General features: G+C 39.7%; 10 protein-coding genes and 1 non-coding gene across 15 annotated transcripts in view; 9 read left to right on the forward strand and 2 right to left on the reverse strand.

Moving 5' to 3' along the window:
* Positions 1-1326, forward strand: part of LOC115918040 (tubulin alpha-1 chain-like) — a 5530-nt gene extending 4204 nt beyond the window's left edge. Inside the window, exon 3 of the mRNA XM_030995580.1 lies at positions 1-1326. This exon is cut by the window's left edge and continues 169 nt beyond it. Coding sequence (XP_030851440.1) covers positions 1-967 — 967 coding nt within the window. The 3' untranslated portion in view covers positions 968-1326.
* An 8410-nt stretch (positions 1327-9736) lies between these two features.
* Positions 9737-13582, forward strand: LOC115918180 (tubulin alpha-1 chain-like). Its single transcript, XM_030995586.1, has 3 exons — positions 9737-9871; positions 10330-10552; positions 12237-13582. The coding sequence occupies exons 1-3, from the start codon at positions 9869-9871 to the stop codon at positions 13367-13369; spliced, it is 1359 nt and encodes a 452-aa protein (XP_030851446.1). The 5' UTR covers positions 9737-9868; the 3' UTR covers positions 13370-13582.
* A 4775-nt stretch (positions 13583-18357) lies between these two features.
* Positions 18358-25439, forward strand: LOC584364 (tubulin alpha-1 chain). 2 transcript variants are annotated; one of them, XM_011669141.2, is made up of 4 exons: positions 18358-18413; positions 19007-19185; positions 23217-23439; positions 23674-25439. In XM_011669141.2, exons 2-4 carry the CDS (start codon positions 19183-19185, stop codon positions 24804-24806), a joined length of 1359 nt encoding a protein of 452 aa, XP_011667443.1. In that variant the 5' UTR covers positions 18358-18413; positions 19007-19182; the 3' UTR covers positions 24807-25439. The 2 variants fall into 2 exon arrangements, with proteins under 2 accessions (XP_011667443.1, XP_030851421.1); XM_030995561.1 differs by lacking the exons at positions 18358-18413; positions 19007-19185 and having other exon boundaries at positions 23205-23439.
* Positions 25440-36164: 10725 nt separating this feature from the next.
* Positions 36165-38365, forward strand: LOC115928447 (tubulin alpha-1 chain-like). Its single transcript, XM_030995610.1, has 2 exons — positions 36165-36381; positions 36750-38365. Exons 1-2 carry the CDS (start codon positions 36165-36167, stop codon positions 37877-37879), a joined length of 1347 nt encoding a protein of 448 aa, XP_030851470.1. The 3' UTR covers positions 37880-38365.
* A 3136-nt stretch (positions 38366-41501) lies between these two features.
* On the forward strand, positions 41502-45060 carry LOC115928461 (tubulin alpha-1 chain-like). Its single transcript, XM_030995667.1, has 3 exons — positions 41502-41629; positions 42853-43075; positions 43444-45060. The coding sequence occupies exons 1-3, from the start codon at positions 41627-41629 to the stop codon at positions 44571-44573; spliced, it is 1356 nt and encodes a 451-aa protein (XP_030851527.1). The 5' UTR covers positions 41502-41626; the 3' UTR covers positions 44574-45060.
* A 4927-nt stretch (positions 45061-49987) lies between these two features.
* On the forward strand, positions 49988-52864 carry LOC105439767 (tubulin alpha-1 chain). The gene is made up of 3 exons (XM_030995657.1): positions 49988-50114; positions 50926-51148; positions 51591-52864. The coding sequence occupies exons 1-3, from the start codon at positions 50112-50114 to the stop codon at positions 52721-52723; spliced, it is 1359 nt and encodes a 452-aa protein (XP_030851517.1). The 5' UTR covers positions 49988-50111; the 3' UTR covers positions 52724-52864.
* A 5785-nt stretch (positions 52865-58649) lies between these two features.
* Positions 58650-75779, forward strand: LOC579115 (tubulin alpha-1 chain). 3 transcript variants are annotated; one of them, XM_030995647.1, is made up of 3 exons: positions 58650-58775; positions 60661-60883; positions 61245-62505. In XM_030995647.1, the coding sequence occupies exons 1-3, from the start codon at positions 58773-58775 to the stop codon at positions 62375-62377; spliced, it is 1359 nt and encodes a 452-aa protein (XP_030851507.1). In that variant the 5' UTR covers positions 58650-58772; the 3' UTR covers positions 62378-62505. The 3 variants fall into 3 exon arrangements, with proteins under 3 accessions (XP_030851507.1, XP_030851502.1, XP_011667450.2); XM_030995642.1 differs by lacking the exons at positions 60661-60883; positions 61245-62505 and adding exons at positions 73998-74220; positions 74626-75779 and having other exon boundaries at positions 58678-58775; XM_011669148.2 differs by lacking the exons at positions 58650-58775; positions 60661-60883; positions 61245-62505 and adding exons at positions 70643-70726; positions 73998-74220; positions 74626-75779.
* A 1618-nt stretch (positions 75780-77397) lies between these two features.
* Positions 77398-77470, reverse strand: TRNAK-CUU. Its single transcript has one exon. It is a non-coding gene; the product is annotated as a tRNA-Lys (tRNA).
* A 4977-nt stretch (positions 77471-82447) lies between these two features.
* Positions 82448-90828, forward strand: LOC579194 (tubulin alpha-3 chain). 2 transcript variants are annotated; one of them, XM_775024.5, is made up of 4 exons: positions 82448-82636; positions 87497-87719; positions 88661-88809; positions 89292-90828. In XM_775024.5, exons 1-4 carry the CDS (start codon positions 82634-82636, stop codon positions 90267-90269), a joined length of 1353 nt encoding a protein of 450 aa, XP_780117.1. In that variant the 5' UTR covers positions 82448-82633; the 3' UTR covers positions 90270-90828. The 2 variants fall into 2 exon arrangements, with proteins under 2 accessions (XP_780117.1, XP_802011.1); XM_796918.4 differs by lacking the exon at positions 82448-82636 and adding an exon at positions 86518-86781.
* Positions 90829-100690: 9862 nt separating this feature from the next.
* Positions 100691-109436, forward strand: LOC115918959 (zinc finger protein 345-like). Its single transcript, XM_030995676.1, has 4 exons — positions 100691-100940; positions 105902-105988; positions 106493-106591; positions 107349-109436. Exons 1-4 carry the CDS (start codon positions 100925-100927, stop codon positions 109325-109327), a joined length of 2181 nt encoding a protein of 726 aa, XP_030851536.1. The 5' UTR covers positions 100691-100924; the 3' UTR covers positions 109328-109436.
* Positions 109437-115571: 6135 nt separating this feature from the next.
* On the reverse strand, positions 115572-121611 carry LOC115928311 (sodium/myo-inositol cotransporter 2-like). Its single transcript, XM_030995430.1, has 7 exons — positions 121476-121611; positions 120554-120661; positions 119200-119365; positions 118490-118661; positions 117939-118151; positions 117219-117369; positions 115572-115968 (listed from the first exon to the last, which is right to left on the reverse strand). Exons 1-7 carry the CDS (start codon positions 121606-121608, stop codon positions 115724-115726), a joined length of 1188 nt encoding a protein of 395 aa, XP_030851290.1. The 5' UTR covers positions 121609-121611; the 3' UTR covers positions 115572-115723.
* Positions 121612-121896: the final 285 nt, after the last annotated feature.

A 121896-nucleotide genomic window follows, 5' to 3' on the forward strand; every position in this document is an offset into this window, starting at 1 on the left:
CCAGGGATTCCTCATCTTCCACAGCTTCGGTGGCGGCACCGGCTCTGGCTTCACCTCCCTGCTCATGGAGCGTCTTTCTGTCGATTACGGAAAGAAGTCCAAACTGGAGTTCGCCGTCTACCCCGCTCCCCAGATCTCCACTGCTGTTGTCGAGCCATACAACTCAGTTCTTACTACTCATACCACCCTGGAGCACTCCGACTGTGCCTTCATGGTTGACAACGAGGCCATCTACGATATCTGCAGACGTAACCTCGACATTGAGCGTCCCACCTACACCAACCTCAACCGTCTCATCGGCCAGATCGTCTCCTCCATCACCGCTTCTCTTCGATTTGACGGCGCCCTCAACGTCGATCTGACAGAGTTCCAGACCAACTTGGTGCCCTACCCACGTATTCATTTCCCTCTGGCCACCTACGCCCCAGTTATCTCTGCTGAGAAGGCCTACCATGAGCAGTTGACCGTTGCCGAGATCACCAACGCCTGCTTCGAGCCCGCCAACCAGATGGTGAAGTGTGATCCCCGACACGGCAAGTACATGGCCTGCTGTCTCCTGTACCGTGGTGATGTCGTCCCCAAGGATGTCAACGCCGCCATCGCTACCATCAAGACCAAGCGTACTATCCAGTTCGTCGACTGGTGTCCAACTGGCTTCAAGGTCGGTATCAACTACCAGCCACCCACCGTCGTCCCTGGTGGTGATCTTGCCAAGGTTCAGCGTGCCGTCTGCATGTTGAGCAACACCACCGCAGTTGCCGAGGCCTGGGCCCGTCTTGACCACAAATTCGATCTGATGTACGCCAAGCGTGCTTTCGTCCATTGGTACGTTGGAGAGGGTATGGAGGAAGGTGAGTTCTCCGAGGCTCGTGAGGATCTGGCTGCTCTCGAGAAGGACTACGAAGAAGTTGGTGTTGATTCCGCAGACGCAGAAGGAGAGGACGAGGAAGGTGATGAGGAATACTAAACTAAGATGTCTAACAGTCCCGGCAGAGCCATCGATGTAGTAAACTATTAAAAAAAAAACTCATTTTAAAAATGCAGCTGTAATTTTCTGCCAATGTATCAACTTTTCCTTGATGATACTAGCGTTTGGTCTCCGACTAAACCAACTCAATTATACCAAGCTTGCCCATTAGTTTAAAAGCAGCTAAGCAAAATACATTCATAACTGTTTAAGAATATCTGAACTGAGTACTATCAACGTTAAACCTAAAAACCTAAAATTATCCAACTCAAAATGCACTTCCTGTTTTATTTAAGATATTCAATTATTCAAATCACTATGACGAAAATGTGAGAATATAGATTAATAATATCTCCTAAGATCATTGCCTCTGCATAATTTTGTCTGTGAAATAGATAACATACACAATTACACATTTATTAGAACGAGATAAGATATGAGTGGGTGTCAAAGTGAGTGGCATTTTGTGGAAGATAATACCGAATCAGTGTTTGAGTGGACATAGAGAGAGAAAGAGAGAATTGGATAAACGGAGACATCAAGAGAGAGAGAGAGAGGGAACAGCTGAAGAGAGAAGGAGAAAACAGCTGAGAAGAGGGAGAGGGAGAGAGAACAGAGCTTAAGAGAGAGAGAAGGAAAAAAGATTGGAGATGAAGCGAGAGAGAGAAAAAGACTGAGATAAAGAGAGAGAGAGAGAGGGAACAGCTGAAGAGAGAAGGAGAAAACAGCTGAGAAGAGGGAGAGGGAGAGAGAACAGAGCTTAAGAGAGAGAGAAGGAAAAAAGATTGGAGATGAAGCGAGAGAGAGAAAAAGACTGAGATAAAGGGAAACAGAGATCAAGCGAGTGAGATTGAACAGAGCTGAAGAGAGAGGGAGAGAAGAAAAAAGATGAAGAAAGATTGGAGATAAAGAGAGAGTAACTGAGATAAAGGGAAACGGAAAGATCAAGAGAGCTAAAGAGAACAGAGCTGAAAACAGAGAGAGAGAGAGAAGAAAAAAGGGAAAACAGATTGGAGATCAAGAGAGAGAGAGAGAAAAGGAGAAGAAAAAAGATTGGAGAATAAGAGAGAGAGAGAGAGAAAGAGACTGAGATAAAAGGAAACAGAGAGTGAGAGAGAGTGATAGAGAACAAAGCTGAATAGAGAGAGAGAGAGAGAAATAGAGAGAGAAAGAGACTGAGATAAAGGGAAACAGAGAGTGAGAGAGAGTGATAGAGAACAAAGCTGAATAGAGAGAGAAATAGAGAGAGAAAGAGACTGAGATAAAGGGAAACAGAGAGTGAGAGAGAGTGATAGAGAACAAAGCTGAATAGAGAGAGAGAGAGAAAGAGAAAGAGACTGAGATAAAGGGAAACAGAGAGTGAGAGAGAGTGATAGAGAACGAAGCTGAATAGAGAGAGAGAGAGAGAGAGAGAAAGAGAGAGAGAAAGAGAGAGAGACTGAGATAAAGGGAAACAGAGAGAGAGAGAGAGAGAGTGAATCATGACTGTACGCAGAGGGCGCTAGGGTACGTCGACGCCCCCACAAAAAAAAAAAAAAAAAAAAAAAAAAGGAAAATACAATAAATTATCAATGATTCATTGCATTTTCCCACAATCCCCAACAGGAAAAAATCCTCTGTAGGGCCATGCATTATGGTTCAAGGCATGCCAACATAGAGAATTTTTCAATGTTGGGGGTCGGGGCAAAATGCAATGAATTATTGAACATTTATTGCATTTCCTTGATTTTTTGTTTTTGTGGGGCGTCGACGTACCCTAGCGCCCGCTGCGTACAGTCATGATTCATTGGCTAAGCAATGCCCTCGTTACTGTGAGCCCCCAGGATCAAAACCGTGTCGATGTGCTATATTAGTGCCCTTTTATGAGGCATTAATCCCCATTACTGTCACTTCTGTCAGTTATGACTTAAGGACGTAGGTTTCCTGGTTGATTAACATAGTAGCGCACACATGCTTTAGCAGTCACGCAAAACAAACACTCCCCAATTGTCATGCGATAACATTTAATAATGTATACTTTTATCTAGATCTATTAGGAATAAATCATTGCCAAAATCATTCAATAAATTATTCCATCATTATGACCAAGAGTGTACATATAATCAAAATCATGCAATTTACATCATACTGACTTGACATCATATTCAGAATAATCAAAATACAATTCAAATGTAAAATTCTTAATCAACATCAATTGCTAAACAATACAACTCTTTCATACATTTCCTTATTCGTTTAAAACACTAATAGAAATGATAATAATGATAAAATACTTAGCTATTTTATGTTCATTTTTTTTCTTTCAAAAACGCTTGATCTGTTGAAGTAAACAAAATAAATAAATGCTTGTACATGAAATATTATAGTCTGTAAACAATACAAAAAATTGTTGTATTCTTTTCTCCTCATTCCCACCGTGAGGATCTTGACGTACTTACAAAATACCACGGAGTTACTAGGCTAGTAACTCCATGAGTAAACTTAGTTGTTGTTTCTTAGTTTACACATTTTCAAAAATAAAACCTTTTTTAAGTCTTCAATCTCTTTTTCCAATTTTCCTATTTTTCTTTCCGTTCCTCCGTCCTTTTTCTTGATAGTTTAATTGTAAACTTTTGCATTTCCATTTTCATGAAATCCCATAGTACTCTCTTATCTTTAATTTCAACAGACAGTTTCACTTTTAAAGTCTGTATTTCTTCTCTCATCTTCTTAACGAATTCCTTGTCACTTAATAGACTATTATTAAACTTCCAATAAGATTTTTTATTTGTATTATTTTGTCGATGACCTATTATGGAAAACCAGATTAACTGCTGAATGGTTAAAGGCTATAGAAGGAACAATGTCACATTCGGATGCTATCTGTTTCAAATTATCTGATATAATCCAATAATCTAAGCGGCTTTGCATAAATGAATTTCGTTGTGTATACATGTATTGCTTTTTATCTTTATTTTTACTTCTCCATACATCACTTAATATAAAACTATCCATGAACTCTTCCCACTTTTTTACTAAATTTTGTTTGCTTTTTTGATACTTGTCCAAAATAATCAAAATTTGTGTCTCTAATAACATTGAAGTCACCCCCAAGTGCTACTGGATTTCCTTCTATATTATTCCTATATAACAATTGACTTAAATCACTTAACCATTGTTTTTGGTCTCCTTCGTTATTTTCAGTGGGGGAATAAACTTTTCCAAGTAGCATCTTCTGTCCTTGTATACTCCATTTAATCAAGACGTATCTACCATTTCTGTCTACACAAGTATAACAAAATTCGATGTCTAACTTATTATCTATTAACACAAGAACTCCTCTTCCGTGGTTAGTACCGTGACTAAAAATACATTTCCCACCCCCACTCTAATTGCCATTTGCCCTCTATACATCTAGCGTACTACATGTTTCTTGTAAGCATACTATATCAGCTGATTTGGTCTTGCACCGATTAAAGATTTGTTTTCCCGTTTGTTTTGATCTCTTAGGCCAAATTTAAAAAAAACATGTTTAGCGTCCTGCCTTTTTGAAAAATAGGAAGGAGGAGGCCCATTATTTTTTATTTTTTTCTTCAAAATGGCCGCTCAAAATGGCCACTCAATTTTCTAAATAAATTATAACTCATTCTATACAAAATAGGTAAATGAGGTACATGGAATGCCTAAAATGAATAACGAAGTAGTACTTATACATGCGACCTACTGTAAACTTAAACCAAAAACATTGTATTTGTACAATTTTAATTTGTTATTACATACATGTAGTATCTAAAAGTTACCCCTTACGGCCATGCTGAAGAACAGCCATTGGCTTAAGTATGCCACCGTGCTAAAATAAAATAAACAAACAAACAAACTGCAATTATGTATTTGGTGAACGAACTTCAACGAAGAGAATATATCTATTACATCTTTCTTGTCTAATTTCATTATCTTTAGATTTTAAGATAACTCCAAACGAAGTTCTAGGATGTATTCAAAACTAAAAAGAAATAAAGCTCCATGAAATACTTTGCCAAGACTGCTGGACGCATAGTTCCCGGAACGCCGAAGGCGGCGCTATTTATCGAACATTCTATCGGAACACTGTAAATGCTTTCATTAGGAAAGGACCTGTTGTAAGTAAAGAGCTCCAGTTTTTGTATGATCACGTTCACCCTTTTTCGCTTTAAATACATGGATACAACACTGAACAGTTTTAATTACATATGACTTTCTTAAAATTAAATGACTCGCAGGTAATTAGGAGAATTTATCTGTTTTTTGTCAAGTTGTCTGATTTGATGACGTCATTGGCGATTTATAAGCCATTTATAAGCCATACACCAGTTTACAGTTGTATCAGTGCGCATGCGCAGACAGTTGACCTCGAGTCATTGGCCCCAAAATTGGGGCCAATAACCTCTGACCTCTGGTATTTATGCGTAAATTAAAATTGCGCCCATGCAAATGATGATGTGCGCGCACAACGCAGCGCGCAGGCAGTGATGTCATCATTATTTGCATGGGCGCAATCTTAATTTACGCATAAATACATGACTCCTAGGTCATTAGCTTTGTTTAAAATGGCGCACACAACTGTAAACTGGTGTATTGGCTAGAAAAGTCATTGGCGATTTTTTGGCGATTTATAAGCCAAATAATCTCTTTCATGAATTATGTGTCATTATTATCTTGGCTGTTTGGTTATCTTTTATTCACAAGAGCGCTCAAATCTTCAATCCTGAGCACATTCTTGCAAGGCCCTGGTCTAAGTAACAAGTTAAACACTCCTACTCCTACTCCTAGACCTAGTGCCAATGAGGTGAAACACGACAGTCTTTGACCTCATACTCATAGGTGACAATAGCGCATATACGGGGTGGTGCATTTGAGGAAAGTCGGCACCCGCGGTAACACACAAATGCACACAATGATAACGACAAGGCTTGCCGGCGGTGTGAGTTGTCTTGTGATTTTACGATTTGTTTTCTTTTAATTAAAAACTTTTTTGAGTAAAATTAGTTATTGATTATGGCAGTTTATATATCACAAATTTATATCTCTGAGGTATAAATTTTGATTAAATTCTTGTCAATTTTGTACAATGATGCTTGAAAGTCTGACTACTCTGGCGGTTTTTCTCCACGTTATTGAGGTCCTAATTCCCCCTAGAGTGCCTCTAAATATGGAATTGTAAAAACCATGCCTTAACCTAGAGGGCCTCACTAAAATATGCTAAAAATTAAAGATTTGAGTGCTCTGGTGAACAAAAAACAACATAACAGCCAAGATTATAATGAAAGACAGAACATTCCATTGTCATTCATTCATGATTTTTTTTTTTGTTACAATAATCATATTTTTAAGAATTTTTTTAAAATATGGGTGTACATGTTGGTCAGCCAATCCCATCGCAATTTCGTATATGTTGGCGAAACAGCTTCTATAATACGCAGACTCCAACAACACAACAGTGACCATGGTTCAAACTTTACAAATAACCCCCAACTGCGACCCTGGATGTGCTTGGTGCTAGTATACCGATTCCCTGGCAGTGGTCATGACGAGGCCAACATAGATGCCAGGAAACATTTTGAGCACCTCTGGCATGCCCTGAATGCAGACGACCACCTACCAGATACTCAAAAAATCTACACCAATGGAAAAATTGTCTTCGACCGGATGCGTACGAGATACCCAAATGGGAAAACCTAGGTGACGCGTAGCTACGTTTACCTCGTGTAAGTACTTACAATGCTCATGTACACATTTCCAAATATCCAATAATTTCAAATTTGAAGTCACTAGGTGAGAGGATGCATTTCCTTTAGGCAATGCGTCCTCTAACCTCCAAACAACCAGGAACATGGTCATCCCCATCCTTCCAATTTTCATATTGTCCAAAAGAAACATTCCCTCATTCTGGGTACTTTTTAACTACGTCATAGCAAGTTTCACTCTACCTCAAAGTCCACTACAGCATTCTTCAAAGATAGCTGACAAACTCAAGTGCAATCGGCCACAAGCCCTTGTACAAACATACCACTCATCCCTCGTCTAGTACCAAGTCCCTACTTATATCTACAACTGTGCACGACTAATATGAAGTGCTCATTCACAGCATACATTGGCATTTAACACATATCTCTGGTTTTCTTTTAAAAAAAAATTAAAAAAAATTAAAAAAAACACCTATGACCACCAAAGAAAGGGGATTTCTCATTGGCATAGGCCTATATTAAACACATCTACATGATTTAGTATTTGTATAGATACACGTTTTAAGAGTTGTAACAAAGGGACATGATCTGAGAAAATATTCAGGTCTCTTATTTGACGAAACAAACCGCATAGCCCTCCAACCCAAAGAAAACAGAATAAAGAAAGTAAAACGACATAAAAGAGTACATGCAAGAAATAATAAGAAAGACAAAACAAAAAACAACAACAACAAAGCCCCAATAGTACCAAACCCTACAATTAAAAGAAACCCGTCTATTCAAGAAAGTACTTATTTCCTGAGCAGTAGTTTTGCAAGACCTTCCCAAGCAAAGACTGCCCAAAATTTACCCCCTCTTCCTTGAAATTAAAAAAATCAAAGCACAAATCCACCGATTTCCACGTGTATGTAAAAATTAACAAAAGCTTTCGAATCCTAATTAGCCTTACTCTTCTATTTTGTGCATATTCAAAAGTGATAAGCTGCACGATAAACTTATCAATTAAACCCTTCGGTAAGAAATAACTTACCCAATACCTGGTTATGTTTGGGATTACATTAACAAACAACCTGCAATCATTATATTGCATACGTATTAACACCTTGAGTATTGTCCAGCACATTAAATATACAAGTCCAATACAATCAGGAGTTTATCAATACTTAAGTTAGTGCGTGACAATACTTCAAATCATCAATGTGTGTCTGATATAAAAGTCTGGCATGATAGAAGTAGTTGTCACGTTTAGCGTTTTAAGAATAAATGAAAAGCTTCCACTTGCAGAACCAAATACCTGTGTTAGTTAAAAACCTTGGCATAATGATAATGAGCAAGACATGCAATCAAGAATGTATAAAGATTCAGAACATACCAATTCCTCTTTTCTTTGACCTGACAGTATCCGAATTAACGGCATATTAAAGCAACTTATTGTCAATAAGTTGTTGTTGTTTTGATGAACATTTTGAGAACGACCAGAAGAACTTCAATTCCACCTCTTGGAACAAAATGTATCATAAACAAAATAATTATAAAACAAAACAAAAAACAAGCCAACAGCTCCATTGTCTGATTTTAAAGTATGACTTTTGTTAAAGAACAACCTCCTTTTGACAATAGGCATATTACGATATGTTTACAAATAGAAATGTCGCTATACTTTCCAACAATACAACAGAAATGTGCTCCTATTCGAAGGTTCAGTATTATGTTTAATTCGTTTAACTTTCAATGTCTAAATCAAAAAAGACATACTCGTAGATTGTCAAGGGAATACCACCTTGAATACGTAATTAGCATTTGTTAAGCTTGAGTAATAATTTTGTTAAAGGTAATACAAAGTTTTGGGATGGGGTCATAAATTTGGTTCAAATGAACATATTGGAAGCATATGCGATCCTACAATATTCAGTGATCGTTGTCGCGGTTGAAATCGAGTCTAAAGTTATGAAATTGTAAATAATAAACTCTTTATTTTATATAGCTCCCTCTCAAGGTCAATATATTAATTAAGTTATAAAACAATGTTTCTTGACTAAAATCGACCAATTAGCTATCCCCGTTCGGAAATTACATATCACAACTACATATTCTGAGATTTCCACGGTCACAACTACCATTGTACGGCCGTAGGCGCTATTTGAAATGTATCAAAATTTACCGTAAGCACCGTTAAGTGTTTATATCCAATTTTTCTCGAAAGGAGAAGTGTTACAGGGGCTAATTTTTCTTGTGCTTATAATACACCTACAGGGGCATCCAAATATATCAAACTTGTAAAGAATAACTTTCCACCCAATTTTCAAATTTCCCAAAACGTTGTATTACCTTTAACATGCAAACACGTACCTGCAGGAAGACACAGCATGTTTTAAAGCGTAAAACTCGTGCCATACGATCATTGTGTGACTGAGAAAAAAAGTTACTTTGGTTCGACAATTTATTCAAAGGCGTCCAAACAACAAGCTTGGCACGATGGTAATAAGCAAGATATGAAATCAAGAACGTAACCTATTGCACCATTCGAGAACTCAGAAAATACAAAATTCCTCATATCTCTGATACACCTGTATGTCAGTATCTGACTTTGATAGGCATACACTACAGATTTTTGTTGTTCAAATAAACATTTTAAGGACAAACAACTTGCCATTGTAGTCATAAGACATTCACCTATTGATCACGCACAATAATCGAAGTACCTGTCTTCAATCAACAATACCTACAATGACGAATGCGCTATTATTCAATTGTCCTTGAATTCCTAATGAGCACATTGCGAATGTAACCATGGACGTAACCAAACAATATGACGGTCAAGTCACACGCCCAACGGCTGACCCGTTAGCCGTTACGACCTACTGCGATATCAAGGCACGCAAGACCAGCGTCCCCGCTGATATCCAGTAGCAACCAATACACAGTTTATATGAACAATCAGTGCCACGCACACAAAGAACCCCACTCTGGGATCTGTTTGTACAAAATCGCTGAACTGGTACTGCGGGGGCTAAAGCGCTACGTTTTGTTTGCATAGCAACGGGATTGAGTCGTTCACTCACCATTTGAATCATATAAGGCTGCACAAGAGAAACGAACCGCCATATTTCGTGCTACATGACAACGCATCGTACGTACGTCGCGGAGCACCTTTCAACGATTTTCATAAACGCCTTTAAGTTTCGACCCTATCTTCAACATGGTAAGCTGGGCTTTTCTATATTTTTCCGATTGTAAAACATTCATTCAGCAAAATGATAATAATTAAGACAGCGTGAGGAAGGGATTTCATCAACGATAATGTGTAATAAAAGCATGTAATGTTCTGTTGCGAATAGAAACTAACTGTCGATACATAATTTTGGAGCCGCTCGCGCTTTTTGCACTACTAGTATATTTATGTCTATGTAAATGAGATCATGATTTCTACAGACGTAGATTTTGAGAGTTATTATATCAGATGTTTATGCTACATTTCTCTTTGTACCACGGGTTGTAGAGCTGTGATTCAATTCATTTCTTTACGAGTAGTCTCACAAAATATAACTCGTATACTACTCACGCGGCCGTTCAGATCCGTGAAAAATATCCGAAACATATTGCCTCTAATTCAACGCCTACTCTATTTGACTATTTTATCGAATTTCCGTTTCGTTTCAGCGTGAATGTATCTCTATCCATGTCGGCCAAGCCGGAGTCCAGATGGGCAATGCCTGCTGGGAGTTGTACTGCCTGGAGCACGGCATCCAGCCTGATGGCCAGATGCCCTCAGACAAGACAATCGGAGGTGGTGACGACTCCTTCAACACCTTCTTCAGTGAGACTGGAGCTGGCAAGCACGTTCCCCGTTGCGTCTTCGTCGATCTCGAGCCAACCGTAGTCGGTAAGATTTGGTTTATTATTGATGTAACCATGGTAACATGAACAGTCCCTATGGACATACATGTAAGAGCCTGGAATTCTGGACTTAGTACATGTCAGCGAGATATCTCAAACTTATTTGAGTGGATTTGATATGATTTGAACTGGTTTATTAATTTTAAAAAATGTACATTTGTTCATTCAAATGGCAGCCAAAGGCTGAAATAGTCTGAATTTACAAAAGATAGTGAAAGATACATTAAAATACAATACATTGACAATTGGTTCCATACCAAACAGTACTATATAGAATAACAAACATGTAGGAATAACATTGCACACACAAACATCAACAAGGAGAGTAATAGGACAGACGAGATAAAACTTGAAATAGAAGAACAGACAGAAATTTAGGTGAATTAATCGAAATAATTTAACACAGGACTATTCAAATTCAGATTGATTGACAGCAGCTTTACATTCCTTCTCCTTTCAAGACCGTTTTACAAACATATTCAAATTCATGGATGTTGCTCTTCTGGGGCCTAGTGACAATATATTCCATTAAAGGTAAAGACCAGTATTGGAAACGCCCCAATTTCAAAAAATGAAATGGAAGCTCTCATTACCAATCATGTGAAAGAATATGTTTTGACTAATACATGATGATAAAAAAATTGCAGGGAAACCGCCTACTAATTCATATATTTGGTAAATTTGTTTCTCTCATGGTCTGTGAGAGATATAGGGTAGTCCCATATACATCTTTCTGTGTATAGTGCTTGTAACTTTACGAAGAATGGGCCAAATTTCTTATCATTTTGATGATTCCAGAACCTTGCAGATGCTAGATGCTAGATGATCAACCTTTTCTGATCGATTCCACAACGTTTCTTTCACAATGCAATCGCATGACCATAACTGGTCTTTAACTTTAACCTGTTTTGAATGAATGAACTGAATCCACTCTGCATACATTATTTGTTGCTATGTCGGGCAAGCCTCAGGCAAGCTTAAAGGTTGTCAAGAACAACCTTTGTTTGAAAAGTATGCTTCCAATTTGGAAATGTTGGTAACCGGTCTTTACCCACCAGTATTCTTTTCGTTCAAAAAAAATAAGTACACAATACATTTACCGTTGTATGTGATCAACAGTATTTTCACAATATCTTAGTTCCATATAACTCTCTACGTTGACCATCAAATTATTATGTAATTTTGATCCTCGTGATGAGAATGATTGTTGTAAATATGAATTGGAAGGTGAATCATATGTGATGAAAATTATCTGGGGAAAAAATGTTAACTTGAAATAGAATTGAATCTAAAAGTAGTCGTGCTATTAAGGATGGATCTGTCTTTACTTTCGTTCACGATGAGATGTAGTCGACTTACTTCAGTATGTACGATGGGGGTAATGTCAACATGAAGAATTTTTGTGATTATAGGCGAGTTGACGATGTCTATCGTAGGTAAAGACGTTTCTAAATTGAAATTGTCATTTGACATAGTTCCTGTTATCGTTATATATTATGTGATCAAACACCAAAAGCCATTTATACGAATAATTCATTTTTAATGCAGATCAATATCTATAAATTTAAAACATAGTATTAATAGCTGAACAAGTAGCATGTGTGTTATTTATCCTTATCATTCTTTTTTTTCTGAACTGAGAATTTATTCTTTAATTGTCCCCTTTTCAGATGAGGTCCGTACCGGTACCTACCGTCAGCTCTTTCACCCTGAGCAGCTGATCACCGGCAAAGAGGATGCTGCCAACAACTACGCCCGTGGTCACTACACCGTCGGAAAGGAGCTGATCGATATTGTCCTCGACAGGATCAGGAAGCTGGCTGACCAGTGCACAGGTCTTCAGGGATTCCTCATCTTCCACAGCTTCGGTGGCGGCACCGGATCTGGCTTCACCTCCCTTCTCATGGAACGTCTCTCCGTCGATTACGGAAAGAAGTCCAAGCTTGAATTTGCCGTCTACCCCGCTCCACAGATCTCCACCGCCGTTGTCGAGCCTTACAACTCTATCCTGACAACTCACACCACCCTCGAGCATTCCGACTGTGCCTTCATGGTCGACAACGAGGCCATCTACGATATCTGCAGACGTAATCTCGACATCGAGCGTCCCACCTACACCAACCTGAACCGTCTCGTCGGCCAGATCGTCTCCTCCATCACAGCTTCTCTTCGATTCGACGGCGCTCTCAACGTCGATCTTACCGAGTTTCAGACCAACTTGGTGCCTTACCCACGTATCCATTTCCCTCTGGCCACATACGCCCCAGTCATCTCTGCTGAGAAGGCCTACCACGAGCAGTTGACCGTTGCCGAGATCACCAACGCCTGCTTCGAGCCCGCCAACCAGATGGTGAAGTGCGATCCCCGTCACGGCAAGTACATGGCCTGCTGTCTCCTGTACCGTGGTGATGTCGTCCCCAAGGATGTCAACGCCGCCATCGCTACCATCAAGACCAAGCGTACTATCCAGTTCGTCGACTGGTGTCCAACTGGCTTCAAGGTCGGTATCAACTACCAGCCACCCACTGTCGTCCCTGGTGGTGATCTTGCCAAGGTTCAGCGTGCCGTCTGCATGTTGAGCAACACCACCGCAATTGCCGAGGCCTGGGCCCGTCTCGACCACAAGTTCGATCTGATGTACGCCAAGCGTGCTTTCGTCCATTGGTACGTCGGAGAGGGTATGGAGGAAGGAGAGTTCTCCGAAGCTCGTGAGGATTTGGCTGCTCTCGAGAAGGACTACGAAGAAGTCGGTACCGACTCCGTCGACGCAGAGGGAGAAGAGGAGGAAGGCGAAGAATATTAGACAGATTCTGACACTCTTTAAGGTCATCTTAAAGCTACTCTACTAAATGAATTCCCATTTAGGTTCTAGCAGTTAAATACTTTTCACCAATTTTATTCTTCTCCCCCCCCCCCCCCCCGGCCTTGCCGGTATAAGATGAAAGAAATTATTCACTTCACAATATTTTTCATAAACATGCCTTTTGACATATATGCAATTATATCAACAAAATACGTAAACATTTCTTGCCTTGTTTTTTGTTTTTTGCTGCTTCAGTTACCATAACAATTGAGAGTAAAATGTGTGTGCAGGAGAACATTTTTAAATGAATCTTGTCGGCATAATGTCCATTCAGATGGAATTAATTAGTACATGTTGGTACAACTGATGATGATTATGATGACGGTACGATGAAGATGATAAGATGTACGATAGTGTGATGATTATGATGATGATGGCGATTATATGTTGATGAAATGCTAAGGTATGATATGAAGATTATAATATGAAGGTGATGATGATAATAATGGTGATTATGATGAGGAGGAGGATGATGATAATGGTACGATGAAGATGACGAGATTAACGATAGTATGGTGGGATGGTGATTATGATGATGGTGATATGCTAAGGTATGATATGGAGATGATAATAATGATGATGACGATGATAATATACGCCAAGCGTAGAGGGTACAGGGAGAGGGTATGAAGGAAAGAAAGTTTTCGGGGGCTCGTGATGATGATCACGATGATGAAAATGATTATAATGATGGTGATATGCTAAGGTATGACATGGAGATGATAATATGGTGATGACGATGATGATGATGAGGATGATGATGATGACGATGATAATGTACGCCAAGCGTAGAGGGTACAGGGAGAGGGTATGGAGGAAGGAAAGTTCTCCGAGGCTCGTGAGGATTTTGCTGCTCTCGAGAATGACAACGAAGAGAGGCGGCGGACCAGGGGGGGAGGGGGGGGGGTCATAGTCCCCCCACTTTTTCAAGTACCCCAATAATGTCTCTTTTTACATAGGATAAGTGCCCACTTTTACTTTAGATAAGTGCCCATTTTCATTTCTAATAGGTGCCCGTTCCACATTCTTATAAGTGCCCTTACCACATCTAGTAATTGCCCCCCCCCCTTTACCAAAGATAATTGCGCCCATATTCGAATCTGAGAGGTTACCTTTTGCTTTAAGAAGTGCCATTTCCTTTGAAACAAGCCCCCCTTCTCCTTCTGATAAGTACCCCCTTTTCATTTCTGACGATGCCCCTCTTCACCTTGAATAAATGCCACCTTTAATTTTGAAAATTGCCCCCTTTTCCTTTCTAATAAGTGCCCCTTTTCCTTCTGATAAATGCCCATTTTTTTTCATAAGAGCCACTTCCCCTTCTCATAAATATCCCTTCTCGCATCTCTGATGAATGCCTTTATATCAATCTGAAAAAAAAATGCCCCTTTTCATATACCAGAAGAGCCTCTTACCACATCTGATGAGTGCCCCTTCACCTTATAAAATTGCCTCTATTTTTTAAATATAGTGCCCCTTTTCCGTTGGGTGCCCTTTTATTCAAATTTGAGAGGTACCCTCTCCATCTCTGAAATAATGGCCCCTTTTCATTTCTGACTAAGTACCAGTTAATTTCGACACGTTCCCCTTTATCCTTTCTAATAAGTGCCATTTTCTCCTGATAATTGCTCCTTTCTTTTGTAATAAGTGCCTTTTCTGTTCCCATAAGTGCCCTTTTTTCCATCTTTGGTGAGTGACCCTTTTCAAGTCCGAGAAGTGCCCCATTTTCACCTCAGATAATTACCCTTTTTACTTTGAAACTTGCTCCTTTTCTTTTCTAATGAGTGTCCTTTTGCCTTTTTACCATGACTGTATTCCTAATTTAAAGCGACTATAAACAACTTTTTTCTTCAATTTCACCCGAAGCTCGCTCGTATTTAAATTTGATATAATTTTGTTTCTTATCAAAGGCATTTTTGTCCTTTCATGACTAGATTGTGCTTAAAACCCTATCAGGATTTTTTTTCCCTCTTTATATTATTAAGATGCAATTTCCTGCACTGCAATCTCACATATCTTAATTTGTTTACTCATTTGCTTCTTTTACTCGCAAATGAATATTCAACCCATCACACCCAACTACAAATTATAATGCTAATGAGCAGTATCTTGGACCATGATGATGATGAAATCACAATCACAATTTCTAACAATTTTATATTTTTGCTTGAGCTTATTTGTAAGTGCCCCTTTTTGCAGAAAGTGCCCTTTTTATTGGTGCCCCCACCACTTTGAATGGCGCTTCATCGCGCCTGACTACGGAGAAAGTCGGTACCAACTCTGTCGAAGGCGAGATACCAGAGGAGGTAGGTGAAGATGAGGAGGGCCGGCGAAGAAGCTAAACAGAGGAAGTAATCGTTAGACATTATTAGACGGGTCTACATTCGAAACTATCTAAAATGATCACAAAGTACAACCTCAGATTGAGAAGTGTTGTGTTCCAATGAATAAGTCACCGGACTATAATGAGCTTTTTGGACATATATTGCTATGCATCTACCGGTGAACACCTGCAAGGCACGTAGCTCCGGGGGGGGGGGGGCACGTGCCCCCCCCCCCCCCATTTTTTTCCAAGATCAGTTGAACTTTTTTAGACCCCCCCCCTTTTTTTTTTTTTTACCTCGATCGATTATATGTATGTGGTTAGATTAGCAAGTGTGCGCATGTAAAAATGACGCCTGGCTGGAATGCTCCCCAGGGAGTGGAGAATGTGCGGGTAAGCCTGAATCCAATGACCGGGGTAATTATTACTTATCTGTAAAGCGCTTTGTGAGGGCCTCCGGTCCTGAAAAGCGCTATATAAGAATGAGCTATTATTATTATTATTATTATGTGCCCCCCCCCCCAAAAAAAAAAAAAAACATCAAACTCTGGCTACGTGCCTGCTCCCTGCAAAAGCGAACTGCCTTTACACTGTAACCAAAAATCGTCGATATTGACCACATTCCCGTGTTTCACCGGTAGATGCATAGCAATAGTTGTCTAACAAGCACATATCTTAAATGAAACGATAATGATGATAATAATAGTAATAAATCTGTTTGTAATACGCAGGGCAGGCTCAAGAATACAAATAATGTTGTTCCCAAGGGAACATATTAAAACCGCATTATGCTTGAGCCAAGTCACCATTACTGTCTGCTCACATATTTAAACAATTTCTTCCCACCGATTACCCATTTACTTTATTTGGGTGGAACCAAGAAGTTACCAGTAACTTCTTGGTGAAACTGTAATGAGATCATGCCACTTCGGACTCGCAAGGGACCGCAATGGCGTTAGACATTGCCAGCACTTTCAGTTGCGTTGTACTTTTTGGTGCACATGGCGAAGAAATTGCGACGTCTTTAACCATGGTACCAGGGCTGGTATTCAATTCCATACTTTGTTTAGGTCAACATTTTACTTAGTTTTTAGCTAAGCTATAAGTAAAACGTCTTCAGTCGTATAAGCAATTTACTTTCGCAAGCCGACTTCACGGCAAAATACTTACTGATGAGCATTGTGACATCACACGGTCAATCAAAACTAAGGCGCAATAAATGCGCGCTGATATAATATTATTGTGCGCAGGTTTTTACATGCAGACGATACAATTTTCTGGCACAAACTGAAAGTGATGTTCAACTTGCTCTTGATGCGATGCGGTTTCTGATTATTGTTAAAAATGGTTTCTTCAATTCTCGCTACCCCAAATAGCGATTCTGCCGAGATCCGGGGAAAATCCTGAAAACGCGCATTGCATTATGGGATAGCTTTTCGACATTACAGCTTCCTGTGCAGGCGTTCGTGATCACAACCCTCTCTTTCACGGTAGAGTTTAACGGCCTTTTGTGCTAAAGTCACTAATTCTGCCCGAAGCTTTCCATTGCATATTATAATCTGTACAAATTACACTGATTGGCATCGATTTTAGCGTGCGTGAAAACTCTGCACAGCGAACACAGGCGCTAGCGCCAGCGGGATGGGACTCTATACCGGAAGTTGTAGTGACGACCCGAGAGAGTGAAAATTACCTCGTCTCGCGAATTTCGAGATTTTCGTACCTATTTAGGGTAGCGAGAATTCAACACAGCTAAAACCAAAGTTGTTGTATTTTCTCGTGTTAAAGTTTGAAAATTCATGATGATATTGTAGAAGTTGTTGATGAATACGTCTATCTTAGAACTACTATTAACTACATCAGCAAATTTCATAACATACAAATTAAGCAACGCACTCAAGCTATACGAGCAATGTATAGTCTATTATCTCAAACTTATCAATTGCACTTACCTATTGACATCCTTTTGGAATTATTTGATCAACTTGTGTTGCCCATTCTGTTCTTTGGAAGTGAGATATGGGGATTTGAAGTGCTATATGATCTTGAAATTGTTCACATGAAGTTTTGTAAGCAAGCCCTTTCTGTCTTGATACTGCTTAGAAAACCCTATGCCTGACAACCAAGGCCCCCAAATAATTGGCTTAAATCTGGTAGAAAGCTGTCTTAAATTTTGAACTGGGCCAAAATTGGCCGCTAGTATTTTGTCTAAGCCGAAAGCGCATTCAAATACTCATATACCGGCCGAGGCTTTGACATACAGATGAACGTTTTCACGATCTCTTTGGGATGTATTATTGCCGATGTTGTCAGTTTGATTATTATTTTCTCTGTAGATTTCCTTCTGTAGTCTTTTTACAAAAGTTTCCTTTGCACCATTTCTGTTAAGACCTTGCTTCTGTATATTACGGCTTTTAACGCCACGATTTGTAACATTAATGAGTATCATTGTGACGTCATTGATCAGCTTATTCTCTTGCGCTCCCTCTCTCCCTTTCGCGTACTTGGCTACCACGCGTTAGGCCTTATGTTTACATGTTGCGCGAAAACGTTCAAAACTTCCTCAAAATTATAGGCTAGGTGAAATTTAAAAAAGTGAGAGAGAGTAAACAAAAGTTTCATAACCCGTTGGACAACCTCTTTTAAGATTGATGACCAAATGAGGTGAGTGTGATTTAAGATCTAGGTCTAGTCTATACTCTGTTTTTGGTCCCTCCAGCTTAGATCTACTAACATAGCAGTAACATAACGGTCTAACATATTAATTTTATTCAAATTTGTGAATGTTTCTTTCATGTGGACACAATTTTCCCGATCCGTCTAGAATTACCTAGACTAGACAATACTAATATTGATTTAGATCAAAGGGATAGAAATATGAAGCCAGACTGTTTTATGCACCTTCAGTTAAAACTCAGACGGGTTTATGCACCTTCAGTTAAAACTCAGACGGGTTTATGCACCTTCAGTTAAAACTCAGACGGGTATTTTGGAGGACCAACCAACCAAGAACCAAGAACCAAGAAATATGTTTGCCCAAATTCGTATGTGTGTTCGTTAACATCCCCGCCCATATAGTAGTAGTAGTATTAAAGCAAGATAATTCTGGATCTGATATGCAGATATGCCAATATGAATATTTTAACAGATCCAAGGCGGTATGGCAGCTTCTCCTTTTGTATTGGTTGTTAAGCAGACTAACAACCAATAGGAGGAGCTTGACTTTAACCTAGACACGTTTTATCTCCTCTTATCAGTATGCACGGCAACGGTATACACAAACAGATGAATACTAAATAATAACGCTCGCTCCCAACAAGACTCAGCCATTTTCGTTGATTGCTCGCTTCACATCAGACGTCGAAAGCAGTTCGAGAAACCCCTCTAGCCTCTGTTAACTCGGTCTAAACAGTACCAACACTCAATCTTCAATATGGTAAGATGGTAATCTCTAGCTTTTACAAATTAAATGATATTGGTTTTCATCTTAAGCGGAGTTTTTAATAGAAACTCGTTGAATTTGTTACTGTTTATTTTGTGTGGATATGGAATTACAACTAGCTTTTAATTTGCCGGAGTTTGTGAAGCATTTCTTTGTAATGAGGGCATACATTAAGAAACTGATTTCTTTTTAAAATTAAAAAAAAAAGAAAAGATTACGGTTTTGATTAGCTCTCTGTGTGTGATTGGAACAACCCAGATAAACTTTTTTTAATCAACAAAATAATGATATTGATAAAATTATTAATTTACTAGGGGCCTAAGTAAAATTCCAACTTTCGGCGCTCCTTTTATTTTTAATTGTGATGGTTCCGAATCATGTTCTACCACAAAGTGCTGTCGCTTTCAAACATTACAAGATCTTGACTTTCGCATTTAATGACTAATGTTTGCCAAACTTGTTCTCATTGTTCGCTTGACATTGATATATTCTATTCTTCTTTATACTCGTGTTTCTCATATTGATAATCGTGGAGATAAAAAGAAAAAGTTTCATGAAGTACTCATTTAATCAATTCAGACGCATCGATTCCTTTGCAAGCGGACTTTACTTCTAAGCAGGATGTCATTGATGAAAAGCGGAATAGAATAGAATGAAATCAAATAAGAATAAATGGTCTTGACGGTGGCCTTCGGTGCGAAATCCTGTCGGATCTAGAATGTTGTGATGAAACGTTGATTTTAAATATGAACTAGCAAATTAACTCGACCAATTTAGGGCGTTTAGCGGTCAGGGACAAAAGTGAGGATGATTTCAATATTCTTAATAACATTATTTTTTTTCCAGATGTTAACGTTCACAAACATGTTTACCAGTACTATTATTATATTAATAGAAGTTCAAGTAATGATAATGAAAGAAATATAGCATTCCCTGAAGCTAACACATATTCCATTGATATTTCAAAAGTCTATGGTTTGAAGCAATTTGATCCATGATATCATGATCTCAATTGAAAATTTGTCCGACTTATGGATTGTTATTTGAAATTCTTAACCTATACTGGAATGATATTAAGGTTGCTGGATTAGCCCGACAAAGCAACAACTATTATTTTTAATCTGTGTGTATTTTAATTATTAAAGTACACTGACTAGTAAATGCAATAGTTCGTCAATATTCACATGCAAAATACATTAAATATAGATTGAAATGCGTGTGATTAATTTGATCACACACTATCGTTGCTCAGTTACCGTCTACGACACTTGCCCCTATCTGGAGTGGAGTGAGTGTAGACGCATTTCATCAGCTTCACAAACATGACAAGTGTTCAAATCAGAGCCGGGTAAATCCGAATTCAATGATTTTATCTTCTTCGTGTATATTTCCGTGGCTTGTGTACCTATGCGTGTTTGCCAACTTGTCTATTGTACAGGTCAAAGTACAACATATATCAAGGGTCGAAGCAAAAATCACCCCATAGGGGTTATCTGTTGTGAATCACAAATATTGATTATGGTTTTTAAGGACTTTGCACGCAACATTGAAATACAGCGTGTATCAGTTGATCACGTGGTTGAGAAAGGCGCAAATGGTCCGGTCACATGATTAATCAAGTATAAAGTACGAATCAATTATCTTCTTATAAAGGGATCCGGTAACTTTGTCTCAGATTCTGAAACAAAATCCTGGTTTTAGCTCATGCTACAATGATAATTATAAACCTTTAGGTCAGTGAGGAACCCCATCATTTTTACAAGCCGATCGCCTGTCTGATTATCAAAATATTAATGGTTGGAAAATCGAAACCAAATTTTGCGTTTTCCTAACGGTTTTCACAACACTACAGTCTATTGGGGGAAACGAGTATGGTAAAACCGGTCACTCAAAGATTTTTACTTTTTTGAGGCACTTCTTGACTGTTTTGAAGCGCGATTTTGTTAGGGCTTCAATATTACACCATATCACAGACACTGATAACACGTAGGGCCGTGTATCTCAGATTTAACATTGTCAAACGATCCCTTTAAGAATCGAAACCATACCAATGCAAATCACATTATAATAACTTAAACAAGTAGGAACATAGCAATACATTAACTATAATACACATTACTTAAAGTAAAGGAAAATTCAAATTTATTTGAAGAAAAAAACACACAAGAGGCATTGATGTGAATGCTATTAATGCAATGATCAACAGAACGGAATTAACGAATATTGCAAGAAAGAAAAATATTAATTGTCGAGGCTATAATAGTGAAAAGTAAATTTGATTTTACATTCAGTTGATCATAAGAAGGATGGTCCCTATAATCTGAAAAGGAGTTCAGAACTGTGGAGGTTATCTCGTTTGGATTTGACTGTACAATTCACAGTGCTTGGGAGAGATTGTATTCCCCAGCAAACCCCGCATATAGCGATGTATTTCTATGAAAATCGGAATATATGGGCGATTGCGGCGTTCTTTTTTCCAAGAGCTATTTAATATTAGACTCTTAAAAACAAGAAATACAAATTAAGAGCAATTTTCTAAATTTCAACAGAAATCTCTGGCTGCATCATCCCAACATAATTTGATTTCGCCCGAGCAGTTTGAAATATATAAAAGTTGATCAACCATTTTTAAATTTCCCTAAAACGTGTTAGATGAAAGGGCCTTCTATGAATTGTAACTTACTGGTTTCGTTACGGGCAATTGAAGTTGGATCGAGGCATGAATAGTATGGATTGTGAACCTCATTGTATTCCGTCGCTCACATGCCATGGTGTTGTTACTATGCCAAGTGCGGCAATAAATCGAACTGGTATACAATAGACACGCTGCTCTTTTCACCTTACACTTTTCAAAAGGAATATTGTTCGATTCTACACGGAACCTTCAAGCCATTCGGTTTCAGTCATAATGAGATCAATATAATATATACACGGCGGGCGTACAGAGTAAACTATTATCATCTTCCTTCATTGTAAACAAATAGCAAAAAGAAAAAAAAATCATAATATCTGGGCCCTGTCTTACAAAGAGGTGAAATAAATCGCACCTTATTCGCAACTGTACAGAAGAGATTGGAGACTGCAAACTTGCGATTGATTAGAGGATTTGCGATTGATTTTGATCAATCGCAATTCTTTGTAAGACAGGGCCCAGAGGATAATATAAATATGTATTAGACTAGCAGAAATAGGTTGAATTGATCATATCTCTATAGCACGATTTTCTTTTTAGGGGGGGGGGGGGCGCGGGGGAAAACTACATAATTAAATTTCCAAATTAATATCGCCCTGTCGATATAAAAGTTTTAATATACAAGCCATAAAACTTTACAAGCGTTACCTTTTAGAAAATAGGAATACAAATGTCCTCATCTACACCATACATGTACGTGACATCACTAACTTTCAATAACATGCGCCCTCGTAGCAACGTGTTTTTATAGTAACAAATAATTTCAAACAAAACACATGCCTACGCAATCGACAGATCATTAAAGGGCAACCCAGCCCTTGTAATAATTTCATTTATATGAACACCTACAAATACGATGAACAGAATGGCAAAAGTTTGAAATAGATCGGACCAATAATAAGAAAGTCATGAATAATGGAATAATGAGATTGCTAAGTCTATGTGCACCTCAAATTGGCAGTTTGGTCAGTCAGAGGATGGTGATGTAGTCACGGATAACTGAGATATTTATACTTTTGGTCATCTGTTCGTCCTGTTATCACTTACGTGTTCTAAAATTGCTTTTAGTTTTATATATTTGTTTCAAATTTGTATAACACAATAGCAAATACTTTCAAAAAATATACGCAAGTCCAACTGCAATACAATATTGTATATCCCATGTTCTCATTAAATAATACATCATTGTCGTGTTCGCAGATTTCAAGTAGTGGTGAACAAGGACATTGCAATTGTTTTGGTCTTATCTCCAGCAATTCTTATCATTGATGCAGGCATCGTCAATACCACTTCTGATTGAATCTCCATATGGCTCTTTCTTATGTTTTTACAGCGTGAATGTATCTCTATCCATGTCGGCCAAGCCGGAGTCCAGATGGGCAATGCCTGCTGGGAGTTGTACTGCCTGGAGCACGGCATCCAGCCCGATGGCCAGATGCCGTCAGACAAGACCATCGGAGGTGGTGACGACTCCTTCAACACCTTCTTCAGTGAGACTGGAGCTGGCAAACACGTTCCCCGAGGCGTCTTCGTCGATCTTGAGCCGACTGTTATTGGTAAGATTATTTCAAAGAGATTCGAATAAACAAATCACGTTTATTGTATGTGATAACATCATGCAGAATCTTGACCGATAGTATTGATAAATAACAGAAAGCTATTCAATGTTTACGATTTGATTGACATTCTTCAAAAGTCTGGTGTTCATAAATGTCTTATTCATACAAAAAGATAAATAGCATCAAAAACACCAATGGAAATAAAAACCTGTATATGTCAATTCATTTCAGACGAGGTCCGTACCGGTACCTACCGTCAGCTTTTCCATCCTGAGCAGCTGATCACCGGCAAGGAGGATGCTGCCAACAACTACGCCCGTGGTCACTACACCGTCGGAAAGGAGCTGATCGACATTGTCCTCGACAGGATCAGGAAGCTGGCTGACCAGTGCACAGGTCTCCAGGGATTCCTCATCTTCCACAGCTTCGGTGGTGGCACCGGATCTGGCTTTACCTCCCTGCTCATGGAGCGTCTCTCCGTTGATTACGGAAAGAAGTCCAAGCTCGAATTTGCCATCTACCCCGCTCCCCAGATCTCCACCGCCGTTGTCGAGCCTTACAACTCCATCCTTACGACTCACACCACCCTGGAGCACTCCGACTGTGCCTTCATGGTCGACAATGAGGCCATCTATGATATCTGCCGTCGTAACCTCGATATCGAGCGTCCCACCTACACCAACCTGAACCGTCTCATCGGCCAGATCGTCTCCTCCATCACCGCTTCTCTTCGATTCGATGGCGCCCTCAATGTCGATCTGACTGAGTTCCAGACCAACTTGGTGCCCTACCCACGTATCCATTTCCCTCTTGCCACATACTCCCCAGTCATCTCTGCCGAGAAGGCCTACCACGAGCAGCTGACCGTTAGTGAGATAACGAACTCCTGTTTTGAGCCCGCCAACCAGATGGTGAAGTGCGACCCCCGTCACGGCAAGTACATGGCCTGCTGTCTCCTGTACCGTGGTGATGTCGTCCCCAAGGATGTCAACGCCGCCATCGCTACCATCAAGACCAAGCGTACCATCCAGTTCGTCGACTGGTGTCCAACTGGCTTCAAGGTCGGTATCAACTACCAGCCACCCACTGTCGTCCCTGGTGGTGATCTTGCCAAGGTTCAGCGTGCCGTCTGCATGTTGAGCAACACCACTGCCATCGCCGAGGCCTGGGCTCGTCTCGACCACAAGTTCGATCTGATGTACGCCAAGCGCGCTTTCGTCCATTGGTACGTCGGAGAAGGTATGGAGGAAGGTGAGTTCTCCGAGGCTCGTGAGGATTTGGCTGCTCTCGAGAAGGACTACGAAGAAGTCGGTGTCGATTCCGTCGACGCAGAGGGCGAGGAGGAGGAAGGCGAAGAATATTAGACAGATTATGACACCCTTGACGCTCATCCTAAATCCACACTACAAAATGAATTTCCATTTAGGTTCTAGCAAACAAATACTTTTTCGCAATTTTTATACTTCTCTCATTGCCCCCTGGGAGGAAGGTGAAGAATATCAAACTCTCACTCTCAAATCAGTGGGTGAATAACATACGAGCTAGTCAAGTTATTAGTATTTAGCACAATATTGAAGCTACCTATTGATATTTACTACCAGTTAACACAACAAATTACATGCAAAATATGGTACTTCTTATTTGCAACTATGATCCTCCGACAAAAAGCACTATGAAATTTTGCATTACTTTTCGCTCCGAAAAAAAGCACATTGAAATTTTGCATTACTTTTCACTCCGAAAAAAAGCACATTGAAATTTTGCATTACTTTTCGCTCCGAAAAAAAGCACATTGAAATGTGCATATTCAGCACACAAACATGATAACATAGTTTGTTGTTGTCTTTCGAATTCTTCTTAACGGGATCTTATTTTCTTCTGTGATTGACATTCAAGTTATCATGAATCTCGTTAAGTTCCCACCCCCACTCCCCTAAAAAGGAAATCGTTGCCGTCATTGATTCATGTTCTTTTCATGTTATTTTTACCAAGCTAAAGAAACTAATAATGTCATTCAATTATCATATTAAACGAAACATAAATTTCTTATTTTAACTTACAAGTGTGTGATTATATTTATTGCACGTCTGATGGGATGATGAAAGGTGTGATTAATCGTAACATTGACGTAAAGATAATGCTGGCAGATTATAGAATAAAGAACAAAGTATTTTTATGATATAAATCTTCATGCCAAGAATAAATATAACTTTCGTCATCACTTGATCGACGCTGCCCAACTGCTATCGAAAATAAAAGGCCGCCCTCTGGTGATATCAATTATATTTCAAAGTTTGTAGCGGTGGATGAGATGGATGAGAAAAAAAGGGAATGAGAGAGAGAGAGAGAGATATAGAGAGAGAAAGAGAGAGAGAGGGGGGGGGCGGATGAAGGAAGTTTTGGTATGCTTTAATATTAAATATAAAGATTTCAACAACATTATTATTTATATATATATATTTTTTTTTTAATTTACTTTGTATTAAAATAACAATATAAACATGGAGGGATACCCTTAATAAGCAGGTTGTGTGTAGACAGGGCCCCGGTATACCATTAGGGTTACTTGGTTAAAATATATGTCAGTTTGTGGTATAAGGCTGCGTTGTGTCTACATGTATGTGCATTATATGAGTAATTAATCGAAAGGTATTTGGTATCATAATTATATGAGAAGAAGCGTAGTATTGGCAAGTTATGTGTCCCCTTTCATCGAATGCCGAAAAAATCAAAATGAAAATAAATCAAACAGGAGAGAGAAAGAAAGAGAGAGGAGGGGGGGGGGAGGGTGGGTGAAGTTTTTGTTTGCTGATTAATCAACGATTGTAACAGCATTAATACCCTAGGGGTACTTTGTAGGGGAGGAGTGGTTGTTGGATTAATTCAGAATCTGTTCTCTCTTGTGTATGCTGCAGATGTAACCCTTCTTCTTCTTCTCCCTTTCTCCCTCTATTTTCATACTCATTTTCCGTGTCCCCCTTAGCCCCTACTTTTTTCTCTTTCAACACATCTCCCTTCTCTTTCCATCTCTCTCTCTCTCTCTTTATACGTCTGTCGTTGTATATAAGGCATTTGTATTTAAAAAAAAACACCCATTTCATCATCATATCATCATCATCATTTTCATCACCATCATTACCACCACCATCCCCATCATCATCCTAACATCAATTTTATCATAATCATTATCACTATCGTCATAATCACCATCAATTTGCCATCACATCCGAAGTCGAGGACAATATCGATCAGCTCCTTTCCGACGGTGAAGTGACCACGGGCGTAGTTGTTGGCAGCATCCTCCTTGCCGGTGATCAGCTGCTCAGGATGGAAGAGCCGACGGTAGGTACCGGTATGGACCTCATCTGAAGAAGGGGAAAATATATTATGACGTACGATACTCGGTGGACCTATTAAAAAAGTCAACTGTGAAATGGGATGGCATATCAAAGCCCACTCTGTATGTTTTTTTTCTCTCTCTCCCTCTCTCTCTCTCTCTCTCTCTCTCTCTCTTTTTTTCTTTTTCTCTCTTTCACCACATCCTGTGTCGTGGTCGAGTGGATAAGTCACCGGACTGTGGATCACAAGGTCCGCGGTTCAAGTCCCGCCGCGGCACTAATGTCCTTTGGCAAGACATTGATCTACATTTGCCACTCTCCACCCAGGTGTTAAAATGGGTACCCGGTAGGATGCGAAAGCTAATGTGGTTTGATTAGCAAGTGGCGCTTGTAAAATGGCGACTGGCTGGAATGCTCCCCAGGGAGTGGAGAATGTGCATACCTTGTGTGCGGGTAAGCCTGAATCCGATGACCGGGGTAATAATAATATGTTGTAAAGCGCTGTGATACACATGTATGTCTGTAAGAGCGCTATATAAATGCCAATATTATTATTATTATTATTATTATCCTCTCTGTCTCAACGAACAAGAAGACTACATCATCTATGGCGATGTTGGGGGATGGGGGGGGGGGATATGAATCACACGATCAATACCAGCATGACTATATCGGTGCCGTGCGTTGTTGCTTGCTCCACAATCGTATAGATCATCATGACTAATATCATTCCTATAGATCATCGATCTTACTTCCCAACGCGGTGTTATGTCGCGATACCACCACCTGTTAGCATCTCGTTACCATGGTAACGGTTTTTCAGAACGATTGAGATTAAGATAGGTCATAGTGGAGTGTTCATTCCATTTTTATGTTATACTTGATCAAAATAACAAGTATTTACACGTCAATTGTTAAACAAAAACCTAAATATAAATAATTAAAGAACCTCTTGATTACAGAAACAAACGCCTGAGTCAAATAGATTTCAGGTTATAGTTGTTCATACACTTTAAGATTTTGTTTGTTCTCAAATCGAAATTGTAAATTGTATATTTTGTTTCTTCGAGTGGTTCACACTTTACAAGCTTTGCATTTTAGTGGATCACTCGTTTCCATTATATACTTAAAATTATGTTTCTTGTCATTAATTCAACAAAGCATGCATTTTCATGTCAACTCATATTTCCCACGGACTGTAAAGATATGGAAAAACCTACAGCAAGCAACCATCGACCAAACCTCCCCGCTCTCATTTAGAAATGCAGTTACTAAAGAACTTTTTTCCGAAATGTAATCGTCCACCCTCCACCACCTCCAGTCAAAACTCTTCTTCGGAGTATTTAGGAGGAAAAGAATCCAAGATCCAAGATTTAATCTATGTTTTACACTACACTATACTATGATAAATACAGCCCTCCTGTTGCTACGGCCCTAACCCATCAATACATGCCTATGATTGGTCAGCCGATGGCGGGGGGGGGGGGGTGGGGGGGGGGGCGATCCGGTCTGTCGTATCTTTTCAGAAAGATGATTATATTGCCCATAAAGTACGCGGTGTGTCCCGTTAGTGGGGTTATTCTAAAATTGCATTTTTGTTTTACTTGGTGATCTGAACTCCTTTGTTCGTTCAGCACATCACCGAAAGAAAGCAGATGCCCATGAATACAGCTGCCGGGAGCGACGCATAAACCTAGTTTATTAAATATGATGTACTATGAAGGCTGCGGTCGTCAAAATTATGATTACAAATTCATAAAACTGCTTTTTCAAAGTCATGAATTTGAAGGCTTCATTCATCAAATTGGGATAAAAGCCGATTCATAAACCTGCCTTTTAAAGATGGTAAATTGTTGAGGCTTCGATCATTAAAATGATAATAAAGAATGATAAACCCGCTAATGCAGGCTTGTAAATTGTGAATGATTCGTTCATTAAAATATTGGTTAAATAATATTCATGAACCTCTTTATGGATAATGATATTATACATTGGACAGGTGACACGAAGCAAAGATGGGCGCCAGACTTTGTAATCGTTTGTGCATTCATTAATCATCATCAATATATTGGCATTTCAAGTGTAAGGTATAGTTCGATGCATTTTTTGTCTCATGTTTTTATATTGTAACCAAATATAATGAAATATTGGAACACAATCAAAATCGAAAGTATTGCAATCCTTGATAAGAAATAGCCTTTCAAACATGAATACACCTCTACTTATTAATATTCCAGCCTCTGATTTTTCCAGTCAGAAAATTTCTAAATTGACTAAAAATGATAATAACCATCTATTTGTCACAGATCTCACGCTTGCTGGGCTCACTATGAATATGGCTGACAAAGAAAGCGGACAAAATATACAGTTCCTCAGGTAGACAAAGGAACATCCCTTCACTGCTATTATGTAAAAATGTGTAGAACTGGGCCCCGTCTTACAAAGAGTTACGATCGATCCAAATCAATCGTAAGTTCTCCAATCAATCGTAAGTTTGCAGTCTCCTATCTCTTATGTACATAGTTACGATTGATATCAATCGCAAATAAGTTACGATTGATATCAACTCTTTGTAAGAGGGGGCCCAGGTGTCACATGCATATTCACATTTTTACATAATAGCAGTGAAGGGATGTTCCTTTATCTACCTGAGGAACTGTATATTTTGTCCGCTTTCTTTGTCTGTCATGTTCATAGTGGCTACGCCCCTCGAAAAAAAGGTAATACCGTCACGTGGCTTGATGTTGCATTTGACGTCATTGCGGGCATGTCCGATTTGTCCTTCAACTAAGGATCTTACACTCTCATTGTAATTCATAAATGAAACGTACTGGGATTATCAAGTGCATATCATTTCTGGGATAAACGTTTTTTCTTCTTCAATAAATATCATAGTTTGCCCTTTTAAAGACATTCTAATGCCTAAATCACCCTCCTTTTCACCGGAGAGGCTCCTGCAGTGACGTCATAAACAGTTGCGCAATACAGCTCTGAAACTGGGCCTTTTTTGAGCGTTCTGAGCCGTCATTTTTAAAGCTAGATTCCGATGTGTTGGCTCAGTCAGTAGAGCGTCCGCCTCACAACCGGGAGGTCGTGGGTTCGAACCCCGGCCGCGTCATACTAAAAGACGTTAAAAGACGGGAGTTGCTGCTACCTTGTTTGGCGTTAAACAATAAGGGATAGAGCAACGTCGATCTGGCGCTGCTCAGTGGCTGCCGGGCTCACAATCAATGGGGCAAAAAGAATTTCCATTTTCGGTTTAATAAGATTTGGAGTGGACTTTAAAAGATTATTATTATTATTTTTTTATTATTATTATTATTATTATTATTATTAGAATTATTGACGTTCGGAATCTCCGTCAAAAATTATTCTACATGACCGTTTTGGTTAGAGTGGCCCTTTATTAAAAGAGAATAGCCGATTTGATGGACTTTTACCTTAGAAAGGACAGGGGCTTTACCCACGTGACCTAGCTGCAAACATATCCCCGTTTATGGCCCTACAATAACATGCTATCCATAATAAAGTGTTTGTATGATCTAGCAACAATTAATATTTGCAATGTGTATTTGATGTCTTGCTGACTTATAAAAACAGACAAATTGTAACGAAATTCATTTACAACTGTTACAGACACTGCTCTTGATCTCGTTGCTCTTGTCTCTTCTCACTCAGTCTCTCTCTCTCTCTCTCTCTCTCTCTCTATCTCTCTCTCTCTCTCTCTCTCGCCCTTTAACCGCCCATGCGTGCACACAAAGCATAGGTGATAGAAGAGAAGGAGTAGATGAATTCCAGTTTGACAAATCTCTTAAATTAACACATGATATCATATATGTTTGTCAGCATTTCCTTGATATAGCAGGAAAATCCCCCTCCCATGCACCCTCTATCCCATTTTTTTTTTTTTTTTTTTTTTTTTTTTTTTTTTTTGTTGCAAGTCACTGTTTATTTTTTGTTATTTTCCCCCAATTGTGTTCTGTAATTTACTTTACTTTACAATCGTTATGATTTTAAATGTTTCTGGGCTGCAAGCGTATCAAGCTGTCACGCTTAGGCTGTAGCCCTTCTGTATCATCACCTCTTCGAGCGTATGTATCTATGATTTACTGAATGTGGAAATGTAATTTAACTTATGTTTTATACTCATGTAAAGACATTGTCACATTATTGTTATAACCTATGATGATTCAGTAACCAATAAATATTTCAACTATTTCAACTATTTCAGTTCAATTCGTCTTCTATTCTACCAAATAATGACAGCTCAGTATTACAGTCGAGCAATCGTGCTTTGTATACTGGGCACTAAATATATGTACTATCAGGACGCTAGCAAATTTGGAAAGCGGCAGCAAAGATTCGAGAAGAAGTCTATCGATTTGAGATCTCCCTGGCTTATATCATATAGGGAGCTATAATTAGTCTGTCTTCCAAGCAAGGATACAACCATAGTATTACGTCTATGATACAACGCGACCTCGAGCTAAAGAGCAGAGTCTGTCCTCAAACTGAGGACTAAGGGTGCGTTTAATCGACACTTTTTCACCCTAGAATCACGGTTTCTAAAGACGTTTAGTTTAAAACGCAATGGCCCGAATTCACAAAGCAAGGTTTGAGCTCAGACCAAGGTTTGACCTCAAACCTCCTTTTGTTTCGCCAAACCTCCTTTTGTTATTTACAAACCTGGTTTGTAAATAACAAAGGGAGGTTTGGCGAAACAAAAGGAGGTTTGAGCTCAAACCTTGGTCTGAGCTCAAACCTTGCTTTGTGAATTCGGACCAATGCGTTCAAGCGATATTTTCGTCGGTCGTAAAAATAAACGTGTTTGAAAACACAAACATGAAACGCTGAAAAAGATGCGTTTTGTATCATGATTCTGCAGAATCACGGTCGCTAAAATTCGATTGAACGGACGGAGTTTTCAATCATGATTGTATGACGGAGCCTGTTCCGGTTTGGGCAAAAACCGCGCGCCTGCTTTTCATGCAATTTGCGTTTACTATACCATGCTCTCTATCGTGGCCTGTTCCGTTATGTTATACCTTGTTTTCCTTCTATCTTTTTCTCTTTCTGTCTTTCCTTATGTTATTCTTTGTTTCTTCCTTCTATTCTTATGTTATTCTTTGTTTTTTCCTTCTATCACCTTCTCTTATGTTTTTCTTTGTTTTATAATTCTATCACTTTCTCTTTTGTTATTCTTTGTTTCTTCCTTCTATTCTTATGTTAATCTTTGTTTTTTTTTCCTTCCTTCATTTTTTCTTATTTTATTCTTTATTTTTATAATTCTAACACTTTCTCTTTTGTTATTCTTTGTTTCTTCCTTCTATTCTTATGTTAATCTTTTTTCTTTTCCTTCTATCATTTTTTCTTATGTAATTCTTTGTTTTTATAATTCTATCACTTTCTCTTTTGTTATTCTTTGTTTCTTCTTTCTATTCTTATGTTAATCTTTGTTTTTTCCCTTCACTCACAGTCTCTTATGTTATTCTTTGTTTTAATTATTCTATCACTTTCTCTTTCTGTCTTTCCTTATGTTATTCTTTGTTTCTTCCTTGTATCACATTCTATTTTTGTCTTTCATTATGTTATTCTTTGTTTCTTCCTTGTATCACATTCTCTTTTTGTCTTTCATTATGTTATTCTTTGTTTCTTCCTTTTATTCTGATGTTATTCTTTGTTTTTTCCTTCTATCACCTTCTCTTATGTTATTCTTTGTTTTTATAATTCTATCACTTTCTCTTTTGTTATTCTTTGTTTCTTCCTTCTATTCTTATGTTAATCTTTGTTTTTTTCCTTCTATCAGCTTTTTTAATGTAATTCTTTGTTTTAAGCATTCTATCACTTTCTCTTTCTGTCTTTCCTTATGTTATTCTTTGTTCCTTCCTTCTATTCTTATGTTAATCTTTGTTCTTTTCCTTCCTTCACCTTCTCTTATGTTATTCTTTATTTTTCTAATTCTATCACTTTCTCTCTTGTTATTCTTTGTTTCAATCATTCTATCACTTTCTCTTTCTGTCTTTCCTTATGTTATTTTTTGTTTCTTCCTTCCATCACCTTCTCATTCTTTGTTTTATTATTGCGATCTATGCTCAAAACAGCAGTCGAGAGTCGGCCGTAAACAATTCCAAAAAGCGCGCGCCGAAGTTGACCTATACTTCCTGGGTCAAACTGCGAGTGTGATCCGCAGTGGCTGGGCTCGATAATGAGCTAGAGTCAGCGTTGATGAAAAATCGCTTGAACGCTAACCGCAGTGACCTTGTTTTTTGTAACGGCGTTTTGATTTGTGATTCATGTTTGTGATTTTAGCTTCGAAAATTCGATTGAACGCACCCTAAGTCTGGCCTCCGCTCGGGGTTAGTCTGGGGCCGCACGCGACTGTCCTTGCCGTTACGTAAGACATAATCTTGTGACGAGCGTGGCCATGGGCTTACGCAATAGTACTTCCAGAATTGCTCGAGGACGAAAAACAACATCTTACAAAGAGGACGCGCAGGCACTGCCAAAACACATGTCGTAAATCTATAGGCCACAATTCACAAAGGAGGTTTGTCGACAAACCTAGGTTTATGCAAGTCATATGTCGCGTTTTGACGCGTTTTGACAAACCTGGGTTTGTATATACAGGCCTAGGTTTGTAAAAACGCGTAAAAACGCGTAAAAACGCGTCATGACGCACATAAACCTACTAAAACAACTTTCCTTAGCATTGCCTTCCGTTGGCCGGAAATTAAATAGATCACTTGGTCTTTTATGACAGAAATACCATGTGCATTCGATGACTAAATCGGGGGTGTTTCATCATGCCTTAAAATCGATCTTTAAATCGATCAGATCAATTTTAAGGGCCTAACATCCAAATCAATTTTAGTTGATGAAACATCCCCGGGCTAAAGTATTATAGTCCATAATTCTCGAAACGTGTCTACATTTCAATGATCCCATACATTATGAAAATCATCCGTATCATCGCCTTCCGTTGGGTTGAAATGAAATGGATCACTGGGTCTTTTCTGAGAGAAAGATTAAACGTGCTAAAATCCTTAAAGTGACTCGGTAACATTGTTGAAGGTTGATGAAAAAAATTGCATAATTTTTGTATAAAATGTTACTTACTATATTCCTTCTACTATACTAACCCTCTGACATGCAAAAAATCCTGAACAAATTCTCAAACTACAAAGATATTTATGGTTTTCTTTGAAGGCATCGATGTGAGGCACCCTCTAACAGTGATTAACAGTAAATTCTCCCAACCATTTTTGAATTTTCCCAACCGTTTTTCCATGAGAAAAATACATAAAACAGGCTATAAAAATCTGTCAACACTGAACTGTCTGGAATGGAATGTAGAGCCATTTTATTGCTTTGTGACGATTTACATTCACCTAAAATGTAATCAAATTGTCCTTGTCTTGATGCTGAACAGGCTTTGACAAGTAGCAGAATAGAAGTAGAATAATATAGTTGGGAGAATTAAGGAATCGATCAGATTAGTTTTTCCCAATTTGTACCATGAATAATGATCCGTTTTCACTCAAATTTTCAGATTATCTTTAATTGTACATCTAGCATTGAAGTCACTACCTTAGCACCACTATCTCTCATCTGAACAATGTTACAAAGTCCCTTTAAAGGGCACTCCAACCTTTGTAATCAGTTCATTTGTATGAAAGCAGAATAATTAGATAAACAGATTGGCGAAAGTTTTAAATAAAATAGATCAAATATGAGAGATAATCATGTTTAAAATATAGAATCACTATAAAAGCTTTGCGAATCTCAATTTCCTCCAAATTCTACCTTTGGGTATTACTCAAACTATATTGTGGAAAGCATAACCCTCTAGAAAGGAAAATACTCTCCCTAGTCATTTAATTTGAAATAAACGGTTTTTGTGTTGGAATGAATGGAAAGTTCCCATACGTATAGCGATGATTTAACAAATCATAATATTTTATTTTTATTGGTCTGATTTCCGTTCTGACTTTTAGTTTTAAAGTGTACTTTTTTCCAAATTGTCTGCATTTTATTACATTAGTTTGCTTAGATTTTTCTTAAATTTTTTTTTTTATAGTGATTTACGTATCAGTGCTCGGTATAAATGTCTCACCTCCCTGGTGTAAAGGTCTATTCAGTTTACGCACAAGTCCATGAACATCCTTGCTAACAATGAATTAAAATAATATCCCACTCTTTTTATCATGGTTATTTTGGGATAAACAGATTAAATTCCTAACGTTACTGAAGTATGCAACTAGTCTCTATGTTTATTGAGGTATGAAACCAGCCTTAAGATGCCATCAAGTATTAATAATGTTTCCTATAAATCGTCAGTCCCATGATTTAATCCTCATTTCTGTTTGCCTCATACGCACATCACACGCCTTTCGTTCAAAAATCCTTACCCCTAAAACTTCATCATGGTAAGTCGATAAATCTTGTCTCGTACATTTGTTGCATTTTTTAGAAATTGTAGTTAACAAACGTATCGAATATCTACTTCTTAAATTAGTCTAGAAAGTGATTGCTAAAATAATGAAGTCGAAATGATTTGTTTAATGATGAACACCATCAGTGGCGGATCCACTCATCGGCCAGATCGTTTCCTCCATCACCGCTTCTCTTCGATTCGATGGTGCCCTCAACGTCGATCTCACTGAGTTCCAAACCAACTTGGTGCCCTAACCACGTATCCATTTCTCATTGCTGCCTGACTACGGTGTAATGGTTGTCCTTATTTTGCTACCTGACTACGGTGTGATGGTTGTCCTTACATTGCTGCCCGACTACGGTGTACTTGTCCTTATATAGCTGCCCGACTACGGTGTAATGGTTGTCCTTATATTGCTGCCTGACTACGGTATGATGGTTGTCCTTATATTGCTGCCTGACTACGGTGTAATGGTTGTCCTTATTTTGCTACCTGACTACGGTGTGATGGTTGTCCTTACATTGCTGCCCGACTACGGTGTAATGGTTGTCCTTATATTGCTGCCTGGCTACGGTGTAATGGTTGTCCTTATATTGCTGCCTGACTACGGTGTAATGGTTATCCTTATATTGCTGCCTGACTACGGTGTAATGGTTGTCCTTATATTGCTACCTGACTTCGATGTGACGGTTGTCCTTATATTGCTGCCCGACTACGGTGTGATGGTTGTCCTTATATTGCTGCCTGACTACAGTGTACTGGTTGTCCTTATAAATGATTTCAAGGGGAGGCCCCTAGTTCTAATCTTTGTCTCTCTTCGTGCGATGTATTTTTCACACCTTTCAGAATTTATACAGTACTTTGCAATGTAACTTAAAATGCGATAGTTGCCAAAATTGTAGATCTGAATATCTGACTACCTAAAATCCCCCCCTTCATTTACAGCGTGAATGTATCTCTATCCATGTCGGCCAAGCGGAGTCCAGATGGGCAATGCCTGCTGGGAGTTGTACTGCCTGGAGCACGGCATCCAGCCTGATGGCCAGATGCCCTCAGACAAGACCATCGGAGGTGGTGACGACTCCTTCAACACCTTCTTCAGTGAGACTGGAGCTGGCAAGCATGTTCCCCGGTGCATCTTTATGGATCTCGAGCCAAGTGTAGTTGGTGAGCAATAATTTGAATTCACAATAGTTATTTGTTTAAAGCGTACCAATCACCTTAAGAACATAAATTCTATGTACCGTTAGAATAAATAAATCAACCGTTAAAAAATGTATATAGCTTTATATGGGAAAGAGGATAAGGAGTATGAAGAAAATAAAGAACAACATGAATCCGCGCACACAAAACCCAAATCGGACATTGGCTCAGTGCAGGCCTATTTATGCGTAGACGAATTCAATGAAAAAAGTTACAAACTAATTTCAAAATACACATTGAATACACACAATGGAAGAAGTACACATAAACAGTATCGTTTCCTTTTAATAGTAGACGATAAAAATTGTTATGTTATGTTTTTCCTAATTCAGATGAAGTCCGTACTGGTACCTACCGTCAACTCTTCCATCCTGAGCAGCTGATCACCGGCAAGGAGGATGCTGCCAACAACTACGCCCGTGGTCACTACACCGTCGGCAAAGGAGTCATTGATCAAGTCTTGGATCGCATCAGGAAGCTGGCTGACCAGTGCACAGGTCTCCAGGGATTCCTTCTCTTTCACAGCTTCGGTGGCGGCACCGGCTCTGGCTTTACCTCCCTGCTCATGGAGCGTCTCTCCGTAGATTACGGAAAGAAGTCCAAACTTGAGTTCGCCATCTACCCCGCTCCCCAGATCTCCACCGCTGTTGTCGAGCCCTACAACTCCATCCTTACCACTCACACCACCCTCGAGCACTCCGACTGTGCCTTCATGGTCGACAACGAGGCAATCTACGATATTTGCAGACGTAACCTCGACATCGAGCGTCCCACCTACACCAACCTCAACCGTCTCATTGGCCAGATCGTCTCCTCCATCACCGCTTCTCTGCGATACGATGGTGCCCTCAATGTCGATCTGACTGAGTTCCAAACCAACTTGGTGCCCTACCCACGTATCCATTTCCCTATGGTTACCTATGCTCCAGTCATCTCTGCTGAGAAGGCCTACCATGAGCAGTTGACCGTTGCAGAGATCACCAACGCCTGCTTCGAGCCCGCCAACCAGATGGTGAAGTGCGATCCCCGTCACGGCAAGTACATGGCATGCTGTCTCCTCTACCGAGGTGATGTCGTCCCCAAGGATGTCAACGCCGCCATCGCTACCATCAAGACCAAGCGTACCATCCAGTTCGTCGACTGGTGTCCAACTGGCTTCAAGGTTGGTATCAACTACCAGCCACCCACCATCGTCCCTGGTGGTGATCTTGCTAAGGTTCAGCGTGCCGTCTGCATGTTGAGCAACACCACAGCCATCGCCGAGGCCTGGGCTCGTCTCGACCACAAGTTCGATCTCATGTACGCCAAGCGTGCTTTCGTCCATTGGTACGTCGGAGAGGGTATGGAGGAAGGAGAATTCGCCGAAGCTCGTGAGGATTTGGCTGCTCTCGAGAAGGACTACGAAGAAGTTGGTACCGATTCTGCCGAAGCAGAGGAGGCAGAGGAAGAAGATGAATATTAGATTAAAACATGATTATTTTTGTTGTTGATTTCTTTATTTTTATTAATCACAAAATTTAAGTAGAAAAAAATCCCCGCTAATGAAACATCGAAACAAACTAATACGACAGACATCGTTTGGTGAATAGATTGAACGAAAATATGAATTGGATATTCGCTTTACCTATTCTTTTACGCATGATTCACTGAAGTTAATTATAATAATCATGGGTAGGCCATATTATGTCAATATAATAGTAGCATTTCGAAAAACCAAAGTAATTATCGAATATTAGAGAGATATCTCATAAAGTTTGCGATGATTGGGTGTTTTGTTGCAGAGATCCGATTTTATAAGCTACGAGCACGGTACAATTACAGGTGTAGCTAGGATTGTCTTGATTAAATATTCTTAAATAAAACCGTAACATACATCTTCTGCGTTACTTCATATCTTTAGTATCAACATTGTCAAATAAACATGGAAGTTTATCATCATGCCTCTCAATATCTGTATACGTTTATTGCGATCTTCTACCTATGGTGATATATTTATATAAAAACATTTCTTCAATTAAATATGTTTGATGACTTTAAATTCGTATATATCAGATAACTCATAAATGGAACAGAGTCAGGTATAGATTGACTACATTGGTTTCAGTGGAACACAGTTTTATACACACTCTCCGTTGCGCCCTTGCCTGACAAAGCAACACGTGTCCACCTTAGTCCTACACCAGTCCATACTATCCATGAAAAACTCTCACTCAATTCATGATGAAAAGTAAAATACAATTATTTTATAAGTACCGGTGTAGCACTAGGTGGACAATTATTCCATGAGCTTGAGAGAGAGAGAGAGAGAGAGAGATACATTTGTAAAATGTGTGTGTTCATGTGTGACTTTGTGCGGGTGTGTGTGTGTGTGTGTTAGAGAGAGAGAGAGAGAGAGAGAGAGAGAGAGAAAGAAAGAGAGAGAGAGAATGGGAGACAGAAGGGAAAGAGAAAGATAGAGAGAAGGGGGAGAGAGGGCTAGTGAAAAACAGAGATACACATGGAGGGAACGAGAGAAAACATCATGACAGTGGATAAAAAACGAGTTAATTGAAAATATTTTCGTTAGTACGAGTCTTCATGATGACCAAGCGGAAATCTTTTTTTCTCCTTAAATTATCTTTGATATCGAGTAGGCCCTAGATTTTTTCAGATCGAAAATTTGCCGTCTTTTCCATAGCCTATTTGGAGCCAGCATGGCATTACAAGGGCTTTTTCTGCACAATCAATACAATATTAGCCAATTTACGCCCTTAAGGCTCTGACCAGACGATGCGATCCCCGATTTACGAATAGATCTAATACGTGTTATAAATTACGTAATTTGTAGCAGGTCCACTAATGACGTATGTGTAACAGAGGCAAATATATCATATACATTTTTTTCTTCATTGTTTCACATTCCACAAAATAACAGTTTACATATTATTAAGGACAGCAAGATAAAGCATACTGACAAATAAAAAAACAATTATGGCAGTAAATAATCATTAACGTGAAATACGAGGAACCTATTACAAAGCAATGCTTGTACAATATGAAAGCACGTAGAATTTCTTTTAACCATGAATTATGGTCATAATTATCTTAGTTAACTACTGGCAGAAGGAGGGTAAAACCAAAAAGATACCAGCACTACATTATCTCTTTGGTAAAACAATCCAGTTGTCTAGTCACTAGCAGTGGTTTCTCTCTCTCTCTCTCTCTCTCTGTCTCTCTGTCTTTCTCTGTCTCTCTGTCTCTCTCTCTCCCTGTCTCTGTTTGTCTCTCTGTCTCTCTCTCTTTCTCTGTCTCTCTGTCTCTCTCTCTCTCTGTCTGTCTGCCTGTCTCTCTCTTTCTCTCTCTCTCTCTCTCTCCTTTCTCCTTTTTTTCCCTGTGGAAACAACATCCCGTGGCAAAGAAAAACAAAAATATTTTTAAAATATCAGGGTTTATAGGAATAAAAAACTGGAACCTGGCCTTGTATTGTCTGACAAGCAGACGACGCCATTGTAGGTCCTTTCTTCACGTTCCCTGTTCCATCTTCTTTCTTTCTTTCCTTCTTTCTTTCTCTCTCTGTCTCTCTCTGTCTCTGTCTCTCTCTTTCTCTGTCTCTCTGTCTCTCTCTCTCTCTTTGTCTGTCTGTCTGTCTCTCTGTGTCTTTCTTTCTCTCTCTCCTTTCTCCTTTTGTTCCTGTGGAAATAACATCCCGTGGCAAAGAAAAACAAAAATGTTGACAAAATATCAGGGTTTATACTTTATAGGAATAAAAAACTTGAACCCGGCCTTGTATTGTCTGACAAGCAGACGACGCCATTGTAGGTCCTTTCTTCACGTTCCCTGTTCCATCTCATTTCTTTCTTTCTTTCCTTCCTTCTCTCTCTCTCTCTCTCTCTCTCTCTCTCTCTAAATAAATAAATAAATAAATGAATACATTTTGTTCTCACTATTTCATGTCTCTGTTTGATTATTCGGCATATAATTTATTGTTTTATCATGTTCGTGTATTTTATCTTACTTCCGTTTGTTTGTGTATACTGCATATGCTCTTATGTGATCTCTTTCTTTTTTCTTTTTTCTTTTTGTCTCCATTTTAAGTAGATTCGATGCCATACAAATCTCATATATTCTTCTTCTTCTTCTTTTTTCTTCTTTTTCTTCTTTATCTTCTTCCTAGTATTGATATTATTATTAATTATCTAAGCGTGTCTACATTTCAATAAGCCTATTCATCATTAAAGCCATCCGTATCATCGCCTTCCGTTGGGTTGAAATGAAATGGATCACTGGGTCTTTTATGAGAGAAAGATTAAAAGTTTTATAACTAAAGTCCTTAAAGGGCAATCCAACCTTTGTAATCAGTTCATTTGTATGAAAGCAGAAGAATTAGTTACATAGATTGGCGAAAGTTTTAAATAAAATAGATCAAATATGAGAGATAATAATGTTTGAAATATAGAATCACTAAAGCTATGCGAATTTCAAATTTGCAATTTCATCCGTGGATTGTAACGTATTCACAGACAGTTCTCCCGTTTGTTGTGTACTCAAATATAATTCGATTTTGTTTTTTTCAAAAGTGCCTTCTACCTTGGGGCATTTCTCAATGGTGGATAGCATAACCCTCTAGAAAGGAAAATACTCTCCCTAGTCATGTATTTTGAAACAAACATTTGTTGTATTGGAATGCATGGAGAGTTGTCCTGCACTATAGTTCCCATATACGTATAGTGATAAAAAAAATAGTATAGTGATTAAAAATCAAAACTTTAAACAAAAATTGTCCGATTTCGTTCTAACTTTTAAAAGTGTACTTTATTCAATTTGTCTACATTATATTACTTTAGTTTGCTTAGATTTCCCTTTAATTATTTTATAGCGATTTACGTTTAGGTGCTCGGTATAAAGGTCCATTCAGTTTACGCACACTTCCATGAACATCCTAACGTAACAACGAACCAAATAGCCCACTCATCATGCGAAATGACCACTTAAAAAGATTGTCTTTTAATGTTATTTAGGTAAACAGATGAAATACCTTTAGTTACTGGAGTATGCAACTAGTCTCTATGTTTATTGAGGTATGAAACCAGCCTTAAGATGCAATGAAGTATTAGTTCTGTTTCCTATAAATCGTCAGTCCCATGATTTAATCCTCATTTCTGTTTGCCTGATACGCACATCACACGTCGAGGGCCTTTCGTTCAAAAATCCTTTCCCCTAAATCTTCATCATGGTAAGTCGATAAATCTTGTCTGACTCGTACATTTGCTGTATTTTGTAGTTAACACACGTATCGCTTGAATGTCTACTTCTTGAATTAGTCTAGAAAGTAATTGCTAATATACTGAAGTCGAATTGATTTGTTTAATGATGAACACCATTACTTCTTGACCCAAACTACATGCATGCTCGGGTTTTATAGAGACAGGAAGCATTTTTCATTTTGCCGCGGAACATTCGGAACTCTTGATCATAGGTCAGAGATCCTCATTTCACCCATACATGTATAATCTTTTAGACCGCCTGACCGCCTGGCAATCAGACCAAATAAGTGATGGACCAGACTTTTTGGAGATTCGACCAAATGGAAATTCGACCAAGTGACTATTACCCTAAATGGTCGTTAGACCAAATGATAAGACAAATGATTAAAATGATGAATGTTATAATTTGTTCTTGCTTTTACTGACATATCCATATTGGCACAATATCATCGTGGGACTCGCGTCTCTTGCTTGAATATCAAATTTCTTGTGTCTGATCTGTGCGAAAGACCGAAGGAATTAAACAAAATAATTACCAAACTCAAACCTCCTTTGTAAATTCGGGCCATCATGTACACACAGCATTTTTTTTCTCGAAAGTTATAGAAGATCCATGTGTATGATTAAGAAATATTGCTGCCCGACTGCGGTGTTATGGTTATATTGCTGCCCGACTGCGGTGTAATGGTTGTCCTTATATTGCTGCCTGACTACGGTGTACTTGTCCTTATATAGCTGCCCGACTACGGTGTAATGGTTGTCCTTATATTGCTGCCTGACTACGGTATGATGGTTGTCCTTATATTGCTGCCTGACTACGGTGTAATGGTTGTCCTTATTTTGCTACCTGACTACGGTGTGATGGTTGTCCTTACATTGCTGCCCGACTACGGTGTAATGGTTGTCCTTATATTGCTGCCTGGCTACGGTGTAATGGTTGTCCTTATATTGCTGCCTGACTACGGTGTAATGGTTATCCTTATATTGCTGCCTGACTATAGTGTACTGGTTGTCCTTATAAATGATTTCAAGGGGAGGCCCCTAGTTCTAATCTTTGTCTCTCTTCGTGCGATGTATTTTTCACACCTTTCAGAATTCATACAGTACTTTGCAATGTAACTTAAAATGCGATAGTTGCCAAAATTGTAGATCTGAATATCTGACTACCTAAAATCCCCCCTTTCATTTACAGCGTGAATGTATCTCTATCCATGTCGGCCAAGCCGGAGTCCAGATGGGCAATGCCTGCTGGGAGTTGTACTGCCTGGAGCACGGCATCCAGCCTGATGGCCAGATGCCCTCAGACAAGACCATCGGAGGTGGTGACGACTCCTTCAACACCTTCTTCAGTGAGACTGGAGCTGGCAAGCATGTTCCCCGGTGCATCTTTATGGATCTCGAGCCAAGTGTAGTTGGTGAGCAATAATTTGAATTCACAATAGTTATTTGTTTAAAGCGTACCAATCACCTTAAGAACATAAATTCTGTGTACCGTTAGAATAAATAAATCAACCGTTAAAAAATGTATATAGCTTTATATGGGAAAGAGGATAAGGAGTATGAAGAAAATAAAGAACAACATGAATCCGCGCACACAAAACCCAAATCGGACATTGGCTCAGTGCAGGCCTATTTATGCGTAGACGAATTCAATGAAAAAAGTTACAAACTAATTTCAAAATACACATTGAATACACACAATGGAAGAAGTACACATAAACAGTATCGTTTCCTTTTAATAGTAGACGATAAAAATTGTTATGTTATGTTTTTCCTAATTCAGATGAAGTCCGTACCGGTACCTACCGTCAACTCTTCCATCCTGAGCAGCTGATCACCGGCAAGGAGGATGCTGCCAACAACTACGCCCGTGGTCACTACACCGTCGGCAAAGGAGTCATTGATCAAGTCTTGGATCGCATCAGGAAGCTGGCTGACCAGTGCACAGGTCTCCAGGGATTCCTTCTCTTTCACAGCTTCGGTGGCGGCACCGGCTCTGGCTTTACCTCCCTGCTCATGGAGCGTCTCTCCGTAGATTACGGAAAGAAGTCCAAACTTGAGTTCGCCATCTACCCCGCTCCCCAGATCTCCACCGCTGTTGTCGAGCCCTACAACTCCATCCTTACCACTCACACCACCCTCGAGCACTCCGACTGTGCCTTCATGGTCGACAACGAGGCAAGCTACGATATTTGCAGACGTAACCTCGACATCGAGCGTCCCACCTATACCAACCTCAACCGTCTCATTGGCCAGATCGTCTCCTCCATCACCGCTTCTCTGCGATACGATGGTGCCCTCAATGTCGATCTGACTGAGTTCCAAACCAACTTGGTGCCCTACCCACGTATCCATTTCCCTATGGTTACCTATGCTCCAGTCATCTCTGCTGAGAAGGCCTACCATGAGCAGTTGACCGTTGCCGAGATCACCAACGCCTGCTTCGAGCCCGCCAACCAGATGGTGAAGTGCGATCCCCGTCACGGCAAGTACATGGCATGCTGTCTCCTCTACCGAGGTGATGTCGTCCCCAAGGATGTCAACGCCGCCATCGCTACCATCAAGACCAAGCGTACCATCCAGTTCGTTGATTGGTGTCCAACTGGCTTCAAGGTTGGTATCAACTACCAGCCACCCACCATCGTCCCTGGTGGTGATCTTGCTAAGGTTCAGCGTGCCGTCTGCATGTTGAGCAACACCACAGCCATCGCCGAGGCCTGGGCTCGTCTCGACCACAAGTTCGATCTGATGTACGCCAAGCGTGCTTTCGTCCATTGGTACGTCGGAGAGGGTATGGAGGAAGGAGAATTCGCCGAAGCTCGTGAGGATTTGGCTGCTCTCGAGAAGGACTACGAAGAAGTTGGTACCGATTCTGCCGAAGCAGAGGAGGGAGAGGAAGAAGATGAATATTAGATTAAAACATGATTATTTTTGTTGTTGATTTCTTTATTTTTATTAATCACAAAATTTAAGTAGAAAAAAAATCCCCGCTATTGAAACATCGAAACAAACTAATACGACAGACATCGTTTGGTGAATAGATTGAACGAAAATATGAATTGGATATTCGCTTTACCTATTCTTTTACGCATGATTCACTGAAGTTAATTTTAATAATCATGGGTAGGCCATATTATGTCAATATAATAGTAGCATTTCGAAAAACCAAAGTAATTATCGAATATTAGAGAGATATCTCATAAAGTTTGCGATGATTGGGTGTTTTGTTGCAGAGATCCGATTTTATAAGCTACGAGCACGGTACAAGTACAGGTGTAGCTAGGATTGTCTTGATTAAATATTCTTAAATAAAACCGTAACATACATCTTCTGCGTTACTTCATATCTTTAGTATCAACATTGTCAAATAAACATGGAAGTTTATCATCATGCCTCTCAATATCTGTATACGTTTATTGCGATCTTCTACCTATGGTGATATATTTATATAAAAACATTTCTTCAATTAAATATGCTTGATGACTTTAAAGTCGTATATATCAGAGAACTCATAAATGGAACAGAGTCAGGTATAGATTGACTACATTGGTTTCAGTGGAATACAGTCTGGTACACATTCTTCGTTGCGCCCTTGCCTGACAAAGCAACACGTGTCCACCTTAGTCCTACACCAGTCCATACTATCCATGAAAAACGCTCACTCAATTCATGATGAAAAGTAAAATACAATTATTTTATAAGTACCGATGTAGCACTAGGTGGACAATTATTCCATGAGCTTGAGAGAGAGAGAGATACATTTGTAAAATGTGTGTGTTCATGTGTGACTGCGTGCGTGTGCGTGTGTGTGTGTGTGTGTGTTAGAGAGAGAGAGAGAGAGAGAGAGAGAGAGAAAGAGAGAGAGAGAGAGAGAGAGAGAGAGAGAGAAGGGGAGACAGAGGGGAAAGAGAAAGATAGAGAGAAGGGGGAGAGAGGGCTAGTGGAAGACAGAGATACAAATTGAGGGAACGAGAGAAAACAGCATGAAAGTGGAGAAAAATGAGAGAAAAAAGGATCCGGTAATTTTATCTCAGATTCTGAAACAAAATTCCGGTTTTAGTTCATGCTGCAAGGATAATTATTAACCTTAAGGTCAGTCAGGAACCCCATGCGTTTTACAAGCCGATCGCCTGTCTGATTATCAAGATATTTATGATTGGATTTACAAATTTCGAAAATCGTTTGCCAAACGGTTTTCTTAATACTACAGTCTATTGGGGAAAACGAGTATGGTAAAACCGGTCACTCAAAGATTTTTACTTTTTTGAGTCACTTCTTGATCATTTTGAAGCGCAATTTTGTTTAGGGCTTCAATATTACACCATATCACAGGCAATGATAACACGTAGGACCGTGTATCTCAGATTTAACATTGTTAAACGATCCCTTTAAAGGTAAAGACCAGTTATGGTCATGCGATTGCATTGTGAAAGAAACGTTGTGGAATCGATCAGAAAAGGTTGATCATCTAGCATCTAGCGTCTGCAAGGTTCTGGAATCATCAAAATGATAAGAAATTTGGCCCATTCTTTGTAAAGTTACAAGCACTATACACAAAAAGATGTATATGGGACTACCCTATATCTCTCACAGACCATGAGAGAAATAAATTTACCAAATATATGAATTAGTAGGCGGTTTCCCGGCAAATTTTGTATCATTATGTATTAGTCAAAACATATTCTTTCACATGATTGGTAATGAGAGCTTCCATTTCATTTTTGAAATTTGGGCGTTTCCAATACTGGTCTTTACCTTTAATAGAAAATATGATCTTTAGTACGAGTCTTCATGATGACCAAGCGTAAAACAAAAATTCTTCTTAAATTATTTTGATATTGAGTAGGCCCTACATTTTTTCAGATCGAAAATTTGCCGTCTTTTCCATAGTCTATTTGGAGCCAGCATGGCATTAAAGGGCTTTATCTGCACAGTCAATACAATCATAATAACCAATTTAACACGCCTTTCTTGCTCTGAACATACGATGCGATACTCGATTTACGAATAGATCCAATACGTGTTATACACAAGTCGTAGCAGGTCCATGAATTACGTATGTGTAATAGGGGCAAAGATATGAAAGCCAGGAGAATTTCTTTTAACCTATAAGGAGCGCCAGCAAAAACTTCGATTATTTTCGTAATTTTCTTGTGGGTCTCAAAATTGATTTCTGGTTATCTGGCCAGTCTCCCCATTGGCATTGCTTCCTTCCCAATCACAATAGACCAGACGATAGACAAGACAATCGACCAGACAATACTGGGGGCGGAGCTGGCCTGTCCATTTCATGTCAGCTTGAATAGGCACCTATATAGGGATGAGTTAAAAAGGAAAGAGGAAATAAGGGAGAGGGGGTGAAGAATTACGAAGGAAGAACAAGAAGGGAATGGCAACAATAAATTTCGTCATCCGTCATCGGAGGGCGTCCTTGTATCTCATCGATAGGCCAAGTATAATCATTAACAAAATAATTTGTACACAATAGACCAGCTCGTAGTTACTACACGGTACACATGATACAATAGACCAGCTCGTAGTTACTACACGGTACACATGATACAATAGACCAGCTCGTAGTTACTCAGAGTACAAATGACCCCAACTATCAACTGACCTTTTAAACATGTATACCCCATTTAAGCAGCCATGAAAGTGATTGAGGTGCTCCATGAATACCTTTTGTTTGCCCTCTTGACAATAATATTTCCACCCTTTGTTCCATAGAAAATACCGTCGGTGTATGAATGAATATTGATTACATATTAAACTTTCATGAACTCGTATCCAGCAGTCGTTTTGATGGGTTTTACAATTTTGTACGAGAGACCTTTATTTGCCCATGCGCAGATTGTATCTACGAACTGGCTTATAAAGCTCATGTAATCCAACTAAAACCGATTTGGCCAATTTATTATAAATAATTGAATCTGTCGATGCTTTTTGGAAAATGTAAAATAATCATCACTGACTTCGAGTATTTGAAATTTGATTAAATAAGTTTTATTTATCAAAATGCAAAGTATGCAGAATTTTCTTACCAAGATGTTGGCTCTTCGTGAGTACAACATTACGTTCTTTAGTGTTTCTTATTAGTTATTCAGTGAAGTATGCTTTTATAATGCTTGGCATTATTATATACAGGTCCTATGCGAAATTGTAAAACCCACCGCGACCACTGAATACGCACTCATGGCAGTTATGTAATCGATAATCATTTATTCACCGGCTGTACACTCTACGATACCCAGGTGGAAGTATTTCTTTTTCAAGGGAGTAAACAAATGGTATCCATGAAGCACCTCCATCACTTTGGAAGTGTTAATTCTAAAATAAATAAAATAGGTTTTCTCCATGTTTAGAGAATCTGTGGATATAAGGGAGTTTACAGATACAATCTGCGCATGGGCAGATAAAGGTCATTTGTACCGAAAAGGTAAAACCCACCAGAGATGAATACTGGATATGCGCTCATGAAAGTTATGTAACATTATTCATTTATGCACCAACGGTACGTTCTAAGATACGCAGGTGGAAGTATTCTTTTCAAGAGTGCAAACAAAAGGTATTCATGAAGCACATCTAGGACTTTGGCAGTTATTATTCTAAGATGCTCAAAGTGGAACTTCTCCATGTGTAAAAGATCTGTGGATATTTGGGGTCATTTGTACCATGTGCTATCTGTAAACTCACTTATTTGGGGATCATCTATACAAGTACTATCTCCGAAGTGGTATATATGATTTTTTTTTTAATGAAAACTGTTAACGAAATAACCAAGATGATGTATAGAAAATCCGGGGTAACCTAGCTAGTCCTAAGGACCAATATTCTTAATGTGGAACTTCCTAAACGTGAAGGACCGCTATTCATAAAACGGAAAGGGGTCACTATTCATAAAGGCACAAGGACTGATATTCATAAGAACCGCTATTCATAATGTGAGATGAGGGTCGCTATTCAAAATTTACATTGAGGGTCACTTCTCATGTGGACTACTATTCATAAAACGAAATGTGGGTCGCCATACCTAGTACGAGAAGAGGCTAATAAGTAATAGCGACCCTTTTGTCGTATTATTTATAGGGACCATATGAATAACGACCCCGGCTTTGTGTTATGAATAGCGACCTTCCGCTCATATTATTAAAGCGGTCCTTATGAAAAATGACATATATGAATAATGACATATATGAATAATGACCCTTTTTCTCAAATTACGAATAGCGGTCCTTACAAATAGTGGTCTTTATGAATATCTATCCTTATGAATAGCGGTCTCCACGAATAGCGAGCGGACTGTCCGGAAATTCTTTGTAGGGCCTATTTTGCTTCCTGAATTTAGAAATTTCATAAGATGTTCTCAAGTTTTATCAATAGGTATCAGTGTGACTTATCATTAATTGGGGTTGAGTATAGTATGGGATCTATTAGTGTTCTACATGTTATATTGAAATAAAACTTTTTTTGGATCATATAGTTGCAACGTTTCTTACGCATTTTAAATGAACGAAGTCTTCAACAAACCGGTTCACTAACATATTCAAATTTATGGATGTTTCTTTCATGGGGACCTATTGACGAGTGTCATCCAGTCTGCATACATTAAAAGCTTGTTGCTATGTTGGTCAGGCCTAGGACAAGCTTTCAGGTTGAAAAGAACAGACCTTTCTTTAAACAATATGCATGATTTTACATTTGAATATGTTAGTAAACCAGGGGGTGTTTCATAAAGCTGTTCGTAAAGTTACGCATGACTTTATGAATGACTTGTATATAAAGTGCCAGATAGGATGCTCAATCAATTTTAAGTGCATCAACTTAAATTGAACTGCATGTGCAGATGTAGATTAACATTGTTATTATAATAAACATTTTTAATGCAAAGTATATTTTTTGCCATAATTTTAATTGAGGTTATTGGAATATAGTCACAGTTTGTTAAAACATCAGGAAAAAGTTTGGGCATCCTATCTGGCACTTCATATACAAGTCGTTCGTAAAGTCATGCTTAACTTTACGAACAGCTTTATGAAACACCCCCAGTAACCCTACGTTCCTGCGTTGCTCCCGGCAACCGTGTGCACGGTCGTGTGCTCTTTCTGAATGGACACGATAATTCAGATGGCCCATCATCCCAACGTCGATTTTGAATCACTCGAACAATAGAATAAACAACGTGCTTACGAGGAAGAATGTATTGGAAACCCCCGGTTACCGTAACCACGTCACATGACCGTTGGTTGACCAATCGCAGGCATTTGTTGTTAGGCAGCGGCATAGCAACCGGAGAGCGGTTAAACTGTATAAATTAGTGTCCCGCCTAGCGGTTTGTCATTCTTCATCGCCTGCTTTAGATACATCATACGTCGAAGGCACTTCGTGAAATCAGACTTTTAAGTCATTTTTTCTATTCTTTACTTCAAAGCATCGTAACTCAGACACATCAATATGGTAAGTTGAATTTACTTAATTTCATGCAAGGTAAAACTAATGGCATAATGCTGTTCGGTTGTGTGCTGCTTTTAAATTTAATTCGTTTGTACACACATCCACACACACACTTTTGCGTACGAATGCAAACCGATTCATTGGTAGGGACGAGGAAATACCAATGCGATTGACAAAATTAAGTGATATTCAACGTGAATGACTAATAGTGGTTTCATATACATTTATATCCCGATAATACCTGCAATTCTCATTATAAATCCAAAATTCATTCTCTTGCTCGTCCTGTCACCATAAAAAATAAAAGTCGTGACGCGTATGCTGAATTCTTATACGAGCATGACAAGGGTCTTTTGCTCAGAGCCTCAGACGAAACTCGGAATAACTTTGCATTGCTGATAGCAATTATTTGCCAATTCGTCGACATTCATTTTTTGACGAGTGTTTGTATATATACATCCTAGGTTTCTAGGAGATAATTAAACATCTTTTATCTGGTATCATGGCTGCATACTCAAGGAACTTCTTCCATTAAAACATTTCAGAACTTTTTTTATTGGTGTCCGAATGATGTCCGTATCATAATTATAAAAGGGAGATTAACATTACATATCGAGTTCGGTTTAATGGATGTAAAACAATCAGAAGCAAAGATCGGTCGGTAAAAAGTATTTTCTATGTTTCATTTTAAATCGGGACAAGAAGAATAGATGAGTCATGTATGGGGAGGAAGGAGATGATGATACTAACAGCACATTTCACACTAAATAAATCCAATATATTAACTGTCTATCATTTTCCCTTCATATTCTAGCGTGAGTGTATCTCTATCCATGTCGGCCAAGCCGGAGTCCAGATGGGCAATGCCTGCTGGGAGTTGTACTGCCTGGAGCACGGCATCCAGCCTGATGGCCAGATGCCCTCAGACAAGACCATCGGAGGTGGTGACGACTCCTTCAACACCTTCTTCAGTGAGACTGGAGCTGGAAAGCACGTTCCCCGTTGCGTCTTCGTCGATCTTGAGCCAACCGTAGTCGGTAAGCATATTTTCAGAATATAATTTACAACGACATCAGCGGGATAAACATATCTACTGACCGACGCCCCTGCTGCACTGGCGTAGCAAAGACGTATTTTTTCTTGATTGAGTTACTGAAATAATATCTGTAGTAGAATGTTAGAGTACACACTTATCCTTGTATATATTATTCTGCGATTGAGCGTAGCGACCGAGTCCACAAATTGGCATATAATTATCACAGAGCCTAAACAGTGTAATTAAACATGACGACGGATATCTTTAGGGCGCTCTTTCAAAATAATTGCTAGAGACGCGGCGGAGGGTTTAGGCAATTAGTGAGGGGCAATCCAAATGTTATATTTATAGAAATTTATATTTTAAAAAGAGAAAAATAGCCGGTTATATTTTTTCCTTTAAAATTAATGAAACACGAATTCTGTTATTTCCCCCTTCTTCAGATGAGGTCCGTACCGGTACCTACCGTCAACTCTTCCATCCTGAGCAGCTGATCACCGGCAAGGAGGATGCTGCCAACAACTACGCCCGTGGTCACTACACCGTCGGAAAGGAGCTGATCGATATTGTCCTCGACAGGATCAGGAAGCTGGCTGACCAGTGCACAGGTCTTCAGGGATTCCTCATCTTCCACAGCTTCGGTGGCGGCACCGGCTCTGGCTTCACCTCCCTGCTCATGGAGCGTCTCTCCGTCGATTACGGAAAGAAGTCCAAGCTTGAGTTCGCCGTCTACCCCGCTCCCCAGATCTCCACCGCCGTTGTCGAGCCATACAATTCCATCCTTACCACTCACACCACCCTCGAGCACTCCGACTGTGCCTTCATGGTCGACAACGAGGCCATCTACGATATCTGCAGACGTAACCTCGACATCGAGCGTCCCACCTACACCAACTTGAACCGTCTCATCGGCCAGATCGTCTCCTCAATCACCGCTTCTCTTCGATTCGATGGCGCCCTCAATGTCGATCTGACTGAGTTCCAGACCAACTTGGTGCCCTATCCACGTATCCATTTCCCTCTTGCTACCTACGCCCCAGTCATCTCTGCTGAGAAGGCCTACCACGAGCAGCTGACCGTTGCCGAGATCACCAACGCTTGCTTCGAGCCCGCCAACCAGATGGTGAAGTGCGATCCCCGTCACGGCAAGTACATGGCCTGCTGTCTCTTGTACCGTGGTGATGTCGTCCCCAAGGATGTCAACGCCGCCATCGCTACCATCAAGACCAAGCGTACCATCCAGTTCGTCGACTGGTGTCCAACTGGCTTCAAGGTCGGTATCAACTACCAGCCACCCACCGTCGTCCCTGGTGGTGATCTTGCTAAGGTTCAGCGTGCCGTCTGCATGTTGAGCAACACCACTGCCATCGCTGAGGCCTGGGCCCGTCTTGACCACAAGTTCGATCTGATGTACGCCAAGCGTGCTTTCGTCCATTGGTACGTCGGAGAGGGTATGGAGGAAGGAGAGTTCTCCGAGGCTCGTGAGGATTTGGCTGCTCTCGAGAAGGACTACGAAGAAGTCGGTACCGACTCCGTCGACGCAGAGGGAGAGGAAGAGGAGGGCGAAGAATATTAGACAGATTATGACATTTGACACTAACGACGCTAATCGTTAATGAACTTTAGACGAAAGTCAAAGTTTCATTAAAATATTATTTGCCACAAACAATATATATTTCCGTCCCGCTTTCCCTGTAATTTTCAGAGTAAATGCAAACATTCCAATCACACTGAACAGTTAAATATACATTTATCTGGTCAAAGGAGATTAAAATAAACTGATAAACATATATTTCATGTCTACCTTGCTTCAGTGACTTGTGAGAGTAAACTAGTTTTGCGTGAGATTGTTTCTTGATGCATAGTCGTAAATTTGTCGACACAAGATGATTTGATGATTTAAATATGACGCTGTATGGACGTGATTGTGTTCAAAATGCCATGAGTGTTTGTTCTGAGAGCCCTGAATAAAACGATCACCAACAAAGTCTGACAAACTATTCAAATGAGAGGAAGAGATAATATAATAGACAGGGGTAGAGAGAGTGAGTAAGGGAGAGTATTAAAGAGATGGGAGAGGAGAGTCGAAACAAAAGAGAGAGAGAGAGATAGAGAGAGGGGATAAAGGTAGAAGAAAGAGAGAAGGAAAGACACGAGGGTGACGAGAGGAAAAGAGCGGAAGAAAAACAGATAGACAGAGTGAGACAGAGAGAGAGAGAGAGAAAGAGAGAGAGAGAGAGAGATAACTTCTTCTTCTGTTTTGGTTCAATGGCGATTAGTCAGTTGTGATTATTGTCGCTGAATACTTTAAATCATATATTAATATTTTCTCTCTTTAGCATAACCGATATTTTTTGATTATTCACTTTATTTGAACAAAAAAATTATAATTTGAAAGAATAATATTTAAACAGTTTTGTGCTACTCGCCAAATTAACCATACTCTCTTTTAATACTCAGTTTCACATAACATTTACCCTGCCTTTTGATACCATCTTTATAGTTGCCCAGAAGGGACATCGTGAAATCGCGAATAATTCACGACGAAATTTGCGAATGTTGTTATTGCTTTAGTGGTATTCTATTGTTTTCTTCTTCTATATTTCTCCTCTGTTTCACTCTCTCCCCCTCTCTCTCTCTCTCTCTCTCTCTCTCTCTCTCTCTCTCTCTCTCTATATATATATATATAATATCACTTCATAGCCCCCTCTTACTCTCTCTCTCTCTCTATCTCTCTCACTCTCTGTGTGTCTATCTCTATATATAATATCACTTCATAGCCCCCTCTTACTCTCTCTCCCTCATCTCTCTCACTCTCTGTGTGTCTATCTCTCACTGTCTATCATCTCCTTCCCTCTTTTTGTCTCTCTTCTCCTCCCTCTCTCGCCTCTTTCTCTATCTTTCTCCCTCTCTCTCTCTCTCTCCCCCGTCTCTCTCTCTCTCTCTCTCTCTCTCTCTCTCTCTCTCTCTCTCTCCTCTCTTATTTTCTCCCCATTTCTTTGTTTCTCCCTCTCTCTCTCTCTCTCTCTCTCTCTCTACCTCTACCTCTCTACCTCAATGACCCAAACAGGGAGGTATAATACCATAGTATTAACTGCTATTTTACTACAGTCAAGCTTCATGAAGGCTGTGTTAATAATCTGGTCAGTACAAACATTCAGAAACATAAGGGAAAGCTTAATACCAGATACGCTGAACATTCTAAACACGATTGTTTCATGGTGAAAGAATGATGTCTGTGAAAATGGTAGATGTGCAAAGCTCCTCTAAACACAAAGTGTTGGGAGCCCCACAAATTTTATTAATTATGTGAAATACACATGTACGACACAAAACCTAAACTGTGCATTCTTTAATCAATATTCCTCTTCAAACACATTTTGAAAATCTTTGCAGAGGTATGTGTTTTAAAATGACATCCTCTTTTACATACTGACTAAAAGTGAAATTTTGCCATAGCATGGCAAATTTGGGGCTTCAACTTCAAATTGTTATCTATTGGTACATTATAACAACCTTTTTATGCCGTACACTACAATGATGATAATGATGACGAATAATTTAAATTCATACGAGATGGCTAACTCGCGCAAGATTTCCTTTGGAAATTTGGTAGGCCTACCCCATTCCCCTCTCCAAGTTTTAGAAAAAATGTACATGGCTGATAAAGATATTTCAATTTTCATTTAGGGTGAGAAAATTGTTTAAAGTTGTCAACGAATATCTTTTTGATACTAAATTAGTAATGTAGATCAAAAGTTAAAGCCTCTTTAAAGTGTTGGGAGCCCCAAATTTGATGGCAAAATTTCTCTTAAATAATATAATGAAAGTGAGAGTTATTGTAGGTGTTCGTATGAATATTAAGCCTACATGCTACGATTCAACAGGTACTCCCAATACACGTAACACTTTGAAGGTGAAAACCCTAGCTGTGTTGTGTTGCATTTTTAATTTACTGACAGCAATTATAGCGTAGGGCCAGTGTTTTCCTAAATGTTTCAAATGGGAGTATTTTTATTCCACCTCTCTTGCCAAAGGAGTTTTGAAATAATCATTATTAAGCTCTTCATCTCTGACAAAGTTAGATTATTGCGGTCTTTGCGTTAAAACCACCATCTTGTTCCCTTTGATTCCACAATGTCGTGGTATCCACTCTACGTGGCCTATATATCATATTCATGGCGAGAATCTCCAGAATGAACGGTTTGCCCTTCTGTTGTTGTAAAGCAATAAGAGCACTCATATAACAACCCCACGGAGCGGCGCGGCGTCCCTAGCAACCTACCTTCTCTGCATGGTAACGGGTCACCATGCATCCACTTGACTGTACAAACAGCCAGGCCGTCTATCGAAACGAAGCCGGGTAGCTGCTGTGCTTGAAAAGCATCATGGTAAACACCGTCACCGTCAAGTCATGTAGTCAGGCTGAAGGGGAATTTACCAAGTGTTGATCTTTTTAAGAGTTTTATAAAGAAACAAAAAGATATTGAATATTTCTCAGCGAAAAAAAGAAACAAGCTTGTTTCGCATTTTAAGAAATGGCATTTTGACTTATGATACTCATGTTGATTTAACTTTTATTCCTGTGCCCCCTCTCTCCGCTTCATGCACTGTAGGTAAATTCAAGGGCTTTCTTTACTGTAATGGTTTGGTATAAATTTCTTGTCCTTTCATTATTGTTATTATCATTATTATTATTATTATTATTATTATTATTATTATTATTATTATTATTATTATTATTATTATTATTATTATTATTATTATTATTATTATTATTATTATTATTGTTAATATAGTTACTATCATTATTATATCAATGTTATGCTTTGGAATATAATGTGTATTTGTTTGTCTAATTATTACCAATGACTTGTAAATATGTAATTTTTATATGATTGAAAATTTAATAAACACAAATATTTTTGTTTTAAAGTTTTCATGCAGAAGGGTAACGTCATTTACAAGAGGCAACAGAGCATCAGAGTGAGAGTTTCACCTAGATATAATGACGGTAGAGTGATCGTGGTAGGAATAGAAGCAGGAGAGAGAAAACTTCTGCACCAACTAGAAAAAAGAACAAAGATGCGTTCTATAAACGTCTTTCCAGATTTTTAAGAAATGCTGACAAATTTGATTCTTATGCATTGATTATTGGTGGAGATTTTAGTAAAATCTGAAAAAATTCCGGATCACCACCACTTTCTAGCATGTTTAACATGCAGGCCACGCGGAAGGTTTTCAAAGTCCATTTAATTTATTACAAGGATTATACAAATTCACAATTGATGACTTTTCATTTCCTGCATGTATATTTACTCGCTCTATTTCTAAATGTTCATCATTCATTTGACCTTCATACTTGATTTTATTATGAACGTATATCGCACATCCTCCCCTCGCCTGATTTTCCCGCCTTTTTCTTGGGAGACATGTGTGTTTAGGAATTTGAAGAATTCTATTTTCCTGAAGTATTTTTGATACATTTCTAGGAGAGAAGGTGACACCCTGGAGAAGATCATTACCAAAGGTCATGTTGAGGGTAAACGAAAACGTGGTAGGCCAAAAGTTCGATAGGCTGACGGAATAAAAAAAGACTGCAGTTGGCATGAACACCTGCACAGCTCATCGATATGTCCAGGATAGAAGTGGTAATAATAACGTCACCCGGAACGTCACCATCAATAATGTCACAAAGATTCAGTCATGACTCGTAGGAAGACGATGTTCCTGAAACCATATCTAAGTATAACAATCCTTGTGTATACTCAAGTACTTTATAAGTTCGTTTCCATACCCTAGTATTCCCCGTGCATTCCATTGTAGTATAGACAAACAATGAATATCAATATTTTAAGTATCATAATTAACATTGGCAGCACTACTTCTATGGCGCCTATGCTGCATCGATCTTTTCGTTGCGACGGAACTAAATTATTGATTTCTTTGAGAGTTTTGCCCTCTGTGAGTGAGAGGATCAATTGACATATAAAGTCAATTATCTGATCATCCTTTGCTGTAGCTATAAAGTTCAGGGCTTCATAAGGATTTTTTCTTTGGTTTCAATATATTTTCTTGAATTAAATGTTGTAGAGTTTATCTTTGTTGTTGTCTGATCAGTTCGAGGTGGTAAGACAGTTTCGTTTTGTGAGGTTGCAGCGGTGGCGTATGAGCCACGTAACGCGTCATTTTGTTTAAGGTTTTTTTTTTTGGGGGGGAGGGGGGATCTTTGGAAAAAATGTGTCTTAAAAGACATCCTCTTTCATATTACGATACAGTTTAAGTGAAATTTTGCCATCAAATTTTAGGCGAATTTGGGGTTCCCAAAACAAATTGTCTTCCTTCGTCATTTCTGTTGGAATGCCGTAATAATCACCCTTAGTTGCCTATTGCACCCTCTGTCACTTTGACGGGAATGTTCCCTATAAATATTATCCAATTGTAGGATTGCTCGAACTTGTTTTATGTTCTTACATTTAACTAGCAATCCCGAGCTAACATGATTTATGAACTTCACGAGACTGACACACACGTCTTTAATCGCTCGTGCCATTTTCATTGGACTCACATTTTAAAGAGATTTGTTTTTGTCTATTGGGGTAATAAACAGTTTAAAGTCTATTTGCTTTGCGTTTTGGCCAGGGGAAGGGGTTCAATAAAGTTTGAAATAATCCAGCCCAACTTAAGTGTTATGAATGTTTGAAATATGAAATCACTACATCTGTGCGATTGTCAAATTGGCAGTATGGACAATGTATTTGTAGAGTTGTCACGGACAACTCTCCCGATTGTCATGTAAAAAAAAATACAATAAGTGCCTTCTCCCTAGGGGCTCTATTTAAAATATAGTGCGGGTAGCATAGTATTATAATTCCCCTAAAAAGTTTAGATTACCCCCCCCCCCCCCCGAGACATATAATTAAATGGGAAAGTTGTCACTTGTCAGCCACTACATCATAGTAATAGGCATATCACCAATTTGGTAAATTTGAAATTCCAATACGTTAAACTATCATATTGTTTGTCCAATATCATTCGATCTTTTACCAATCTGCTCTTCAATTATTCTGCTTTCTTTCACAGCAATTTGCGGTTAAGGTCTAGGATTTTCCTTCAAACTCTAATTACAAGGCGCATACATAATGAATACACTCAGAGCACATAATCATCCCTTTGGAAAGAACATATAATTTCCATTGATCTCTCTGCTCAATATGACATACCACGGGAGAATGGAAGCTCGTTGGTTGTAAGGATCAAGGTTTGTCCAGAATGAATGCACACATCATTCACTCTGTCAATGTCTTTGTAATGATTTCCCGAATCCACAGTCAGAATTCAATAGTCGAAGCGCGGAAAATCGTCGTACGGCTGGCAACCAGGGCCGGGTGGTAACCAATGCGATGCCTTTGTGTTTGTTGTGGGCGAGGTATAAACAAAACGCTTGCCGCCATGGTTTCTCGTGAGTGTTCGAGCGAGGATGCGTGTGTATAGCATAACCACGTACAGTATATATTCATATATCTCCATGGTATATTCTCATACCCACTTTTTGCTTGGGCACATCGCACGTCGAAGCATTTCGTGGACATTGAATTTCAAATTTTAATCCTTCAAAAATCATCATGGTAAGTCGATTTTACTCTTTATCCTTCTTATTACATCCACCGTAGTCTTGAGTGGCTAATATACTTTAATATATCTGCTTCGCTACAATCTATTTAGTAATTAAAATTAAAAAAGGGATTTTCAAATTTTGCGGAAACCAGATGAGATGGTTTGCTGGCTTTGTGAAAATTAGGTGCTGTCGACAGTGGTTTGAAGTCCGTCTGCGCTAGTTTGGTCAGGGGGATTATACCTCCCTGCAAGGTCACTGACGGGTGGTTATCTCATCGAATCGGCTCGCAATTAACATAAGAAAAGGGGATCGATGGGGGACCAACAGGCACCTATAGAGGGCGCAAGTAGCTATAAGTAGTGTTGTGGGGCTTTAAGTGCTATTATTATTTTTTTTATTTTCATCATCATCATACAAAGGTATTTTTGCTTGTTTGCCACCATCGTTTTTTTAATAACTTAGCTAAGTGAACATTATCAGTGCCCCGTCTTATAAAGAGTTACGATTGAACCGAATCGCAAGTTTGCAGTATTATATCTCCTATGTACATAATTGCGATCGATTTCAATCGCAAATAAATTGCGTTTAATATCAACTCTTCATTAGACGGGGCCCAGCTAAGATGTCATATTTTAGAAGACTTTTTTTTTCCTTCTATTGACAGACCACCTTAATCTTTATTTATTAATGTGAAAGAAAATGATATATATAATACATACTGGCTGAAATTACAATTATTGTTGCAAGATACGTCACTTAACGACACAACCATTTCATGATATTCATATTGCTATGGCAACGGCTATCCCACAACAACTAGGAGTTTGCACCTGCCGTATATTAACAATTTACGACATACCTAAAGCAAATGGGTTTTTTTTCTTCACCATTTTTTCATTTTCACGAAAATATAGATTATGGGATTTAAAACTGAAGTAGCATCGATCACCCGATATTGCACCGGTTTCATGGCTGGGATGGGGGGGGGGGGGTGGGTACATGTAGCAATACTGGGGCTAAAGCCCTAACCATTGCTGTACATAGGCCTACCATATTTTGTACATACGATAATTTGGCTGTAGTGTAGGTTATCTTTTGGAGTGCAAATTTTCAGTAATCAACAAATTTAAAATCTACTTACTAGGCCGCTCGACTCCCTCGCAAAAAACAACACCATGTATTTAAAAGCATTGTAAAATATTAAAAGTGCCTCATAGAGAGTCAAATCTCTCAAGGCAAATCTGTAATAGGAGTGTATTAAAAGATTAGAAATAAATAAATAAATTCGTCTCCCTCCCCTCCGAGATTTAGAAATCGCCATATAATATCTGTATTACACTATTGAGAGAACAGCGAAAAGGACATAAATGAGCCTGTGGGGTCAAAGGTGACAGAAGTACAGAATACAAAGTTTTTGTTCGGTCGCTCCGCTCCATCACAATTTTTTTTTAAATAAATTATTTGTCAAATTGCGTCTGTAGGATACAAAGTTTTGATCTTCCCTATTTAATTACAATGTTCAGTTGAACGTTATGTACACCCCCCCCCCCCCCCCCCCAAGGAGGAAATCGCTAGACTTGCTTGGAACAGAAGCCAATCGGAGTCCCCTCTCCCAAACACCCCAAACATTTCTTCTATAACCGACCTTCCGGTCCAAATCTGTTCAGCCATGCACTTCCAGAAACCCCTCCGCGGTATATAGGGTTTTCAACAGATCTGTAGACAAGAAATACAGTGAGCTTTCTTGATATAGGATTAACTTTCTACCCCTCCCGTCTCGAGATTAATCCGTAATGATCTTGATGACATGGAAAGGGGCACACAAAGTAGATCTAAATAATTATACTTACGAAAATAAATGTGCTCATACCTAATTTTCTTTTGTCACCCTTCAGCGTGAATGTATCTCTATCCATGTCGGTCAAGCTGGAGTCCAGATGGGCAATGCCTGCTGGGAGTTGTACTGCCTGGAGCACGGCATCCAGCCTGATGGCCAGATGCCCTCAGACAAGACCATCGGAGGTGGTGACGACTCCTTCAACACCTTCTTCAGTGAGACTGGAGCTGGCAAGCATGTTCCACGTGTCGTTTTCGTCGATCTCGAGCCAACCGTAGTCGGTGAGTATTTTTAAGTAATATGATATCGTAGTCACTGGTTTAATTACTTGCATGCATGGTGAAATTAGAAACACTTCGTTTCATTGAAGAGAAAGAGAAATCCAAATTCTAGGCAGCAAGCATAATGAATTTACCAAATAACAATTTTCAAATTCCATTTTAAAATGGGGAGGGGGGTGACAGGTTAAATTAGGTGACGTTTCAAACGTTTAAAGTGGGTTTAGTTCTTTCCCCTCTTTAGAATCCCTCTTGAATTATTAAATGAAAATTATTTTGAAAAAGGAAGAAGAAGCAGAAAAGGAAGAAGAAGATAATTATAATCAACAATCAAGTAATCTTGCATTTTCTTCTACCCTTTCAGATGAGGTCCGCACCGGTACCTACCGTCAACTCTTCCATCCTGAGCAGCTGATCACCGGCAAGGAAGATGCTGCCAACAACTACGCCCGTGGTCACTACACCGTCGGAAAGGAGCTGATCGATATTGTCCTCGATAGGATCAGGAAGCTGGCCGACCAGTGCACAGGTCTCCAGGGATTCCTCATCTTTCACAGCTTCGGTGGCGGCACCGGATCTGGCTTCACCTCCCTTCTCATGGAGCGTCTCTCCGTCGATTATGGAAAGAAGTCCAAGCTTGAGTTCGCCATCTACCCCGCTCCCCAGATCTCCACTGCTGTTGTCGAGCCATACAACTCAATCCTAACCACCCACACCACCCTCGAGCACTCTGACTGTGCCTTCATGGTCGACAACGAGGCCATCTACGATGTCTGCCGTCGTAACCTCGACATCGAGCGTCCCACCTACACCAACCTGAACCGTCTCATCGGCCAGATCGTCTCCTCCATCACCGCTTCTCTTCGATTCGATGGCGCCCTAAATGTTGATCTGACTGAGTTCCAGACCAACTTGGTGCCCTATCCACGTATTCATTTCCCTCTTGCCACCTACGCCCCAGTTATCTCTGCTGAGAAGGCCTACCATGAGCAGTTGACCGTTGCCGAGATCACCAACGCCTGCTTCGAGCCCGCCAACCAGATGGTGAAGTGCGATCCCCGTCACGGCAAGTACATGGCATGCTGTCTCCTCTACCGAGGTGATGTAGTTCCCAAGGATGTCAACGCCGCCATCGCTACTATCAAGACCAAGCGTACCATCCAGTTCGTCGACTGGTGTCCAACTGGCTTCAAGGTCGGTATCAACTACCAACCACCCACCGTCGTCCCTGGTGGTGATCTTGCTAAGGTTCAGCGTGCCGTCTGCATGTTGAGCAACACCACCGCCATCGCTGAGGCCTGGGCCCGTCTCGACCACAAGTTCGATCTAATGTACGCCAAGCGTGCTTTCGTCCATTGGTACGTCGGAGAGGGTATGGAGGAAGGTGAGTTTTCCGAGGCTCGTGAGGATTTGGCTGCTCTCGAGAAGGACTATGAAGAAGTCGGTGTCGACTCCGTCGACGCAGAGGGAGAGGAGGAGGAAGGTGAAGAGTATTAGACCGGAGATCACAGCCTTCACCACCAATGGATTTTCGTAATGCTCGTCATAAATGTATCTGCCAATATTCGTTTCGTTTTTGTCAAATTGTTAACCCTAATAAGGCCGAGCTATTTGAGGTCTTAGTATGGCCGGGGGGGGGGCCATTATGGCCCCCCCCCTTAAGATCTCGGCCGCGAAGCGGCCGATCGCCGCGAAAATTTGCACGCATGTTAAGTGAAGTGTATAGAATAATATGATAATTTCAATTTTTTGAAAAATTTACTCATTTGCATATTTATGGTAATTTATACAAATAAAGTCATAGAACTCACATTTTTACCCATAAATCATATATTATTCATAATTAGGCATTCTTTCTCACTACATATGTTTATTAGACCATTCTGAATAATAATACAACAAAAAAAATTGGAATAGCCAGCTTATTCCTTATGTTATCCCTTGTTTTGATAATTTCTTATGTATTTCATTGTTTTTTTAACTTATGTATTGCAATGTTTTTGTTGTTTTATTTCTTTTCTTACTACAATTCAACTATTTTGACACCCAAAACAACCACCTTAACTTTAAACAAGACCCAATAACCCATGTTTGATCTGTTTTTAGGAAAAATTACTTTTCCATATGTTTTGTACACAAATCACGAAAATGAGCGATTTTCGGGCTGACATGCAAAGACAAAAGGTCACGTAACCTTGTAACCGTAGGTCCAATTTTCAAAAAATTCTTTTAAAAGTTGCGCAAGACTCAAAAGAAAAAAAGTCAGCGAGTGGCGGGGCGCCATCCATATGCGTTCTCGAGCAATCAGAAAAATCGAAAAACCATAATGGCCCCCCCCCCCCGGCCTTATTAGGGTTAAACATTACGCTCATCATCTCAACCATGTGAATAAAATAATTTAAATCAGAAACTTCTATGATGCATTTTGATAATTCATTAGATTTCTCGATCATAAACCTTTTGTGGTGAATGTACGATATTTGCAGTGTTGTACGATCCTCGAGCAAATGATGATAACGAGACTGCTGGTGCCGATGATATTGATGATGATTCTGATTTTGTTGATGACGATGCTGCTGTTACTCATAATATTAATGATAATGATGATGGTAATGATGATGATGATGATGATGATGATGATGATAATGATGATGATGATGATGGGGATAATGGTGATGATGATGATAATGGTGAGGATGATGATGATGATGATGGTGATGATGATGATCATGATTGGTGATGATGGTGATAGTAATGATGATGATGGTGATGACATTTATGATGGTGATGATGATAATGATAATGATGATGATATTTATGAGGGTGAAAAAGTCGAATAAAGAAGGGATGGGGACGATGGACAAGGAGAAAGAGAAAGAGATGGTGAGAAAGAGAGACGGACAGTGATTTAGAAAAGAGGGATATAAGGAGAACAGAGATCCGTTTAATAAAGAACGGGTGGGGCATTATATTCGCAGATTTGGGGCATGACAAGAGAATGTTTGACGAAACATAGTTTCGAGGTGAATCGTGACCTAACTATTAAACTAGCAAGCCGCTCTATAAAGTAGAAAAAAATGATAAGTAGAGAGAATAAGATTTCATGGACTTGGAATAAATCGGTTAAACAGTATATGAAACTTAAATCTTTAGTCTTTTTTTTCTTCAAATTAAGAAGTGTTACACATAATGGGGATTTCAATTCGTAAAACTAGTAATGTGATTGTGATGTATTAGCAGATCACTCTATCACTAATTTGTTAAACTAAAAGTTTTCCAACACAAGATGGCGTCTCTGCAGTGCCTATAAAAAATGTGCACCCAACTTTAGTAGCTTATCATTAAAAAGTCATATGTAATGTGACCTTGAAATTTGTGTTGTTTTTAAAAAACGACTTGATTTCTGTCTACTGATACCCTATTAATAACCCGCAACAGATGACTGAGCACCAGGGTTTTTCAAAAGTGCCGTCAAAATTTCCTTGTACCAGGTTTATTATGATGCACTGAATGTTTCGTGCCTCGGTGCTTCATTGTTTAAAGTGGTCCAATGCATCATTTTTTAATTTAAAAAAAGTTTTATAAGGTGTTTTATTTCCTCAATACCAGAGGTAGTAGCTATAATCAAAATCATACAATTTACATTATATTGACTTTACATCACTTTCAGAATATTCAAAATACAATAAAAAAAGTATATAATTTTTAATTAACTAGTCATTTCTCATGTTCATTTTTTCTTTCAAAAACGCTTCAGCTGTTGAAGTAAACAAAACAAATAAATGCTTATACATGAAATATTACAATCTGTGGGGTCTAGGGGCAAAGCCCCAAGAAGCTCATGGGTTTTATGCATTGCGGTCAGATGAGCAGTCAGGGGCCGACTTAGGGCCCCTGGTGGAGTCCAGAAGCTCAGGGCTTTTCTTATTGTAGGCATATTTGATTACGGTCAGAGGAGCATATTTAGATACCATATTTGCGACACTGGCAGGTCACTAATTGGAGTGGGGTCCAGGGGGCGAAGCCCCTGGAAGCTCAGGAGTTTAGGCAGTCATCCCCCCCCCCCCCCCCACTCAGTGCTATTTAGGGTACGCGTATGCATGTTCCCTCCTTTTGAAAACACACCCCTAAGTCCGGTGTGTAAAGTCAATACGGGCCAATTTTTGTATATTACCAGCCGACTTTGTTGCATGACAAGTTCCCTTTACCGAACATTTTGGGAACATAGATGAGGTCCCTCCTTTCTTGGAGTGGGGGGGGGGGGTAAATTACGGTCAGATGAGCATTCAGGGTCCAGGTGGCAGTGCTAAAATGATGATAAAGTGATAAACATCATGCCATTTCAGCAACATTTGTAAATCACTGGTATCGAATTAGAAATAAACCATGTTTGAATTTTATTTGGCGGGTCAATTGCCCTCCCCCCCCCCCCCCCCCAAGCCCAACCCCTCCCACCTCCCCCATCAGTATGCTAGTGAATCTACTCACCTGGTATGATCAGCCTCGATGAAAGGACTCCCGCGTTATGCCATTTTTTAGGACTCCGTAGGAGCACTGTGGTGTATTGGTAAAGGCTGTTGATTCTCAGACAAGAGGTCTTGGGTTCGACCCTTGGATATGCTAGCAGCATCTGATCATGCTGCTGGTATATGACATGACTTTAAAAGCGGCGGACATACATCCTGCACAAGTAGATATATCTGTGCTTTGACCAGTTTATTTAAGAAAAATCAGTTATCAATAAAGAAAACTGAAAATAAAATATTGTACAAATATGATGAATTCATAAGAATCGCAATTTATTAGAAGCCTATTGATGGTTTACAACTACAATGTACGTAGTTCTGTTTTATCACGTTTAATCTGATCAGCTCGGTTCCTAAACGAGGCTTGAAGGACCAAACTGTGCAGCGCCATCTCGTGACATAATCAGGTTAATATTTGACTCCAAACTGTCTTCTTTCGTTGATTTCTATTATTTTAATTTATTCCTAAAAATTGCCTAACTTTTGTCCAATTGCCATGCGACATAGAATTTTGTTCGGTCTATATCATAAAATAAACCTTAATGAACTTTAAGAATGGCAATCTTATCCATTCTTTGCTGAAGTACAAATTAAATGTTGATAATAAATTCATATGAAATGTTTTGAGAGTGCCACAGAATTTGTTTTCATTACTATTGCCAATTTAAAGGTCATCCCGTACCAATTCAGCCTACTTTCCGTCTCTTGATAAGGGAATTAATATATGTTTGGAGGAGGTTGGGGGGGGGTGAGTGTGCGTGTTTTTTTTTTTCCTTTGGGGGGGGGGGGCTGTAGGTATCCTCGTTCAATCACTCAACTCACCTTTTTATTTCATTATTCTCTTTCTCCCAGGGGCCATAACACGGGGAGCGGGGTCTGTAAGTGAATACTGTACATTATATTAAAAACCAAGAATCACTTTTTAACTCTCAGACTCATAGCATTCAAACTTTCACATGAGTATACCCAACAGCTCTGATGGTACCTCAAATAATAGAGATATGTTGGGCAATTTGCTTTGAAATAGTCATTCAAGCCTTTAAAAGCTATCAATATGATAAAGCTGTGAACAGTGACATAATGAGCAAAAACTTTTTAGGGGGTCAGAACAAATTCCTTATCACCACCAGGTAGCATAAAGCAGGGGCGGCGGAGCGTCTTCCAAATAAAGGAGGGGGCACCAACAAACAAAAAAGGTAATTTCTGGAAAAGGGGGCACCTACAAAGGGATACATCAACCAGGCGCGGATCCAGGAGCCCGAATTTGAAATTATGCGAGCCAAATATTGGTACGTAATGGCGACCAGCAGTGACGTAATGAGCAAAAACGTTTGAGAGGCAGATAAAAAATCCGCATCGCCCCATTCTCTTACATGCAGGCAACGCTGAACGTTTTTCGAAGTGGATGGGGGGGGGGAGGCTAAAGTATTTACAATCAGGCGTTGTGGCGTGCGCCTGTAATCCAGCGAAAAGTGGAAGTTACAAACTGATTCAGCCGAGGACACAGGCTCGAAACTGAGTCACGTCTTTCGGATGGTGACGTTTAAAGCTCGGTCCCTACACGTAAATAATCATATCTGATTGATACACGTCTGTAAAAACCCAATACACACACAGGTAGAGCGTAGCGTAAATTGGCGTGGGGTCTAGAAGCAAAGCCCGACGGGGATCAGGGGGAGGACCCCCCGAAAGCTCAGAGGGTATGGGTATTTAATTACGGTCAGATGAGCATATTTGATACCTTATTCATGACACTGGCAGGTTACTGATTGGCGTGGGGTCAAGGGGGCTGAGCCCTATGAAATTCAGGGATTTGAGTAATTTTATAACGGTCAGATAAGTATTCAGGGGCCCGACTTAGGCCCCCTGGTGGGGTCCAGGGGAAGAGCCCCCGGAAGCTCAGGGGTTTTAGGCATTTAATTACGGTCAGATGAGCATATTTTGATACCTTATTTGTGACACTGGCATGTAAATAATTTGCACATGGGGTCCCGGCAATTAATTACGATAAGACAAGCGCGTAGCTATAGGATTTTATTTAAGGGGTGGGCGGTAGTGAGCACGCGAAGCGTGCGAATCACTTACAGGGGGAGGGGTGGGTGTAGGGCGGGGCGAGTTTCCCCTCTACCTCCTACGCGAAGCGCGAAAGCTTTGACGTTTCATGAAATCATTAGAGAAAGAAGACGATTCGTTTTACCGTTCTCGACTCTTAATCCTTGTCTAAATTCAGCTCTCCCCCCCCCCCCCCCCTCCCACGCAAAGTGCGGGATCTTTGACTTTACCTTAAATTATTAGAGAAAGAAGACGATTCGTTGTACCATTTTTGATTTCTAATCCTTATCTGAATTTCAAAAATGTTCTTTGCCTAATCTTTTTTCTTCCCACGTCCTTTTCCTTTTTCTCCTCTCTTATATTTTGTTGCGGCCGGCGTTTTTTTTTTAGGGGCGACCGCCCCCTCCCCCCCCCCCCCCCACCACCACCCCCTGGCTACGCGTCTGCGGTCAGATGAGCATTTTAACCTTGTAAATCACTGGTATCGAATTAGAAATAAACCACGTTTGAATTTTATTTGGCGGGTCAACTGCCCCCAAGCCCACCCCAAGCCCACCCCCTCCCACCCCCCCCCCCCCCCATCAGTTGATACCTTGTCCGCCTCCGGAAGCTCAGGGGTTTAAGGCAATAAATTACGGTAATATAAGCATTCAGGGGCCCGCCTTAGGGCCCCTGGTATGGTCGAGGGGATGGAGCCCCCGGAAGCCTAGGGGTTTTAGGCATTTTATTACGGTCAGATGAACATATTTTGTTACCTTATTTGTGACACTGGCAGGTCACTAATTGGCGGGGCCCCGGGAGCTCAAGGGTTTTAGGCGTTTAATTACGTTCAAGTGACTATTTTTTGATACCTTATTATTTTGTGACACTGGCAGGACACTATTTGGCATGAGGTTCAGGGGGCGGAGCCCTCAAAATTTCAGGGGTTTTAGGCATTAAATTACTGTCAGATGAGCATATTTTGATACCTCATTATTATGTGACACTGGTAGTTCACTATTCTTTCTTTCTATTTCGCGGGGGGAGGGGGGAGCTCGAGGCTCCCGATCCCCGCCGTTCCGTAGGCCCTGACATGTAGGCATCTCAATATGCATATTTCTTGCCTGACTTTCCAACAAACGCGCACAAAATTATAATTTACTAAAAAGTGAGGAGAAATCGTTGGTAAATCACCTTTATGGAATTAGAAATAAACCACGTTTGAATGTTATTTCCCCAGACCCCCCTATCAGTACGACAGAGTACCCTACCCCCCCCCCCCGATCTACACCTTGTTGACGTGAAAAATCGCAACTAATCTCCCCTACCTTTCTCTCTGCTTTCCCTTTCCCTTCCCTTCCTTTACTCTCTTTGAGGTTTGCTGGGGGGCAAGGGCCTTTCGACCCCCGATCCACACGTTGTTGGCGGGATTAACCGCAACTGATCTCCCCCTTCTTTTCACCGTTTTTTTTTCTCTCTCTATTTTGTTCCCTTTTGAATAGCTCTTCTCTTTCCGTTTACCTTCCTTCTCTCTCTTTTTTAGGGGGGGGGGGGGGTCAGGGGGAGACAAGGGCCTTTTGCCCCCCCCCCCCGATCCACATCTCATTGATGAGAAAATTGCATCTGATCCTTCTTTTCTTCTTCCTCTTTTGTCCTTCCCTTTATCTCTTCTTTTCATTTTTCTTTCCCTTTCCTTCCTTCTCCCTTATTTTGTTGATGGGGGGAGGGGCGGGTGGGTGGGGAGGCAAGAGCTTGGGAGGCAAGGCCCTTTCGGCCCTCCCGATCTCCTTCTTCCCCCTTTTCTTTTCTTCTTCCTATTCTATCTTTCACTTTCTCTTCTCATTCCTTTTTTCCTTCTCTCTCTCTCTCTCTCTCTCTCTCTCTCTCTTTGTGTGTGTGAGTGGGGGGGGGGCAAGGCCCGCTCCTCCCCTGGATCTGCGCCTGACATCAACACAACTTACACCATTTTTCGACATTGGTATATACCTTTGCAGTTAGGTGTGATGGTCTTAATATTAATCTTCGAGCGAGCGAAGCGAGCAATCAACTATTTTAAGATTTGTGAGGTCCCAGTTCCAAAAAATTACATCATATAAAGAACACCCCCCAAAACCCTGATGAGTAATAAGCACAATCTGATGAAGAAAAACTGAAAAGTTCTTGTATAAGTAACATAATTATAACATCGAGCGTAGCGAGCGAGCTCTAGGGAAAATTAAAGAAAAAGGGGATTTAAGTCGCCTTGAATTAGGGGTGCATGTTATGGAGAAAGGAAAAGTAGGCACCTATCAAAAGGGAAAAGGATAGTTACTAGAAAAGAAAAGTTGCACGTGTCAAAGTAAAAAGGGCAATTATCAGAGCCTTCAGAGGTGAAAATGGCACTTCTTGCACCTGAAAAGGGCACCTATCAGATTGATAGGGGCATTCATCAGATTTTAAAAGGGGCAGTTTAAAAAAGGGGAGGGGCTCATGTAAAAAGGGAAAAGGAGCACCGAAGGAAATATGGTACTTATTAGAAAGGAAAAGGGGCATGTGTCAAACTAAAGGGGCACTTATGATCAGAGGTGAAAAGTGGCATTTAAGAGAAAATGAAGGGGGTTGTTATTAAACAGGGAGAAGTACACTTATTTAAAAGGAAAAGGGGCACGAGCCAAAGAAAAAAAAAAAGGCAAAAATATCAGAGGTGAAAAGGGGAATTTCTCACATCTGAAAAGACGAACTCGTCAAAGATGAAAAGAGAGGAAAAGGACAGTTACAAATGTATTAGAAAAGAAATGTGGCACTTATTCTATGTAAAAGGGGGCTTTTTGTGGGTATCTGAAAAGTGGGTGGCACAGTGCCCCCCCCCCCCCCCCTCCCCCATCAGTATGCCAGTGGCTGTAAGTGATAGACAGTGTGTTTTATCTATAAAGCTTCTTAGTGTACAACGCATTTAAGCTCGTGGTTGTCAGGATCAGGTTTTGACCAAAGTGAATGCATTCATCGTTCATTCTATCAATTTCTTTGTAATGATTTCCCAAATCCGAAGTCCCCATTCATTATACGAAGCGAAAAGGCGCCTTCATTTTCGATTTGCGGCTGGCAACCAATGCGATGCCTTTGTGTTGGTTGTGGGCGAGGTAAACAAAGCGCTTGCCGCCGTGGTTTTTCTTGAGGGTTCGTGTGTGCGTGTGTATAGCATACAACGCACAGTATATTCCCATTCCCCACTCTATGCTTGGGCACATCGCACGTCGAAGCAGTTCGTGGACATTGAATTTCAAATTTTAACCCTTCAAACATCATCATGGTAAGTCGATTTTACTTTATATCCTTCTGAGTACATCCCCCGTAACCCAGGGGTCTCAGTCATGTAGAATTAATGTAACTTGATCCGATTCAGTCGCAGGTCCTCCAATCAATCACAAGCTTGCATGCAGTTTCCTATCTCTTATTTTTTTATTTTTTTATGCGGTGTTTTATTTTCTCAATATCAGAGGCAGTACATATAATCAAAATCATGCTATTTACATCATATTGACTTGACATCACATTCAGAATAATCAAAATACGCTATTTATACAATTTTATACAATGTATTTTACTACTGCTCCACCACCGTCATCTTTAATCATTACTATGGATAAAATGATACGTCACTTTAATAACGGCATAACCATAATATTCCTATCGCTATGGCAACCGCTATCCCCACAGCAATTAGGAATTCGCACCTGCCACATAAAACTAACGAAAATATAAATCATGAGATTTAAAACTGAAAAAGCCTCGATCACCCGGTATGTTTATCTCACTACGTTTATCATACAACCCTTTTTTTTCTCTGAAGGAAATTGTGAAAAATTATTGTGGAAAAGAAAGGAAATAATTGAAATTTATATGCAACCTGGTCGAGGAAATTGTAAAAACTCTATGTGCGATTTGTCTAAATTGTGTGAAACTATAATTTTGTGGATTATGTGGATATTTTTCTTTTGTAAATATGTAACTTCATTTGCAAAAAAAATTATATGAAAATTTATTTGAAACGTTGTATAGAAATGTTTAAGTTCACTTGCAAATTTATTTAGGCCTATGTGAAGATTATTTGTAATTTTTTATAACATGTTATAAATTATGTAAAACTTTCTTTATGAGAGAAAATAATAAAACCTATGGAGACAAAAATGATTATACTTTCGAATTGACATTTTGACCAGACTACGGAATTGTAACATTGCACCGGTTTTGCTAGGAGTCCACTGGGCCGCGCCAGTTGGCGCCAGTTTGCGCCAATGCAATTTACTGTGGCGCCTAGTGTCGCCAATAAGGTGCCTAGTGGCGTGTAGTGGCTCAAACTGCCTCCAAACTGGCTCGTGGTGGCCCGTAACGGCACCAAATTTGAATGTGGCGGCAAGAAAATTTCAAAATGTTTGAAATTTTCGTCGCGCCACTTGCATCGAGCAATCAGCGCCAAGTGTCCGCCAAGTGGCACCAAATGGCGCGAACATATCGCCCTTTGGCGCAAACAATCCGCCTATTGGAATCCACTGGAATGTAATGGCGCGCGCCAAGTTGCGCCAATGAGATTTCGCGCCACATGGCGCCACTTGGCGCCAAGGGGCACCTTGTTTGCGCCACTACGCGAGCCAAACGGCACCCGATTGGTGACTACTTCGCGCCAAATGCCACCTGATTGCCCGCCATTCGGCGCCACTTGCCGCCTATAACAGCAGGGCGGCATCGCAGGACTTTCTCACAGTGATGGCGGCAGTTCTCCAAGCTCTAGGACGTCCCATGCCTGATAGTGCTTCCTGATGAGGTTGTGCAGCATGACGGCAGCTTCAATGAGCAAGCGGACTGTGTCTGGTTCCTGTCTCATCTGGCCAAGGAAGCACTGGAACCGCAGAGCCAGAATACCAAAGGCATTTTCAACCACACGCCTTGCCCTGGACAGCCTGTAGTTGAAGATCTTCTGCTGTTGGTCCATGTTACGACGGCCATAAGGCTTCATCATGTACGTCCTCATGGCGAAGGCATAGTCTCCCACGAAGAAGTACGGCATAGGGTGCTCTTCATCATCATGGGGAAGAGGAGCTGGATCTGGGATGCCTTAAGTGCCAGCTTCAATGCACTCCTTCAGTTCACTGTTGTTGTAGATCTGGGCATCAGACTGATGGCCAACCCCACCCACATCGATCCACAGGAACTGGTACTTTGAATCTACCAGAGCCATCAGGACAACCGAGAAGAACTGCTTGTAGTTGAAGTAAAGGCTGCCTGATTTGTTGGGCTTCTGGAGACGGATGTGCTTTCCATCATAGCCTCCAAGACAGTGAGGAAGATTCCATCTGGCTTCAAAATCACCTGCAACCTCAAGCCAGCCTTCATTGGTTGTGGGGAGGGAGATGACTTCTGCAGCATACTCATCCACTACCGCTCTGGCTACATCAGGGACAAACTTCTGGATGGTTTCCTTGCCCATTCGGAAGTTGAAAGACAGCTCGGCATAGGTGGCCCCATTGGCGAGATGGCGCAGGAAGACGGACAACTTGAGACCAGGGGAATGGCCTTCCTGATGTGGGTGTCCTTTCTCTGCAAGTGGGGTGTAAGCCTGACCAACAGGTCATCAAACATCTCTGGGGACACCCTGGTGTAGTTCTTGAACTTCCTCCTGTCATTCTCACTCAGCTCTTCCATCAAAGTGTGGTACTGTCCACGTTCGCCCCTCAACTGGGTGGAGCATGGGTCTAAACCACCAGTTGTGCTTCCTTTTCTTCTTAGGAGGCTCTTCTTCTTCAGGATTGGCCAGCATAAGTTGATAGGCAGTGGCCACCTCAGAATCTCTCATCATCTTCTGATGGAGCAGCATCATCACTCCAACATTATCAAAAGCCTCAGACATATCAAAATTGTAAATATTTAGTAGAGATGTTGTTCATACAGCAGCTGAGGAGGGTCTGAACCAGGTAGCCAATGGCCGGTATTTATTTAGTCGGCAAGTAGCGCCAAGCGGCGGCAAGTTCAAACCAATTTGGCGACCTTTGGCACAAACTAATCACCAAGTGGCGCAAAGTAGCCGTCTATTGGCGCGAATGGCGCCAACAGGGTGAATTTTGGAATCAAATGGCCGTGTAATGGCGCAAACTGGCGCGAACTGGCGCAACATTTTGGAGCAAGCCGGGTGGCATTTGGCGCACGCCATATGGCACCCAGTTTATTCCACTTGGCGACACATGCCGAGCGGACATTAATTCGACGCCACAGCGAGCCACTACGCGCCAATCACATAATCTTTGGCGCGAACTGGCACCAACTGGCGCCGGCCCAGTGGACTCCTAGCATTTCATGGGCCGCGGAAACGTGATGGGTGAGGGGATTGGGGGCCGGGGGGGGGGAGGGGGAGGGTCACTACTTGAACGTCAGATACAACAAATCTGTAGACAAGAAATACAGTGAGCTTTCTTGATATAGGATTAGCTTTCTACCCCTCTCATCTCAAGATCAATCCGTAATCCGTAAATAATTATACTTACACAAATAAATGTACTCATACCAAATCTTCATTTCTCACCATACAGCGTGAATGTATCTCTATCCATGTCGGCCAAGCCGGAGTCCAGATGGGCAATGCCTGCTGGGAGTTGTACTGCCTTGAGCACGGCATCCAGCCTGATGGCCAGATGCCCTCAGACAAGACCATCGGAGGTGGTGACGACTCCTTTAACACCTTCTTCAGTGAGACTGGAGCTGGCAAGCATGTTCCACGTGTCGTTTTCGTCGATCTCGAGCCAACCGTAGTCGGTGAGTAATATGATATCGCAGTCACTGATTTAGGTACTTGCATGCATGGTGTAATTAGGACTTACGTTCATTTTATTGAAGAGAAAGAGAAATCCAAATTCTAGGTAACCAGTAAAATGAAATCACCAAATTAAAAAAAATAAATAAAAAAATGGGAGGGTTTGTTTGTTGTTGTTGTTGTTGTTGTTGTTGTTTTTTTTGTTTTTTTTTGGGGGGGGGGTTGACATATTAAATTAGGCGACATGTCAAACGTTTAAAGAGGGTTTAGTTCTCTCCCCTATTTAGAACCCCACTTGGATTATTACATGAACATTATTTTGAAAAATGAAGAAGAAGTAGAAGAAGAAGAAAAAGATAATTTTATTCAACATTTCAGTTCTGTTGCCTTTTCTTCTATCCCTTCAGATGAGGTCCGTACCGGTACCTACCGTCAACTCTTCCACCCTGAGCAGCTGATCACCGGCAAGGAGGATGCTGCCAACAACTACGCCCGTGGTCACTACACCGTCGGGAAGGAGCTGATCGATATTGTCCTCGACAGGATCAGGAAGCTGGCTGACCAGTGCACAGGTCTCCAGGGATTCCTCATCTTCCACAGCTTCGGTGGCGGCACCGGCTCTGGCTTCACCTCCCTGCTCATGGAACGTCTCTCCGTCGATTACGGAAAGAAGTCCAAGCTCGAATTTGCCATCTATCCTGCTCCCCAGATCTCCACCGCAGTCGTCGAGCCCTACAACTCCATTTTGACAACTCATACCACCCTCGAGCACTCTGACTGTGCCTTCATGGTCGACAACGAGGCCATCTACGATGTCTGCCGTCGCAACCTCGACATCGAGCGTCCCACCTACACCAACTTGAACCGTCTCATAGGCCAGATCGTCTCCTCCATCACCGCTTCTCTGCGATTCGATGGTGCCCTCAATGTCGATCTGACCGAGTTCCAGACCAACTTGGTGCCCTACCCACGTATCCATTTCCCTCTTGCCACCTATGCTCCAGTTATCTCTGCTGAGAAGGCTTACCATGAGCAGCTGACTGTTGCCGAGATCACCAACGCCTGTTTCGAGCCCGCCAACCAGATGGTGAAGTGCGATCCCCGTCACGGCAAGTACATGGCCTGCTGTCTCCTGTACCGTGGTGATGTCGTCCCCAAGGATGTCAACGCCGCCATCGCTACCATCAAGACCAAGCGTACCATCCAGTTCGTCGACTGGTGTCCAACTGGCTTCAAGGTCGGTATCAACTACCAACCCCCAACTGTCGTCCCTGGTGGTGATCTTGCCAAGGTTCAGCGTGCCGTCTGCATGTTGAGCAACACCACCGCCATCGCCGAGGCCTGGGCCCGTCTCGACCACAAGTTCGATCTGATGTACGCCAAGCGCGCTTTCGTCCATTGGTACGTCGGAGAGGGTATGGAGGAAGGAGAGTTCTCCGAGGCTCGTGAGGATTTGGCTGCTCTCGAGAAGGACTATGAAGAGGTCGGTGTCGACTCCTGCGTTGAGGGAGAGGGTGAAGGAGACGAAGAAGAAGAATATTAGACACGGCCCCCCCCCCCCCCCCACTCAGTGTTATTTAGGGTACGCATATGCTCGTTCCCTCTTTTTGAAAGCACCCCCTATCTGAGGACTGCCAACATTTCCGAACCCCCCTTCGTGGGCTTTTCGCCGGCTTTTCCTGCCTTGGAAACCCCCCTAAATCATGAAAAATGCTCAATGTGCCCCCCTAAATTCGAAATAATTTCTCAGGAGTCCAAAGAGATGAGAGAAAAAAAGAAAAAACACCCCCCTTTTAAAGAAATCTCCGGGTGAAAAGTTAATACACCCCTTTTTTTTTATACAATTCTCGGGCCGGACTTTGTCGCACGAAAAGTACCCTTTACCGGACATTTTGGTAACACGCATGGGGTCCGTCCGTTCTCGGAGTGGGGGGGGGGGTCGGGTATTAGACTGATGATCATCGCCTTCACCACCAATGAATTTTCGTATTCCTCGTCACAAATGTATCTGGCAATATTCATTTCGTTTATTTGTTTAACATGTTTGCCTTTTTTCATGTTGTAAAAATTACCCTCATTATCTCAGTCATGTGAATAAAATAATTTAAATCAGAAACTTTTATGTTGCATCTGGACAATTCATTAGCTTTCTCAATCATAAACCTCTGTGATGGATATAAGATTTGCAGTGTTGCACGATCTTTGAGAAAATGTTGGTAAACTAATGATGATGATGATGATGATGATACAATACTGCTCATGCTGCTTGTTGCTGGTGGTGATGGTATTGCATATCATATTGCTTCTGATTTTGATGATGATCATGATACTGATGATGATAAAGATTCTGATTTTGATGACGACGATGCTGCTGTTGCTGATTATATTAATGATATTGATGATGATCATGATGTTGATGATGATAATGATGATAATACTGATGTTGAGTGTGAGAAAATCGAATACAGAAGGGATGGGGACGATGGACAAGGAGAAATAGAAAGAGATAGTGAGATAGAGAGAAAAGAGTGGTCTAAAGAGAAACAGACATCCGTTAAAGAGAGGCGGGACATAAGAATCACATTTGGGGCATGCCTCGAGATTACCAGCGAAATAAACATGAAAAATAGAGAAAAAAATTTCATGGACATGGAATAAATCGAATATAACAAATAAATATTTATTTTTTGATTAAAAAGTGTTACACATTGTGGAGATTTCAATTTGGCAAATTAGTAATTTGATTGTGATGTATTGATGGATCACTCTATCACTAATTTGTTATACTAAACGTTCTCCAACACACCAGATGACCTATCTGCAGGTCGTATCAAAAATGTGCACCCAACTTTAGTAGCTTATAATTAAAAAATCATATGTAATGTGACCTTGAAATTTATTTCATTAAAAAAAGCAATTTGTTTTCTGTCTACTAATAGTGATACCCTATTCATAACACGCCGCGGATGACTTAGTACCAGGGTTTTGAAAAAGTGCCGTCACAATGTCCTTGTACCAAATTATTATGATATATAATATTAATAATAACGTTTTATTTACCCAGGGTAGCCACTTCAGTTATGAAACTGCTCTTCCAGTGGACCCTGCATAACATAATATGCTATTACTACCCTTCTCCAATCTAATATGCTGAGCGCCTAGCTAGAAGGCAGAAGGTATGACTCGGCCGGGGATCGAACCCACGACCTCCCGTTTAAGAGGCGGGCGCTCTAACCATTGAGCCTCCATGCCCGGGTCAGGAATTCTGCTTCATGCCTTGGCGCTTAATTGGTCCAATGCAGCACTGGTGAGGAGGGTTTGATATCCAATGACCATTGCGATAGAAAACGAATATACATTTGCTAATTTCAACAATGCTAAAAATATTGATCATGGTCGTGTATATTTACCATAAAACTTGTGATTTTATAGTCATGCAGTCACAATAATTATGGCTTGTGGTGTAAGGTTCGGAGGCAGACCAAACAAAAGGTTGTTAGAAGGCATCGCGAGACCGGCCGGCATTTACGATCTCGATGGCTGTCGGTCTCTTTGGCTTTTAGCCCCTTTCTATTCTCCACAATGTGACTTAATGTAGTTACGGAAGTCGGGGACATACGCCTTGCAATCGATTGGCAAAAATGAAGGGGCAATAGCTGAGAGAAAGTAGAAGGGACATGACAGGATTATCACACACATTCCCTATAGCTCTACCATCCTCCATCTCTTCAATCAAATTATAGTAAGTCTACTCACCTGGTAAGATCAGTCTCGATGAACGGACTACCGCGCTATGCCATATTTGTATGACTTCGTAGGACCATCGTGGTGCCCCGCCCCCCCCCCCCCCCCAACTCAGTGTTATTTAGGGTACGCATATGCGTGTTCCCAGCGACCCCCCCCCCCCCCCCCTTTTTTTTAAAGCAAAAGTCCGGTGTGTAAGGTTAATACGGATCGACCTTTTTCTTTTGTTATCCGAGCCTTTTTCATCAACCCCTCCCCCCCCCCCCCCCTCCTTTCAGCAAAAGTCCGGTGTGTAAAGTCAATACGGGAAGACCTTTTTCTTTTGTTACGAGCCGAAGAGTTTGGGAACATGCATGCTATCCCTCCGTTCACGGTTGTTTTTTTTTTGGGGGGGGGAGGCGGGCGTACTGGTGAAGGCTGTTAACTCTCGGGCAAGAGGTCCCGGGTTCGACCCTTGAATATGCTTGCATCTGATCATGCTGATGACATAACGCACTTTGCGGGTTCGTTTAAAAGCACAAGTAGACCTTTCTATAAAAATGCTTTGACCAGGTTGATTTTGTGCAGGTGCTAAACAAGTCTTGAATGACCAAACTCTGTAGCGCCATCTCGTGACAAAATCGAGTTAATATCTCGACAGCACACTGTCGTCTCTAATTTTTTCTCTTTTTTATTTCTTCCTAAAGAATGCCGAACATTTGTCAATTTGCCATGCGAAATAGAGTTTGGTTCGGTCCATATAATAAAACAAATTAAATTTTGATCATCAATTCATATGAAAAGTTTTGAGCGTGGCGGTGATGGTGTCATACCTGTTCACTATGAGGGGGCTGGGGGCACAGTGCCGCCCCACTTTTCAAGTACCTCAAAAGTGCCCCTTCTACTTTGTAAAAGCTCCCATCCTCTTTTCACCTCTGATAAGTGCCCCGTTTATTTCGACACGTGCCCCTTATCCTTCGACAAGTTCCCACTTTCCTTTGCAATAAGTGTTCATTTTCCATCATCATAAGTGCTCTTTTTAATATCAAGTAAGTGCCCCTTGTCATATACAAGAAGTGTCCCCTTTTCTCTTTGCATAAGTGCCCCTTCACCTCTGATAATTGCCCTATTCAAATCTGAGGGGTGCCCCTTTTACTTTGACAAGTGCCCCTTCTTCTTTGTAATAAGTGCCCTCCCCCTTTTAATAACTACCCCTTCTTAACTCGGATAATCGCACCTTCACCTCTGATAATTGCCCTATTAAAATCTGAGGGGTGCCCCTTTTATATTCACGTGTGCCCCTTTCCTTTTCAATAAGTACCCTTTTTCCTTTCTAATAAATGTTCTTTTTCTTTCTTACAAGTGCCCCCTTCCCCCTTTTATAGTTACCCCTTTTCCTCTCTGATAAGTGCCCCGTTTATTTAAACATGTGCCTCTTTTTCTTTTTAATAAGAGCTACTTCCCGCATCTTAACCACCTTTCACCTCCGATAAATGCCTCTATTAAAATCTGATCGATGCCCCTTTTTTCAACAAATATTTTCCTTTGTTATAAGTGCCCCTTGTCATTTTCATAAGTGCCCCTTTCTTTTATGATGGGGGACCTATCCCCTTTTCATAAATGCCTCATTTCACCTCTTATAAATGCCCCTATCAAATCAAAGCAAGGAGCAGTTTGTCATTGTATTCCCCGGTCTGTGATAAAGGCATTTTTTGAATAGGCAGATATGTGCTTATGGGCAGAAAGGAAATGAAGGGGCCCAGGGGGCACTGATCAACCGTTTGTCGGCTTTTATATGCAAACAAATACATTTCTCCTAAATCAATATGAATAAGGGGCGGTTGCTATTTTGCAAGCCCCTCTCCAGTACCCTAAAATGTTATTTATTATTGTAACTACTAGTACTACTACCACTGCGACTTAACTACACATAGCCTATTAAAAGTTCTGCTATCTGTAGCTCTATAGTTCATTTGTTGTTGCCCCAAACTATATGCATGCGTTCTCTACTAATTGTTATTGTTCTTCACTGCAACTTCTACATGTAATGTTATTGCGGGTATAAATAAAGGCTTAACGAATAAATGCACTCTGGTCTTCCTGCTGAACTCTTGTTCTAAGTAAGTTCTGGGTCCAGTATCATCACGTGGGGCAACAATTGATCGTAGGATTGATATTATTTCGACCATGAATTTTTGTTTGCGAGTGATTGCATTAAAGGCATCGTTTAAACAATGTTAAATCTGAGATACACGGCCCTAAATGTTGTCAGTGTCTGTATGTTGTGTAATATTGAAGTCCCCCCCCCCCCCCAAAAAAAAAATGCGCTTCAAAATGATCAAAATTTTACCATACTCGTTTTCCCTAATGTAGTTTTAGGAAACCGTTAGGAAAACGCAAAATGTGATTTCGATTTCCAATCATAAATACCTTGATAATCAGACAGGCGACGGCTCGTAAAAGTCATGGGGTTCCTTACTGACCTAGAGCTTTATAATTGTCATTGCAGCATGAGCTAAATCCAGGATTTTGTTTCAGAATCTGAGAAATTTACCCAATCCCTTTATTTATTATATGCAATCAATCGCATAAATCAATCGTATGAACAATTGCTAAACTTTGGTCCTGCATCAGGATATCGGGTTGTTTATGTTAATATCTATCACAGCCTATCATGACCTTCCCATGTTTCCCCTCTAAAGATAATCGATTTCACAATCACTTCCGGCAACGTGTTCCCTCTCATTTCCGATCATGACGTCAGTTCTTCCTGTTATTGGTTGAGTTCTTATCATAGGCCTTAACACAAAGGATACAGGTTGTTCGATTAGTTGCCATCAATGACCTTAACATATAAAAGATACATGTTGTAACCTATTTATTTCTAAAAGCTATGGATAGCACGACACGCACTATAACAACCATATTCGAATAAGGTTGTTGTATATCTCTTCATAATGTACCAGAGGTAATAATAAGAAAAACAATATTCTAAAAACCGATATTCTTCCTTTGAGAGGTGGTTAGTGAGAGGAGGGAGGGTGGGGGGGGGGGGGGTGGATGTCTGCAGAATATCACTGTACATAGAGATTTCAAAATCATGATTCATTATTTTACTATTTTACTCTGATCGAGACTCATAGCATTTTAAACTTTCACGTGATAACCCTACAGCTGTTATGGTACTTCAAATGGTACAAATATGTTGGGCAAGATATACTGTTATTGCTTTGAAATAGTCATTCAAGCCTTTAAAATCTATCAATAGGATAGGGCTGTGAATAGACAATGTGCTTTATCTAAGTATGTTCTCATGGTACTACGTATAATGTTGATGAATGCTCCCAATGTGCAATGATTTAATCTAATTTATGGATTTTGAACAAAAAACACACCATAATTCATCATATAACGACTACCCCTGCAATGTTTCCCCAGCGGCCCTCATGACCGCCCAACTCTCATCATCGCCCCCCCCCCCGCCCTAATTCCAAACATTTGAATGGCTCCCAAAAAGGGGGTGTGAATACAAAAAGAGTTGGCCTGTCATTAGAAACCGTTAAAGGGGCATGTTCCCCGTATCCCAGAGGGCGCTCAAAATATACGTGCTGGCGGACGGCGCTATAGTTGCCTATTGACACCAACAGAATACCGCTCTTACGCAGATGGCATGTTTCGATAACTACACTGGCGGGAACGTGCCCCTTTAAAGGGACATCCACACGTGACCTTGATAACAAACTATTCTAGAGGAAAGCAGAAATATCAGAGAAGTAGACCGGTGAAAATGTGAATGTAATCGGGAAAAAAGTAATGAATTTTTGAAAGTTGTAAGCACTATATAGGTATGGGTTCTTCAAATTGGCTGAATCGGTAATGTCTCTGTGATGTAGTGGCGGACAGCTTTCCCGTTTGTCTTAACCAAAAAATGACTAAAATTTCAAGCCTATAATAACATGCTATCCATAATAAATGTATGAGTAGTGCCCCAAGGGAGAGGGCACTAAGGAGAATAAAGAACTTAATGATATTCTTGTACTCGACTAATGGGAGAATTATTCGCGACTACGTCACAAACCACTTACCAAACTGCCATTGGAGATTTGCATGGACTTTGATCTCGTCTTCCAAACTTTCTTAATATTGGCCCGATTTATTTCAAATTGTCGCCATTCGGTTTGTCTTATTGTTCTGCCTATATAGAAATGAAATTTGTAACAAGGGTTGGATTTCCCTTTAAAAACTAATCGCCAACCGGCTCTCCCTGTCAGTTGCGGATCCAGGGGGGGGGGGGGGGTGCATATTTTCAAATTTTCGAGGGCAAACAAATAAAAGTGCTTACTACCCCCCCCCCCCCCCCCCCCCCCACTGAGCGCATTTTCGGGAGCAAAAAGAAAACAAATTGGGCCCCCACCCCTAAACAGTCCTGGATCCGCGCCTGCTTCCTGTTACTGGCGTTCACCCCGGACGTTCAAAGTTAGTATAAAACCTGCTGCTAGTCGATAAACCCAACTCACTTCAGATACTGAGCTAACTCGCTTCAGCGTCCCTCTCTCTCGCTTCTTGGTCCGCTCATCGAACACGGCTCTGAGAAGACGGAAGAAATAGAAGTAACTATATCTGCCAATATCACGAAATAACAATCCTCCTCAGTCTTTCTTCATTACCGTTGAAGCCGAAATCTACATCAATATGGTAAGTCATAACTGATCCTTCTTATTAATTCATTCTCTTAGTATGCCTCATACAACATGATTTTCTACTGAGTGATAGTTTAAATTGAGTTTGAAGTCTTCATGTGCTGGTCACAAAAGATTCAGAATCCAATATAAATAGTAGCCGGGTTCTTTTCTGTCTTGTAAGTAAAACGGCTAGGAGATGAATTTACGCTATTCTTTTTGTGTCATAAAAAAATAATCACTGTAACTGAAGACAGTTCTGTTAAATGTATCAACCTCTTTACTTACATTGCATAGCTATCGCTCTTATTTGATCAGATAATGCGTTTGGTCTTTAAGCCTGAACAAATATTCTAGTTTCGATTGCCACTTTAATAATATCCTCATTTTGAGCGTTGATATAATTGATACCGTAGTGGAGTGACTCTTTACTCTTCAAACCATTTTCACATCCATGTTTTCTTCCCTTTAATGGAGTACTAACTCCCCATGTCTTAATACAGGGTGATGTATTGTGTCTGAAATGAATTGTGTGCATTTGTGAGAGGGCTTCAAAATGAACGATATCCTTGTGAGATCTGGATAATATTCAATACATCTGAACGTTTTCTGTGGCTGTGCATTCATCTTCTGTATGGGGTTTATGAATCTAAACTAACATTAAGAATTTACGTCGATGCAAATGTTATCGATAAGAATTAATTAGTTGCCTCTTATTCGTGAATAGACTGAGTAGTAATATAGACTGTACAGGAAACAATGAAAAGTGTTTTTATATCCATAATGATAGTCCATTTCCGGCCTTTTGGTAAGTTTTAGTTGAATACGAAACTGAAATTGTCAATAGATCGCCCTTCGAGTGCAATTAATATGCATCACTATTATGACCACAGCAATACTTTCTAGAAAGTTGAAAATACTTTATCTGTCATTCTGTCAGTCTCCCCCCCCCCCCCCCCCCCCCCGTTTCAGTTTTTAGGTTTCCCTTTATTTGTTCATCAAATCAAAGTTATTGGGTACAGCCAAGAAACATTACTGAATTATTCAACAAATGTGACAATAATACTGGTGCTTACTCGAATCACGGTTGACAAATAAATTGTTTATCCGTAGTCAAAGTGCTGATTGACCACCAAGTAATCATAAGATAATCGAATAAAAGATCAATTTAATTGGCTCAGTAATTAAACAACGATGTTTTGCGTGGTTGCAAAGCAATAATTAGATTATGATAATGTAACCAATAAGACAATTATACACTGGGTTTTAAATCAAGAGAACGCTATCAACATGATCAAGAAGCAAAGTGAAATCTTTGGATGAGTTGTGAAAGAGATATGGACAGTGTCAACATTATCTAATACAAATGCCCGTGCTTCATTCCAATAATCCATATTCTGCAATATTTATTTAAACATATTTAAAAGTAGAAAGAAAAAAGTATAGGTTTTTCAGTAGTTCGCAGGAACAGAAGCTAATTTGAAACTTTACAGCAATTCCTGAATCCTTGAGCAGAGCCTAGCTTTGCCAGTCTCTTGCCGTTAAGAGCAGCTTAAGTACAGAGTATGTGTAGTATGCCGGCAGCATAGTCTCACGGTGCAGACAATGTAATTACGCACAGCGCTTGAGAAGGGCTTGTGCGTAAGCTTTCTGTTCCAATATCTTCCGGAAACTCCCATTAAGCTAAGCTACCCTGGGCATGATGTGGTCACGTGATGTGATATGGTGTGACCACCGCTGGGCCGGGAGTTCAGCCTCCTATCTTTAGAGCGAAAAAGAGGTAGGGAGGGAGAGAGAGAGAGAGAGAGAGAGAGAGAGAGAGAGAGAGAGAGAGAGAGAGAGACGATGAAGAAGAAGAAGAAGAAATATAAGAAATCCTATGACTTTCCACGAATCTATAATATGACGAAATTGTTAGCAGGGGTTACAAACATTTGAAGCACATTTCCCTTCAATTTATCTTAAAGTTACTATGTCCCTTTTGCAGCTAACATCAAATTATGTAGAACTTTGCAGGAATTATGAATATGTCATGATTGTCCTATCTGTTAAATTTAAACGTTAGCAGAGTCCTAATATTCAAATTATGCAAGGAAACCCGTTTACTTGCTAGATTTCACTGTTAGACACTATTGAGTGACTGACTGGCTTTTTTTATTCTTTGGTAATAACATACATAAAATGAGCTGTAAAGGTTAAATGAGCATTTGCCTACATCAATAACCCACTTCTTGTAATGGCCAAAATTAAACTGATTGAATCTTTGCGCAGCATAAAACGTACGACCATTCGGTACAATAGTCTGAAAATCAGACTATTACTTACTGGCTCTATAGCTCTAAAGTCAAATCGACAACTAGTAGTCGTTATTTTCCCACTTAAAGACATTTTCAAGCCCCCACCCCTTTTTTTAAGGGAAGTTCTAAATTAGTATTATCTTTCAAATGCCGTTGGAATTAAACCTTTTCATTTCTTTTTGGCCTGCAAATGGGACATAGTACCTTTAATAGTTTCTTCTGTTTTAATTTGGGCGAAACGCATTATATTTTTCGATTTAATTAAATGTTGTGAAAGATCATGGATGGGTGTTTGGGGGATACTACCTAGACTAGAGAGTGAGAGGTATATTTTTTTAGAAAGCCCCTTCCCCACCCCCACCCCCCATCGCGGCACAAATTTAAAAAAAAAAATCTCTTTTCGAAAATCAATTTCATTTTTTACTATCCACTGCTCATTCGTGAACTATTCTCCGACCGTTTCTTTTGTAACATATTTCATCCTGACAATCAAAATCTATAACTCAGCTTTTTTCATTGCCATAATAACTTTAAAGCCTGTCTGCACTAGTTTGATCAGGAGGGATTAGATCTCCCTGCATGGTCACTGACAGGGGGTTATCACTTCGAATCAGCTCTCACTTAACATAAGAAAAGGGGGATCATGGGTACCAACGGGTACTGCTTAGGCACTGTTTGCTATGTAGAGGGCGCAAGTAGCTACAAGTAGTGCAGTCCCGCTTAACCAGGAAAGCCGGACAGGAAATGACGCGGCCATTCTCCATGTTTGCAATCTTTGTCATCAGTATGATCGATCGATTTAATATCAACCTGCATCCTGGCTGTAACTTTGTTGCGGATCAAGGAAATCAGATAAACCGGCTCTGCTTCTTGCGTGAAGGAAGTATGCAGATAAGATTGAGCGCGTGAACATTTTAGATTTAGTTTGATGTAATGTATCGTATACAAAGGGGGAGTAGTAAAACGTGTTTTCTGATAATGATCATCCCTTTAAAGAAAACAGTTTAGTTTTCAGAAATCATTTCGAACGACTTAAGAGAATTGTTTTTCTCACTTATCAATCACACTGCACAAAATCATTTCCAGCTAAGTAATGGTCACACGAACTAGATAACTAATTAAATAATTGGATCTTTGTATTATTTTGTCTGTCCATAAAAACGGTAACACCACATAGCCTGGGTTCACTCAGTTTTGATAGTAATTTGTATCGTTATATTTGCTCGATAGCGGATTTTGGGGAGCGAAATCAAATATTGCATGCAAGAATTGGCAAATCCCAAAATGGAATTCCAAATACATTATTGAATTCTAAAAAAATATAAAAGTACGCGTTTTCATCCCCTTTAAAACGGCATTTGGGAGCACGTACTTATGAGGTTTTGCACCGGTACTTTCAAACATTCTTCTCCAAACATGGCAGAATGCCGATGGTATGCATGACTCTTCCCCGGCGTTATAATTAGCCAACTTCCGTGTCACCCCGAAAAGGGCAGCCTGTTGAGGAAGTGATTCAAAACATCCAATTTAGGCAACTTCTTACTCCTAATCTTTAGTATCCTATCACCATCTTATAACAACGAGGGTCCTGACACTGTGTTTACTACAAAGGCAGACGATTTCTAATTTTTTAGTCACAACGTCTAGAAGAGTTGCATGGATTACATTGGAAATCTATGCGACAGACATTAGGGTTATTTTCGCGAAGGTCGGGATCATAACGATTCAGGAGAGACCAAGTTGGAGGGAATAGTCATTTGGTGTCTGGCTGCCACTATCTTTTGATGATTATTTATTGCGGAGAGTTGGTATATTCAGAACCATGGAGAAAATTACGAAACTATACACTAAACAAGCTACCCGGGTAATTATATTCTTATATCTAGCATATACTGCTTGCTGGCAGTACATTCTATTCTTCTATCCCTTGGAGCCTATACAACTCGCTTTTTCATGTACCACAACCGGAGGGCGTTTCACAAAACTTGTCATCAGTGACAAATGACAGTTTTTGTTATAAACTACTGAAATCCTTGCTTCTGATTGGTTATAAACAGATTTGTCACTGATTTTTGAAATTTGGCATTGAAAAAAGGCGTTGTGAAACGGGTTCCAGATAAACTGTCGGTAATTTTTACTGGAGAATGACGAGACAGTCAATTCTTCATTAGTGGTGTTTTATGAAGTGCGCCACCCTGTAGTATAACGGCATGCATCAGCCATGACGGAATGGTTAGCCTGTTTGCATAAGTTGTGTTGTGGATGCTGTAACCAATCTTTGTAATTCATGGAGGGAAAGTGGAACCATTAATGTCCAACGTCAATGATTATTAGCATCCATGTCTTCGTACTGTTTCACTTTTAAAGTACTTTTGTCGGAACATGCCATTCACGTTGTCGCTTTCCCTTGCAATGCTGACGACTGTCAATATAGACGAAGTCGGCGATTTAATTGAGCTCGGATGATCACCCAAAAATGAGACAACTTTACATCTTGAGTAATTCTTGACAGTCAGATATATTCAAAGAAGTGGCTTGCATGTCTAACCTTTTTCTTTCCTGTTTTTCATTAACCACAGCGTGAATGTATCTCCATCCATGTCGGCCAAGCCGGAGTCCAGATGGGTAACTCCTGCTGGGAGTTGTACTGCCTGGAGCACGGGATCCAGCCCGATGGTATGATGCCTGGTGATACCTCCCCCGGCAAGGAGAATGATGCCTTCAACACCTTCTTCAGTGAGACCGGTAACGGGAAGCACGTCCCCCGGGCTGTCATGGTTGACCTTGAACCTTCGGTCGTAGGTAAGACTAAGAGCCATGCATGTCATGTATGCAATAATAATAATAATAATAATAATAATAATATGTCTTGTTTACCCAGTGTAGCCTCATCAGTTTTCATACTGTTCTCCCTGTGGGTCCTGCAATCATGATAATTATTACCCCGGTCATCGGATTCAGGCTTACCCACACACAATGTATGCACATTCTCCACTCCCTGGGTAGCATTTCAGTCAGGCGTCATTTTTACAAGCGCACACTTGCTAATCTAAGCACTTTAGCTTTCACATCCTACCCTACTGCAATCATCACGAACCTGTTTGGGCACCATGGCGTAGCAAAATTAGGCCACTCCATTCAGGAGGAACTGGAACAATTGGGCGGGTGGGGGGGGGGGGGGGGGGGGGCATCAGTCTTATACCCGGACATTTAAATGTGAATTTACAAGGCTACAGATTAAGGGGGTGCGGAAGATGTAACACGCGACTTCTTTACTCGTCCTTTAATGATACTGACATACAGAAGAAGAAATGTCAAGTTCAAGCTTAAGAACTTAAAGCCCCACTGTCCTACTTGTAGCTTCTTGCTCCCTCTTTATAGAAAACAATGCCTAAGCGGTGCCTGTTGGTCCCCCATGATCCTCTTTTTCTTATGTTACTTGAGAGCTGAGTTGATGAGATAGCCACCTGTCAGTGACCTGGCTGGGTGGTCTAATCCCTTCTGGCCCAGTAGTATTGCCGGTCTTTAACATCTTTTCTAAAGAAAAGTCCAATGACTAGCATGACTATAGACTATAGCTGCTAGACAGAAAAGGCGAGAGAAAGAAACGGGAATAGGAGGAAAAGAATAAGAAATCGAAGTAATTTGTTCATTAAAATAATAAAAATCATCATGATATAAAATACATGTTTAAAATGTAAAAAGTTAATGGGATGCTCAATATTTACGAATCTTCGTTTCAGATGAGGTCCGTACCGGTACCTACCGTCAGCTCTTCCACCCTGAGCAGCTGATCACCGGCAAGGAGGATGCTGCCAACAACTACGCCCGTGGTCACTACACCATCGGTCGAGAGCACATCGACAATGTCATGGACAGGATAAGGCGATTGGTAAGATTTTTTTCTTCAAATATTTATATGACTTAATTAAGTAGTATTGTTGCTGAACAAACATGGTCATGAAATAGGCCTAAAGTCCGAGCTATTTCGTCACATAATTATCTAACCGATAATCTCAGGGCAGTATTCATACACCCAATGATAATAGTCCAATAAATGTTTGATCAGACCAAATATGAAGCAAAAAGATATCATAATAATTCGATTTATGTTGGTAACTTCACAATACTCGTTAACGGCTGGGACACCAACATGGCCTCAAATCTTGGACGTATATAAACAAAAATAGCATGAAATATGGAAAATTGAGACATGCTACAAACAGTGATAATAGTAGATTCATACATTGTATATCGAAGTAGATTCTTATATCTCATTATATGCGTTTGATGGTAGCGATGGCGGCGTTGACAACCTTTGGGACGAAATCACCACAGCACAATGTTAATGGTTCCTTGTTATTTTCTCTTTAGGCGGACAATTGCAGCGGTCTCCAGGGCTTCCTTATCTTCCATAGCTTCGGAGGTGGAACAGGATCTGGGCTAAACGCTCTCCTCATGGAGCGTCTCTCCGTCGACTTCGGCAAGAAGTCCAAACTGGAGTTCGCCATCTATCCGGCACCTCAGGTTTCCACCGCTGTTGTCGAGCCATACAACTCCATCCTTACCACTCACACCACCCTCGAGCACTCCGACTGTGCCTTCATGGTCGACAACGAAGCCATCTACGATATCTGCCGTCGTAATCTCGACATCGAGCGTCCGTCATACCAGAACCTCAACCGTCTGATCGGCCAGATTGTGTCTTCCATCACCGCATCTCTGCGATTCGATGGCGCTCTTAATGTCGATCTGACCGAGTTCCAGACCAACTTGGTGCCATATCCAAGAATCCACTTCCCTCTTGTCACATACGCACCCGTCATCTCCTCTGAGAAGGCTTTCCACGAGCAGCTCAGTGTTTCTGAGATCACCACTTCCTGCTTCGAGCCTCTGAACCAGATGGTGAAGTGCGATCCCCGTCACGGCAAGTACATGGCCTGCTGTCTCCTGTACCGTGGTGATGTCGTCCCCAAAGATGTCAACGCCGCCATCGCTACCATCAAGACCAAGCGTTCCATCCAGTTCGTCGACTGGTGTCCAACTGGCTTCAAGGTCGGTATCAACTACCAGCCACCCACCGTTGTCCCTGGTGGTGATCTTGCCAAGGTTCAGCGTGCCGTCTGCATGTTGAGCAACACCACCGCCATCGCCGAGGCTTGGGGTCGCTTGAACCACAAGTTCGATCTGATGTACGCCAAGCGTGCTTTCGTCCATTGGTACGTCGGAGAGGGTATGGAGGAAGGAGAGTTTGCAGAAGCTCGGGAGGACTTGGCTGCTCTCGAGAAGGACTACGAAGAGGTCGGCATCGACTCCTGCGACGCTGAGGCAGAAGATGATGAAGATTATTAGATACCGCTGGGCCTCGGTTGCTAGTCTAGACGGTTTCTATGTACATCCATCGTAACAATCTGTTCCTTTATCATGTGTACAACTTCGTCATGAACTCCCAGCCTTGTATTAATGTTTAACAATGAAACGAATAAGACTACTAATCCTATATGAATAACGCCTTTATCAAATCTGTTCAGAGTCAGCAAGGCGTTAATTCTGCATTACAATAATGATTTAATGCCCTTCTGGCTCCAAACAGACGGTTTGTTCTATTATTTTTTTAAAACTTAAATACGATCAGACGTTAGTCGTTCCATCGACGGTGTGTGACGTATATACATGTTATGCCATGCTTCTTGCCATAGTCTTTCTTTGGGTCCCTCTGGTTGGAACCATTCTTATTACGTGTGCTATCAAGTGCAATTTGAGACAGTGAAAACCATGACTCGATGAGGCTAATGAAATCCATGTGCCTTTTTTCTGTCTATAATTAAAAAATACATTGATGCGTATGATTTATTGTTTCCATATCCGTGTTGATTACTGAATGTCAAATAAATTTGAGAACATAATTATATTATTACGACTATTTATTTTTCTCTTCAAAGTGTTCTTGCGTTGACTCATTCTACAAAAGATTGGCTCGCTCGCTTCGCCCTCTCGCAAAATTTAGAAACAAATTTCCCCATGTGTTCATGGCACTTGACGAGTGTCAGAGTGATGCAAAATGAATCTTCTGTAAATAAATTTGGGACTGGGATGACGCAAAAATATTATTTCTTAAAAGGGTGCCGTGACTAAAAAAGTTTTAAAAACGCTGCTTTAGTTGACCGTAACTAAAGGTACAATTTGTAAGCGACAGTGGGATATACAGGTAGTGAGAGGTACTCATTAATGCGTAATTACATCACAAGTAACAAGGGGAAGTTGAAAGTGATACTTATCAGAGCTGAAAAGGGCTATGTATAAGTAAGGCAAAGGTAATTTATTAAAAGGGGAAAAGGGCGATTTATTATAAAGGAAAAGGGGCGTTTGTGTAAGTAAAAGGGGCTCCTATCATAATAGGGTACTAATCAGAAGTGAAAAGAGGCATTTAGGAGAAAATAAGAAGGGGCACTTATTATAAAGAAAAAACTTGTGAAAAGTGGCACTATTGGAGTGTTCGATACGTGTGTGTGCGCGTGTATGTGTGTGTGTGTGAGGGGGAGGGCAATGTGCCCATTAACCCTCCTGTGGAGCGCCTGCTCTGCAGGCAATTTAATGTGCATGTTTAAAATACAGACTCTCTGAAGCTCTAACCTAAGCCACTACGAAATGGAAGGATTCAATTCAATTCAATTCAATTCAAGTTTATTTTTCATTTCCACAGAAATTAGAACAATATTTCATTAAAACAAAACAAAAATTTGAACAAGATAACATGTGAATAATATCATTTACAAATACTTAAACTGCATATAAACAAAATTTGAATAACATAATACAAAAAAAAAAAATTGATATTTTCTATGGAAATGGAGGGACCCATTAAAAAGTGGATACTTGTAGATTATGGGTCCCTCAAAATAACAAAGTAGCATTACACAAATTAGCTTATACAGAACAAAAAACACAAATATATTAATATAAAAGTTTGCTCTTTGTTTTAAAAAAAAATAAAAAATAAAAAATAAAGTAAAGACAATGACAAGCCCGCGACGAGGATGGACGTCAATAGAGCGTAAATAGAATGGAATGACAGAAAACAGGTTGCGAACAATGTAAAAGAGAGGGGACAGACATTGTACGCGAGCGAGAGAAAAGAGAGGGAGAGAGAGAGAGAGACCAATGTGACCTTCTCAGCATTAAATAAAATGCAAGCTTTCACACAAACTATACAACTTGTTTTTCTTTCTTGGATCATCGAGTCCAATGATGCTCCGCTAAAATGTTTGTTATGTTTGATTATTTATCTGATTAAATTTATTACGTATTATTTTGGTAGGGGGGGGGGGGCGTAGTACCACCAGGTACTGCAAAGCATGCTTTGCACATGCGCAAATACGAAGCGCCGGAAAACTAAATTTACTGAAATATCTAAACTAGCCCCTCCCCCCTCCCCCCCCCCCCACCGTCACTCTGATATACACAAGTGCCACACACCCGTGTCCATCAACCTCTGAAATGGACCCTAATGGCGTATGTATCGCACATGGGTCGAAACATGTAAACCTGAAGAGGTGCCCGGGGGGGGGGGGGGGTTGTGCGATCAGTGCTTGAAAACAGGACGCCGTATATCTGTTTTCAGCGCGCTGGTGCAAAGCCAGTCATGTTGGGAGTGACCCCCCCCCCCCTCCCCCCCCCCTCCCCCTCCCCCCCCCCCCCCCCCCCCTCCCCCCCCCCCCCACCCGAAGCACGCAACGCGTGGGTAACGCACCACCTTTGTTTACATTTCGAATGAATTCTGCCCATTCAAAATATACATCACACCAATTGCATGTATTTTTTTTTATCTAGTATAGGCCTATAATTATTAAGATCTTCACAGTAATGACTTATGGCTAAATAACAATTATTTTGTTCGAATTTTGTGGAAAAAAGCACATCTAGGGTTCTTTTATTATTTTCGGGGCTAATTTTTGTTTCCCTAATAATCAATTAATTTTGAACAGCCAAATACAGCTACTATAGGGCTGTATATACTGGGGCTGGGCCAATGGCAATGCTATGGGCTGGACCCCCTACTCCAGGTTCGGAGGGACCGCATGCGTGTTCCCCAAATCACCGGTAAAGGGGTACTTTTCCGCGGGACAAAGTCTGGCCCGCCATTGACTTTCACACCGGAGATAGGGGGTGCTTTCGAAAAGAGGGAACCTGCAAAGGCGTATAAATAACACTGAGTATTGGGAGGGGGGGGGGTTCGGTCCCCATTCACAGCCGGCATTTTCTTGGTTAGTTTTTTTTGTTTGGCATGCAATATGTTTTCGAGCATTCTACGGAAGTATTTCAAAGTTAGGTTTCTCCGCATTATTTTAATTGCTAACCTTCTAGTTTATCATTCTGGCCTTTCGGTGTCTGCTATACATTCACTGACCTCTACCATTGTCTGCTATAGCGAGCATTTTTTTTTTGGAGCTATGGTATCTTCAAAAGAAAAACGTCAAATTTTTAAAACGTCAAACGATATTTTTAAAGGTAGGCCTGCTATGTCCCATTAACAGGTCAAAAAAAGGAAATGGTTAAATTCCAACGGCATTTGAAATACAATACTTATTTAGAACTTCCCTCAAAACGTATAGGAGCCATATAAACAAGTTAATAGTCCTTCAGAAGAAAGCTATCAGGCTCATTACAAATTCAAATTACAGAAGTCCAAGTAATCCTTTATTTGTGCAACTTCAGATGTTGCCTCTTGATGAATTAGTCTCCATGAATTGTTTGATATTCATGTACAAATCTCAATCTGCTCAAAATAATTCATTTTTAAAAGATGCGTTTATTGTTAATTCGACTGTCCATTCGTACAACACACGTCAGAGAAATCTTATCCATCAGCCGTTTGCGAGAACACAAACTGCTTCGAACTCTTTTGTAATTAATTGTATCAAAGAATGGAATAAGTTGCCACAAAACATCAGATCCAGTCCAACACTACCTATGTTTAAACATACATGTCGAGAATATCTTTTTGAGAGATTACAAAATATGTTAAAGTAAATCCTGGAAAGCCATGTGTGTATGTGTGTATGTGGGTGTGTCTGTGTGTGTGTGCGTGGGGGTGTAACATTAAATGTTAGAGGAATAAGAGATAGGTTAAAAAGAGTGAATATTTTTGAATGGTGCAAAACTAAAAAGAATAGTATAATTTTCTTACAAGAAACATATAGTACAGTAGAGATAGAAGAGCGGTGGAAACAAGATTGGAGAGGGCCAATGTTTTTTAGTCATGGGTCAAACCATAGTAGAGGGGTTCTTATTTTATTTTCTAATCATTTAGATTTTGAAGAAAAAAAAATTAAAGTAGATGAAGAGGGGAGATACATTATTTTTAAAGGTGAAATACAAAGGGTTAAAATGCTATTGGTTAATGTTTATTTTCCAACGAGAGATAAAGAAACTTTACAAATTGAATTTTTGAAGAAGTTAGATGAAAGTATTTTTGATCAGTGTGATCGGGACTATTTAGTTTTATTAGGAGGTGATTTCAATAGTATATTGGATGGAAAATTAGATTATGTGGGGTCAAAAACACCGGTGAAATCTCGGGTTATTGATTTGATTAAGGAATTTTTAAATAAATACGATTTAGAAGATATATGGAGGAAAAAAAATCCGAATGTAAAGCAATTTACTTTTCGACAAAATTGGCCGGTGGTGCAAAGCCGTTTAGATTATTGGTTTATACCTTGTAGTGTTGAAAAATTGGTGGGTACGTGTGAGATTTTGGCATCTATTACGCCAGATCATTCTGGCGTTAGGCTAGAATTTAATGATCTTGTTGATAAGTTTGTTTTTGGGAAATCATATTGGAAATTTAACAGTAGTTTATGTATGGATAAAGATTTTGTTGAAGAGATGAATAAGGAAATACAGGAATTAAAAGCTGAATGGTCATTACAGATTTTGAATAAATTAGTATTTTGGGATTTTTTAAAGATGAAAATGAGAGAATTTATTATAACATACTCGCGGAAAAAGGCAAAAGCAAGGAGGGTTGAAATAGAACTGTTAGAGAAACAAATCAAGGATTTAGAAGGCGAACTGGTAGTGGGACCCACTAAATATATTGTTGATTGTATTGAGGAGAAAAGGGATAAACTAAATAAATTGTATGATTTTTCTCGACAGGGCATTAAAATAAGATCAAGAGCACCTTGGTTTGAAGATGGAGAAAACAATACGCAATATTTTGAACAGTTGTTAAAATCGAATAAAAGGAAAAGTGTAATTAGGGAGGTGTACAAAGAAAATGGGGAAACTACTAGAGATAAGGAGGAAATTTTAAAGGAAATTAAACTATTTTATAAAGATTTATATTCTTTAAGGGCTGATATAAATCAAAACGACCCTTTCTTTTTCAATGATATTTCAAAGTTAAATGAAGACAATAAGGAAATCTGTGAAGGTAAATTAACTAAAGATGAATGCTTGAAAGTTTTAAAAGAAATGAAATTGAATAAAACCCCGGGAAATGATGGGTTAACAGTTGAATTTTATTATACTTTTGGCCAGCTTTGGGTGATTTGTTAGTAGAAGTATTGAATGAAACATACGAAAGGGGGAATTAACGGCATCTCAAAAACAAGGGGTAATTACCTTAATTGAGAAGGAAGCGAAAGATACTCTCCATATAAAAATTATCGACCCATCACGCTTTTGAATGTAGATTATAAAATTGTATCTAAAGTTCTAGCAAAAAGAATGAAAGAGGTTTTAAATGAAATAATTCATCATGATCAAGTTGGATATATAAAAGATAGAAATATTGGGGAAGCTGTACGATTGATAGATGACATGTTATTTTATTCTATGCATTATGGGGAACAAGGGAAAGGGTTTTTTGTGTGCAGTGGATTTTGAGAAAGCTTTCGACTCTGTATCTCATAGATATTTATTTCAAATATTGAAATTGTTCGGTTTTGGAGATTCATTTTGCTCTTGGGTAAAATTATTGTATAAAGGGATAAGTAGTTGTGTTATGAACGGTGGTCACTCCACGGGGTATTTTGAAATAGAAAGGGGAGTAAGGCAAGGGGATCCATTATCGCCATATTTGTTTTTGGTTGCCATCGAAATTTTGGCGCATGCAGTAAGGAGGGACAACGGTATTAAAGGGATTACATTTGGAAAATCTGAAATTAGGCAAGTGTTATATGCAGATGATATGACAATATTTTTGAAGGATATTGATTCGGTTAGAAGGTTGCAATATATTTTTGAATCATTTGAAAAAATTAGTGGTCTTAAAGTGAATAAAACAAAGACACATTTTATGTGGATGGGTGAGGATGAAAACAAACCTGATGGGCCTTTATTTGGAAATTTGGTTAAGGAAATACATATTTTAGGGTTAGTTATTCATTAGATCGAAGTTTAAAAGATGATTTGAATTATAAAGAAATTCTAAGTAAAATAAAAAAATTGCTTGTATGGTGGAAACAAAGAGATTTAACTATTATGGGTAAAATACATTTGCTAAAAACTTATGCGCTTTCAAAATTAAATTATATTTCATCTCTCGTTATTGTCCCTCATTGGGTATATAAAGAAGTTGCAAAAATTTCATTTGAATTCATATGGAGGGGGAAAGATAGAATTAAACGGGCAATAATGTATCAGGATTATGACTTTGGAGGATTAAGAATGATTAATTTTGAAATGTCCGTTAAAATACAGCGCATAATGTGGATAAAACGTCTTTTATATGGAGAGAAAAGTTTGGGATGGAAATTGTTTTTTGATCATTGCTTACAGTTTGTGGGTGGTAGATTTATTTTTTTATGTGATTATGATTTAAACAAGATTAAACTCGTTTTAGATATTCCACCATACTATATGGAAATGTTGCAAGCATGGCAAGAGACAAGTAATTTAAGATATTTGGAGGGTTATATTAATCCAATTATTTTTAATAATCAGAATATATGTATAAATGGAAAAAGTATATTTGATAGATACTTGTTTGAAAGAGGGATTGTTCAACTGAATCATTTGGTTGAGAAAGGTCATGTTAAGCCTGTTAAATATTTTATGAACCTCGGTATGAAAGGTAATAATTTGCTTATGATTATTGATATTTATGATGCGATACCCAGGTTATGGAAGGATGATTCAGGGTTAATAGAATTCCTCGAGGTTGATTTGATAAGCTTTAATACTTATTTCCATATTTCTAGTAAAAAAATACAGTTTGTGGATGTGGGTTCAAGAACAATCTATGATTATTTCATCAAAGCACTGCAGCGAACGTATGATTTGCAGGTAAGGGATGGGCAAAATGACTATGATTTTATAGATAAAGAATTAAAAGAAATATTTGTGAGACCAAGAATTACTATACTCATTAGAAAACAACGGGAATTTCAATTTAAATTATTGCATGGAGCCATATACACTAATGAGCATCTTCATAGATTTGGTTTTGTTGGTGATAATTTATGTTCGTTTTGTAAGCAGGAAATAGAAACGTACAAACATTTATTTTTATCTTGTGGGAGCGTTCAAAGGTTATGGCAGGCTTTAATACAACTTTTTGAGTTAGATGAAATTAAAGATTTAGAATGGCGAGATATATTTGTTGGGTTGGTAGGTAGTTCATATAGAATAAAAATGTGTAATACTATCATTTTCATGGTGAAGTATGTTACATTTATGTCAAGATCGGGGGGGCGAGTACTAACTTTAGAAAAGATGAAAAAAAGCATTTTTAAGTATAGGGATGAGGAAAAGAAAATAGCAATTAAAATGGGAAAGCTAGGATCACATTTTTTAAAGTGGGAGCAGCTTAAGATTAATTAAGATTTGCTTTCTTCTCCACCGTGAGCTTGTTAAAAGCGTAACTCGATTTTGCGGCCTGGATAACTTATTTAGTATATTTTTCTTAAGTTGAGAATGTTGGCAGACATCCACTGAGTGAGTACTGTGTGTGTGTGTGGGGGGGGGGGTTAGGTGGGTGGGTGGGTGAGTATGTGTGTGAGTGGGTGAGTATGTTTGTGTGATAGAGGGTGAGTATGTCTGTGTGATGTAGGGGGCAGGGAGGGGGCAGGATTGTTTCAGTAAAATTATCTCCAGATTTGTTTTTTTTTGTAATATATAAGTAAATAACATTTACAATTGACATATTATGTTTAGGTACTTATACGTTTACTTTGTTGTTAAGTTATATTATACTGCAAATAAGTTTGTGTTTAATTATGTTTATGTAAAAGCATCAATATTGAACACGTTTATTTTATTCAATTGTATGTCATGGTTTGTGTTACACATCTGGAGAAATAAAACAAAATTGTTAAAAAAAAAAAAAAAAAAGTGTATGTGTATGTGTGTTATCTTTTTTTCTGTTCCCATATTTACTCATTAGTTATCATTGTAAATATGTTTTTGTCATCGGTTATTCTAAATACTGTTATTTTGTTTTTGTTTATGTACCTTTTAAGGGGCCCCTTATCACAAGCTCTGCTTCTCCGGGGTCCCAAACCTATCATGTTTTTTTATTTCTTTTGTGTCAATTGATTGTAAAATGTTGTGTTTGATTGGTTTGAATAAACTTGAACTTGAACTTGAACGAAAGGGTTTGAAAATGTTTTTTGTTGGAAAATAACGACCATCAGTTGTCGAATCGACATAGGTGATTGCAACCACCTAAGTAATAGTTTGATTTTCAGACCCTTGTACCGAATGGTCGTACGTTTTTGTGCTGCACAATTATTTAATCAGTTTTATTTTGGCCATTTAAAGGGATAGTTGAGTTCTGTTGCAGAGGGCGCTACACAAAATAATTGTTTTGTGAGATAACGAAAAACTGAGTGTCAAATTTGAAAGAACATACAATTTAAATGACAAAATCATATTTGTTTGAGTAAAATCGGTTCAGAGACGGCTGAAATATCCATAAATATAACGATTTCTAATACTTATACCACCTTTAATATTAGATAATTTGAAAAAAGCTGTTGAAAAAACGAAAAAGCGCCTTTTATGTCGTATTTCAGCCAATGCCGATGTTGGCTTTTTTGTTGGCATTTTCGTGTTGGTAATATTACGCACAACCCATGTATTTTTTTATATTTTTTATTAAATAAATGATTAACGGTCACCGTGTTTTATTTAAGTGGAGCTGAATTGATATGATCGTATTGGCTAAATTTCACATATTTGGGGGTCTAAAATTACCTTCATAGAAATGTTAGGTTCTAAAAGCGCACTAGAAATGTCATAGATATGAATTAGAACAATAACCATGCACTTTGAAGGCATTTGCGGTCTGAAAACAAAACTCAACTATCCCTTTAAGTAGTGGGACAATGATGTAGACAAAATGCTCATGTACCTGTTACAACTCATTTATGCATACTATTACCAAAGAAAAAAAAATGTCATTCGGTCTGACAGGAAAGTCTAGAAAATAAAAGGTTTCCTTGCATAATTTGAATACTAGGACACTGCTAACGTTTAAATTCACAGATAGCTAGACATAGTTATTACATGTCCTATTCACAATTCCTGCAAAGTTTTACAGAATTTGATGTTGGCTTCAAAAGGGACGTAGTTTCTTTAAAGCCTTTAAAAGGTACTATATAATCATATGTCCCATTTGCAGCCAACATCAAATTCTGTAGAACTTTGCAGGAATTGTGAATATGTCACGTATGTCCTATCTGTGAAATTGTGTCCTATATAGTATTCAAATTATGCAAGGAAACCCGTTTATTTTCTAGATTTCACTAGCAGACACTATTGAGTGACTGACTGACTTCATTTTTTCTCTGGTAATAACATACATAAATTGAGCTGTAAAGGGTACATCAGCATTTGTCTACATCACTAATAACCCCAGTTATTGTAGTGGCCAAAATTAAACTGATTGAAACTTTGCGCAGCACAAAACGTAGTATTTGATACAATGGTCCGAAAAACAGATTTACTATAATGATTGTAATCCCTAAAGTCAATTCGACAACTAACTGTCGTTATTTTCCCACAAAAAAAGACATTTTCAAGCCCTTTTAAATTTAGGGAAGTTTAAAATTAGTATTATCTTTCAAATGCCAGTGGGGAATTAAACTTTTTCATCTTTTGGCCTGCAAATAATTATATTTGCTTATATAGCGCCTAACACTTACTTTATCAGAAGTCTCTTAGCGCTCTACAATAATGCAGCATAATTACCCTGGCTTTAGCAGTGCAGCTGTTACGATGGGACAAGTACCTTTAATCTTTAAAACGTATTTTGGCCATTACTGTATTTATTGTGCAGATATATAAAATCCACAAACACCAGGTTCAGCTCTAAATGCAATCTGACTAAGAGTAAGACACAGACATAAATTTTTCCATGTATTAGAGTAAAGAACAAAATTTCAGCTTTAAAATGGTGTAGGTCATTATTTATACTAAATGTGACACAGTATTTTTAAAAGCCATTATTGTATATGTATTGTGTGTGTGTAAACCTCATAAATGCCGAGCCCTCACTTTAATCTGAACAATAAGACCCCAAAAAAGAAGTTTCTGCTTGTGACATTATACCATATTAAAGAGAAAAAAGATAAAGTCATTTTTTAGTTAAAATGTTATACGACAGTTTTAAAAACATCCAAATCTAATCTCTTATTCCTGTTGCCGCTATACTGTCACCCATGCAAGACGTGGAGAAAAAATAATCCGTTTCCTTTTTGATTTACTGCTTTGGAGAAACCGTTACCGGTACCGATGGCTACCTTCTTCCTTTATTGGGCGCTGGCGCGGCTTATCAGTCGCTAGTTTCAAGGAGCCTTGGTTAGGGGGGTAAATTCAAGCTTGAATGTGACTTTTTAGTCTGCAGTCTTCGTCGAGTGTATGATCCAGATCAGCTCAACAATATACAGTAGACACAGCCGTTCTGCTACTTACACCTTTTTCGTATTCTTGATTGGAAAACACCAACAAGCAACGAAGTGATCGTTCCCGTCTGTCTGTCTGTCTGCCCGTTCAGCATGACTACAGCACAAGGTAAGGTTTAGTCGCCAGGACTTAGCCGAGGCGCGATAGAGGGCAGGTAGGGTACCTACATGTATGGAGCACTAGCGCTAACTGTATAGTGCAGTGCAGTGTAGAGTGTACGTGTAGACTACTAGTGTAATTCTGTGAGCACCCTGTGCAAGTGAGTGTGTAGAACTAAGTGTAACACTAACAAACATGATCAAAGTAAGCACTAGTGATAGCTTGATACTTGAATGATGAAAGTACTAAATTAACCAATCCCTTATGGGCTTTGCCTTTAATCAGCAGCTCAATCAGGATCAGGAAGCAGTCTTTTGCATGCATGTTCACACTTTGAATTTCACATTTCATTGGAGTTAGACCTAGATTCTAATTTCTAAACATGCATGTAAAAGAATATAATAATTTTTGATTAGGCCTGAAATCTATAAGTAACAAATCATTTTCAATTTCACAATACATTTGAATTAACTTCACATGAAAAAAGAATATAACAATGTTTTACTCAGTCATAGATAGAAGTTATTGGATGGGTGAAAATATGATTTGCAAGAGAGAGCTGTAACTGCAACAGTGGCGGATCCAGGGGGGGGCCGAAACGGCCGCGGCCCCCCCTATTGGCGGCGCAAAAAAAAGGAGGAAAAAAGAGGAAGAAAAGAAGAGAAAAAAAAGGAGAAGAGGAGAAAAAAAAAGAAGAGAAAAGAAAGGAGAAGGGAAAAGAAAAAGGGAGAGAAGAAAAAAGAGAAAAGAAAAGATAAAGAAGAAAGCCCAACTCCCCCCCCCCCCCCCCCCCCCTCCCCCTCCCTCCCACTCCGGGGTCGGAGGGACCGAATATGTGTTCCCAAAATTTCCGATAAAGAGTTACTTTTCACGCAATAAAGTCCGGCCCGTAATACACAAAAATCCGGCCCGTACTGACTTACACCGGAGATAGAGGGGTGCTTTCAAAGAGAGGGAACATACATGTGCGTACCCTATAGTAAGTGGGTGGGGGGGGGATTCGGTGAGAAAGGGGGAAAGACAAGGAAATGGCGCTAAGTGACAGTAACAACGAATAAGGGAGAACTGTAATCGGGAGATTTGGGGTCATTCCAGAAGGTTTGGCAAACGTTATTGAATAGAGGGGGCCGGCCGGCCGCATAAAATCTCGAGCCGCGGATTCAAAGTTAAACGTAAAAAACAGCCCCCCTGCGCTACAAAGGTCATCACTCTTTAGTGAGAAATTTGAAAAGGGCACAATATTTTAGATGTCTTTTAAATAGAAGCTATATACTCAACAGTCAAATTTTAAATTAACGGTTGGGCCGCTTCATTACTCTTATTTTGCCCTTCATTTGGATTCAGCTCATACCAACTCGCTCGTGTTTGTATTTGAACTCATGTTGGTAGTAATCATGGACAGGGGCGGCAATCCTGGGCCCGATAGGGAGACACGTCCCCCAGGAAATTTAGAAATATAGTTAGAAAGAAATATAGTGGAATTTTCTAGAATGCATAATTTCAACATTGCAAAATCTTGCTTGGTTGCTACGCCCCGGGCCTCGCCCGATAACACAAAACTATGATATGACGCTCCCGGCCGTGATTTATCCATGGTTAGTGTAATATATCTTTTCTCCCTTTCATTTCTACTAACCTAATTGTGTGCTATCATAATCATGATTGTTTCATTTTCCCTTTAAAGCAAGCGCGTAGCCAGGGGTGGTAGGGGCAGTAAGATGACATAGGACGAAAAAGGAGCAGACAAAGAAAAAAAATTCTGACAAGTCGAGTACGGTACAACGAATCGTCTTATTTCTCTAATAATTTAATGTAATGTCAAAGCTTCCGCGCTTCACTCGGGAGGGGGGCAACTGAAATCAGACAAGGAATGGTAAAACGAATCGTCTTCTTTGTCTAATAATTTAATGAAACGTCAGAAGTTTACACGCTACGCGCGGGAGGGGGAAAACTGAATGCAGCCAAGGATTTAGAGTCGAGAATGGAACAACGAATCATCTTCTTTCTCTAATAATTCAATGAAACGTCAAAGCTTCCGCGCTTCGCGCGGGAGGGGGAAAACTGAATTCAAACAAGGATTAAGAGACGAGAATGGTACAACGATTAGTCTTCTTCCTCTAATAATGTAATGAACCGTCAAAGCTTACGCGCTACGCGCGGGCGGGGAAAAACTGAATTCGGAAAAGGATTAAGAGTCGAGAATGGTACAAAGAATCGTCTTCTTTCCCCTTATAATTTAATGAAACGACAAAGCTTCGCGCGGTAGGGGGGGGGGGGAAACTCAATTCAGACAAGGTTTAAGAGTTACGAATCGTCTTCTTTCTCTAATAATTTAATAAAAACGCCAAAGCTTCCGCGCTTCGCGCGGGAGGGGGGGGGGGGCACTCAATTCAGACAAGGATAAAGAGTTGAGAATGGAACAACGAATCATCTTCTTTCTCTAATAATTCAATGAAACGTCAAAGCTTCCGCGCTTCGCGCTGGAGGGGAAAACTGAATTCAAACAAGGATTAAGAGACGAGAATGGTACAAAGAATCGTCTTCTTTCCCCTTATAATTTAATGAAACGACAAAGCTTCCGCGCGAAGCGCAGGAGGGGGGGAAACTCAATTCAGACAAGGTTTAAGAGTTACGAATCGTCTTCTTTCTCTAATAATTTAATAAAAACGCCAAAGCTTCCGCGCTTCGCGCGGGAGGGGGGGGGGGCACTCAATTCAGACAAGGATAAAGAGTTGAGAATGGAACAACGAATCATCTTCTTTCTCTAATAATTCAATGAAACGTCAAAGCTTCCGCGCTTCGCGCTGGAGGGGGAAAACTGAATTCAAACAAGGATTAAGAGACGAGAATGGTACAACGATTAGTCTTCTTCCTCTAATAATGTAATGAACCGTCAAAGCTTACGCGCTACGCGCGGGCAGGGAAAAACTGAGTTCGGACAAGGATTAAGAGTCGAGAATGGTACAAAGAATCGTCTTCTTTCCCCTTATAATTTAATGAAACGACAAAGCTTCCGCGCGAAGCGCGGGAGGGGGGGGGAAACTCAATTCAGACAAGGTTTAAGAGTTACGAATCGTCTTCTTTCTCTAATAATTTAATGAAACGTCAAAGCTTCCGCGCTTCGCGCGGGAGGGGGGGGGGCACTCAATTCAGACAAGGATAAAGAGTCGAGGACGGTACAAAGAATCGTCTTTTTTCTCTAATAATTTAATGAAACGTCAAAGCTTCCGCGGTTCGCGCGGAAGGGGGGGAACTCACAATTCAGAGAAGGATTAAGAGTCGAAAATGGAACAACGAATCATCTTTCTCTAATAATTTCATTAAACTATGAAAGGCCAAAGTTTCTGTGTTTCGCGCGGGAGGCGGGGGGGGGGCTGAATTCAGTCAAGTAATAAGAGTCGAGAATGGTACAACAAATCTTCTTCTTTCTCTAATAATTAATGAAACGTCAAAGCTTCCGCGCGGGAGGGGGAAAACTGAATACAAACAAGAATTAAGAGACGAGAATGGTACAACGATTCGTCTTCTTCCTCTAATAATTTAATAAACCGTCAAAGCTTACGCGCTACGCGCGGTCGGGGGAAAACTGAATTCAGACAAGGATAAAGAGTCGAGAATAGTACAAAGAATCGTCTCCTTTCCCTTATAATTTAATGAAACGCCAAAGCTTCCGCGCTTCGCGCGGGAGAGGGGGGGGGGAACTTAATTCAGAGAAGGATTAAGGGTCGAAAATGGAACAACGAATCATCGTTCTCTAATAACTTCATAAAACTATGAAAAGCCTAAGTTTCCATGCTTCGCGCGGGAAGGGGGGGGGCTGAATTCAGTCAAGTAATAAGAGTCGAGAATGGTACACAAATCTTCTTCTTTCTCTAATAATTAATGAAAGGCCAAAGCTTTGAAAAGCCAAAGCTTCCGCGCTTCGCGCGGGCGGGAGGAAACTGAATTCAGACAAGGATTAAGAGTCGAGAATGGTACAACAAATCGTCTTCCTTCTCTAGTAACAATTCATGAAGGGTCAAAGTTTCTGCGCTTCGCGCGTAATGGAGGGGGGGGGGACAGCGAGCTGCCCGAATATGAGTTTTTGATATCTTTTCCTCGTTTATTTTGGTGATAAATAACACTTTCACAATTTATTGTTGCTCGCTCGCTTCGCTCACTATTTTTTTCGAATTGTGAAACCAGAAAATTACTTTCCGGGCAAGAGGCTATAGCCCCCCCCCCCCCCCCCCCGATGAAAATGTCAAAAATTCTACCGGTATCGGGCTTCTAATATGACCTTGTCAGTATTGTTGAGTTGAAAAAATGGTCTGCGCAATTTTCAAATTTCCGGCCCCCCCTAGGGCAATTCCACGGTAACGGAAGGACACTCAGACAAGATTTTTGAACTTCAGGTTCATACTAAAAGAACTGTTTTTATTAGTATAAGATGTGAAACAGTACAGATATAATACCTATATAAGTGCCTTTAATTCTCCCCCAAAAAATTGTCATTATAGTTAAGTAGTTTAAGAATGTGCATATTAATTATCTCGGTAACGGAAGGACATAAAAATGGACATGGTTTTTCCAGTTAATTAGTGTTTATCCAAACTTTGTGAAGTTGATGAAGCTTTCCACTTGACTGAAACACATTTCGTTCCCCATAGTTTAATACATACTAATAAAACATTTCTTTTAGTATGAACCTGAAGTTCAAAAATCGTGTCTGAGTGTCCTTCCGTTACCGTGGAATTGCCCCCTAATGGAAATCCTGGATCCGCGCCTGTGCAACTTGCAAAACTGTCCGAGTCTGACTGAAATGAAAGTGAGAGTGATGACTATTATAACTTCTTCTTCTTCTTCTCCTCCTTCTCCTCCTCCTCCTCCTCCTCCTCCTCCTCCTCCTCCTTCTCCTCTCACTGAATTGACTGAATTGAACATGTGCACGATTAATATTATTCTTGTTTAATCATTTGTTTTCTCCACAGGTACACGCAGTATAGTTATCAAGCAAGAGGTGTCAGATGAAGGTTACTTTGACAGCAAACAGTCTAATTCACAGACATTCTCACAAGGTAGATATTCTTGAGATAGGAACTCATACATTGTAAGCTGATCCATCATTGTCCCATGGTTTTATAGACTTTTGTGACCTATTGTGAGTTTTGTGACCTCATGCAAGCCCCCCCCCCCCCAAAAAAAAAAAAAAAAAAGAAAATGTATCTTTTTGTTTTTGTTACGTGTTAAAAACAACTGGTAAACTGTACATTTGTATACTATTTGGTCTTGTATATATACATAATTTTTAATTTTGTCTTTAAGCTGTAAGTGAAAATGCCTTTTAGTTAATCATTTATTCTATTTGTTTACCTCTATTTATTTATTTAAAAAATGTATGTATTTCTTTTTGTTTATTTATTTCTTTACTTAAATGTTTATTTATTCATTTCATTTATGTATTTATTTGTCTTTATTTTCATAATGAAATTTCATTCCAATGGACTGCTCACAAATTTGTCAAACTTGTTCATTTGTTTCGTATTCAGAACCTTATTTCAATCTTTTTATCATTTCTTCAGAAATTGGCTGTAGCAGGCTTTCAGATGAGACCTGTATCAAGGAGGATTCAGCACTCTCAAATTCAGAAGAGCACCCTTCATCACAGGCCACATCAGAAGGTATGTGAACGAATCATCTGATAGGGAATGAAGAACATAGACTCCTCAAACTGAAAACCCTTGTCTCTTGTCCATTCCTGACAAAATCACTACATGATATAGGCCATGCAATAAAGGAAAGTTGGGGAGGTAATTCCATTTTGTAGTTTCAAGCTCTGTCCTTGTAAAAAAATAAATTTTAAGGTCTACTCCAATACATTGATAATTAATCTTAAAGGCATCGTTTAACAATGTTCAATCTGAGATGCATGGCCCCAGTGGCGGGTCCAGAACATGTTAATTTTACCTTGTTTTGGAGATGGGCCCCCTCAACTGGCACTCAAAAGGGGGGGGGGGGGATTTTTCAAATTTTCGAGGACCCCCCCCCCCCCCAAAAAAAGTATTAGTGCTCACCCCCCCCCCCCCCCCCCCCCCCCCCCCCCCCCACTTATTAACCGTCTGGCCGTTTGGCCGTCTCTTTGGCCTATCTTTGGCTGGATTCGCCCCTGCATGGCCCTGTGTGTTATCAGTGTCTGTGATATGGTGTAATATTGAAGCCCTAAAAATTGCGCTTCAAAATGATCATGAAGTGCCTCAAAAAAGTAAATATCTTTGATTAACCGGTTTAATATACCATACTCATTTTCCCCAATAGATTGTAGTGTCACTTGATCTGCTCACTGAATCCTAAAATTCTCTACACCCCAATTGTTTTAGTTTTACAGTCTTGTATTCAATAGCTCTTCTTTCTATCCTTTATTTTCTCTTCTTTTCTCAGAAATTAGCCACAGCAAGACTCCTGGTGAGACCTCTAGAGCAGGAGCTTTATCCCTCTCACATTCAGAAGAGCATCTTGGAGCAACACAGGCCAGCCAAGAATGCAGTTCAGCCATCTTGAATGATTCAACATATAGCTCTACTAGTCATGGACAATGTCGTGAGGGAAAGAGGAAACATTGTGACTCTAAAAATGGAGATGGATCTCAGAGTGAAGTGAATCAAAGAAGTTCTTCTGACAAGGATGAAGAAATGACCATGAAAAATTGTCATCCAATGCACATGAGATTAAAACTGAGAGACAGGACCCCAGCTCGTTTAAAAGGTGGAAAGAAATTGCAGGGAAAACCACCTTTAGGTCGCGGAAAACGAGTGAGGAACGAGGAACATGAAGAGAGTTATCGATGTACTGTATGCAAGAAGGATTATTCCAACAAACATAACCTCAGGAACCACATGAAAATCCACATCTTAGACAAACCCATTCAGTGCTCTGTGTGCGCTAAGGGTTTTTGCTACAAGTCCGATTATGAGCGACACGTGAGGATTCACAGCGGGGAAAAGCCGCACCAGTGCACCGTTTGCGGAAAGGAATTCACCCAAAGAAGCCACTTGACCGATCACATGAAAATTCACACAGGAGAAAAGAAGCATCAGTGTACCATGTGCGGAACGTACTACGCCCGCAAAACCCATCTCAAAACGCATATGAGAATCCACACGGGTGAGAAGCCATTTGAGTGTTCTCTCTGCGATAAGGCGTATTCTCGAAGAAATGATCTCAAGAACCACATGCGATCGCACACCGGTGAGAAGGCACCTCATCAATGCTGCGTGTGTGAGAAGGCATTCTCCCACAAGAGCCATCTTGCGCACCACATGAAATCTCACACTGGATCTGAACCGTTTCACTGCTCTGTATGTAGCAAGGCATTTCTTTACAAATCTGATCTGACTAGACACGAGAGAGTCCACAGTGGAGATAAACCTCACAGCTGTAAAATATGCGGCAAGGTGTTTGGCCAGCGATGCCATCTCACGGACCATATGAGAATCCACACGGGGGAAAAGCCGCATAAATGCTCTTTGTGTGATAAGGTCTACTCTCGTAGGAATCAGCTTACAGCCCATATGAAAGTCCATGTTGGTGATATGATCCCTCTTCACTGCACTTTGTGTGCGAAAGAAATCCCTAATGAAACTCTTCATACAGACCAAGTGCCTGATTATTGTTTTGACTGTTGCAAGAAACTGCTTTCACAGGTGGATCCTACTCCAGCGATGAAATCCCCTGCAGGAGACCTCCCTTTGAACTGTCACAAGTGTGATAAGAGTTTTCTAACGCAGTCCGATCTCATGGACCATATGAAATCACATACAAAAGAAAAGCTCTTTCATTGTGCAGAGTGTGATCAGAAATTTGATCAGCAGTCTGATCTTACGGATCATATGAAATCACATAAAAGTAAAAAGTCCTTCCAGTGTGCGAAGTGTGATGAGAAATTTCCTATGCTGTCTGATCTTATGAACCACAAGAAATCGCACCGAAAAGAAAAGCCCTTCCATTGTCCGAAGAGCAAAAAGAAATTTCAAACCGAGTCTGATCTTATCAACCACAAGAAGTCGCACCTCAAAGATAAGACCTTCCAGTGTCCGGAGTGCAATAAGACATTTCCAACAGAGTCTGATCTTATCAACCATAAGAAGTCGCACCTCAAAGATAAGACCTTCCAGTGTCCGGAGTGCGATAAGACATATCCCAAGCAGCCTGATCTTATGGATCATATGAAAATGCACAAAGGTGAAAAGCCCTTTCATTGTCTTGAGTGCAATGAGAAATTCCTTCTGCAGCGTGATCTGTTAGACCATGTCAAATGTCACCCGGGAGAAACAGCGTATTATTGTTTGGAATGTGATAAGGGCTTCGGTACAGAGTGGGATCTTATTAGTCATGTCAGCATACACACCGGAGAAAAGTAACAACAGTTTTCTGGATGATGCAATGGAGAATTGATTAGTCACTCACAACTCACAAAACAACAATGGTCATCACTTGTGTAACTCTCGGCTGAAAAAAAAAAAAAAAAAATCCCTACCTGAGATACTTTAAAAGGGGTAGTGGTCAACTTTGGAATGTACATGTATTCATCTCATGCAGTTGGTTAACGCTTTTTAACCTGTTCGCAACTTCGCATGCATGAAGAGAAGGTTCTGAAATAATATTTTTAAAATTTTACATGGAGGTGCTATGTATGTATGATGTATTAACAACTCAAGTTGCATTGTAAATTTGTAATGCTACGGTCACAAAGGTTCGTACAAACGATAATTTCGTACAAATCTCCCTGTTTTTACATTGTCTGAAAATCATTCATACTGCGTTTGTAGCAGTTCGTAATGGCATTTGTGACCGAGGCTTAAAGCATACATGTAATGTGCAGCAAGAAAGCAGCAACCAAATATTGATGATAAAAACAAGTGAATATGAACTTTTTTTTATAGGGCCCAATGTTGGAAATAACCAAGTAAAAAAACACTGTTCTTGATCCTCCTCTCAAATGTTTGGGTAACTGGTCTGTCATGGTACACTTGTACTTTGTGTGTTGGATGTGAAATATGCTAAGGGATTTGTCATTGGACAATTCACACTGTTTGGTTGAAGGATGATTTCCTCTACATTGTTAATCATTTACAGGAGAGAAATGGGAACTGTGTAGAAAGATTAAAGGTAAAGACCAGTTATGGTCATGCGATTGCATTGTGAAAGAAATGTTGTGGAATCGATCAGAAAAGGTTGATCATCTAGCATCTAGCATCTGCAAGGTTCTAGAATCATCAAATGATAAGAAATTTGGCCCATTCTTCGTAAAGTTACAAGCACTATACACAGAAAGATGTATATGGGACTACCCTATATCTCTCACAGACCATGAGAGAAACAAATTTACCAAATATATGAATTAGTAGGCGGTTTCCCCGGCAATTTTTTTTATCATCATGTATTAGTCAAAACATATTCTTTCACATGATTGGTAATGAGAGCTTCCATTTCATTTTTTGAAATTGGGGCGTTTCCAATACTGGTCTTTACCTTTAAAGGTATTACAAAGTTTTGGGAAATTTTGAAAATAGGGTGGATAGTGATTCTTTACAATTTTGACATATACTTGGATGCCCCTGTGGATGTATTATAAGCACTAGAAAATTTAGCCCCTAAAACACTTCTGCTTTCAAGAAAAATTGAATATGAAAATTTACCGCTGCTCCTGGTAAATTTTGATGAATTTCAAATAGTGCCTACAGCCGTTCATTGGTACATAGCTGCGACCATGAGAATCTCAGAGTATATAGTTGTGATATATAATTTCCAAACGGGAATAGCAAATCGGTCGACTTCAGTCAAAAAACATTGTTTTATGGCTTAATTAATATCTCGACCTTGAGAGGGAGCTATACAACTTAAAGAGTTTATTATTTACAATTTTATAACTTTTTAATTTTTTATAACTTTAGACTCGATTTCAACTGAGACAACGATCATTGAATATTGTAGGATCGCATATGCTTCCAATATGTTCATTTGAACCAAATTCATGACCCCCATACCAAAACTTTGTATTACCTTTAAGGAGGGTCATGCTTGTTTTCTGCCCATGAGCAGACACAGGTTATACATACATATTGGATGAGGGGTCACTAAAGCTACTCAATCATTCATTTGAAGGGGAAGTCCACCCTGATATGAAGTTGGTTTCAATACAAGCGGACAAATGATAGGAACAGATCAATGTAAGTTTGAGAAAATTCTGATTAGAAATAAGAAAGTTATGAAATGTATGAAGTTGTGATCAATCAGACTCAAATTGACAATTCTGTGACGTATCTTACAAGCTTCCCCTCCATTTGCTCAAGAAAGTTTTCAATCCTATCCTAAATATAATTATTGCAGATACATGTATGTTTTTATACCACCCCTATATGAAACATATCTATTCCGTCATCAATGACTAAAATACACTGTAATGAAAGTTTGTGAAGAGCTTGCAAGCTACGTCACACAAACAAATTCTTAACTTTCCTTAATTTTAATCGGATATTAGTCAAACTTTCACTAATTTGTGTCTCTAATTGTTCTGCTTTTATTAAAATCAACCTAATATCAGGGTGGATATTTAGGTGGGAGTATTTCTCTCCTCAAAAGGGTAACAAAAGGAACTCCTTGAGTCCCTCACTTTTGGATTAATTATTCTAAAATGCGTGAAGTGGGACCACTTTTTGTTAAGACAGATTTGTGGATATGTTGGGTAATTCGTGCAATGAATTACATGTACATGTAACTATGAAAATCATGAGTTTGAAAAAAAGAATTTAGAAATTAATACTTTTTGTAAAATTTGAATTTATTTTTATTTTATTTAAAACACAATCAAAGACTAAAACTTGTTCGGGTAGCTGAAGTCATGAGGATGTTTAGCATTAATTGTAAAGCAATCAATCATTGAAAATTAAATACCAGTAAGTTTGGTGTAAAGAGATTAACTTGAGGTTCACCATTGTATTTTATATATTTATTGAGATAATAAAATTGGCTATAAGTTCCAAAATGTATTGTATCTTTAGTCCTACAGTAATGGATAAAGACCTATCATGATAGCCTCTTGCATCTTAAAATGGCCAATTTGCTAAATTAATGATATGATGAATAAATTCTTTCAGGGTTGGAATCAGATTTGTACTGTTCGGAAGTTGAGGTCATGAGGATATTTTGAGAAATATAATGATTATCATAAGGAAAGGTAGAAAGAGAAATGATGGAAGGATAAAATGAATGTTAAGATATAGAGGAAAACACAGAGAGAGAGAGAGATAGAGAGAGGGGGAGAGAGAGAGAGAGAGAGAGAGAGAGAGAGAGAGAAACGATGATAGGATAAAATCAAAGAATAACATATAATAAGGAAAGATAGGAAGAGAAATTGATAGAAGGATCAAAACAAAGAAAAACATTGGGAAAGAGCGAGAAGATAATAGATTTTTAAAAAGGGAAATACTTGGAAAATGATAAAAGAAAAGATAACATTTTAATACACTGTATATCATAAGGAAATATAAACGTGAAAGATAAAACTAGCTAATAACATTTAAGATAGGAAGGAATATATAAGAAGAGAATGAAGAAATGCAAGGGTAATGAAAGGAGGAAAGATTAGGTCTAAAGGAGTAAAAAAAAAAAAAAAAAAAAAGGCAGGAGAAAACGGTCAAATGATTAAAGCGGAAATAACGTAGATAAACGGGGTAAAAACAATGAATAACATAGGGATTGATAGAACGAAAAATGTCAATTTCGTGTAAAAAAAAATATATATGAAAACGCTACGTATTTTCATGAAGAAATAACATTTTAAAAACAATCGAGTGACTTTTTGTTTCCTCGCTCGCTTGCAACATTTAGAAGCAGTATCAATCCCACATAAGAGGTAACGATCGAGGTGCCATAATTCAAGTATCTCTCTTACAGCAAGGTACCCCAAAACATCTTTTTATACGTTTTTTTTTTTTTTTTTTTTTTTTACTCCGCTCGTTCGCTTCAGGCCCCAAACTATAGAATTCTCTTCCTACTACCTTAAACAAAACTGTTCATCATTTAATACTTTTAAACGCAGGTATATATATACATATAATTACTGTTAAACACATGTCCTCTTACCAACGATTGAAGTATTGTAATGGGGTTATGTGTGTGGCCCTTTACATACTCTAGTCATTTAACCATTTTCTAGAAAAGCACCATGACTTATCTCAAATTTTGTTTTCCCTCCCTTCTCCTTTTTGCTAGGACCCTACTCTATTCCCTACTCTGTATTTATATAATTTTAACATTTTAAATGCCTTTTTGTATAATAGTATCGTTTTGTTTTGTTTGATTTCACTGTATAATTGAATAATGTACACGTTCATCCTTGTTTGTATCGAGTGAATAAACTTTGAACGTTTAAGCATTACGACTCAGAAGTGAAGATATTACCGTAGGATGATGAATTCTCCATGCATGGATGATATGATGGCAGGCGCGTACGCTGGATTTTTTCAAGGGGGGGGGGGGGGGGGGGGTTAACATTTATAATTCGGGCCGAAAATTTCGCAACGACTCAGCCAGCCGCTGAATAAGCGGGTGGGGGGGGGGGGGGTAAGAGGACATTTTTTTTTTGGGGGGGGGGAGGGGTCTCGAAATTTGAAAATTTGACATTTTGCTCCGTTGGGGGGGGGGGGGTAAGGTCAGCTTTTTTAGGTCAGCCATGGGAAAAAAATCAATCCAAAGGGGGGGGGTAGGGGGGTTATGGGGGGGGGTTACACATAGAAAAATACCAAATGGGGGGTTTAACCCCCCCCCCCCCCCTTTGTACGCGCCTGCTTCCAATATGTTCATTTGAACCGAATTCATGACCCCATACCAAAACTTTGTATTACTTTTAAGAGATAGGAGACTGCAAACTTGCGATAATTGATTAGAGCACTTTCGGTTGATTCGGATCAATCGCAACTTTTTATAAGACAAGCCCTGGTCAAGCGATTACATTAACTGTGTTGAAACAATGGTAAAACGTTGATTATGTAGTACATAAGCATAGTTGTATACTGTGAGGCTTTGGAATCGTTAAAATAATAAATAATTTAACTAAATCTTTCCGCAAATGGGACTGCGCGTATGACACAATGTTTGGTCCAAAGTTCATCTATTTATTGTCATATTTCCAATATCAGAGCATCAAGAGCGATCATTTTCTTTGACTATTTTTTTTAAACTGTCATAAAAAGAATGAGAATGCTACCAAATTATTTGTCGCATTGTACTATAACTAAACCTTCACTTTGAAGATAAAGACCAGTTCTGGTCATGCGATTGCATTGTGAAAGAAACGTTGTGGAATCAATCAGAAAAGGTTGATCATCTGGCATATAAGTATTGGTGTGTACTGCAAGGTTCTGGAATCATAAAACTGATAGGAAATTTGGCTCAGTCTTGGTTAAGTTGCAAGCACTGTACACAGAAAGATGTATATGGGACTACGCAATATATATCCAGGCCGGATAGATATGATAATTTACCAAATAATTATATCAATTAGTAGGCGGTTTCCCCTGCAAAATTTGTATCATCACGTATTAGTCAAACATATTCTTTCACATGATCGGTAACAAGAGCTTACATTTTATTTTTTGGGAGGGGGGGGGGGCGTTTCCAAAACTGGTCTATATCTTTAAGACCAACGTTCGCATACCATACGAGCACCGCTCTCATGAATATTCAGCATAGGTCGTAGTTCATTTGCCATGATTGCTGGCCAACAAACTCAAAACAGTTTTTGGTTTTAAATGATATTTTATTTCCTTCCTCATGAATTCACATTACAAGAAATTATCACAATACGTCATACAGAACAAGATCTTCGATACAAGACACTTCATAAATTACATTAATCATTGAACAATGAACATAGAAAAATCTCAAACTATCCATGATGTACATTTTTCCTTCATATAACAGATCATAGGGGGTAGGGGGCAGTTCCCACACATAAAAAACAAAGAAAATGCAATAAATTATCAATAATTCATTGCATTTTACCCCGGTTACCAACATATCAAAATCCTCTGTACGGCCATGCATTATGGCTCAAGGAATGGGAACACAGAATATTTTTGTATGTTGGGAACCGGGGGAAATTCAATGAATTATTGATAATTTATTGCATTTTCTTTGTTTTTTATTTGTAGGAACTGCCCCCTACCCTAGCCCCCGACGGCGTCATTTTTTTCTGCGGCACAGATTTGGGTTTTTTTTTTTAAAGAGGTCTTGATTTAACCCTAACCCTAACCCTAAACTTTCCCTTGGCTCAACACGCACCTAACCCCAATCTGTGCCGCAGAAAAAAATAACGCCCCCCGCCACGTACAGTCGTGGTTCAGTGGCAAAGCAATGGCCTCGTAACTGTGAGGCCTCAGGATCAAAACCGTGTCCGATGTGCTACATTAGTGCCCTTTTGTGGGGCATTAATCCTCATTATTGTCATTTATGACTTAAGGGCGTAGGTCCCCTAGTTAATAAGCATAGAAGCATACACATGCTTTAGCAGTCACGCAAAACAAAAACTGGCAAATTATTATTCAATAACACCTGAGAATGTATACTATTATCTAGATCTATTACGAATAAATCATTGTCAAAATAATTCCATAAATCGGGGTAAAAAAAATATTCCAACTTTATGAGCGACAGTGTAGTTGTTGGAATCTTAGAAGTGACGTATGGGACAAAACCGTTTGGACTTCCGCATACACGAATACACTACAGCCAAAGAGGATAAATAATGTGATATCTTAAATCCAATCGACAGAGAAGTAGGTGTAGAGAAAGACGGACACCCCCAGGAGAATGACCATGTTGATGTGGATGAACCTCTTTGCGCGTGGATCCTGCTCAATCGACGTTGTAATCTTACGTACGCGTTTCTCCTCCGCGCGCGCTTTTCGCTGACCCTCTTCGCTGTCGTCCCCGTAGCCGCAGAACCATGTCACAGCCCGGTAGCAGCCACTCTTCCTTTCTGAGATCTTATCAGGCGGATCTGTTTTTAAAATAGAGAGAACTCAAGGAAACAATATCACTTTGTTTGTAATCATCATCCTGACGCAATTCCATGAATGTAAACGATTAGGACAAGGATGAGAAGAAAGAAAAATCAAATGTGTGGGTTGCATCTTCAAAAAGAACTGTTTTTTCTGGATAAAAGGGTCATTTGTAGAAGGGAATTTAAATACAGGTTTTCCAAGCAAATGGTTATTACCTTGGTATGAAGTGATATTTCTTCACATCAGCCCTTCTTGAATAATGAATATTAAATGATACCTTAATCCTATATTACACCGATTATTATTATAATTGCCTTATTTCACAAATGGCGTTTTTTCGATTGCGTTATTACGGCACTAACTTAGCACCATTCACGTTGTGATGATGATTGTTTCAATCTCACATAAACGCGTCGAAGACAGCTTCACTAACTGATAACTGCTTCTTAAGGGCTACCACTCAATTGACGTCTTTCGGATGGTGACCTTAAAGGTCGGTCTCCCCAAAACATATCTGATTGATACACGTCTGTAAAAACCCAATTACACACACACACACGAACGTCTCATGTGCAATCTGCATAAAGCCAAATGCACACTACTTTTACCATCTGAGAACGATCCGATTTTGAGTGAATTTACACAGCATTTCATCTGAATATTCAAATAAATAAGATCGTAATGATGGAGGATCTGAACAGTCTTTATGATTAATACGTCTAGATGTTAGTATTCTTCTCATAATATTTAGAAGGTTGTGTTTATTTAGTTCCACATATCTAATATAATTGCCATTTTCTTCGAAATTCCAACCGAAGCAGGTTCGTATATAGTATAAAGCTTCAGGCATAGATTACATAATAATAATAATAATAATCTTTTAAAGTCCACTCCAAATGTTATTAAACCGAAAATGGAAATTCTTTTTGCCCAATTGATCGTGAGCCCGGCAGCCACTGAGCAGCGCCAGATCGACGTTGCTCTATGAATATCACGGACAAAGAAAGAGGGCAAAATATACAATTCCTCATTCTACCCTCAACAATAATAGATAAAGGAACATCCCTTCATTGCTATTATGTAAAAATGTGTCGAACAGGTGTCTCATGCATATTCACTGTTCTACACATTTTTACATAATAGCAGTGAAGGGATGTTCCTTTATCTACCACAGCAATTGTTGAGGGTAGAATGAGGAACTGTATATTTTGTCCTCTTTCTTTGTCCGTCATGTTCATAGTGATACCTTTCACAATGTCAGTAGACTCTTTGTTGTCGTCGAGTTCGATGTCGTCAGTTTCAGCCGCCTCATCGTCATCCTCTTCAGTATCGTTGAACTCTGCCTCATCTGATCGCTTAGCCTTGCTAAACCGCGTCCAGAACGTAGTCCGGATGAGCTGAACAAACAAAGGTATATATACTTATGAATGAATACCGCGGTTTATTTCAGCAGTATATGGTACATTGCCTGTTATTAACTCTGCCCTCCAAAAATGCGGGTACACCTGTAATCAGAACTGATTTTTCACAAGCACCAAAGGCATTTTATTTTTCAGGCAGATTTGTGGTACTGCAACAATTTGGTATCCGACTGAAGAGTAGACACCATTGGTCAAGTTTACACCAAAGCATTTCAGGAGGCAGTCATGCCTGAAAAGGGGCAACCTAGACCCCCCTACCCTTAAAAAAAAAAAAATCCAAAACAACCCCATTGACCATTGTTTGTACTGACCAATATTCCAAAATGATTGTCTATACATGTAAGTACAGCCAACAAGCATTCGTTTACTCATGCAGAAAACAATTATTCTCATCTAAGAAGCTTATCATAATGGGGACACCACCATGCTTTAGTTTTTTTATTTTCATGTTATTGTTTATTCTATGCTTTTGCGTTACTGTTACAAACCAAATTCATCACAGAGTTTTCGAAAATGCAACATCAAGGTTGACCCAAGTAATTTACCCTTTCAGGTGGGGGAGGTTCGGTTAGGAGGCTGACGGTTATGTCGACCGTAAACACAACCGCAAACAGGATCATATTGAAGTAGAAGTAATGAAGCTTGAGGATATGTGGCCGGTTATCCTCTTCCCAACAAACCGGTGCAGGCCAGATGAAATCCAGTATAAGCCGGGTGAAACCGGTGAACGCCCCCGCGACCAGCCCCCAGAACGTACCCTGTAAATGTCCGGAAAGGAAAACGATTTGAGAACTCCAGTAATAGTGCTAACGGATGAAGACATACGTTGGATTTCTGGTATAATTTTTCTCCGTGATAAATGGGAATAACTTTTGCCAATAACATAAACTTGATTAGCTAAGCTAAGCCTTATGAAAGCTGCAAATGGACGGGCAAGATCAGATTTCGATTAAATTCTTTTACGTAAAAAATAATAATTTAATTTGTAATTTGCATATTCATCAAGCCTTTGTCTCAACGGACAGCATATTGAACCGTCTGAAACAGTTACATTTACTCTAGTAATCTCTTTACTTTTCTAATATATACACGCTACCTGTTCGTTCGCTCTGGGCCAGAGGATGGCGAGTAGATACACCGCACAGACACTGGGCGTAATTCTTCCGGCTATCCGGGTGAAGTAACGGTTCAACCCGTCACCGCCTTGCAGCACCTCAATAGCCGGTATCCACAGCACACTTAGAACCGTCATGACAAGCACTATCACTCTATGGAACCGAATTGAATATAATACCTGATAGTCATCAACTAACAGGTAACATGAAATATAAGAAAGTGGAAGTGTCGTGATAGGCCTATAGTGATTCGTTCACTTGGTTTTCACTGATTTAGGGTTCAAAATAATATCAGCCTGCTAGGAACTAACGTCCTTTAGCGAGGCATTAATCCACATTTGCCACTCTCAACCCAGGTGTAAATGGGTCCCTATCAAATGATGGGGTAGTGATAATTCAGATAACTCAGGAAGAACAGCACTGCTAAAAAAAGATAATTATTATATTATAAGGAAATAAGAACATTAGTGTCGGAGCAGCTGGGGGCTTCAGATTTGAGCATTATGGACGTATAGGCATGACAGGAGCGTTTTAAATGATTTTAGTGTATAACTAAGGGTGCTGAAACATGAAGGTGTCGGAATATGGATCATTGAAACAAGCGAGTTTCGGGAAATGTGTAGCTATGGAAATGTCGAAAAACTCATAAATCATATAAATTTGGGGAAACATTTGTAAACTGTTAACCCACCTGCCAACGATCATCATCTCTTTGACGGAAGGATCTTTCTTGGAGTATTTCTTTCTGAAGTAGTTCCAGATGTCGACGGTAAAGAGTGTGCTGATACTGTTAAAGAATGAAGTCAAGCTACTGACAATAGCTGCCAGCATCACAGCTAGCATGACCCCGCGAAGACCTAGGTCACATGACGGAGAAGAAGGTCAAACTGGCATTGTTGAAGTTCATACGGTTTAATAGCAAACCTTAAATGATCTGACGATTTTGTTCTGGACAAATATACTTGGGGTAACCCCATAAGGTGCAAATAAATAGTGATACAGTTTTATTCCTTCTAATTAAACTAGAAACAACTTCTCCCCCATACATGCAGGCGCGAATCCAGGATTTCTTAGGGGGGCCAAATTTGAAATTATGAGAGCCAAATATTGGTACGTAATGGTGACATTACGTACCTTTTTATGACACTGGCAGGACACTGATTGGGGTGAGGTCCAGGGGGCGGAGCCCCCAGGAGCTCAGGGTTTTAGGCATTAAATTACCGTCAAATGAGCATTGGGGTGCCTGATTTTGGGCCCTAGGTGAAATATAAGGGGCGGAGCCCCCGGAAGCTCAGGGGTATTAAGGCATTTAATCACGGTCAGATGAGCAATTTCTTTTTACCTCGGAAATTAGAAAATTACGTCGTCAGATATTTCGTTCAGTGGCTTAGGAGGGGGGAAGGAAAACTTTTTGTGTTGCTTTCTTTAGCACAAAAAAAAAAAAAATTTCCCCCTTTATTTTCCTTATTTTCTTCCCTTCTTTTTGTTCCTTCTTCTTTTTTTTGCCAGGGGGGGGGGGCGCCCCCCCCCACCCCCTGGATCCGCCACTGCATTCATGTAAACACACAACAAAACAAAAACATTCCCAAAACAAAATATTAAACAACAAGAAGGAACAAAATTCCCAACAAGAGGTTACTTTGGGGCTGATCACCTTAACTGGGAATTCTGCAGCAGTTACCATTTTGCTAGCATGAAACAATACTAAGCACGCGGGTAGCAAAATGCGAGCGCCAATATGGACTAGTCCGCTTATTACAGTTGGGTTCCAGGGCTGCACCCCGTGATAATCTGGGATTGTAAAGTGATTTTGTAGTAACGCAACTAGTTATTTTTACATTCTTATATTTTTGGTGTCGTTCTTATTTGATTCATCTTATCAAAGACAAGAAGCATGAAAGCAAGCTAGCATCTATATATATTGTTGACCACTTTTAAACGGAGTAGCAGGAGAACCGGGGATATTGGGAAATGACCCCATCGTGGGAGAAGGTGGCGTGCCGTACCTGACCATAAAAAGACGTTCTGCAAAACGGAAGACCTACCATTTGGCATGACACCGAGTACAAGTGAAGGGAATGCCATGTTGGTACATCCCCGGGGATTCCCGCATGCTGCCATGCAAGCCTCTGCTGATGCACATGCTACAATATCTGAAGACAAAAGAAAGATGAAACATCAACATGTTAGGTAGTGTATACTCTCATGAATACATTTAAACAAAAAAATTATAAGGTATTATTAAAAAACGACCAAACGACCAACATACACACAAACGAAGTACATGTGTGCAAAGAAAGGGAAGATGTGAGCAAACTAAAAGGAATTGATATGAGAACTCCACAATACTCGTTCATGTATGAGATAATGGGAAACCAAAAGTCAAAATAGTTTGGAACTTGCTCATAATTATCGTTTTCATCATTATCATACCGGCGAACAAGACACTGGATTATCATATAATGCTAGGGTTGTTTTTACTAATATTATTACTAACATCATCACGAACGAATAAATTTATAAATTTGTTACCATTTCTAAAACAACATATTAAACATAGTTACAGGGTATACCAAAAGTATATGGTAATGGGAGACAACTGAATATCCGAAATGGCTAATGAAAATGTGGTTCCTAAGACGTCATAATACTTGCGGTGTATTTCAACGCTACCTAAAATGGATGATGATCGATGATTGTTTTACCTGACTGCTAAGAAAGCATGTAATGCTTGTAAGTAATGACCCAGTGGACTGACGGCTTTAAGTGCTCTCCGAGGGACTTGGTAATGAGGATTAATGTCTAACCAAAGGGTACGAGCGCATTAACTTGGTATCGAATGCGAGACCTGTCGGTTACGAAACCACTGCTCTACCACTAAGCCGTCGCGTCTCCTCTAAATAAAGTACGTCATCATGAGCATTATGAATATCATTAAATCCCCGAATTTCCATCATGTGAGTTTACCTGTGAAGAGCACCCTTGATATCATACCAGGAATGACGATCATGAAGAGGGGTAAGATCTTGATGTAACCGGCAAAGATACAACCCCCTTGTGCGTGTGAAAGACTCTTGGCCGAGAGAGTGCGCTGTACCATCACCTGTTCGAAGACGCAGTAGTATAATTAGGTTTTTGTAGTAAGTTCATACTCGACACATATAGAATTATGAAAAACGTGATTGTTCTGTTGCCATGTTCATATAGAGTTGGCAAAAGTCATCATAATTTAGCTCTTTTACCATCCGTTCAAGAACAATAAGAATTATGTAGACTTATATGTAGATTTTAATGCATACTCCCCGTCACTCTTTTAATTTTAATGTTTTACTTTGTTTTTGTTTTGTTTTGTTTTTATGAGATTTGTCTTTGTCGTTTCGTTTAAGCT

This window comes from Strongylocentrotus purpuratus, unplaced genomic scaffold, assembly GCF_000002235.5.
Source record: "Strongylocentrotus purpuratus isolate Spur 01 unplaced genomic scaffold, Spur_5.0 spur5_contig_853, whole genome shotgun sequence".
In the NCBI taxonomy this organism is placed as follows: domain Eukaryota; kingdom Metazoa; phylum Echinodermata; class Echinoidea; order Camarodonta; family Strongylocentrotidae; genus Strongylocentrotus; species Strongylocentrotus purpuratus.

Coding starts and splice junctions, on each gene's coding strand:
- LOC115918180 (XM_030995586.1), top strand. Junction 10,553..12,236: donor TCTCGAGCCAACCGTAGTCG/GTAAGATTTGGT, acceptor TCCCCTTTTCAG/ATGAGGTCCGTACCGGTACC.
- LOC584364 (XM_030995561.1), top strand. CDS start 23,205: ATGTTTTTACAGCGTGAATGTATCTCTATCCATGTCGGCCAAGCCGGA. Junction 23,440..23,673: donor TCTTGAGCCGACTGTTATTG/GTAAGATTATTT, acceptor AATTCATTTCAG/ACGAGGTCCGTACCGGTACC.
- LOC115928447 (XM_030995610.1), top strand. CDS start 36,165: ATGTATCTCTATCCATGTCGGCCAAGCGGAGTCCAGATGGGCAATGCC. Junction 36,382..36,749: donor TCTCGAGCCAAGTGTAGTTG/GTGAGCAATAAT, acceptor TTCCTAATTCAG/ATGAAGTCCGTACTGGTACC.
- LOC115928461 (XM_030995667.1), top strand. Junction 43,076..43,443: donor TCTCGAGCCAAGTGTAGTTG/GTGAGCAATAAT, acceptor TTCCTAATTCAG/ATGAAGTCCGTACCGGTACC.
- LOC105439767 (XM_030995657.1), top strand. Junction 51,149..51,590: donor TCTTGAGCCAACCGTAGTCG/GTAAGCATATTT, acceptor CCCCTTCTTCAG/ATGAGGTCCGTACCGGTACC.
- LOC579115 (XM_030995642.1), top strand. Junction 74,221..74,625: donor TCTCGAGCCAACCGTAGTCG/GTGAGTAATATG, acceptor CTATCCCTTCAG/ATGAGGTCCGTACCGGTACC.
- LOC579194 (XM_796918.4), top strand. CDS start 86,740: ATGGAGAAAATTACGAAACTATACACTAAACAAGCTACCCGG. Junction 86,782..87,496: donor ACACTAAACAAGCTACCCGG/GTAATTATATTC, acceptor CATTAACCACAG/CGTGAATGTATCTCCATCCA. Junction 88,810..89,291: donor TGGACAGGATAAGGCGATTG/GTAAGATTTTTT, acceptor TTTTCTCTTTAG/GCGGACAATTGCAGCGGTCT.
- LOC115918959 (XM_030995676.1), top strand. Junction 105,989..106,492: donor TTCACAGACATTCTCACAAG/GTAGATATTCTT, acceptor TCATTTCTTCAG/AAATTGGCTGTAGCAGGCTT. Junction 106,592..107,348: donor ATCACAGGCCACATCAGAAG/GTATGTGAACGA, acceptor TTCTTTTCTCAG/AAATTAGCCACAGCAAGACT.
- LOC115928311 (XM_030995430.1), bottom strand. CDS start 121,608: ATGGTACAGCGCACTCTCTCGGCCAAGAGTCTTTCACACGCACAAGGG. Junction 119,366..120,553: donor ACTCGGTGTCATGCCAAATG/GTAGGTCTTCCG, acceptor CATGTGACCTAG/GTCTTCGCGGGGTCATGCTA. Junction 117,370..117,938: donor AACCTCCCCCACCTGAAAGG/GTAAATTACTTG, acceptor TTGTTTGTTCAG/CTCATCCGGACTACGTTCTG.